The sequence below is a fragment of the Lemur catta genome, chromosome 15, assembly GCF_020740605.2.
Source record: "Lemur catta isolate mLemCat1 chromosome 15, mLemCat1.pri, whole genome shotgun sequence".
NCBI lineage: Eukaryota > Metazoa > Chordata > Mammalia > Primates > Lemuridae > Lemur > Lemur catta.
Window position 1 is genome coordinate 46,883,946 of NC_059142.1, and position 144,179 is coordinate 47,028,124.

General features: G+C 48.4%; 1 protein-coding gene and 2 long non-coding RNA genes across 4 annotated transcripts; 1 reads left to right on the forward strand and 2 right to left on the reverse strand.

Moving 5' to 3' along the window:
• The first annotated feature begins 32,463 nt into the window (after window positions 1-32,463).
• LOC123620219 lies at window positions 32,464-33,994 on the forward strand. Its single transcript, XR_006728786.1, has 2 exons — window positions 32,464-32,586; window positions 33,760-33,994. It is a non-coding gene; the product is annotated as an uncharacterized LOC123620219 (long non-coding RNA).
• Window positions 33,995-48,503: 14,509 nt separating this feature from the next.
• Window positions 48,504-110,712, reverse strand: RGS9 (regulator of G protein signaling 9). Its single transcript, XM_045569615.1, has 19 exons — window positions 110,539-110,712; window positions 98,567-98,663; window positions 94,585-94,635; window positions 93,285-93,391; window positions 92,879-92,930; window positions 92,554-92,612; window positions 91,671-91,747; window positions 87,967-88,048; window positions 80,751-80,813; window positions 72,792-72,821; window positions 71,874-71,935; window positions 68,859-68,972; window positions 67,503-67,618; window positions 63,769-63,856; window positions 61,706-61,844; window positions 59,961-60,046; window positions 57,584-57,701; window positions 50,255-50,739; window positions 48,504-48,911 (listed from the first exon to the last, which is right to left on the reverse strand). The coding sequence occupies exons 1-19, from the start codon at window positions 110,593-110,595 to the stop codon at window positions 48,764-48,766; spliced, it is 2,031 nt and encodes a 676-aa protein (XP_045425571.1). The 5' UTR covers window positions 110,596-110,712; the 3' UTR covers window positions 48,504-48,763.
• An 11,244-nt stretch (window positions 110,713-121,956) lies between these two features.
• On the reverse strand, window positions 121,957-128,098 carry LOC123650655. Of its 2 annotated transcripts, none has more exons than XR_006739452.1 (3): window positions 127,782-128,098; window positions 123,879-124,021; window positions 121,957-122,250 (listed from the first exon to the last, which is right to left on the reverse strand). It is a non-coding gene; the product is annotated as an uncharacterized LOC123650655 (long non-coding RNA). The 2 variants fall into 2 exon arrangements; XR_006739453.1 differs by lacking the exon at window positions 127,782-128,098 and adding an exon at window positions 124,555-124,641.
• Window positions 128,099-144,179: the final 16,081 nt, after the last annotated feature.

Below are 144,179 nucleotides of genomic sequence, written 5' to 3' on the forward strand. Positions count from 1 at the left end.
GCCACCATCTCCTTTTGTTATGAGGATACCAGTCATATTTGATTAGAACCCACCCTAATGACCACATTTTAACTTAGTTACCTTTTCAATGACTCTATCTCCAAATGTAGTCACAGTCTGGGGTTCTGGAGGTCAGGACTTCAGCATATGAATGGAGAGAGGATGGCACAATTCAGCTCATAGCACCCTATGTATTAATAACACAGGGGAAGTGGTCACATCACATCTTGTAAGGTGAATTGTTGAAACCGAACATGGTGACAGCTCAATGCCTTTGGTCATTTAAAAGATTTCATTGTTGACAATCATCCACAAGTTTCATGCTGTGCGATGTGAGAGGAGGGTGGTCTTTTAAAGGATCCCCGTGAAGAGCATCCACCGTTGGAGACACAGTCTGCAGCGACATTGGGCTGCCTAAGGGTGAATCCCGGGACCACCGGCTGGCTGGCAGAATGAACTCAGGCAAGTTTCACAGCTTCTCTGTTGGGCCCGAGTTTCTTCGTCCACAAGGCAAGGACAGTAGCCGCAGGACTGTAGTGATGATGAAACGAGATAACCACACAAAGTCCTTAACAGAAAGCGGGATCGTAAGCCAGGATCGCGGTGAGCTATCGGTGATCACTCCCAGCTGAGCCTACGCACGAAGGCGGCGGATGGGAAGGAAAGCCAGGCTAACGTGAGCTTTGTGTGGGTTTGGGTTATTCAGACTCTCCCCGGCTTTTTCCAGGAGAAATACTTCCAATTCCTTTAACCTTTCTTCACAGGGCCTCGTTTCCATCTCTTTGATCATTTCTGTGGCTCTTGCCCGGACACCCTCCAGCCTCTGCCGCCCGTTCAGGAGCGGGTGACACGGACCCGACTCAGCAATCTAACAAGGAGCTGACTAACTCGGGACCGCGAGGGGGGATGACTTCGGGCCGCGGCACGTCCTGGGTCTTTTATCTGTGTGGAATCCAGGCAGCTTTGAAGGCGGCGAGGCACTCTGTTGACTACGACCAGATGCCCAGATTTCCAGCACGAGCTTTTCAGAGAGGGTTTGAATTTCAAATATTCCATTTGATTGTCCCCATAAACCAGTAAAATGTCCCAGAACTTCTAACTTTCCTGCTTCCACGCTGCAGCCCCCAGAGTGCCTCTTGCACTTGAACGTAACACCAAAATGTTCCCCTAGCCTGGCAGGGGAGAGATGACATCCTGATGTGGCGAGGTCACACGACAGCAGCCCTAAAACGGAAAAGTTGTTCCGATTTCGGAGGTCCTTCCCTTTTTGCAAACTGGAAGTCATACCTCATGTCAAACCACTCCATTAGGATTCCATATTCTGAGAACAGGATCCTGAAGACGACCTCACTCCTTTATCCTCAGCTGGGGACTTTGACCCTCACCAGGTCTTTTCCTCCTAAACCCATGCCTGGCCCCGACCCTTAGCTCAGGGTTGTGCACCTAGTAGGGGCTCACGTGGGTCGTTGCTGCCTGATTGGAAGCTGCTCCCGTCTTCATCCTAAACACATGGTGGCTGCTTCTCACCCTAAATATATCACCTTATAATCGCACTATTGGATTTCATCTGGTTTTTGTAGGGCCGTGTTTCCAATTTGTCGTGGTTGTTTTGAATTTTATTCTCAGCTCTCTGAGCGTGAGCCGCCCCACCAAATTTAGTATCATGTGAAGACTGATGAACACAAGCCCCATCCTTTTGTTTTTAAGTCATTAGTAAAGATGTGCCTGGCAACAGATCCCCAGAGGACTGGCGTTCTTTCAAGTAAACACCTCATCACAGATCGTGGAATAAAGAGTTATTTTTATTGGGGGCCCTAACGTATATGTTCATTGTAGAACATTCACAAAGTACAGATACGCATAAGAAGGAAATAAAAACAATTCGTAATCCTACCATACAGACCTAAGTGCTATCATTTGGTGTGGATCCTTCTTGTTAAATATACCTACATTAATCAACATGGATTAAGTGGCAGGCTTTGTACTATCGCCTGCTTATTTGTGGACTTGATGATATAGCATGACCCCAGAGCTAGTTTCAAACAATATTCCATGAACATTAGCCCCACGAGATGTTCCAAGAAAGCAAGGGTAGCATTATTAATTGTGTTGAGACATATTTTTCACTATACGGGCACCTAGGAAAGTCACAGTGTGCACAGACATAGGAAAGGTTCTGAGAAGACCTGCAGTAAAAAATCCTATGTAATTTTTTTCTAACTCGATATTTCCCAAATTCAATAATCCGTAAGATCCCATTAATAGAAGCACTTATGATATTCCTTTGAAAAACATGTGGATAAATTGCTGGTATAGATTGTATCTAGACATCAGGAGAAAGAGTGTTAACAACTTTTAAAAGCACTTGACTTAAAGTGAGGAGACCAGGTCCCCTCCTTGGCTCGTAATGAGCTTCTTACCTTGGATGAGTCTCTCTGGTCCGGGTCTTGGTTTAGCAAAATGGTTGGATTTCCCTGCTAGCCCCAACCGGCCATGTCTTCCCTTGAAAGTGAAGGTGAATTAAGATGAAACGAGTCTGGGATGACGTTTTTTTATGACGTCGTTGGGTGCGTTCCTCCTGCCTTGCAGTCACAGGTGTTGTGCATTCAGCCCTTCGCACGTGCTAACTCCCTGGGTCCTCATGGCATCCTCCCGGTGGGTGATAGGCACTGGCGGGGTTAAAGCCGCTTGCCCTACAGCGCATTACCAGATAGGTTAGGATTTGAACCCCAGGGCTCCTGCTCTCCCTCCCTAAGCTGCACAACCCCTCCGTTCCCCCAGGTGGTTGGTGACCAGTTCTAGCGTTTTCCCAGGAAACGCCAAGCCTGCTGGTCCTTGGCTAACAGGCTGGTTTGCTCGCTCTTTTCATCCCTGGGGCCCCCCTTGTCCTCCGTGGTGCCACTAAAATAACAGTTCCACCCCAATGTGCGCCAGCAGGTCCTGCTGGTGTGAATAGACCTGGCTTCCAAGGTCTCCAGCTGCTGCTTTGATGGGGGCAGGAGCCTGCGAGACCTGCAGGGGGCCAAGTTCGCGCCAGCCTCTCCTGACTGCTCAGTGGAATTAATAAGAAATAGCTGAAACTCATTGAGTGCCTGCAAGGTGCAGGCACTTTTTACGTGGACTCTCATTTAAATGGCCCCACAACCCTACGTAGTATTCTATCCTCAATTACAGATGAGTGAATGGAAACAGAGAGGTTGAATCATTTGCCTAAAACCCCACAGCTAGTAAGAGTCAGGGCTAGGATGCAAACCCAGACCCAGCCCTTCCTCCAGGGGCTGTGCACCTAACCCCTCTGTAAGTAATGACCACCCTCTCTCCGTCCTCCCCGTGCTGAGCCTGCTCTAGGGGGAAGTTCCTCCTCCACCTCCAGCTTCCCCGCCACGGTGCAGACCACCCCCTCCACCCCCTCATGCCTTCCTAGTCTTCGCCCCTCTCCCAATCCCTGACGTGCCCCCTCCTGCTTCCTCCAGGGAGGGTGGTGCCTGAGGAGCCCCCAGAGCCTCCATGGGCGACCTGGGTCTAGGGGAGGGAGGACTCTGCATCTGCTGTCTGCTGCATGTCCGGAACAGTGTGTAACGGAGACACCTACTGGCTGCTCTGAGAACAGGGGCCGGGGAAAGCCTGGAACCTGGCTCCAGCCTTCATCCTTCGGAGAGCCTGGAGGATGGAGCCATTTGGTAGAGTTTTCTGTGGGCTCTTCTCCCCTCTTGGGCCAGGCTGGACTGGTCCCTAAGAAGGCCTGGGAGGACCTTTGTCTTCTTCCTCCTGTCCCACCCTGAGGACAAAAGCAACAAGGAAGGGGCAACTTTGATTGCAAAACATCAGCCCCTGCATGAGGCTACTCACAGCTTGGAGGAGAGGCCAGGAAGGTTGGAGGCAGAGCCCTTATTATAGGCAAATACACAAAGGGTGGCTTTTCTGTAATGCAAACGGGGAGCAGGTGACAGCCTGGGGCAGGTTGAGTAGAAGTGGAGTGTGTTATTCAGGAAGGACCACCCACCTGGGCATGATGTCCCCTCTCCCTCCCTTTGAATAAGGGTTTACAGCCCCTCATCCGGGTCCCAGAACCACATGATGCAGAGAAACGCGGCCCACGGTTCTGGTTAATTGCCATAATTTGCAAGTTCAAATATTGAGCTGTAAGGTGGATGGAGAAGACAAGATAACCACTTCCTAGGAAATCACTAACCTAAATAAAAGACAGCGAAGGAGATTGTTCCTCAAATGTTCTGCCAAAGACTGGGGGCCACCATGGCCAGCAACGCCCCCGTCACCCCTTTCCCCCTCAGAGAAGGATATCGGGGCTGGGGCGGACCAGGCATTGCTGGTAGACAGCTGCTCCCGAGGTGTCCTCAGCCTGTTCCCCGCTCTGCCCGAACGACTCCCGTTTGATTTGTTCTGAATGGGGGCCTCATTCTCCATGAAACCAATCAACAAACATTTACGGAGACACAGCTGTGCCGTGTGTCAGGTGCAGGTTTTAGAACTAGTACAAGCTTAAGTATGATCACCATCTTTCTCCAATGAGGGAGGGAGACCCCTAACCTTAAAATGCCCGGTCTAGTTATTCTAGTGAGTATTTTCATACAAGGCAAGTCCTTCCCAAACGGGATGAGCGGTATTTACAGACCCCACGCACACAGAAGTCCTTCCACACTCGAAGAGTAGAGAGCCAAAGACACGAAAGCTAAGGCGTGACACAGTCTGTTAGAAACAGTTTGATATCAGTGCCCTCAAGACAATTGGACGATTATTCCCACTTAATTGGTGCAGACAGGTTCTGACAATGAGAAAGGTCACCATGCAAACCCTGAAGGCTTCTGGGAGGAGGAGGGATTTAAAAGGGTCTTCAGGGGTGAATAAGTTTTGACAGGCGGAAATCAGGAGGGGAGATTGCCAAGTGAGGAGAGCCGTGCAAGGAGTCATAGCCATTTGCTTGGAACAGGACGTAAAACTCGAGGGGACGGGCCTCTAACAGGCGGACTGTGGCCAGTTGGCAATAGGCTTTGATGCTCCGACTCAAGAGTCTGGGCTTCCTCAGGTGCTTTGAGGCAGGAAGATTAGTAGGATCAGAGCAATGCGTCTGGGAGGTCACAGAAGGAAGAGACGGGAGTCAGAAAAAGGGGTGAAGAAACCAGTGAAGTGGTTCTATGGTGGCACAAACAGCAGGACAGCATGACCAGTTGATGCCCAGGGGGTGGGGCCCTGCCTAACCAGTCGTTATGGAGGCTTGTGGCATCTTTCCTCCCTGCTGCTCTTCATGGGGCACAGGTTCAAGCGTGGGACATATTTAAAGGGGGCACCGTCAGACCTGAGCGTGGTCTTAGGGGGTCAGGTGCAGCAGAAGTGTCCCCAGGGACGGGGGAGGGGCAGGGTCGGATAAGATGGCGGCAGACCCAGCGGACTGATTTCACCGTGTTGCCTAAAGGACTGAATGCAAATGGGGACAAACTCACTCAGTGCTGTCCAGGGGAAATATAATTCAAGACCTATGTGTAATTTTAAGCCTTCTAGGGGCCACATTGTAAAAAGTAAGAAGAGGCCAGGCACAGTGGCTCACACCTACAATCCTAGCACTTTGGGAGGTGGAGGTGGGAGGATTGCTTGAGGCCAGGGGTCCAAGACCAGCTTGAGCAATATAGCAAGACCTTATCTCTGCAAAAAATAAAAAAATTAGCCGGGCATTGTGGCATGCACCTATTATAGTCCTGGCTACTCAGGAGGCTGAGGCAGGAGGATCACCTGAGCCCAGGAATTTGAGGTCGCTATGAGTGAGACCCCATCTCTAAAAAAAAAGGAAAAGTACAAAGAAAGAAGTGAAATTAATGTTACAATATATTTTAATTAGTGCAACATGTCCAAAATACTATCGTTTTAACATGTAATCAATGCTTAAAAATTGTTATTGAAGGTTTTTTTGGACTAATTCTTTGAAATCTAGTGTATACTTTATACCTAGAGAACATCTCAATTTGGACTAGACGCACTTTGAGTGCTCAAGCGTCACATGCGGCCAGTGGCTACTGAGTTAGACAACACTGAGCTAACCACTAGAATATTGCTTCTCAACCCCAGGGACATTTGGCAATGTCTAGGGACAGTTTTAGTTGTCACAATTTGGGGTGAGGGGTGCTACTGGCAACTTGTGGGTAGACACCCAGGACGCTGCTAAACATCCTGTTAATACAGTGCACAGGACAGCCCCCCCACAGCAAGGAATGATCCAACCCCAAATATCGATAGAGGCAAGTCAGAGCTCTACATAACGCTGGAGGAAGTGGGTGCTCAATGCCATGTGGTCAGGGAGATGTCACTCAGGAACCCAGACCTCGCCTCAGACAGGGCAGGTTTCCAGGCGCCAGTGTCAAGACTTCCTGGTGCTTTGTGATATGGCCTGGACTACACCCTGAGCCATTCAGATAAGCCCAATTGTGTTTGTAATGATTTTAGTCCTGCAATTACCTTCACTCCACCCCACCCAAACCTCAGCATTGTGATTGCCATACAGTGTAATTCCATGCAGGGCAACTGTTCAATGGAGAACGATGTGAACAGCACCCCCTGCAGTTGTGCAGTGCACGATCTATGCAACTGTCCATGGCAGCTCCATTCCCAGAAGCCAGGGGACCATGCCTCATCATCATAGCAGCCTTTTCTAGTTTTATTCTTGCCAATACCCACACTTAGCAGCCATAATGAAGTAGAGCAATTGATACTCATGCATGTACTAGAAAAAGGCTCTTACTTTCAACTTGCGGGCCATAACTGACAATTGGAAATGTCACCGAATTTCTGTCCAGGTTCCTTCTCTTAAGACAGGGCCCCTAGTCTTTTTATAAGAACAACGTTTCCTTCCTTTTCTCTTCCCTGCCCTTCCTACAAGTGTTTATTGTGCAAAATTGTGAGCTATAAGGGGGTTGGGTTAGGTCTCTGAGCAGATAAGGGCAGAAAGATCATGGCTGGTTGCACAGACATCTTTGCAGGAAACCAAGATAAACCTTTTCAACAGAACCAGCTCAGTTGATGTTAACAGGTGATACAATTAAAAACAATCTGTCATCAAAAAATAAAGGCAACTCTGAGATAAGACAAAGAGTGTATATAGCATGGTGGTCACAGCACTCACTCTGGAGCCAGGCTTCTTGGATTAGAAACCGGGCTTCTCTACTTGTTAACTGTATTACAAGTTACCTAAGTGCTCTATGCCTCGGTTTCCCTGTTTGTGAAATAGGATAATAATTCCTACCGCAGAAGGTTATAGTGGGAATTTAAAAAAATTAATATGTGTAAAGTGCTTAGAATCATGTTTGCCGTACAGTAAGTGCTTACTAAATGTTAGCTTGTAAGTTAAACAGGTGTTTGGGTTTTTCCCCAACTGCAGAACTTCTCAGAGCCTTTGACAAGTTTACACGCACTGTGACCCTCCTTCTAAGTGGGGAGGGTAAAATATGTATTATTTCCTAATCTTATCTTACCACTGTTTGGGAGTGGGCCCTCTAGAAAACAAAGCCTGAAGAAAACATGAAGGTGCTGACACTTTATTTGTAAAGCCCAGGGCAGTGCAGGTGAAGAAAGGGACAGGGAAGTGAGGAGACACGGGGAGCAGCACCACAGTGATGCCTTTGCTCAGCAGGGGTGCTTGCTGGCCCCACGGGATTTCTCCAGAACAGCCACAAGGAAGAAACGCATGCCAGAGGAGCCCCCCAAAGAGAGGAAGAGGGAGAACGTACGTGCCCGCCTCCCTGCCATGTCCCATTGCTCAAATTTCCCTCCACAAGGAGCTGGCCTCACCTGGTCGTGTCATCTGGTCCCTTTGCAGCCACTGCAGGTTCCACACCCCGAGGGGTGAGCTTCCACTGAAGTCTGAAAAAGGAGGAGTGGCCCGGGAGGTTGGCACTCTGACCCAGAGGGAGGAAGGGCAATCTGAGAGGGCGCACGGGTTCACGTCTAATTCAACCACAGAGCCATCGCGGGGGAAACAGTCCCTTAGTCGATGCCCTGCCAAATACCCTGAGTGAGATCTACCTGGAGAGGCTCCGAGAGCCACAGTCCTGAACCCTCACCTTTGAGGAACTTGCAGCTGGGGGTGGAGGTGAGGGGAACGGAGGACCAGCAAGCAGGAAGTTGCTGCAGTATGAAAAAATGTCAGGTGTTTTGGGAGAAGCCGAGCTTTGGGGAGGTCAGGAAGCCATGTCTGATGTGGTGAGGCGGGAGGATCTGCGGGGGGTCGGCCGCCAAGGGAAGCCGGAGTGAACGCGGGACCGGGCAGCGGAGAGGTGCAGTCCGTGGCAGGGCCTTACTTGGCTGGTTTAGCATGAGTTTCCTAGGGCCGCCATGACACAGCACCTGCACAAACTGATTGGCTTAAAACAAGACACATGTTTTCTTTCTCAGGTCTGGAGGTTAGAAGTCCAACGTCAAGGTATCTGCAGGGCCACGCAGATATCTCTGAAGGCTCCAGGGGAGGAGACCTCCTGGCCTCATCCTCAGTTCTCGTGGTTGTGGCCAATCCTTGGCTTTCCTTGGCTGTGGCTGCATCATTCCAATCTCTGCCTCCGTCTTACATGGCCTCTTCTCCTCCCAACCCCCCGTGTCTCTGTGTCTCTTCTTATAAGGACACTCGTCATATTGGGTCAAGGGCCAACCTTACTCCAACACGACCTCATCTTAACTACTTGTATCTGCAATGACTATTTTCAAATAAAGTTCTTAATACCTTCTGAGTTTCTGGGAAGGACATGAATTTTGGAGGGCACTATTCAACACAGTACATAGCAAGGGCAGAAAACAGAACCAAAAAAGAGGGTCAGAGTGGCTGGAGTGTCTCTTGAGGGCAGAAGTAGCAAAATAGGGACAGGAGAGGAAGCGAGGATGGTCCCCAAGAGCTCTGAGAGCCGCTGGATTCTCCAGAGCAGGGAAGCACTCTTGCCAGATTGTCCTTTAGAGAAACCTTGGGCACCACGTGGAGTACAGTTTGGAGGAGGCTGAGTTGGACAAACGCACCTAGGACGGCTGCAGGATAGATTTAAGATCCGGATTGGCAGGGAAAGTGGCACGGACGTTCCAAGTGGGCGTGAGGGTCTGGAGCCAGGAGCAGGTTGTACGTTGGCTCCACAAATACTTTCAACGCGGTTCTCATGGAAGCGCCGCGATGGAGCAGGGACAATGTGAGATGGACTCAGAGATCCAGGCTGGGGCGTCCTGGTCGGAGTACAGACCCACCCACGATGGCAAGACAGCTCCGCTGGCCTGTGGGGTGGGCCAGTTGCCTCTGAAGTCGGACCTGTCTTGTACTGAGCCACCGTCTTGCAGCTCCTGACTCTAGACATCCCTTGAAGGGCCCTAACATCTCATGGCAGCTTCTGGAACCTTTCCTAGAGATGGGATTTTTTTTTAAAAAAAAGCCCCAGAGGAACTGCTGCTCCCTGTCCCTGGTGAGTGGCTGAGCCTTCCAGTCCCTCTTGCCCCGCCCCTCCTTCTCTGGGGCTCCCTTCACACAGAGGTAGGGACGCAGAAGGAAGCTCTTGGCTGGAGAATGCTGGGGTCAGGAACTCCGGGAAAGAATGTCAAATATGAGAGGGTTCTGCTGACACGATTTAAGATGTGGGTGGCTGGAAGCTGCAGGGGATTTTAGATTAAAAGAGTTTCCAAAGACACTTCTTCAAGGTCAGTGACAGAAGGGTCCAGGCACATCTTGTGCCTCCTGCCAAGAATTCCAGAGGCCAGGACCCTCTTCTGAGAGCCGAGGTTGGAGAATTTCCCATGGAGCCCCCTGATGAGGGCAAATTCCAACTTTACCCGTATTTTCCTCCTCTAGAATTCAAAGCGAGGGAGACTCGCGCTTGGGGTGGTGGAAAGCAGGCAGACACGGGGTTGAATTCCAGCTCCCCCCTTCTGCGTGATCTTGGGCAATGGACCCGACCTCTCTGAGCCTGTTTCTTCGCTTACGAAAGCAGATGTGAAGATGAACGGAGGCCTGAGCACAGTGTGTGGCACGTAGGACAAATGCTCACTGTCCTTTCCTCTGTGGCCTCAGGGGCCAGGGCGTCCAGCAGAGCTGCCCTCTGCTGTGGTTCTGTCTCACTGACCACCTGTCGAGCCACTTCTGCCAAACATGGCTAATGGGGCAGGATTATAGATTATGGACCTCACTACCAACGGGGACAGACCCATCGGATTTCATTCCATCATTCATTCATTCATGTAACAAATAGTTATTGGAAACTACTATCTGCCAGGCACCATCTGGGGCACTAGGGATTCACCAATGAGCCAAACAGAGTCCCACGGGGCATGCACTCTGGTGGAGGGAGACAAATAATCAGATAAATAAGTATATCATATATCAAGTAAGTGCTATATACACATATATATACATATAAAATAAAACAGTGCATGGTACCAGAAGCTGGGAAGAGACGCCTGGGAAGAGAAGGGTGGCATGTTAAATAGGGATGCTGGAATGTTCTCCAGTCAGATATCTTTAAAGAAAGTCCAGAACAAAGTAAGTAGCAAGCCAGACAGAAAGGCGGGGAAGAGCAGGCCATGCAGAAAAACTACAAACACAAAGGCCTTGGGCAGAAGCAGGGAAGAGCCACAAGGTCAGGGCAGCTGAGAGGCAGAGAACAGACAGGGGAGGGCAGGAGGAGAGATTACAAAGATGTGGGCCCATGGGTGGAAAGTCTTGTTGACCACAGCAAGGACTTTGGATTGTACTCGCAGTGAGAGGGAAGCCATCCTACCAATCCTATTTTTTTTCATATCTGATACTACTTGGTCTCTTCCCAGGTGCCAGGCACGGGGCTAAGCCCTTGACATACATTTAGCACTTACAGGAAGCCCAAAAGGTGTGCACCATTGCTGTCCCATTTTACAGATGAGAAGCACAAGTGCAGAGAATCAGAGCTGACAGCCCAGGACTCAGCTCAGAAGCCCCTGACTCTAAAGCTTCCTTCCAACTTAGGTTACATTCCTGCAGTGCTCTAGCTGTCCCACTCGCTTCATTGCTATCAGAAGAAGGCAGCCATGTAGAGACCATGGAAGACAGAGGCAGAGATTGGACTGATGAAGCATCTACGTCAGCCAACAAACACAAAGGATTTCCAGCAGCCACCAGAAGCTTGGAGACGGGCATGGAACGAACTCTCCCTCGGAGCCTCCAGGAGGAACCTACCCTGCCAACACCTTGATGTTGGACGCCTGGCCTCCAGGCTGTGAGAGAATAAATTCCTGTTGTTTTAAGCCACCGACTTTGTGGTAATTTGTTATGGCTACCCTAGGAAACTGGTAGAGATTTGTGTAGAGTAATGGAATCAGCCCTGTATTTAGAGTCAGACAACCCAGACTTGAGCCCTGGCCCTACACCTCCACACCCCTGGCTAGCCACATATCCTTGCACAACTCCTTTACCTTCCCCCAGGCCTCAGTATCTTCCTCTGTAGGATGGGTGCACGATCACCTGAGTCCCAGGGTGATAGTGAAAGGGAAATGAAGTCTGGGATGTTGCAGGTGAAGCATATGGCAGAGTTGGTAGAGCTCCTACTAGGTAGAGGCTGGTGCAGGTTTGGGGGGACAAGACAAGGAGATGGAATCCCTAGTGCTGGGGACAGCACTCAGGACAGAGGTTGGAAGTAGCAATTCCTGGGCATTTGCTTCCAAAGACTCCAGTGTGTTTTTGGCAAAGTGGCATCTCCCTGACATCATCTCCTGCAGAGGGAGCGCCCCGCTCCTGGGCCAGGCAGAAGTAACCGTTTGGAGAGTGAGTCAAGGAGCCCTGGCACTTGGATATTCAGTCATTCTTTCCTGCCAGGAGTCTGGGTGTGTGTGTGGGAGGGAGCCCTATGCCAAGAGAGTCTTTAGGCTTCAAAGCCAAAGAAAAGGCAATTAAGTTTATGGTGGAATTAGTCAGGAAACTGTAAACCCAGGACATTGCCCCTGTACAGTAGATTCTTTTAGCACCATCTCAGAACACATTAAACAGTCTGGGCCTTGGTTCCAAAATTGTCTCTTAAAAATCTATTTAGAGTCTAGACAAGGTCACCATGACTTCCCTGCCACCCGTAGGACTTCATATATCACCAGGCTGGGCTATGTGCCCAGTGGTAAACCAAGATGTTTCAAGTTGTAGACCCCTAACCCCAATCCTACCCCACTGTGGATCTAGCTTCCATTAAACCCCTCCCAGTGGGGAGACGAAGGAAGGAAACTAGACCAGGTGTGTTGCACAGCCCATCAGAGTGGGCCAGGCATGGGTGTGGCTTGGCCTCCCACAGTGCACTGAACTTACCTGGGGCCCCACAGTCTTAATAGGTGAAACTAAAGCAACCAGAATGTTGCCTTGCAGGCCATGGACGAGGCATAAACAAGATCATTTCGTAATGATAATGGGATCAACTAATCAAGAGGACATAACAATCCTAAACATTTATGCCCTAATAACAGAGCTTCCAAATATATGTAACAAGATCTCACAGAACTGCAAGAAGAAATAAACAAATTACAACTGTAGTCAGACTCCAATATTCCTTTCTCAATAATTGATAAATCAGACAGGAAATCAGAAAAGATAGACTTGAACAACACTATCAACCCATATTGACCTAGTTAACCGGAAATAACCCAAATTGCCATCAACAGGAGAATGAATAAACAAATGTGGTATATGCAAACAGCAGGATACTATTCAGCAATACAAAAGAATAAACTATTGATCACTCGATGATGTGGATAAACCTCAAAATGCTTCAGTGAGAGTAGTGAACCAAAAAAGAGTATATACTATATGAATCTACATATATAAAACTTTAGAAATTCCAAACTAATCTATCACAACGGAAAGCAGATCAGTGGTTACCTGGGGAGGAGGGTTAGGGAGGGATTACCAAGGAACATGAGGAAACTTTGGAAGAGATGGATATGTACATAATTTTGCTTGTAGTGATGGTTTTATGGAGATATATATATGTTGAAATTTGTCAAATTACACACTTTATGTGCAGCTTATTATATGTCAATTATACCTCAATGAAGCTGTTTTGTAAAATGTCTTATGCCTGTCCAGAAGGTAGGGGAAAACATCTCCACTTGGAAACCTTGTTTTGGAGGTTGTACAATCTGCCTGGTGCCCAAGGTCATGTATTTTGCTGCTGAGATACTGGTAGAAAGTAGCAGACACCCAGCTCAGCATTCTCAGTTTGGAGTCAGCATTTCTGCGAGCCCAGTGTAAAGTGCCAAGTGTCCCAGGTAAAAATCTCTTCCTTCCAAGAAGGGACTATGAAAATAAACACTTTGCAAATAACTGCAAAGATTTTATGGGGGGCCAGGCACAGTGGCCCATGTCTGTAATCCTTGCACTTTGGAAGGTCAAGGCAGGAGGATCGCTTGAGGTCAGGGCTTTGAGACTGGCCTGGACAACATAGCAAGATCCCATCTCTACAAAAATTAATTTAAAAAATTAGCCAGATGTGGCGGCACACACTTGTAGTCCCGACTACTCAAGGGTCTGAGGCAGGAAGATTGCTTGAGCCCAGGAGTTAAAGGCTGCAATGAGCTATGATTGTGCCACTGCACTCCAGCTTAGGGCAACAGAGTAAGACCCTTTCTCAAAAAAAAAAAAAAAGATTTTACTGGGCAACAGTGACATACAGTTTTTTGGGGGGCCAGGATTGGGCTTCAGGTACTCTTAACACCTGGAGTTGCAATACTCAATTGCCCACATGTCTCCATCCATCTGGGTCTTCGTAGGGACTGAGGACCTTCTGAGGAGAAAGCTTCTTGTATACAACCATCATTCAGCCATTCGCAGGCATATCTGGCAAATGTTGGGTGGTTGTGCCGGGAAGAAGCCAGAAGGAATCGGTCACATTGGCCAGTGGGGGTCAGACTGAGCCACAAGACCTGAAGATCAGGGAGGAGGGTAGTTTGGAGCAGAGTATGCTGGTCAGGTACCCTGATGCATAATTTTGAACCCTGGGAAAGAAAAACGTTTTTTGTGTGAACCGGAAAAAAATCATTCCTCTGACACCAAAGCCTATGCTCTGAATGATATAACATATTGACTTCCCAGACTAGGGAGCTGCAAACCACTGACCACAGGCCAAATCTGGCTCGCTGCCTATTTTTATAAATAAAGTTTTATTAGAACATAGTTCCACCCATTCATTTATAGGTGGTCTATGGTGGCTTTAGTGCTACAACAGTGGAGTTTCATAGTTCCGTGATTGCAAGAGAGACCATATTGGCCTGTAAAGCCTAAAATATGTGCTATGTGGCCCTATAAGGAAATGTTTGCTGACTCCTGGTCCTACATGTCAGGCCTTATTATAGTGTGAATAATCCTTTTAACTAGTAAGTAACTTAAGACATTTTATTTAAAAGAAACAGATACAGACCAACAGATAAACGGAATGTGGTAGAGAGTACAATGGAATACTGCTCAGCCTGAGGCAGGAAGGAAATTCTGACACCTGCTACCACATGGATGCACCTTGAGAATGTTATGCTGCATGAAATAAGCTACTCCCCAAAGGACAAATACTGTCTCCACTCATGGGAGGTACTTAGAGCAGTCACATTCATAGAGACAGAGAGTAGAGTTGTGTCACCAGGCGCTGGGACGTGGGGCATGGGAAGTTGATGTCTAATAGGTACAGAGTTCCAGTCTGCAATATGACAAGAGTTCTGTGGATGGATGGTGGTGAGGGTGGCACAACAATGTGAACGTACTTAATACCGTTGAACCGTACGCTTAAAAATGGTTAAGATGGCAACTTTTATGGCATGTATATTCTATTACAATTTTTAAAAGGAAAGAAAAAATGAAACACATATGTGAGGAGGTAGAAAGTAATTTTCTGTGGAGTTTTTTTTAGATAAAATTTAACATTTCAAAATTAGCCGGGTGCGGTGGTGCACTCCTGCAGTGCCAGCTACTCAGGAGGCTGAGGAAGGAGGATGGCTTGAAGCCAGGAATTCAAGACCAGAGTGAGCAACATAGTGAGACCCTGTCTCTAAAAAAAAAAAATATTTTTTTTGATTAGCCAAGCATAGTGGCACCTGCCTGTAGTCCCAGCTACTTGGAGGCTGAGGCAGGAGGATTGCTTGCGCCCAGGAGTAAGAGGCTGCAGTAGGCTATGATTGTGCCACTGTACTCCAGCCTGGGCATAAGAGTGAGACCCTCATTTCTAAAAAAAAAAAAAAAACATATATACAAACATACACACACATAAATATAAATTTTATACATACACACTTCAAAGAATTTTTAGACGTCTTCCCTACCTCCGCTGTTAAGGACAAGCAGGTGGAAGCTGTCAAGAAGCCCTGTGACTCCAGCCTTTCCAGGTGCTCTGAGGAAGTCATTCAATTGCATTCCTCTTTGGTACAGGTGAGTCCCATTGGTTCATGGTGCAAATAAAGGCCATTACGTGCAGGAGAGTTGGGTGGGGGGATGGTGGCTGCCTGCAAACTCCGGGGAGGGACTGCCCGACACGGTTGGTGGGGTTCCTTGGGGGCGACATCAGCTCCAGGCCTGGCATCTCCCCCAACCACACCAGCGGGGGTCTGTTGGGAGAAGCAAAAAAGATAACAGAAGCAGATATGAAAGGCTTTTAAAGGTTTAAAGCACCCGATGACGGCCAGCTATTTCTTCAGCCACCAAGGGGCCCGTGTGTTTTTGCAGGTGGTGCGGTGGTACGAGCATGGGCAAAGCACTCGGGGGGCCTCCGATCAGGCCCCGGCTGGCTCTGCGACCTACTGGCTTTGTGACCTTTGGCAAAGCACGTCATTGATCTGAGCCTGTTTCCTCGTGTGTGCCTGGGCACACTCACACCTCTCAGGGTGGCCACGACAAAGCCAGTGCAGTGTTCTGCGAAAGCGCCCACGCGCTCTGCCAAGGCAGCGCCCTAAGTCACGGTGCTCCAGCGTCGGCCCAGGTCCCCAAGAACCAGCCAGGCCGTGGGCGACAGGCAGCTGGCAGATGCCCCTGAAAGCCACTCCAGAGACTGGCCTCTCCTGTGCCTCCGGCCCGAGGGGGGGCTCTTTACTGCAAGGGTGGTCTGAGGGAGGTGACCAGACACCTGCTCCGGGTGCCAGAGAGGCGAGCATCTGTGTAAACTGCCCCCACCCTGTGCCCACAGGCCCGCCGGCGTGTTGAATGAAGCCGTCGCGAGAGATCCCACTGTTCAGCCGACTTCTAAGTGAAGCGGAGCTGGGGGGCGTGGCCTGGGGCGGCATTGATTATTGTGACAAGCCGATCTGCATTTGTCAGGATAGAGCCTTCTGCGCTAGGGGGCCCTCGGCCAGCAAGCAAGACTTCCGCGGCACAAGACACCCTCCTCCCGGCCTCTCCAGGGACTGCACCCATCGCGGCCGCTCGGGGCTCCCTGTCCGGCGGTGGCCTGGAGCCCGCGACTCTCTGCAAGGGCTTTGGAAGGAGGCTGCTCACCACGGCTTGGGGCACAAAGCAGAGTCAGCTGCAGTGTCCTAGAGCTGACGGGCCACTGCCCTCGAAGTCTAGACCTGCGAGATCTCGGAGAGCAGAGCCCCTTCCTGTTGGAGCTGGGGTGACAGAACGGAGGGGGTGGATGCTAGGTTGGACGGGGCAGATGGAGACAGGCAGGAAAACCGACTAGGCTTCATGGAAATGCAGACTCCTTGATCTTCTTTAAGAAGCCTCATGTTGACCCTTACAATCAAAACCGAAGTTAAAACCTAGAAATGAAAACAACAGTGTTTCTGTGGAGATTTTTTAAAAAATTAAATAAAGGGTGAAAGCAAAAGATAAAATAAAGCCGACGGCTCTGGGCTAAGTCTTCTCATCTGACTCTCAACCCAGTCGGCACGTTTCTGAGAGGACATTCACTCTTCTCCTCTCTCTGAATGCGGTTGAATTGTCAAATGACACTTTGTTGAAAATATTAAAACCTAGAGGTCACGCCGAACCCAGCTTGAAAGCAAGGAGACATTCTTTCGTCTTAGCACGAGTGCATATTTGGAATTGTAAATGCAAATTCTTTGGAGACAGACTTGCCTTCCTGGCCGGCAAGTACAGACAGAACATTTGAAAGCAGGTCTCGCTTTAATTTTTGACAAGTGTTAGGAAGAGGTACTCTTCGCAGCATGAGAGCGAGGGGGAACAAAAGCCGGCTCCGGGTCAGAGTGTGTGGAGGGAGGGCGGAGGGAGGGGGACTGGCTTCTGGAAGAAGTATCTGACTCAGTTTCCACCCCTGCTGAGGGCTCCCTCTGATGATACGAAGGGGGTGGCAGGGAGGTCACGAGGGGAAGTCAGGTGTCACCTTGCAATGGTACGGGTACCTAGGAGTCTGGCAAGCGATCCAAATTATTCTAGGGGAAGTGAGGAAGCAGCAGAGGCTTGGGTACCTGGAAACACATCGTAGTTCCCCAGCTTGGGACATTCATCCAGCTCCGAATCTTAGGGTTCAACTGCATTCTTATAGGGCTCATGGGAAATTGCCCTTAGGAAAAATCTGGAGCTGCAAGATGTGGCTGTGATCAGATTCCCTTCCTGTTAGGAGCTTCGGTAAGGGAAGGTGGGAGATGCAATCTGCCCTTCAACCAGCCTTCCCCTGCTCGTGCTCTCTCATGTGTAAACACTGGGCTGTCATCACCCTGGGAAGACAAGGAGAAGGGAAGAGCAGGACACTAACATCGTGCACCATGTGCCTGGGTCTTGGCACTGAGTCCTCCCACCAAGCTAGGTTATGGATGAGGAAATCGAGGTTCGGGAGGGACAGGTTACTTGCCCAGGGTTTCCCAATGAGCAAAGGGCAGGACCAGAATTCAGTACAACACTGCCTACCTCTGAGGTTCCTGTTCTTTCTTCTGCACCGAGCCACTTACATGTATAAGAGAATATAAGGAGAGGTCCATTGACCAGATTAAAGTTACCCAGCAAGAGCCAGGCATGGTGGCTCACACCTATAATCCCAGCACTTTGGGAGGTCAAGACAGGAGGATTGCTTGGGGCCAGGAGGTCGAGACCAGCCTGAGCAACATAGCAAGACCCCATCTCTACAAAAAATAAAAAATTAGCCGGTTGTGGTTGTGTGCATCTATAGTCCTAGCTACTTTGGAGGCTGAGGCAGGAGGATCATTTGAGCCCAGGAGTTTGAGGTTGCAGTGAGCTGTGACTGTGGCATTGCACTCTAGCCCAGGCAACAGAGCTAGGCCCTGTTTAAAAAATAAAAATAAATAAAAAATAAAAAACCACACAAAAACATAATAAAGTTACCCAGGAAGGAAAGAAATGAGACCAGTTTGGTCCAATGACACTATGGACAAGTGACCTCTTGGATGTACCACTTACATTTGATGATTAAGGAAAACCCTAGGGTGAGCAGGAGAAATGAGTTCCCATGCCTCCTAAGCTCTCATTTACCCCCGTTAGCACTCTTACTCTATCCCCAAATTCATCTCCATGGTCTTCTCTAAAAATTGAGGTATAATTCATATACCATCAAATGCACTCATTAAAAGTATACAAGTCTGTGGTTTTTCATATATTCACAAAGTTGTGCAACCAGCACCACCATATAATTTCAGAATATTTTTATCACCCCTGAAAGAACCCATTAGCAGTCATTCCCTACCCTATCCCCAAACTCCAGTCCCTGGAAATCATTAATATACTTTCTGTTCCTATGGATTCACCTATTCTGGACATTTCTTATAAATGGAATCATATAATAAGCAGCCTGGTGTGTTTGGCTTCCCCAACTTCACATAACGTTTCCAAGGTTCATCCATGTTGTAGCACATATCAGTACTTTGTTCCTTTGTTATGACTGGAAAACATCCCATAGTAGGATATACCACATTTTGTTTATTCATTGGTTGATGGATATTTGGGTTGTTTCCATCTTTTGGCCATTAGTACAAGTTTTTGTGTGAACATTTGTTTTCCATTCTCTTGGGTATATACCTAAGAGTAAAATTGCTTCATCTTATAGTAACTCTGTTTGAATTTTTGAGGAATTGACAAACTGTTTTCCAAAGTGCACCATTTTATATTCCCATCAGCAGTGTATGAGAGTTTCAATTTCTCCACATCTTTGCCAATACATGTTTTTATTCATCTTTTGATTATAATCACCCTAGTGGGTATAAAGAAGTATCTCATTGTGGTTTTTATTTAAGTTTCTCTAATGACTGATATTGAGCCTCTTTTCATGTGCTTATTGGCATCTTCTTTGCATATCTTCTTTGGAGAAATATCTATTCAAATACTCGGCCCAGTTAAATTGGATTTTTGTCTTTTTGTTTTTGAGTTGTGAGAGTTCTAGATACTAGATTCCTATTAGATATAGATATTTGCTTCCATGCTGTGGGCTGTCTTTTACTTTCTTGATAACGTCCTTGGGAGCATTAATTTTGGTGAAGTCCAATTTATCTTTTTTTGATCACTTGGACCTTTGGTGTCAAATCTAAGAAACCATCACCTTATACAAGTTCATGAAGATTTACATTTATTTTTTTCTAAAAGTTTTAGCTCTTGCATTTAGGTCTTTGATTCATTCTGAGTTAATTTTTGTATACAGTGTAAGGTAAGAGTCCATCTTTGCTCTTTTGCATATGCATGGCCAGTTGACTCAGCAGCAGTTGTTGAAGAGACTGTTCTTTCCCCCATTGAATGGTCTGGGCATCTTTGTCTAAAATCAATTGACCATAAGTATCTGGGTTTATTTCTGGATTCTCAATTCTATTCCATTGACCCATAGGTCTATCCTTCTGCCAGTACCACACAGTCTTGATTACTATAGCTTTGTAGTACTTTCTGAAATTGAGAAAGTGTGAGCCCTCCAACTTTTTTTTTTTCAAGATTGTTTTAGCTGTTCTGGGTCCCTTGCATTTCTAAATGAATTCTAGGACCAGGAGGTCAATTCCTGCAAAAAGAAAGCTGGTATTTTGACCCCATGACATTTTATCTTTGAAAAGGAAAGAGAAGAAAGGCTGTGGGCAGTTAAGGGAAAAGATAGCAAATATGTGGAATATATACCTCCACTTTACCAGCACATTGATAATTGGAACAAGATAACATCCTCCAGGCCAATTGTCTTATACAGGCTGATAAAAGCTGATGTGGCTGTGACTTACTGTGACAACTGAATAACACGGGTTTTCTATACCAGTCAGGACAATAGGGGAGCATTTTATATTTGTCTCCCCATTATTCTATGGTCACTTGCAAAAGAATAAACTGATTTCCATCAAATTTCATCTATAACTAAGAGTGTCAAGGTGCACAATCAAAGTGATTTGGGGTTAAGCACACCATGTTGAAATTAAATGGCATATCTTTGGTGATTTTAACCAAAGTCACTGAAAATTGACCAAAGTTATGACAGTGTGATTGTGCTAGATTAGATCATCAATTAATGCAACAGTTAAATTATGTAAGAATACTCTTAGATGTGGGCCTCAGTTTCCCTATCTGTAAACGGAGATGATTCTTTGGTTTCTTTCAGCTCTGAAGGGCTGTGGTTTCAGTAATTGGCAGAGTTATAGTGAATGAACAGCTCCTTTCCACCTCCAGTATTTTCTCAGCACGTGAGACACCACCTCCCCTTGGGGCTCCTCATAAACGGGACTCCTCCAAGCTACTTCTTGGCTGAACACAATGATGAGAGAGGACTTGCCTTGCTTGCCCACCTCCTGCTGCTCTGTGAGGTTCTCTAAGACAAAAGAGTAAACGCCTCTAAGGAAGGAGATCTCCCCATTAGAGACTCTTGAGCTACTCTCCTCACACATCTTTAGGTTATTTCAATTCAGGAGAGGCTTTTATTGTAGGATCACCAATACTCAGCTTTCTCAGGGTTTTGTAAGTCCTAAGTCACTTACCAGCCTGATTAATCCAGGCCAATGTGAATCCTTCCCAAGGTCTAGAAGTCTTTCATTGTTATCTTTAGGTTCAGAACAATGCCAAGCAAGCATCCTCTGACCCTCCCCTCTAGAAACATGCAGTCTATACCAGAGGAAAGAACTGAGTTTTCTCCTGTGCTAACTCCCATAGATTGGTAGTGGCTTCTCAGGGTACTGTGTTGAGAAGGATTCTGAGCTGGAGTTTCAGGCTCAGCAGGAAAAAAGATGTCATGATGGAATAGGCAAAGGTTAAGGGCCCGGACGCATACAGTACACATATTTGTTATCCTTTCTTTAAATCCAATAGCAAATTCCCAATTTTTGTGAATTCTGAAGTAACTGTAGAAACTATCAATTTGTCTTTCTACTGAGCATTATTTATAGAATGAATTAGTAATGTCTTGTACATATATGCGCAATGATTTTCAAATATAAATGGATACAGTAATAAAATGCAACCTTACTTCAAAAAATTATTTAAAAATTCAGAATGGATTTCTTTCATTATATATTTTCTTTGTCCACAGATAAGGTAAGTCCAGCTACCAATCTATGGGGATCCATTCAATATCTAAAAAGTATGCTCATCCTGAGAAAGGTGGGGAACCACTGCTTCATAGCCTTCCCATGAGCAAAGGCTGCAAGACGAACAAAGGCATCAGACATAAACATATCATGATGGTTTGGCATGAATCGAAATGCTGAATGCGTTGTTTATATTGTGTCCCGACATCAACATGGTTTTCCCAACAGCCAGGGAAGTCTATCTTACCTGTCTTGGGAGGGAGATCCTGATGCAGGAAGTTAACTCTACCCCATGATGACGGGTCCCCAGGGGTGAGGAAATGACCATTAATCCGAACTCTTCCCAATTTTGATCTCATAAAATACCAGAACCATGGAAGCTTTGAAGTGTCTACTTCAGTGGTTCTCAAATAATGCTGTCTGTAGCAGATTTCTTTTTGTCACAAAATTTCATCCAGAACTACAAAATACAAAGCAGATAAAAGAGTCATCATTATGGTTGAGTGGAGGAGGAGGAATTAGACAACTCCTTGTTGAGCACCTGGCAATGCCTGCACTTACCCAGGACTGGGTACTAACAGTATCTCAAACTCCTGACCTCATGGCCACCTCTAGCACATGGGGTAAGGAAACCGAGACCCACATCCTCAGCCCCCAACCTCAAACCGAATCGTATACGACTGCCCTGAGAAAGCCCACACAAGCCAAACATTGTTCTCCATTGTTCTCCCTTTTCCAAACTGGTAAGCTAGAAACAGCTGTGCACGGTGCATTCATGTTGGAATCATCATGACACCAAAGAGGGTGATGGCCAAAATCTTGAAGCCTGAGCCCCACAGTGATCCTGAATCTTTCCAGCTTTGAATTTGTCTCTGCCTTTAAAAAAAAATAATAAAATAACATAAAAACCAGATGCCAAAATTCAGGCATCTCGTGTCACATTTATATCTTGTTATCTTTAGTGTGAAAACTGCGCAGAGACTCCGCCTCCACCTCCGCCCCCTTCCCCTCCTTCCTCTCTCTCCCCTCTGTTCCCACCACTTTGTTTTTCCCTGGAGCTGGGTTTGAGTGGGCCTCGCCTGCAGCAGAGCAGTGAGGGCCCCCGACTCCATTCCGTGCCACCCCCTGGGCAGTTCCTTGGCAGAGATTTGAAACGTTTCTATTTAAATGACATTTGAACAAACGCGGAGGGGTTCAGTTGCACTTCAATCAGATTCCGTGGGATCCAGTTGGGAGCCGGGTCCCCGTGGACAGTGCGCGCGGAGTTCCCTCTGTTTTCTGATTTGAATTGCTTTGTTCACGTTCCAGGAAGGGGGAAGGAGGGGGATGCATTTGGCCTAAAATGAAACATTTCCCTTTTAAGTCAAAAACTTGAACATGGCTTGGAGGAGAGAATTTAAGCTCCATAATCCCCGGTCCTGAGCAGAGCAGTAACATGCCTGCAATTTCCTCTCTGGAAGAGAAAACTCAAGGAAACAGCCACTGGGCAGAGCAGGCTGGGCGCCCTCCGTGAGCCTGCTCGGAGCAGGCGTGTCACATGCTCCTGGGGCCACTGCTCAGAAGTGGCGTCCTGCAAGGCAGCTCAGCCCATTTTCTTTCGAAGTCCGCATAGGTATGTGCTGTGTTTCAACTGTTGAGAAAAGAAAGAAAGAAAACCACGGAGCAGCGTTTCTGTGTCCCCCACAACACACACACACTTCTCCACTTTCGATGCCTGGGTGGGGCCCGCCCACTGAGCCAGGCACCAGCTACTTCTGCCTTAACTGGACTTGCTGCCCCTTAACCTGTGTGTTCTGCCCGCAGCCTCTTTTCTGGCCTCGCCCAACAGTCATCGCGGCGTCTTCAACTGATGGAGTCACCAGGGGAGTGAAGCAGACCTCAGGTCTTTGCACAAATCCCTCAAGCTCCCATTTAGATTTTCTCACCCCAGAAATGAGAAAACTGGAGCAGATAATACTCTAAGGTATCATCCAGTCATCAAATCATAGCACTGGAAGGGATTTGAGCAAGTATCTAAGTTAGATTTTCTTGTTTTGCAAATGAGAAAGAGGGTATCTAGCTGAGCCCTGGCTTCCAGGGAGGAAAGTATCTTGCTAGTTTGACCTTGACCTAGTGAGTCAAACCCTCTTTCTTAATAGACTTGTGTCTATCATTTGTTTAAACTCAACAGATATTTGTTTAATTAATGGGCAAATGTAGAGATGGACTGATGGAAGGAAGGATAGCAACTCTATCAGACTAACAAATGTTTTCTATCCTGCCCAGGGTTTCATGTTAGTTATTATCTAAATGTTATGTCCCCTCAAAATTCTTATGTCGAAATCTAATCAACCATGTGTATTAGTAAGTAGGGCCTTTGGGAGGTGATGAATGAGATTAGTGACCTTATGAAAGAGACTCTAGAGAGCTGCCCTCCCCTTTCCACCATGTAAGGCCACAGCTAGAAGATGCCATCTAGCAACCAGAAATTAGGCCCTCACTAGACATTGAATCTATCGGTGCCTTGATCTTGGACTTCCCAGCCTCTGGAACTGTGAGAAATAAATTAAATGGACTAAGATACTATCATAATAAAATAAAAACTACCAGAAACAAGTGTCAAAGCAGAACCAATTCGACGTGTCCCATCTTTCCTTAGCCATACAAGTCTCACTTGGCCATACATCCATTTTTTTTCAGGCCCAGCCTTGCTTCAGATTTGTTCATTCTGAAGGAGGAGGAGATATTTTACATGGTGATTTTATGTCCTTGGAACATGGAAATTTTTTCCCAAGGAGAACAATGCAAACCTCTGATTCAATTCCTCCATGCTAATATTTATGGAGGATGCTCACTACATCAATCAGAAGACTTTTGATTGCAAGTGTAAGAAACTAACTCAACCTGGCTTAAGCCCCATAGGGAATGTATTGGCATATATGCACCAAAAAATCCAGAGATAAATTTGCCTCTGTGTATAGCTGAAATCAGGTCCATAAACCATGTGGTGAGAAACCTTACTCTCTCTTCAGTACACAGTTTAGCTTTCCTCAGTTTTGACTTATCAGGTAGGTTCTTAAACATGGAGCCTTAAAAAGATGCTGCACACCAAGTATCTCCTTACAGCCAATTATCATAGCAAAAAGAAGAAAATCCCTTCCCAGTAGTTCTAGCTAAAATCCCAGGGCTAACTCTTATAGGCCTGGCTTGTGGCAAGTGACTATTCCTGAACTAATCACTGTGAATGGAAAATTAGAATAAATATTCTGATCAATCAGGCCAGGTTTGTGGTGGTGGCTAACTGAGAATGAGAAAGGACAAGTTCCAAAATTAAAAGGAAGTGTTCTATGTCCAGAAGGAGAGATAGAGACTACATAAAGATGCCAGCTGGCCACCACCCTGCCTTACCTGTTCTGCCACAGGCTACAGCAATGTTTTCTCCACTTGTTTTCTCCACTTCTCCCTTGGACATATTTACCTTCATAAAATACATTAGTATTCAGAAATAAATATAACCAAGGAGGTAAAAGATCTGTACACTTAAAAGTATAAAACATAGATGAAATAAGTGGAAAGAGACACAAATAAATGGAAAAATTGTCCATGAAATAGAAGACTTAATATTGTTAAAATGTCCATGATACCCAAAGTGATCTACAGATTCAATGCAATTACTATCAAAACTTCAATGACATTTTTCATAGAAATCGAAAAACAATCCTAAAATTTTTGTGGAACCACAAAAGACCCTGACGAGCCAAAGCAGCCTTAGGCAAAAAGAACAAAGCTGGAGGCATCACACTACTTGATTTCAAAATCTACTACAAAGCTATAATAACCAAAACAACATGATACTGGCATAAAAACAGACAAAAGAATAAAATAAGAATCCAAAATAAACCCGTGCAAAAATGGTCAATTGATTTTTGAAAAAGTTGCCAAGAACACACAATGGGAAAAGGATAGTCTCTTCAATAAATAGTGTTGGGAAGACTGGATATCCACATGCAGAAGAATGAAATTAGACCCTTATCTTACACCATATATAAAAATCAACTCAAAAAAGACTAAAAACTTTAAAAAAAAGACCTGAAAAATATAAAAATACTACAAGAAAACATAAGGGGAAAGGTTCATAACATTTGTCTAAGCAATGACTTTTGGATATGACCCCAAAAGCACAGGCAACAAAAGCAAGAATAGAAAAATGAGATTATATCAAATTATAAAGCTTCTGGACAGCAAAGGAAACAATCAACAGAGTGAAGAGACAGATCACAGAATGGCAGAAAATATTTGCAAACCATATATCTGGTTAATATCCAAAATATTTAAGGAACTCAACTCAATAACAAGAAAGCAAATAACCTGACAAAAAAAAATGGACACAGGACCTGAATAGATATTTCTCAAAAGAAGACATACAAATGGCCAACAGGTATATGAAAAAGTGCTCAACATCACTAGTCATCAAAAATACAAAAGATAACAAGTATTGGTGAAGATGTGGAGAAAAGGGAACCAATGTAAATTAGTCATCATTATGGAAAACAGCGTGAAAGTTTCTTAAGAAATTAAAAATAGAACTACTATACTACCATATGATCCAGCAACCCCCCTACTGGATATATATGCACAGGAAATAAAATCAGTATATTGAAGAGATGTCTGCATTTCCTTGTTCGTTGAAGCATTATTCACAACAGCCAAGATATGGAATCAACTAAAGTGTCCATGAACAGATGAATAGATAAAGAAAATGTGGTATATACACAATGGAATAGCATTTAGCCTTAAAGAAAAAGAAGGAAATTCTGCCATTTGCAATATGGATGAACCTGGAGGACATTATGCTTCCTGAAATAAGCCAGACATAGAAAGACAAACAGTGTATGATCTCATGTATATGTGGAATTTTAAAAAGCCAAACTCATAGAAGGAATGGGTAGAATGATGGTTATGGGGGGCTGAGGGTCGCAGGGAACTAGGGCGATATTGGTCAAAGGATACAAAATTTCAGTTAGGCATGAGGAATAAGTTGGAGAGATCTATTGTACAAAATGATGATTATAATTAATAACAACATATTGTATACTTGCAAATTGCTAAGAGAGTAGATTTTAAGTGTACTCACCCCCCATAAAGTATAATGAATATGTTAATTAGCTTGTTTTAGCCATTCCACAAGGTATACATATTTCTAAACATCCTTTGCACACCACAAAATATATATATAATTTTTTTTGTCAAAAAAAAGATAAAAAGTATTTATGGCATGAATGAATAAATAAATATGATAGGGATGAGTCCAAATCCCAGCTCTACCATTTATAGAATGTAAACTATAGGAGCCACTGAAATGTCCTGGCATTCAATCTCCTCCTCTCTAAAATGAAAATAACATACTCTGTTTCCCTCTTGAAATTGTTACTAGAAATGAGATAAATTTGTCAGCTGACCTGACTGATAGAAACAGGTGTTTGTGCCTAAGCATGACTTGGCCTGCTGGAGAGGTGACTCTGTGCCTCTGAGCTTGTCCCATGCCCACTATCCCTTTGAAACAAAGTGGCCGGAAATGGTCTCTGTGTCTTGTAGCACGTTGTCTTCGTCCATTTAGTATTGCTATAAAGGAATACCTGAGGTTGGGTAATTAGTAAAGAGAAAAGGTTTATTTGGCTCACAATTCTGGTGGCTAAAAAGTTCAAAATTGGACACCTGCATCTGGTGAGGGCCCCAGGCTGCTTCTGTTCATGGTGGAAGGGGTGGGGAGCCAGCATGTGCAGAGATCGCATGGCGAGGGCAGAAGCAAGTGATAGTGGGGAGGGGCCAGGCTCTTTTTAACAACCAGCTCTTGAGGAAACAGAGAACTCACTCACCACCCCCTCCAGGGAGGGCATTAATCTCTCCATGAGGGACTGCCCCCATGACTCCCATTTGGCCCCACCTCCAGCACTGGGGACCAAACAAGAGGTTTGGAGGGGACAAACATCGAACCCATAGCACCTGTGATGCTGACAGAGCTGACTGACATGAAGCAGCCATCGTGGCTGGCCTATGGCCCTTGAAGTGGTTTGGTACAGGAGCTGTGTTCGCAGAGTGCCCTACAATGACTGTGCATTTAGACCTCTCCCACTGGAAAGTAAGGCCTGCAGAGAAAGAGAGAGATGTGATTACCGGGGTGGGAAAAGCCATGGAAAGACACATGGAGAGAAGATATTACACAGAAGCCACAGAAACTCTGAGACTGCGGAAGCCTTACTGTGGCAGAATCCAGGAAGTGGGAAGAATCTACTACCACTTTGTCAATAGCAGCAGGAGTCTGCTAGCCAAGCATCTAACTGATGGCCTCTGCTGGGTAACTGAAGTATCTGCTAAAACACCAGGACTCCCTATGGTACGATATGTTCCAGTTCTTTGTGGGGGTTGGCTATGGGACTGCTGAGACATTTCCTGTCCCCCTTAGATTCCCTGTGTACCCATATGATAAGCCCCACTAACCACGGTAACCCGAACATGCCCCTGTTCCACACATCTTAAAAGAACCTATCATACACTACACTCTACCTCTAACCTGCATTTTTAGCTAGCTAACATCTTAATGCAATAGAAACTGTGACACAGACATTTATGCATCAGTGTAAAGTCTTGTGGGTACATGTACTTTTGAGCAAGGAAACATCCAAAACCACACCACACAGACCACAGTGTCTAATTAAACCAATAGTGGATATCAGAATTCTACCATCTACAAAGAAATATAGTAATTATTCTTAAAATAGTACTCTCTAGAAAACATTTGAACAGGACTTCACAAAAAAGAATATCCAAATGGCCAATAAACACATGAAAGGGTATTCAGGTGCTTGATTTCATTAAGACAATGACATACCCACCAAAATAGAAAATACCAAGTGTTGGCAAAGAAGCAAAGCAAGAAGAGACTCTTACACACTCCTAGTGGGTGATTGTTGATACAACCCACTTGATACCACCACTTTGGAGAGTTTTTTGATTGTATCTACCAAAGCAGAATATACACATAACCTATGACTGAGTAATTCTGCTCCTAGGTGTACACCCAAAAGAAATTCAAATATATGTTCACCAAACAACATGGAAAAATAAAATGAAACAATGGAATGCCCAACAGCAGGAGAATGGGTAAATTCTACTGTATATACTCACATATGATAAATATATTCACTCAATAGAATACTATACATCCATAAGCATGAACAAACTTTATATAAACATCATGCGTAAATCTCATTAACACACTATATGGTCCATTTATGTAATGTTCAAAAAGTTCCAACTATATAAAGTTTAAAAACAGGCAAACTAATTTAAGGTGTTAGAAGTCAGAATAGTTGTTACCTTTATTGAGGAGTAAGTATTAATAGCAGGTTGAGAGCATGAGGGAGCATCTGGTTTTCTTGGAGTGCCTATTTCTCGATCTAGGTTCTGGTTACATGGGTGCGTTCACTTTGTGAAAATTCACCAAGCTGTACCCTGGGACACTGTGTGAACCTCTCTGTTTATGTCAAACTTCCATGAAAAATGTACCTTAAAAAAAAACTGCCTAGTTCAGAAATTATACTGAGTAGATCAAGGTTGATGGGATCCATGTGCCTTTGTCTTTCAATAGTTCAGTTCTTTCAAGAACGATCCTTTCATTGCCGCATCACTATAATCCATCATGGCAAGTTTTTCTTCCTCCCTGTGCAGACAGTTGTGTCTGCCGGTCCCATGCTGGCCACCCCGCAGAGGCTGTTCTGCTCACTAGCAAGGCCGGCTCTTCTCAGCACCTGCGTGCATTTGCAGTCTCTAACCCCATCCCCAGATGCTTCGGCTAATTTTGCGTTTAGTGGGGAAAGTTCCCGTGATGGACAGCAGGGTGAGGTATAAAGAACATGGCATTTGGAGTTAAATAGACCTGGACTGGTACCACATCTCTGCTGCTTCAGGTGAATTGCTGAACTTCTCCTAGCCTGAGGAAGGAATGGGGTAACATAAAGTGTCCACCCCAATGCTTGACACATTAAGCTTCCTTAATAAATGCACGCTAGCATTGTTGTCATTGTTGGTGGAGGAAGAGGTAGTGGAGAAAGATTTTAAATAACACCTTTTTTCTAATTTCAAAATTAATGTTTTATTGCAAATAAATAAATAAATAAACACAGATTGCACAGGAAAGCACCAAGAAGGAAACAGAAATCACTCAGGGATAATCAGTGAATCCTAATTTTGTGATAGGTCCTTTTACTCTGTTCCTATGCACAAGGAGTGGGCATAAATCCCAGTCCACAGCTCCAGGTGGGCAAGAAACAGATCTTTATTTCCTCTAGCTCAACTCGATTTCTGTTCTGAGCCCGCGTTCCAACTATGGGCAGGACTCCAGTCTCCCCAGCCAAGTCTCCCGTCTTGGCAGAGGACGGGGCAGAGTTGGGGGTTCGGGGATCTGGCCCTGGATGGATGTCTAGATCCACAGCGCCTTGCCCCAGCACCTCCCCTCTTCTTTTTCCTCCTACATTTCCACTGCTTTCTATTTCATTTCCCTTCCCTGAGGCAAAAAGCACCAAAGAGCTGAACCTTAATACAGAGGATGGGGGTAGGGAGGAGAGTCAGCAACCGGTAAAAGGAAATGCAGACACAAAAATATTCCTTAATGCTTTAAAAATATTGTCGACACACATACTCCCACACACGCCAGGATAATGTAGCTTGTTGGCCTGATTTTTCCACTTAGCAGGGTATTGTGGACCCATCCCTGTATCACTACAGCATTTCTATTGTCCACACACTATGCCATTCTATAGAGCTACACTGTACCCAGTGTTGGAGAAATGGATTATTTCCATTCATTACCATAAGTAACATTGCAACAAACATCTCCTGGACATGCCTATCGCAAGCTATGGGTTCAAAGGCAAGGGTAATAACCTCTCCAAGCCTCAGTTTCTTGACTTACAAAATATGTGCAACAGAATGGTTGAAAGAATTAAATGAGACAATATATGTGAAGTGTTCAGTAAATACACATCCAACAAAGGATGACAGTGGTGATTTTGATGACAATGACGACAACACAACTGCTTACAAGTCCATGATATATTTCTCAGGATAAAAACCAAAAAACAAAACTGCTGGATTAAGCAACAAGCACATTCTCTAAAGTCTCCTGGTAAATAATTTGATTTACCCCCCATAGTAACCTGCCCAGAGCCCCTTGGCCAGGGTGACGCCCCTCTCTCTCAGCTGCTGTGTGTTGGCTGCAAACAGCTCAGAGCTGTCACCTGAAAACTAACTGCCCTTGGCCTGTTACAGGAGCCACCTAGGTGGGGAGGGTCTGGGGTATCAGCCCGATCCCCAGAGGCAGCCACAGCCCGTGGCTGACTGACTCGGGGTACAAAGGCAGCCCCTTGTGGTCTCAAGCCAGGGCTACCCTGCGGTGCCCTTCGTACAATGGAGCAGACCATGGGATCAGGCTAAGACCAGACCTCAGATGAGCCAGACCTTTGCTTGGCTTCCTCCTGTTGTCTACCCTGCTTCCTTCACTTCCTTATAGGTTGTTGTCCCAAGATTTTCCTTCAATAAATCACTTGCATGCGAATCCCTGTTTCTGGCAAATCTGTCCTAAGAACACTTCCAGTGCCAGCATGTGAGGGTGGCAAGGAGGGGGCCTTGTGTAGTGTTGCTCTTTAAAGCTGGTGGAATGGGGTTGCAGCCCCACAGCACCCCTGCTCAGAATGGTTGCCTCTCCCCCTCACCCAGCAAGCCAGGGACGCTCCTGTGCTGAGAGGGGGACGCGGAGCTGTCCTGCCCTTCACAAGGGGAGGCCGCAGAAGCCACGAAAACAGAACCGAGTGGGCCAGGGGTGGCAATCGGGGTGGGCCGACTGAAGGTGAGCATCAAAGTAGTCAAGATCAAGTTCAGAATGGGGCCAAGGTGAAAAGGGAACAGTCTGACCTGGTTCATGCACATCCATTTAACAAGGACACGCGTTGCTGAGCGAACCACCTGATGCTTGCACGGGAGAAAAAATAATAATAAAACACCTGGCACTGCCTTTGGGTTGATAAGCCGATATCTTTAATCTTTCTCTTTCTTTCTCTCTCTCTCTCTCTTTTTTTTCCCCTTGATGACTGAAGTACCCTCTCTGTGAGGCCTTCTGCTCAATCCACACTGGTAATAGTGACAAGACTTTGATGTCCTCCTCCTTCAACAGAATGTTGTTTAGTTCAAAGTGAAGAACAGAGGCAACTCTTTGCTTTTAAATTATTAGCTCCCTAAGTCTTCTGTAATGATATAGTTTGACTGAAGTGTGCAGTTTATTAACTACATAAAGACGACATTATCAGAGCAGAGAAAGGCCGCTGTGAGTTTTGCCTTTCAGCCTAGCAGCAGGGGTTCCTGATACTTTGATCTCAATCAATGCTAAATGTCTTTGTGAGATAGAGAGAGAACTGAAATTATCTTTGGCATGGCGGCAGCATCAATTATTCAAGCCCTTCTCCTTATGAATTAAAGTGTTCTTCAACTTCCACCCCACTTGTGGGTTTGGGGTTGGGTTTTTTTTTTCTTTCTTTCATTCTTCTATTGTTGTTTTTCCAGCCACGAAAGGCACTTGGAATAAGTCTCTAAGAGTTCGCTAATCAGACTCTGCCTGACCTTTGAAAACCCACATCCACTCATTCTCCTCCCCCTTCCTAATTGCTCTCTCCGCCCTCCATGCCCGGCCCTGGTCTTCTCCGAGGTGACCCGAAGGACTGTTCAGAGAAAAGGGAAACATTGTTTTCATTGGGCTTCATGCCAAAGTGGTCAGCAAAGACCGACAGAGTAGCCCCTTGACGAGACGCATCAGTTTGAGATTCAATGACATGAAGGCGTCCACAAAACCCTCCCAGCTGACCTCAGCTGCCCGTGGTGCCCGCCAAGGAGCAGTTCGACTATCAAATTATGCTCATGACCAAGACCCAGCTCTCCTCACTACGCCCACCCTCTGGATGATGATTTTCCAACTACAAGCTGAGACCCATGAGTGGGTGATCAAACCAGTTTAGTAGGTCGCGTCCGGCAGAAGAGAAGAGTGCATTTGATGTATCAGTGGAGGGTTCTGTTTCAGACATGAGTGGGCCAGATCACTAGACATTGTCACTGCCTCTCTTGGCCCCAAAGAGACCCTGAGACAAAGATTTCAGGGTAAGTAGTTGATCTGAGGGGGAGGTGATTCCAGAAAGTACTGTGTGTGCGGGAGTGGAGGAAAGTCAGTCATGTGTTGATGACTGGGCCACCACTTGGGGCCACTGGAGCTCAGGCCCACTGAGGCCCCTTGGAGAGACCCCGTGGAACATGCCTCAGAGCTGTCCTGCCTAAGGTGAGGAAGCTGAAGCGTCCGTCCACAAATGCCCACCCTGCATTGGTCAGAGCCTCGCCTGGGTGTGAAGTCCCTAGCACTTTTAGGATGTCCCTCATATAGACAAAATACTCGCTCATGGCCAGAGAACGCCCTCAGGCAGAGAGACAGGGCAGCAGTCAGGGTGCAGAGGAACTTTCTATGGTGCCCTGGGGTAGACGGAGGGGATACCCATGGAGCACCAACAGTGTCAGCTCTGATGCGTAAAATATATTTCTTACCTGGTTTGATCACCCACTCATGGGTCTCAGCTTGTAGTTGGAAAATCATCATCCCAGAGGGTGGGCATAGTAAGGGGAACTGGGTCTTGATCATGAGCATAATTTCATAGTCGAACTGCTCCTTGGCGGGCACCACGGGCAGCTGAAGTCAGTGTGGAACCACAGAAGGGTCCTAAGCAGGGTATTAGGATGCTCAGGTCTGTGTTCTTAAAAACTCATGCTGGAGGTAGGGTGGAGAGTGGGTTGGGAGGATTGAAGGCAGGGAGTCCAGAGAGTAGGAGATAGGCTCTTCCAGAGACCACCATGATTAAGACAAAAGTTGTAGCAGCTGGGTTAAACAGAAGGCACTTCTTAAACGGTAATACCCTGTGTTACAGAGGTGAAAGGGGAACACTCACATTCTGCTGATAGTATTCTCCTGGAAGGCAATGACCAACAGGTATCGAGAGCCTTATAAACTTTCTTCCCATCTGACCAAGCAATCCTATCCCTAGAAACCTTTTTAAGAAACACATATAAAAGTAAAAAATTAGAAATATCCCAAATAGCCAACAAAATGAGACCGGTTAAATAAATTCTGCTATATCTCTACAACTGAATATAATCCTATTATTAAAAATGACATTGAGATGCATATTCATTGGCATGGGAAAGTGTTCATGACAAGTGGGGAGAAAGAGCAGGTATTAAACTGGGTGAGAGGTTTCTAACCAGCAGTACCTGCGACTCTCTTTGAAGGTTTGCCCGCAGGTTCCGGGAGCTGCTTTGTCCAAACGTGCAGAAGTGACAGTGCTGGGCTCACAACTGTGAGGCGAACCTCACACTGCAGAGTTGCCCTGTGAGCGGAGACTGAAGGTACCGTGCGTGGTACCGAGAGCCCACCTTGCTTGGCTGCTCCCTTCCCTGTCCTACATCCTCCACCTCCCAACTTTTTTCTCCTGGAAGCACGTCTCTAATAAATCACTTACACGTGGGTCCTCATCTCAGGATCTATTTTTGGGAAACCTCCCAAGACCTGGCTGTTGATGATTTAATGCATCTCCTTCCATTTTTTTTTTTCTATACATGTTGTGTGGCTCCCACACATAGTACTTGATGGAAGATTTGCCTCTGATCTTCCCAGAAGCTGGAGCTAAGAGAGAGTCATGAGTGGCCACATGATTCATTGCCTCCATGGGATTAAAAAAAAAAATCACGGCTGAGGAGCAGCGGAGGTATTTTGGGGCACTGAGAAAAAAGAAAATTTGTCATGTACATCACAGAGAACCACATCCTCAACAACTTCCTGCAATAATCACAGAAACAAATTCCATAAGATGGTGGCAAGGAGCCAAAGCAGTGTGGTTGAGGGAAAGAGCTCTCTTATGCCCTAATATGATCCCAGGATTAAATTCAGTGTTTAATCAGGGTTCATACAAGCAAATGCCTACAGGGGACAAAACAGCCGCATGATGTAAATGAGGCACCATGTAAGGAAAAAATGAGGGTGCATTTCCTGTCGAAGGGAGCCACTGCTCAGCTTTGGTCAGCAGTTGCCATGTGGGAACATTGTTCCCAGATCTTCCAGTTGTCAAGAGGACCTGGGAATCAGAATTTATATGAAAAAATATCTCAATTTTAAAATATTGGAAATAAATTCTTATTATTTTTTAAACACCAAAGAAATATGACCATGAGCCAAATTAAAACCATGACTGACAATTTGCAACCAATGTTCTAAAGGGGAAAATAATGCATGCCATTCAGATAAGCCATCAAAAAAAGCTACCTCTCACAAATTAGCTTTTAATGGTATTTTTTCTATACTCTGCTATTTTCATTTATATCATTTATCTTTATATCAAGCATTTTCTTATATCACTAAACATCATTTATAAAAAAAATTCAATGGCTACATTACTCAAGTACCATGATTCACTTAACCATTCTCCATGTTTGATAACTTAAAAAGTGTTGGTGTTTTATGCTTCAGTAAATAACATTGCATTTCAGGTGAAAATGGCTGAAACCAGTCCAAACTGGCTGAAATCAAGCCAAACCAGCTGAAGCCAGTCCAAACTGGCTCAAACCAGACCAGACCAGCTGAAACTAGTTCAAATCAGCTAAAATCAGAACTAGCTAAAAGCAGCTGAAACTAGAACAAATCAGTCCAAACTGGTCGAAGCCAGCTGAAACTGACCAGACTTGTCCAATCTGGCTGAAACCAGCTGAAGCTGGACCAAATCAGCTAAGACCTATGGGGTAGAATCAGCTGAAACCAGTTGAAACTGGTCCAGCATGGCCGAAACTAGTCAAAACTAGCTGAAAATGTCTGGAACTGATTGAAACTAGCTGAGACCAGTATAAAATGGCTGAAACCTGTTGAAACCAATTGAAACAGGCTCTAACTGGTTGAACCCTGTCTAGACCTACTGAAATCAGCCTGAACTGATCAAAGCTGGTTGAAGCCTGTTGTAACTGGTTGAAACTGGCTCTGACTGGCTGAAGCTCATCAAAGCCAGCAGAAACCTGTTGACATCCATTCTATTCCATTTATAATAGCTACAAAAAATATACCTAGGAAGGAATAAATTTAACCAAGAAGTGAAAGATGCCTACAAGGAAACTTATAAAAATACTAATGAAAGTGGCCAGGTGTGGTGGCTCATGCCTGTAATCCCAGCATTTTGGGAGGCCAAGGTGGGCAGATCATTTGAGGCCAGGAGTTCAAGACCAGCCTGGGAAGGATAGCAAGACCCCATCTCTATAAAAAACTTTTCTAAAAGTGCCTGAAGTCCCAGTTACTTGGGAGGATGAAGCAGGAGGATCACTTGAACCCAGGAGCTCCAGGTTGCAGTGAGCTATGATGGTACCACTGCACTCCAGCCTGTGACAGAGCCAGACCCTGTCTCTCTAAAAAAAAAAAAAATTAAAACTACTGAAAGAAATTAAAGAGGCAACAAAAAAGTGATGTGATATCCCATACTCATGGATTGGAAGAATAAATATTGTTAAAATGTCTATATTACCCAGAGTGATCTACGGATTCAACACAATCACTATCAAAATACCAATGACATTCTTCACAAAAATAGAAAAAAAAATCCTAAAATTCACATGAAATCACAGAAGACCCCAAATAGCTAAAGTGATCCTGAATAAAAAAGAACAAAATTGAGGTGATCGATGTCACCATTACCCTGATTTGATCATTGCATATTGTATACATGTATCAAAATATCACGTGTATCCCCAAAATATATACAATTATGTTATATCAATAAAAAATATAAGAATTTTTTTAAAAAAATAAACATAATAGGAAAGATTGACATTGGATTATATGGATTTTATAAAAATTAAGAACTTTTGTTCATCAAAAGACATTATTAAGAGACAGGAAACAGAATAGGAGAAGATATTTGTGACATATATAACGGACAAACATCAAATCAACAAGAGAAAGACAAACAACCCACAAGACAAATGGGCAACAGACTTGAACAGGCACTTCGTAAAAGAGAATATCCTAATGGCCAGGCACAGAAGATGGCTCCATTCGTATCACATCAAGGCCGTGAACATGGGCTTCAGAGTTGGGCAGATCTGGGTTCTAGGCCCACCTCTGTGGTCTGTGACCATGGGCAAGTTTCTTAATTTCTCTAAGCCTCAGTTTCCTCATCTGAAATACGGGGATTGTTATACGCTGAATTGTGTCTCCCCATAAATTCATAAGTTGAAGCCCTGACCCCTAGTCCCTTAGAATGTGACTGTACTTGAAGAGAGGGCCTTTAAAGAGGCGATGAGCTTCATCCACTGGTGGACATTGAGGTTGTCTCCGCTTTTCAGCTGTTATCAATCACGCTGCTATGAGCATGCATGTGAAAGTCTTTTATAGACATGGTTTTGGTTCCTTTGTGGGTCACATAATAACTCTAGATGGCCTACACATTCTAAGAGAATAAAACCACAAAAAAATCTTCCCTTGACCCTGCTAGCATCTCCCATTAGCATCTTCAATCATTCTCTTTACTGCCAAATTTCTCAGGCCTACACCATTCATTCCTTAACTCTTGAATTTGGGTTCCAGAAATGAGTGGCTTTTTCTCAGTCTTCAATTCCCTGGAATTCTCTGCTGGAAGTGACCATGTACGTAGCAAGTGCTTAGCACAGGCCAGATGCTTCTGGAAGCTTCTCCGTGTGCTTCCACTACGTGGCTGTCCTTCCTCACCATGATCTTCCTCACTGATTTATCTTCCGAAGGCCAGCTTCTTTTCCTCCCGATTCTTTTATGCTTCTTCTCTTCCCTCCCTCTACTCTTTCCTTCAATACCTTCTTCTATTCCAGGACGTCAATATTTTTATTATGTCTATGAGGATGTCCCCAAAGGCTGTATCTCCAATCCTGTCTTCTTTCCCAGAGCCAGTTCAGTAATTTCAAATTCAACATGGTAAATTCATTTTCCTCCAAACCACTTCCTCCTCCCGATTTCCTAGTCCCATGCAGTGGCAGTGCCTTCTCTAACGTGCTGGGGGTCTCAGCCACCATTGACTTTGCCTCTCTTTTCCCCCAGGGTCACATTGTGCGTCCTGTTCCCCCGCTTCTGACTGTTCTTTCCTCTCTCAACCCAGGACTGTCATGTCACCTAACACAATCCCCTTACCTCTTCAATCCTATGGAGATTTCAAAGGCTTACAGTCACTATGCTTCTCAGTCCATCACACACCTGCCCCCAGATTATGCTCTAGAGCATACCCATAATCAGGCACTATCAGGCTCAAAAGCCTCCTGTGGCTCCCTATTGCCTATTGGATTAAATCTAAACTCCTCAACTCAGCTCTGGATCAACCTCACTTTACAGCATTATCTCCTACCATCCCTTTAATAAACTGGACTCCTGTGGTTCTCCCATGCCCCCCGCCCACTCGCCACACTGTTGTTCTCGCCACATCTTCAACTAGATGCTTCTCTTTCCTCTCCCTATCTTTTAAGGTTCAACACAAATTCATCTATGAATATTGCATCAGTGGGGCGATTCTCCCTCTCTGCAATGCTGCAATCTCTAGGCAATTGATCACATTCTGCTTTGTATTATTTCAGCGCATGCTTTAGTGCCCTGACAGCTTGGGAAGTCCCCAGAGCCAAAGCCACAGGAGCCACTTGCATCCCCAACATCAATGACATAGTAAGTCCTCAATAAATGGGTGTTGAATGAACGTGTACATTATTAACAGTGCTGAGACTTGCTGAGCTAGGCCACACCTATTTATAAGCCACCCTCTTCCTTAGCTCTGCTACTAAACACACACACAAGCCGTCTCATTTGCGCTTTTCTCTCAAGTCAAGCAGTGCATACGCATCCCCTCATTACAGAGCCGTCTGACTGCTCTGTCTTCAGACGAGATCTCTTGCCCTTAGGCTCGAGCCAACTCCCTCAGACGAGAAGAGAATCGCAGTCTCAGGGCTTAGCCCACTTCTGAGGGCCTCGTTCTCTGGCTTGCTGTCCCCAGCTTTCTGCTTCTGGGACAATCCCCAGGCCCAGGAGCAAAGCCAAAGCTTGGTCCCAAGGCAGTGTCCCCTTAAAAGCAGCTAAAGAGCAAAAGAAGCCCTGCCTTCCCTGAGATCAAAGCTTTGTGCAGCAGGATCACCGGTGGCCTAATGCCACGCTGCCATGGCAACGTGAATTTTAAGCAGTCATCGGCAGAACCTGCCTCCTCTATTTCAACAATCCCGGAGCCAGCCTCTCCAGGGTGAGACTTCCCACAGTGACGGGCTGGGGTGTGCCTGAGGCACCTGAGTCATTTTCTGGGGTCAGGCTGACCTGTCCGGGTAGCCAACATCCTGAAGCCTGATTCGAAAGGGGAGTGGGATGTCACGTTTGCATTTCCAGAGACAGAATGCAGCGTTACTGGAAAAGACATGGGGGCACCTGCAGTCTCAGGGCAGAACCCCAGCAAGGAGGCTGAAACAGCTCCCCACTTCTGCCCCTCCGGGAACAGGCTCTTCTGTATCCAGGGACACGAAGGGGACTGCAGAGTTCCCAGTCCCCTGACTTTACATGCTCTCAAGGAGATAAGTCACCTACTGAAATGATGCAAAGTGTGATGTGACTGATGTTATAGTAAAGACTCTCTGATTCCTGTTAAGCTTTGCACTAAGCACTGATGATGGTGGCACCAAATAAACACAAAAAGCCCCACTGAGGCTGGGTCATCTTTGAAGGCTGGGATGTCCCAGAGAACAGGCAGGGAGGCACATGCCCGGTGGTCTGTCTGGTCATCCTCGCTGTCCCTGTCCTCCCAGGGTTAGGAGTCTTCAGGGGGCCCAGACTCCTGACATTCTTGGCCTGGAAGAGTGTGCTTAGCCCCAGGTGGTCTCACCACTGCAGTAAACACTAGCCCTGACAATGCGAAAGTATTTACAGCAGTTCTAGCAAGGACGTAAGGAAATGATTACCCTCATCATGCGTTGTCGGTAGCAATCTAAATTAGCATAGACTTCTAAAAAGGCAATTGGTATGGTGGCTTGGTCTTAACATATGCACACTCTTTAACCCAGTGATTAGTCATTTTTGTTTTTGTCCTGGGATACTTATAGATGTGCACAGACTAATGTGCAAGGATGTTCTTTACAACATTGTTTTCATGAAAAATTGCAAACAACTTACCGTTCATCTATAAGAGAATAATCAAACTATGGTACAACACAAGCATACTGTATGAGTTTCCTAGCACAAAGCTAGGTGGCTTAAAACCTAGTAATAAGCAGAAATTTACCTTCTCACAGTTCTTGAGGCTAGAAATCTGAAATGAAGGTCTCAGCAAGGCCATGCTCCCTCTGCAGGCTCCAGGGGGCGGAGGGGGGGCGGGGGGAGGCCCCTTCCTTGCCTCTCCCAGCTTCTAGTAGCTCCTGACAATCCATCGTGTTCTTCAGCTTGTAGCTGCCTCATTTCAATCTCTGCCTCCATCTGCAGGTGCCTTCTTCCCTCTGTGTGTCTCTGTGCTCTCTCCTCTTCTTATAAGGACTCCAGTCATTGGACTTACAGCCCACCTTACCCCAGTGTGACTAGTGTTTCAGTAAAATCACCTGCAGGGATTGTCTTAGTCTATTTATTGTTGCTATAAAGGAATATCTCAGGCTGGGCAATCTATAAAGAAAAGAGGTTGACTTGGCCCATGGTTCTGCAGGCTGTTTGTGCAGCATGGCACCAGCATCTGCTTCTGGTGAGGGCCTCAGGCTGCTTCCACTCGTGGTGCAAGGGGAAGGGAGCCGACGTGTGCAGAGATCGTCGCACTCATTATGTATGTATATGCCCCTCCCCCTCCCCCTCCCATCTGCCCGACCCCCAGTGAATGTTATTCCTATATGTGCACTTAGGTGTTGATCAGTTAAAACCAATTTGATGGAACGTTCACGGTCACTCAGCTAGGACGGGGTAGAACCTGGATCTGACCTGAGGCGGTGTGACGCCAGAGTGTGCTTTCGGCTGTCATGCTGTGCACACTCTCCTAACATGGTGTATTATAATTCTTTGTTTAAAGTATGCTCCCATCTAAACTATCAGTTCTTGAGAGTGAGGCCCAATTTTATTCATGACAGCATATAAAATACCTAGTGGGCCCCCCATGAAACTTGGCTGGGTGCATGGATGTGTGGATATGTTCAAAGGAAGAAAAATGTTTCCCTCTACCAACTTTGGTTCAGTGCTTGGGGGCCTGCGGATTAACTGACAAAATACAGATTAACAGGAGGAAAGACCAAATTTATTTGCATACATGCAAGTGCACAAAGAACTGGCTCTCCGAACAGCTAGAGTTAAGGGTTTATAAATCATCTTAATAAGAAGGGGGATTAAGACTTTAAGGGAAAGCAAAAGGCGGGAAACCAATGAGAAACAAGTGGAAGGTATGGAAAGTTTTGAAAAAGTTTTGTTTATGTAATTAATCTTGGTGGGAGTGGTCCATCTCCTTCCTGGCTATGAGGCTCCTGGAGAGGGGTTTGTAGCGGCTACGTGTTTGGGAGACTTTGTCAAATCAGCAAGAAAAGTTTAGATAAGGGATTTCGTGGTGTGTGTGTGGCTGCTGTTTGTTCCGATGTTTTCAGCTTAAAATAAACTTCAAATGACATTTATGGGTCCAAGTGGACCATATCAGATGGATGGATGGATGGATGGATGGATGAATGGGATGATGAGGGTGGATGGTGTGGACGGGTTTGTGTGTTCAGGATAGAAAGTGAAGAGACATTTCACAGCAGGGCCAGAGCCAGAGTCAGTCTCATAAGGCGTCCACCAAGGAGTATAAATCTCCCTGCCCTCAAACCACCTCCACAGTTTGTTGTGGTGCCTACAATTCTAAGTTTGGAAATGCATGCTTTTGAGCCAGAGGTCCCTGTTAAAATGGAGCTATGTGGAACGGAAAACACTGTAAGTTGACAACTTAGAGCTGTCTGTGTGTGTGTGTGTGTGTGTGTGTGTGTGTGTGTGTGTGTGTGTGTGAAAAATATATATATGAAATATATATAGGAGTTCATGGAATATATATACATGTAAATATATGATGCACGTGCAGGCAGCTGTCTTGTGGTGGAAAAGAAAGCCCTGGGTGCGCTTCCAGCTCTAGCAACAGGACGACCGAGCTAACATGGACTCCCCTCTGTTACAAAATACTGATTGAAGAGAACAATTCGTTCATACATAGGCCCCAGGGGAGAGCAGCAGGAGATGGCCTGGGGCCCAAAGTCTTGGAGGACCAGACCTAAGACTCCTCCATCAGCTGGGATACCTGAAGGGCTGCCCAGGACAGGAAAAGGAGACGGAGAACAAAGGAGGAGCTTCTCTCTCAGGTATAACAAACATGTAATGGGAGCTGCCAAAAGAGAGAACAGACAGAACGAGGGGGAGGAAGAAAGCCTTATCCAAAGAGGAAATAGATGAGAATTTTGAGAACGGAAACAAGGCATGAGCCCTCAGGTTGAAGAAGCACCATCCAAAGCAGGATAAACACAAACACTTGTGCACCTACGCACACTGCAGGGAGGCTGCAGAACACTCAAGACAAAGACCAGTTCTTGGAGGCAAAAATAGAGAAGAAAATCTATAAAGCAATGGCAACTGGGCTTCTCATCAGCAGCAAGACAGGGCAGAAGATGATGAAATAGTATTTGAAGTGCCAAGGGGAAATTACTCTCAATCTATCATTCTTTATTTCTTTTTCTTTACTTTTTTTTTATTTTTTTTAAAAGACAGGGTCTCACTCTGTTGCCCAGGCTGGAGTACAATGGTACAATCATAGCTCACTGCAGCCTCGAACTCCTGGCCTCAAGGAATCTTCCTGCTTCAGCTTCCTGAGTAGCTGGGACTACAGGCACACACCACCATACCCAACTGATTTCTCCATATTTTTTGTAAAAATAGGGTCTCACTATGTTGCCCAGGCTGATCTCCAAACTCCTGGCCTCAAGTGATCATCCTGCCTCAGCCTCCCAAAGTGCTGGGATTACAAGTGTGAGCCACCACACCCAGCCTAACGTATCATTCTTTATTCAGCTCAATGATCCTTTAATAGTGATGATTAAACTCATAATAGGGTAAAATAGTAATGAGGGTAAAATAAAGACATTTTTAGACAAAAAACTGAGCTTCCTTTATGAGGCCACCAATGAAAGAATCACTAAAGGATGTGCTTGAGAACAAAGAAAATGGGACCTGGAAGAAAGAAGTGAGATCCAAGGAGCCATGGTGAGCAAAGAGTCGGGTAAACTGGTAATTAGAGCTTAAAAAGCATTGACAATAATACACAGCAATAACATTCATAATGATGTATTTTGTTTAAAAACATGATAAAATTAATAACATGGAACAAAGTTCAATAAACTTTGACCCTTGAGCTAAGTCCAGCCAGCAGCCTGTTTTTGTACAGCTCACTGATAAGAATGGTTTATGTTTTTTGTTGTGGTAAAATATACATAACAAAATTTATCATTTTAACTATTTTAAATTGTCCAGTTCAGTGGTATTAAATACATTCACACTGTTGTGCAACCATCACCACCATCTATCTCCAGAGCTTTTCATCTTCCCAAACTGAAACTCTGTATCCGTTAAACACTAACTCCCATTCCCTGCCACTCCCATCCAAGCCCCTGGTAACCACCTTTCCACTTTCTGTCTCCATGAATTTGACTACCCAGGGTACTTCATGTAAGTGGAATTACACAGTATTTGTCCCTTGGTGTCCAGTTTATTTCACCTAGTGTAATGTCCTCAAGGTTCATCCACATTGCAGCATATGTCGGAATTTCCTTCCTTTTTAAGGCGGAATACTATTCCATTGTACGTGTATATCACATTTTGTTTATACATTCCTCCATCAATGGACATTTGAGTTGTTTCCATCTTTTAGCTATTGTGAGTAATGCTGCTATGAGCACAGGTGTACAAATCCATGTTCAAGTCCTTGCTCTCAATTCCTTTGTGTATATACTCAGAATTGTTGGATCATAGGGTAATTCTGTTTTTAATTTTTTGAGGAACCACCATACTATTCTTCATAAAGGCTGCACCACTTTGCATTCCCACCAGCAATGCCCAAGGGTTCCGATTTCCTTATATCCTCATTAACGCGTTATTTTCTGTTTTGTTTTGTTTTTGTAAGAGCCAACCTAGGTGGTGTGAAGTGGTATCTCCCTGTGGTTTTGATTTGCATTTCCCTAGTGAATAGGGATGTTGAACATCTTTTCTTGTGCTTATTGGTGGAGAAGTGTCTATACAAGTGTTTTGCCCGTTTTTCAATCAGTTTGTTTGTTTTTGTTGGTTTTGGGTTGGAGGAATTGCTTATATATTCTGGATATTAATACCTTATCAGTTATATGATAGATTTCACATTTTTAATGGTGGGAAGAAGATGAAGGAGGAGGAGGAGGATCTGAAGGCTGTGGCGGTGAGGAGACAGAGACCAAATGTTGCCTGCAAGGTTTAAAATGTTTACTAACCGATCAGTTACTGAAAAAGTTTGCTGACATATAAGATGCGAGTGAAGGTGGATGAGGGGAGGAGAATAAATATATTATTTTCCACTTTTTTTAAGCATTAGAAGCAATTAGGGCAAATGTTGACATTAGCCGATTCTAAGTAATGTGCTTAGATGTTTGTCATAGTATTCAAAATGTACACATAGAGAATATATGTAATAGAATATATTACATATGTACATGCACAGAGAGAGAGGAAGAGAGAAAGAGGAGAAAGTGCGTTAGGCTTCAGTTGGGGTGTTTCTGCCACCAATAAGCAGGGAAATCACGTCTGCAAGATGAGGACAGTCCCTCTCCCCTCCTCTCCAACACGGGTCTCTGAATTCTTAAGGGAAAATCCCAGCCGCCTCTCTTTGGGGATCTGTGAGCCTCGGGCTCCCTCTTCTGGTGAAGTGTGGGGCTGCGGTGTCCGGGTCCCTCTTCCCCACCCGACCCCAACTCATCTTCGGGGCACCCAGGCACCTCTCGGGTACTTGGCCTGTACACTACAACGATCCTCTTCGTTTCCTTCCGCGCACACAAGCAGCACTGCCTGCTCTCAGGCTCAGTGAAGCCACAGCCCTAATGGGCCACCAAGGGTCCCCTCCCCAGAGGACCACGGGCTGCTCGTGGGCTGCGAGAGACCCTCGTGCAGCGGCTGGAGGAGAGCTGTGGCCCGGCTGACCAAGGAGGCTGAGGCCGGGCCCCACGAATCTCGGAAAAGCCCACCTAAGTACGAGCCCACAGGGGGTCCCAGGAGCACCATGATGAACGAGTCTGCACTGGTCAACTGAGCATGTTCGAGCTCTCCCGCCCCACCCCACCCCCCCTCTCCCGCAGCCCCCAAAAGCAGGTCCTGGCCTGGAACAGCCCGGGCTGGAGGAGGGAAGGATCCTAACTTCAGATGAAATTCTGGGTTTTGTTTATTTCACTCATTTTTGAACTGTGTACAGAGCTAAATTGAGACAATTCTTGTCACTGATAGTGCCTGGAGGATTTGTATTATGTGAAAGTGACCGGAAAAGTGATGGGACGCCTCAGAGCTTTCATCCAGGGGTGGGCAAAGAAGCAACTCACAGCGTAGGTTTAAAGGAAGCATTACAAGGAAAAAATAAAGTTGTTTTCTTCTTGCACCGTATGAACTTGTGAACAGGCAATAAAGTTATATATGTGTCATCTCAGTCTACATGCTTCCAAACAGCCCTGTGATGAGGGTCAAATTGTCACCCCCAGTTCACAGATGAGGAATCAGGAGCTGATCCAAGCTGAAAGGGGGCGGGGCAGGACTCTCACACCCCCCAGCCTGGCTGCACCCGCGGCTGGGAGATCCAACCTCCCCAGCTGGCTTCAGAGCAAGGACAGCAGCTCCATGGGGGAATCAGCTTCACCCCAGCACCGTGCTTGGTGTTGGCTGACACCCCGAGGGCATTCAGTCTGAGCGAGTGAAAAGCCACCAAACCACGGCATAAAGCATAGCTGCATTTATAGGCATTTACCAAACATTTGGCAGAAGAAAAACTAAGCAGCCACTCCTGTCTCCTCTCGCCCCACCTCCACCATGCTTTCCATTGCCTGCAAGACTCTAATAGCTCCACCAGGGGAGAGACCACCGGTATCCATCCCCTGCATCTTCCTCCCAAGTATTTGAACCTCCAGAAGTTTAGCTACTCACACATCAGTCTAATTAGAGACTCCATTTCTCGGCTCCTTTGCAGCTAGGCGTGGCCAAGTGACTAAGGGCAGACCAATGGGTGTGAGTGGAAATGGCACATGCTACTTCCTGATTGTGAACTTAAGAAGGACCCGCCTTCCTGCCACTTCCTCTTTTCCCATTAGCTCCCTAGGCATGGACGTGGGCGTGGGAGTAATGAACCAGCTGTAATCACTACCTCAGGGCAGTGGTTCCCAACCTCAGCTGAACATTGCAATCACCTGGGAAAGGCTCCTTAAAAAAGTCCTAAAGCTGAGACTCTACCCCCAGAGATTCTGATGTGATTAGATTCCATGTGGCTTGGACATGAGGATCTTTCAAGTTCCCCCAGTGGATTCTAATGTCCAGACAAGACATAGAATCATCAGACCTGTGACTAGGAATTGGATGGAGCAACAAGATAAAAAACTGTTGGTCCCTGGATTTTTTTCTCTTCCCTGGACTCCATGTGCCCTGTGCTGCCCTCCTGCCTTTGGGCAACTGTGTGACAGAGACAGATACTCCTTCACGTCTCAACCACTTCCTTCTCTCTGAGGTCTGTTTATTACGGAACTGTAGCCTGGACTTTACCTAACCCAACCTGTGGATCCTGGAGCCTTGTCATTAAGGCTGCGGAACCATGTGGGCTCAGGTTCTCTTTAGGAACTGGGGGGCTTAGGAGTGCAGCCCCTAGACACCAGTATCCACAACTAGGGTTGAGATTTTTCTTATTTATTGACACACTGGCTGGTCATAGACTTAGGGTATGGACTGCTTCACCTTTAGTCTCATTTTAGACCAGCTTTGCAAATAAAGGCATCAAATTAGTCAGCCCATTCACCTTCCAAGAAAGACCCAGACCACTTCACTTACTTTCTGGAAGAAGAGTTTCCTCAACCCTTGAGGACTATTTGGTGAGCCTGAGGAAGCTGACATCATAGATTGTGGAAAGAGCAACACTCTTTGAGTATTGAAGTGTCTGTGGTTTCCCTGCAGGGATCAGCAGCAAGTCCAGGCTTCAGACAGGAACCTACCCGACATTTATTTCTAGAAGTGCGCAGAGAGATGATTCAGCAGCCCCAGTATTTATGGGCTGAATAAGATAAATTGTCAGAGGTTAAAAGCAAGTCAGGGGCTCTAATCTACTAATTGAATTCTGATGAAGATGGGGTTAAAGGGGAGGAACCTAATGGGTGGTTTGGCAAACTGCTTAATTCTTTTCTCCTGTGAGGACCTTCCATGCAATTTTTTTTTTTTTTTTTTTTTTTTTTTTAGACAGAGTCTCTGTTGCCCGGGCTAGAGTGAATGCTGTGGCATCAGCCTGGCTCACAGCAACCTTAAACTCCTGGGCTCAAGCGATCCTACTGCCTCAGCCTCCCGAGTAGCTGGGACTACAGGCTTGCACCACCATGCCCGGCTAATTTTTTGTATATATATTTTTAGTTGGCCAGATAATTTCTTTCTATTTTTAATAGAGACGGGGTCTCGCTCTTGCTCAGGCTGGTCTCGAACTCCTGACCTCGAGCAATCCACCCGCCTTGGCCTCCCAGAGTGCTAGGATTATAGGCGTGAGCCACTGTGCCTGGCCATGCAACTTTTAAGAATTGTTTCATTCACCACGTAGCCCTTAACCTCAACCCACCGTCCAATCCAATTATCATCCCAGCAGGACCCGTTGGTGCTCCAGGGCTTGGGCAGAAACCAAGACAAGGGTGTAATCTGTAGCCTCTGGTTCAGGGTTTCGAGACAGTGGCCCCACTGATATTCTGGACCCACAATCTTGTTGGGGGGGGTCTATGCATTGCAGGATGTTTATCAGCATCCCTGGCCTTTACCTATAGATGCCATAGCAACCCCCACCAGCTGTCCCGGTCTTGACAACCAAAAATGTCTCCAGACCCTGCCCAGTATCTCAGGGGGTGGGGGTGGGAGGCAAAATTGACCTGCTGTAGAACCACTGCTCTACATGAATTCCATGAAGCAAGGAGTCCTACTCACAGCTACATCCCCAGAGCCTAGCACAGTGCCTGGCACATAATAGGGACTCAGTAAATACTTGTTGAAGAGTAACTGAGGGAAGAGGTTGGGGGTGGGGGGCAAACCTCTGGAAGTGCCTATTGGCCTGGTACGGTGGACGTGGAAATGAGTGCTCAGAGCTCCTCCTACAGGGAGCACGTGGGCTGATGGCCTGGCTGCTGCGGGTCAGGACCCACCAGTGTGTCCACAGCACAGCCAGGCTTCCCACGGGGCTCCCAGGCAGTGACGGTGCATAGTGTGGGTGCAATGCAGGACCATTCCCAGGAGATGCAGGACCCCTCCAACCATGATTTTGGCTTAAGGACACCCCAGCGACCTGGCCAAAACTTTCTTGGAACCACGCTGCCACTGGAGACTCTCCCTGCCCACTCCTCCTTCCCCAGAGGTCACTCCTGCACCTGCACAGTCCGGAGCCCCCAACCCCCATCTTCTCGAGCTCGGGCCCTTTATCTTCCCCAAGTGTTTTCCCCAACAAATCTCTGGTGCATCAAATCCCAGCTCGGTGTCTGCTTCTTGGGGAATCTGAATGAACACGCCTGGCCTTCCAGGAGTGTGCCTTTGCCAGCCCTCCCCCGACACCCCGGGGCAGCCCTGGGATGCGTAGCTGACGAAGCCTCACACACAAACCCATTTAGACAGCGAGGGAGCTCTTGGAAGTGACTCGACCACATCCTTTTTCCAGAAAACTGGAGGAGACGTGAGTTTAACTCATAAATAATTGCCCGTAGGTAACTAATAAAACCAGACACACACACTAACATTCCAATCCAAGAAAACTCTTCCAAGTTAACCTTTTATCGGTTTTAAGGCAGCAAGGAAAGTCTTCCGGTCCACATGCCTTTTTTCTGCCCAAGGGAGGGGAAGTCAGGAGGAGGAGGAGGAGGAGGAGGCCACTGGCAGCCAGCCGGAGCATCACAGTCCGGTCCTCGGACATCCTCCTAACGCGCTTTGGTTCCCGAGCAAACGCGACCTGTGGCCCCACCATGCAGCGCCTGCGGGGAGCGTCCTCCTGGGCCAGCCCCTGGCTCAGCCTGCCTTCCCCGCGGCCTGGCTCTCCCAGGGGCAGATGACCTCCTCTATGGCCCGGCCACCCGCCTCTCCTGTCGCAGTGTCCTCCGGGTCCATTAGGCAGAGCCCGCTCTCCGTGGGCACGTCCATTTTGATCTGGAAAAAGCTTCAGGGGCAAGAGGAAAGCAAGTCACGTCGGGGCAGGAGGGACACCAGATCCCCGGATTATCCTGACATCCCTGAAGATTAGTGCCCAGGTGTGTTTACCAAAAGCCGTGTGCGCAGCCATTGGCTTCCTGGATCCCTTTTATTGACGGTTCATATTTGTTGAATTAAAGATAATTCTGAAGATGCTTTATTTTCGTCTCCAAGGGGCTTGAATGTTTATGGTTTTGATGAATTCAGGATGTCCCTGGAGGACATGCCAGTCCTTTAAACTGCCCGCTGAGGAAGTGGGGGCCCCTGAGAAGAGAGCCTTTTAAAAGCCCAGGTGTGAGGCATAGCAGTGGCCACAGAGCTAGAACATTCCTTCTGCAGGGCCAGTTGGGAAAAACCAATAGACGCACTCACACTGGATCCTGACCCTCTCCTAAGGCACCCAGAGTCACCCGCCCTCCCTCTCCCCCAGCAACACAGGCAGTTGCAAGTGACAACCTCCATGTGACCGTGCACACTGCAGGCAGAAGCCACGCTCCTGGGGTATCCACGGCAACCTAAGACTGCATGGCACCCCCTTCTCCAAGCCCAGGCAGGGCCAAACACAGGAGCGTGGTGATTGGTGCCGGGGTGGCCCTGACCACCTCCCCCAAAACCCAGTAAGGTGGGGGCTGGTTCTCTGACTTGCATTGTTTGCAACTTTTCTTCCTGGCACTGATCCAGGCATCGTCAAGCACTCCTCAGAGCCTCAGCTCTGCACCCCGTGGGCTGCCTGGGGGCACCTGGGGCCCTCGGAGGTCAGCCTTGCGGGGCTACCCCAAATGCAGTTTACAGGGGCCACTGCTCAGGCAGAAGTTGGGCACTTTCATTTCCACAGACACAACTGCTGGAACAAGGATCCCCACAGCCCCTCTGAGAGATGGTGGGGGTGGATGCAGGAGGGGTGGGGGGAGCGGAGGCAAGGCACTTAGGTGGGGCGGGGCGGGGGCTGAGCCCCTGGACCGTGCCCTGGGCATCCTGCCACCTGCGGCTTTCACTGCTGCCTGCTGTTTACAAATGCAGTGGATTTACTAGACTAATAGTCTTGGGATGGGGCAGGGTGAGCAAAAGAGCTTAGAAGGGGGAAAAGATGGAAAAGAAAGATGCTTGCTCCTTCTCCTCCTTCTAGGGAAGACAGGGGAGGACAAACTGAGTTTCTGGAGACCTTCGGGGGGCCCAGGGATCTGGGTGTCTGCTCTCCATGCCCTCCCACCCCGGCCCCCACCCCGGCCCCCACCCCAGCCACCAGCTCCAGAGCACCCAGGGCACCGTGGGGCCCGGGGCACACACGGCACACACCCCCCTCGTTCTTACTTTGCTACTCTCTTGGATTTCAGCCGTGGCAGCTGCTGGCCCACGTCCCCCAGGGGCTGCACCTTCCCGTGGGACACCGCGGGGCACTTGGGTGAGAGCCTGGCGAAGACGGGCGAGGCCAAACAGCCTCGTCGCAGAAACCTGCTGAAGGACAGAGCCATGCGGGCCTTGGGGGGGGCCCTGGGCCGGCTGCGGGGCCAGGCGCCGTCGATGGAGCCCTCGCTGCCCTCGGGGTCGGAGGGCCCGTGGGGGGCCCTGGCCCCACTGGGCTCCCCCTTCTGCTCCGCGCCCGAGGAGCTCTCCAAGGCCACTCTGATGGGCGAGGGGCAGATGGTGCTGCTGGGCCGCCGGATGAAGCGGCCCGGCGACGGGAAGGGCCTCCTGGGGGACCGGCAGGAAGAGGCGAAGGGGCTGGTAGGAGAGGGGGGCACGCAGGTCCCGGTGTACACAGCCAGGTGCGGGCTGGGGGCCAAGTGCTGGCCCGGCTGTAGGGAAGGAAAGGAGACCCTCAGTGGTGGCTTGTGTGGCCTGCTCAGCAGGGACCCCGGGCTGCCCTGCGCTAACCCAGCCCCCCTCCGATGGGGAGAGCGCAGGCCTGGCCTGGCTGCGCCTGGGGAGGTGGGAAGGGCACCCAAAGCCACCTGTGACAACAGCACAGCCACACGGAGACCTCCTGCCCAGGGACCTGCCTGTCCCCCAGCCCTGGCCACCGTCCCTGGGGCCAGCCAGTTGTATCCCAGGGCACAAACTGACCTTCCCCCATGTCTGGAGTGCTGGAGCGTGGCCAGGCTGAATTCCCGATCACCCCTCCACTCCTGTCCCCACGTGAGCAATGCTTAGAACCCACCACACCCCACCTCATGCCTTCCCATCCTTGGTCCCCAACCTCAGGTCTGGAGGCATTTAAAACACTGTTAGCAGAGCAGTGGAGCTGCCAGAAGTCCCAGCTCATGCCTCACTGACTCCTCCAGGCCTGAGGCCCCCCGTGCCTTGGGCCCAGACTGGGGTCCACACTGACAACCCCTTTGGGGGCAGCTGAGGTTTCCCCAGCCGCCCCTCGGGCTGGGCAGGGGTACCCGGGAAGGAAGGCTGAGCATGAAAGCAGGCCGTGCAGGTGAGATGGAAGCAGGGAACACAGGGTGAGGAGGTATCACCGGAGAAGGGGGAAGTACTTCAACCTCCCTGGACCACCGAGACCCAACCCCCAGAGCACGTGTGCAGGAGGGGTGGATATGGCATTTTCAACCCAAGGAACCTGTAAGAGCTTTGTCTGAGCTGACAAAAGGAAACTAAAATTGAAATTTCCAGCAGGGACTTTCTGCTATCCTCTCTCTTCCCTTGGCAGAACGCATGGGCCACATGGGCCATGTCCCCTCCCAAAGGCCTGCTGTGGCCCTGTGCCACGTCAAAGCCCAGCGTGAACAGAGCTGGGAGAAGGGGCTGGGGGCTCCACGACAGTCGGCCCAGCACCGCCTCCAAGAGGGAACTGCAGTGACTGCAGTAAAGAACAAACCCTCTTTTAATCTGCCACACGGGCATCCTGCTCAGACGCATCCTCCTGACCCTTGGGCCCAGGCACTCCCCAGGGCCTAGCAAGAGGCTGCTGGCTCCCGCAGAGGGCGGCCTGTTTCCAGATCACCTGCGGAGGGAAGGGCAGGTGCACCCACAAACAGCTTTCTGAGGAAGAGAAAGGGCAGAGGGCTGCAGAGGCCAGGCTGGGCTGGGATGGGGGGGGGTCTCCATTCTCTAACACTCACGTCCTAAAGTCCAAACAAGATTCTGTTCTGAAACTGCAGCTCAGAGCCCCTGGTCCACAGCCCAGACTCCCACAGGCCACCTGGGGCCACTGGGTTATGACCCTAACAATGACGTTAATTCACAGCCAGGACTCAGCAGGGGTGAGGCCCTGGGCCGGGCACTTTACTCCGCAATCATGGATTATTGCACTTACTCCACAGAGCCCCTCAGTGAAGCAACTAACTGGCATTATCCCCAGTTTACAGATGGGGAAACTGATGCTGGGAGACGCCAACCCCCTCCCCCAGGGACGCCCCACTGGGAACGGCAGGGCAGGCTTTGAAACCTGGCTCGCTGACTGCAGAGCCTGCACAGTGACCGCCAGCTGGATGCCTTGGTGGCCGGCAGATCAGCCGCACCAGCCACCCAGTATGGTATTTTGTTATAGCAGCCTGGACAGACCGAGACATCAGCCAAGCCTCACTTGCACGACTGTGAGCTAATAAATGGCCGTTGCTTGTGGTCTTTTCTTGCACAGCAAGAGAACACTGAAGCGATGACTAAATGGAAATCTCAGGCCAGGTCTGTGTGACCCAAAAGCCCCTGTTTTTTCTACAGACCCATATCGCCATCCTACTGCCTACGGGATTCAGATAGGACTTGGGGTCCTGGAGAATGGGCCCAAAGTACAAAAACTAAAAAACAGACTTTGTCAAAATAGAGAGGTATCAAAGAGGGGCCCTCTGGGTTCATTACACTGAATCCCACTTCCTTAGAATTTGTAATAAACTCCTGTGATGATCCCACTTTACAGGTAAGAAAACCGAGGTCCATGGAGGTGATGCAACTTGACCAATATCACACAGCTTATGACGGGACTAGCCTCTCCGTGTAGCCCCAGTTCTGTGCCCTCCTCCCTCCTCTCTCTGCCCCTCTTCTCCCTGCCCCACCCTCCCCTGGCATCTTCTCTTCTCCAGGATGAATGACAGACAGATGAGGAGGGTGGCCACTTACCTTGTCTGAGATGGGCCTCTCTTCTGGGCAAATGGCCATTGGCCTCACCGGGCCTGGACACTCTAGGCAGGAAGCCTCTCCCACCCTCTCCCACCGGGAACCACGCACCCGCCCCTCCAGCCCGTGCCCCACCTACCAGTGGTGCGAGGCAGCAAAGCAGCAGCATGCAGGACACACGGCAAAGAATGTGACACGACACAGACAGTGAAGGAGAGCTTGGTGCGGTTTGTTGTGTGTGGCTTTTTTATTGTGCCAGGGAACCCGGGGGTGGGGCAGAGCTGGCAACGGAACCGGTACGTTAACACGAGAACACAACCACAGGCTTGTCAATGCACGGCCAAGCAGATGGTGCACAGAGATGTAATTCGTGTTCCGTCCTCGGAAACTGGGTGAGAATTTGACAGAGACACTGTGGCCACCTGAACTCCCACTTCCAGGGAGCACGAAGGTGAGCAGAGGGCCACATCCGGGCGCAGCATGCAGCATGCAGTCTCCCCTCCCTGTCTCCTCTGCCCCCAAAAGCAAACTAGCCAAGTTGGCCCCATGGGGAAAAATCCTCACAAACACGCCATCCCTCCTACCACTCACCCACTCGACAGCATCCAGCACAAGACCTTCCCCATTAGAACTGACCCTGACTGTAGTCATGGAACTCGGGGCCGCAGGACTGACCAGTCCCTATGCTGTTGCCGGTCAGTCCTCTCCTAGCAGCTGCAGAGGACATGACACCGACCCCTCCCCCTCCTCCCCTCAGACACATCCTAACGTTCCCCGGAGAGCTGGGAGGGCCACACTGCGAGACTCTGGGAGAGCAGAGAAGGAAGATGGTCTGCAACAACAGTCCTTTAAATACCCCTCGGGAAATGCCTTAAATAATAAAGAATAATGAGCCACCGTATCGGACAACACTGCCAGAGGGAAGAAGGCACACGCCTGTTCTGAGACCATGAGGGTGAGGATGGTGGTGTGTTGACAGTGACAGTGAGGGTGAGGATGCTGGTGATGATGACAATGAGGGTGATGGTGACAGTGATTATGATGATGGTAGTGATGATGAGGAGGAGGAGGAGGAGGAGGATGGTCGTGGTGACGCTGACGATGGTAAGGAGGATGATGATGATGGTCATGATGATGAAGGTGGGGACGATGATGAAGGTGGGGACGGGGACAGCAGCTAGCATTTACTGAGCACTTACAACATGCCAGGCATGGTCCTAGGTACTTGACTCACATTTCCCCCCGGCCCTTGCATTTTCACTTAGTACAACGAGAGCTGTCTTTTCTCTAAAGGTCAAGCTGGAAAATGGAGTTCTATAAAGGAAATCCTGGTGCCTTGTAGAATAACTTATATCCTAGTGTAAGTTAAATTGTTTAAAGTATGGCATTAAGGAATTCAGATGGTGTCTAAATACATGGCATAATAGAGACTATCATGATGATTTAAATATATCATTAATATTTTCCAAATCAATACTATTTCTGATGCTACTGAAGATTCACATGGGCCCTCACTAGCGTGTGCGGCCTGCGTGTCTGACACCGAGCAGGTTCCCAGCAACACCCGGGGAGTTCCGTGTGCCTGACACAGAGCACACGGCGGCGGGCGGTGGGATGACAGACGCGGCGAGCGCAAGCCTGTGACACGTGGGGTGGCAGGTAGTTGAGCTAAAGATGAACAAGACGTGGTCTGTGCCCTGAAGAATTCATGACGTATTCGACACCCTCACCACCATTCTGCCAGGCGTGGAATATCAGCTCGTATGGAGGATCTAGGAGGGACAGCAGCTATCCTCTGCGTTCATGCTTCTCAGACGTTCCCACCAGAGCAGGCCCAGCGGCCTGAGAGCCGGGGACACAGGCTCCCCCGGGGTCTGCAGGCAAAGCCTGAACCTGCCACAGCCAGGCACACAACATCTTTGAAGTGTCAAATTGTATCTTAAAAAATTCATGGGCATTTTGCTTTCTACTTCATAATATATTCATAATTATTTTAATGTGAAATTTTAAAAATTACCTAATTTTCCTCCCATTCCAAATCTTCAAGTAAAATGGATGCCCCAGACTGGTGCCCTCTTGGGATTCACAAAGTGTGTTTTGAGAAGTGTGGGTCTGGCCCCATTTCACACACGAGGAAGCAGAGAGGTTAAGGGACTTGCTCAAGACCACGTGACTGGTGCTAGAACCAGGACCTGGGCCCAGGGCCCAGGACGCTTTCTCCAAATCCAGGGCTCTTTCCCTTCATTCATTCATTCATTTGTCATTCCTTTGTTCTGCTATTCATGCCACACGTTTGTGCAGAATCTGCAAGGTCCCGAGCATTAGGCTCCAAGTAGTGAAAGAGATAACTGTGGTCCCTCCTCTCATGTTACTTAGTTTACAAAGGTTCATTATCTGAAATGTCTGCCTGGGGGACCCTCTGGAGTTGGGGGAGTCCAGTATTCTTCCAAAGAGAGGTGCATAAAGCGTATCTCTCGGTGCTCTTTCAGAGCGTGAACTAGCCTATGACTGGTGAAAATGGGAAGCGTAAGCTCCCGCCTCCTCGGTTGGAATCATTTTGCTAACAAGAAACCAGTGACCACAAACTCCTTACGACAGCCGGGAGGTCTCCAGTGACCCGGCCCCTGCCCACTCTCCAACTCGCCTCGTACCATTTCCCTCTCATCCGCCAGGCCCCCTTCCCCTGGCCTCTCAGTTCACTCCGAGCCACCTCCCATCCCAGGGCCACTGCCCACGAGTTCCCCTCTCCCTACAACGCTCTCCCTGCCTGGCCCCAATGTCAGCCACCTCTTTCTCACCTTCTGCTTCTCTGTCACTGCCTCAGAGAGGTGCACCCTACACACATCCCACTTCCCCTTTGCAGAACCACGTCCATTTCCTTCATCATCCGCTCAACAGGTTTTATCTTGTATTTGTGTTGTGAATTGCAGTGATGGCCTGGATGCTTTAGCTGTCCCTGTGTCCATGTCTTTTGCCTTGAGACTTTGAAACTTCTTTCACTAGAGATAGAGTCCATTTACCCACCCCTGGAATCTGGGCTGTCCGGATGACTTGCTTTGGCCAATAAGATGAAGTGGAAGAGACTGTGTGAAGCCTTGTGTGTTCCCACTGGCTCCCCTGCCATTCAGACCCCACCACGGCATCATGCCCAGGCTGGGCTGTTGCAGACGGGAGAGACGTGAAGGAGAAAAGACTCTTCCCACATAGCCCAGCCTGGGCTGCCACAGATCGACTCCCCGACACATGAGTGAGCCCAGCCACGATCCACGGAGCCACACGGATGACCCCCATGTGCGTCAATAATAGATGCTTCTTTATGCCACTCTAGTTTTATGGCTGGTTGTTACCCAGCAACAGCTACCTGAGAATTTGCTTAATTGCTTCATATCAATCCTAGACTATAAGCTCCATGATCAAGGAAATGTGTCTGACTTATTCACCCATGCCGTGCACACAGCAAGTGCCCCATAAATGTGCTGAGCGAGTGAGTATTTGTGCCTGACAAGGCTGGTCTCTTGCTCACCTGTGGTCTTATCTCCCTTGCATTGTTACACAGGTGTAGGGGGCAAGCCTAACTTCAAGAATGACCTTCTAGACCTCCCAAGGTCAGAGTTCGAACTGTCCTCTTTCTCTACCCCTGCCCACAGGGCTGGCCTAGTCTACACCTACCGAGGAGAGAAGCACCAACATCTCAAAAATCCCCCAGGGAGTATTATCTTTGATCCTGACTCACTTTAATGCCACAGACATCTACCATCCTGCTTCCCACGAATGGAGACACATCAGCACCTTTGCTGCTTAGCCAAAAAGATGCTCCTCAGCGGCTACCTTACCTGACTGCCCTAGAGGCCTAAGTCTTCCATTCCTACAGCTACTTATTTCCCCAGCACGTACAAGGGGCTGGGAAGACGGGACGAAGAGAGCCCACCAGCCCTCAGGTCACCGTGACGAAGAACAGACTCACCAGGAGAGATGTTGTAGCAGGGCCTTTCTAGGCTGGTGCGACAGAGGGGCTCAGGGCAAGTGCTTCTCTAGGGGAGCCCTGCAACCCGTCCCCTGGGGGGATCTCAGACTGCTCTAGAAGCAAGAGTCTAAACTGAAGAGACAGGATGAGGAGCTTCATAAAGCTATTTTAAACAAATGCTCCTGGAAAAACTATGCCTTGTGGGTGGGGAGAGGCCTTCTCTTTAGTTTTCCAAAGCAAAGAGTGGTACACGAAGCAGCCTGTTTTCCCTGTGGTTCTCGCCGCAAGCACTCGCTAAGGCAAGACAGGCAGGCACGCAGCCACTGAGTCGGGCTCCCCCCACCCGCCACCATGGCCGCCCCCATCCCCTGCTGAGCCGGGAACAAGCTCTAGCTGCTGTGGCATCGGCAAGTCCGCCACGAAGGAAGTTAGAGGACTATGGGATGGACCTGATGACCCTACTGCGCCATGCGTGGGGAATGGAATCTTCTAGACTCTGGCCCTGCCTTTCTTTGTCTGCCCCTCCCAAGTGCATGCCCCCGGCCCCAGGAACCACAGATTTATTTAGGAGGCGGCTCCTTCCTGAGTTGGCTCCTACGGTCCAGCTTGCTCATGACCTGGGTGATGTCCACCGTGTTGGCCGCTTCTCGAGCCTTGGCCTCTTCCTCCAGCTGCCTCAGGATGACGGGGCTCGGGCTGGAGCGCAGGTGACGCCGCATAAACGGGAGGCTGGCGCTGGAAGGAAAGACAGATGGGTAGTTGGTGGAAAATGACACTGCTTGCCCAACGATGACACTGTCACACCTGGTGGGAGTGGGGGCTGGGAGGCCAGAATCTGGATTTGTTCCCTCCTTTTCCCAGTGAAACTCAGGTGGGGTCCTCAGGGCCATGACCAGCCTTGGCTCCATCCTCCCCCTGGGAGGACAAGACCTCAGTGAGCACCAACTGCCACCAGGTTTTAGGCTGGGCTCAAGGAAGGCTCTTTGGATGGTGAAGATTACAGACAAAGCTTCTATGATATTTAGAAACGAACTTGTTATCTTAACTTCCTGTAAGATCTTCATGAAAGAAGGGGGCTGGGAGGGCTTGGGTGCTGGACGCCCAAGGCTCCAGCCTCAGGAGAGAGCCGGAGTATTTGTTTTTAAAAAGCCAAGACTCTGGGGGGGAAGGAAGGAGCTGGACTGTCCAAGAGGGCCAGGCCTCAGTGGACAGAGAAAAAGGGAAGGGCCCGAAGGGAGTGGTGGGCTGGTACCCTGCTCATGCCCAGTATCTTCAGCACATGTCAGAACCTTCTTCAGAAGCCAGACATGGAATCCTGGGACCAACTCTCTCTAGCGTGGCCTTAGGAGCCAGGACAAAGCTCTAGGTGTCTGAGGGCTGCAGCGGGTGGTGAGCAGATGAGACATTTGCCTTTGAGGCCCCACCCAGGCTTGGAAAATATGCATTTCGGTATCAGTTAGACCAAAGATCTAGGACCGACTCCACATTTCTGAACTACATAAGTGCCTAGAACTCTTGTGTCTATCCCAGGGAGGAGGAGGGCTCCCCTACCAAGAAGTAAAGCCTCACATTGGATCTCTCACTAGCTCTGCCAACGGGAAGGCTTGGAGCTAGGTTTAACTTGTCCTGGGAAAATTACATTTTAATACGTTGTCTTATACCTGCAAGTCATGGAACAAACTCACATTTGTTCACACACCCATTGCAATCCCTGCGTGGATACAGGCCAAGCTTCACACTTCACAAAAGCATTGACACATGATTCTCACTCACAATAGTGAAGACAACGTTACCCAACTGCAATGCCCCACACCGAAGCCAAGCACCCCACCAGCGGTCTCTGCCACCCCAGGAACTCACAGCCCCAGCTGTGCCCCAGAAAAGATCCCAGCTGAATTCCCATGTCTGCCCCAAATTATAAACTATCTGGAGAGAGAAGTACAAAACTCCCCTTGCTTTCCCCGTTACTTTCTGGCAGAACTTCTGGAACTATTACGGCCCTTTCTTCTGGCTTAAAGGAGAAGCTTTTAAGTCCCCAGAGACACTGAACTCCCTTCCTCAGTCTGTAAACCTAGAAGAATAGCCCCACAAAGACCTCCTTTGTCTCCTTTTCATAACAGGGTCATTATCCTCAAGAGTGAAACCAAGTTGGGTGTTTTTTTAAGCCCTTTTGATAAAGGCTCTGGTCCAGCCACCCGCCTTTTGCATTGACTGAAGACGCTGGAGAAAAGCCCAGCAGGGGCTGAACGGGAACATTGACTGACCACGGAGGGGGGGCGGGGGGGCAGGACACTCGGCTGCCGGTGGGGAAACCTCTGCCAGAGGCCCACGACTTTGTTCAAGCTGTCATTTGGTTACTCTTTTGAATCTTCAATCCCTGTAGAGTATTTTTTTCCCCCAAAAAAAGTTCAATCTGCCACTCAGAACATTATTTCCTTCACTGTCCCAGTGGCTCTACAAGAAGAGATGGTCCACATCTCGAATGAGGAGAGTGAGAATGAACGAGTTAATGGACTTCAGTCCCCTGGGGGCAGAGTGAATACTCAGGATGTCACCGTTGGCTTCCTCGCAGTCTAGCATTTTCTCTTGGGGTGCCATATGCTATTCTCTCTAAAGTCTTAAATACGGGGGTGTAGCTAAATTCACTCCCATACATCAGTTTGAGGGTGGAAAAGTACAGCCATGTTAATAAAAAAAACCAGTGAGATGCTTCCATTTGTGATAAAGGGTAATTATTGATCTGATAATCAAAACTGTTTCAAACCAGCATTAAGGGAAGCAAACTCACTGGTGGGAATTGCTAAGGAAGTCTTGCTAGAGTGACTACACAGCATGCTGAAGCAGAGGAGCCACTTGTCCTCTAAACAGTACTCCCCAGTCCCCAATATTTTCATCAAGCAAATATCTCAATAAGAGCCGTTTGCCTGCAAGAGACCCTCACTCCTCTGTAAACGAAACAGCGGGCGGCCAGCAATTACAGACAACTCCACGTGCCTTCTCTTGGTGGTTTCCTGAGGTTCAATAGCTTTGGCCAGCATTTCCTTATAGATGGGAGATTTTAAATAGCGAGCGTAAGAATCCTAGAGCGGGGAAGAGAAAAACAGTAATTATGAGAGAGACACTGCCAAGTCAAACAAATACGCTTGCCCCATTTTCAAGCCCTCCCTCGGCAGCAAAATGAAAACTGTAAGAGAATTTGTCTCCTTATGCAAAAGGTGTTTGTTTGGGTCGGTTTGCAGGGCTTGCAAGTGTGGTTCCCAGGCCAGCAGTGCCGATTTCACCCGGGAACTTGTTAGAAACGCAACCCCTCCGCCCACTCCAAGCCAAGCCACCTGAAAAGTCCAGTCGTAACAAACATGGGACCAAACCCACTGCCACAACCCAAGGATGGAGAATATATTTTTTAATTTATTGAAATGGTACTATCCTAAAGACAAAGTGGTAACAATAAAAGTTATGAGAACGAGGACAGAGTCTGAGAATAGGAATCATGGAGCCACTGGGTCATGCTGCATTTATGGCCACAGGACGCGGCTATAGTGACGTCGAGTCCACTAAGCACATATGTCATTCTCAAGTTACCTACGACTCTGTCCCATCCTGGCCAGTGGCTGGCCTCCCTGGGCATCCCCTAAAGGGCTCTATGAAAACTACATTTTTAAGAATCAAAACGTTTAAAAACATATTAAGTAAGGATATTATTAAAGAAACCCTGCTGTGAATCTTACAGTAGCAAAAACACAGAAAAACCAACCCCACTGACAAAAAAAAAAGGAAATGGTAAAAAATGGCTAATCTGGCTTGGTGAAAATTCTAAATTATTATTTTTATAATGCACTAAAAGGCTAAATGGAACAAATATAAATCGGGGATGCTAACGCTGACCACGCCCACAAACCCACATCGCACGACATAGTTTATAGGGATGCTTTGCCGTTGGAGACGTAATTGCCGCAACGTGAAGTTGAAGTCCCCACAGACAGTCTTGTCAGCGGTGGCCCCAAAGAAGAACCAGACTGGACAACTTCCCTAAGGCTAACTCTGAGCCTCAGATACTAACTTCTTATGAACGTGACTGATTTTTCCCGCAGGTTCCCTCTATTTATTTTTTTTAATTTCCTGAAAATTCCCACCGTGTTCACATGTGACTACTAATCCAGAAGGCTATCTGAGTTCTCACAGGGTTTGATGACGATCACACCTAATTTGTCTCTTTTAGACACTACACCCCTGCGTGCACTATCTGGCCAAGGCCATGAGAACGGCCACCGCTGGACAACAGGGCTAAGCGCTCGGGCCTGGGACTCAGACGGGAATGGGAATCCCAGCCCACCTCTGGCGAGGCCTTGGGGGGCCACTGGATCCTGCAGTCGCGACGCCTACGGGTGGCTTCCAGCACACAGCTCCGTGCTCTGCCCAGCACCTGCACCTCCTAAGCCCTCGCCTGACGATGGCTATCGCAGTCATGCTGTCCCTGCTAACGTCCTCACTACCAGCTGTGCTGCTGCTGCCCGTGAGGCCCCACGAATGCACACGGCTCCTACGGGGGTCCTCCCCGGCCAGCGCGGGAAGGGGTTCAAGAGGGGTGGAAGGTGGAAGAGACTGCTGACAATTCCGCATCCCGCCACTGGCAAGGTGCCATCCACATGTCATCTCCCTTTGTCCCACATCTAAGGAACTTTCCAGGTGCGGAGGGGAGGGCCCCCTGGCCCCCGTATCCCAGACCCAGACCCCCCTACCTTCTTCATGAGCATGTAGATGTGGGTCTGCGCCGCGTCCAGCACATAGCGGTGGGGGTGCCGCAGCCCCTTCACCGTGATGTCCATGGTTTTGCCGTCTATGTTGATCCAGCGCCTCGCCCCTGGGGCCAGGAACAGCCTGGGGGCGGGGGGCGGGAATGTTAGCGAAAGGAGCTAAACCAAGTCCATCAGCGAAAGGCTCACGGGCGCTTGGGAGCGAGGCGACCCAAGGAGACACTAAAGAGGTTGAGCTTTTGAAGAGGTTGTTAAGCAACTTTTCCCAGAAGCAAGAAAGCAGCCGTGCAGTATTGGGAATGTGAATATTTCACTGTGATGTTCCCAAGCCCCAGGAGAGAGAGCAAAAAGGGGGAGTGGGGTGGTAAGTCCAGGTTGGGTTAGGCCGTGGCCATGAGGGTGAAGAATCCAACCTCCAACTTCACACCTTCTGCCTCCTGACTCACCGGGATCCCAGGGGCCAATCTGGAACCAGGTGAAGGCACCTCCAAACAGGTGTCCTGGGGCCCTCTGCTCTCCCTCGGCCCAATCTCAAATGCTGAGTTGGGAGGCAGCCCATAAAATCCTGGCATCCAGAGGTTGGACCCCCGGGCAGCCAGGCCAGCGGCCCCAGTGAAACCAAACTTGGCCACACTTAGTGAGTCCTGCGGCTCTGCCTTGGATTTGGGGCGTGCAGACCTCTCCTAATACTTCTGATTCCGAGTCATTGTGGGGTTAGAAATACTCACATGGATATTTTCCCACCCTTCTAAGATGTACGTTAAAATTTTGGAATTCAAACTAGGATTTACCTAACCGGGGAGGAAGGAAGCTGATACAGCGGTGGAGGCTGCAAGCTCCGTTGCAGTGGATTTCTGGAATTAGGAGTCATGCGTGTGTCATCGTGTGTGAGGCAGTCAGGAGCCTACTTTTCTGGGGAAGGACATCATGGGACCTTCCTGGCCCTACAGACCTCCCCACCCCCTCCTCACCTACCCCCATTTCTCTAGGTGTGTGAGCCCCTCCCTATGGGAGCAGGTGGGCGAATTTGCAGGAGAGTAAATGTGAGAAGTGAGACCTCAAGCTCTTCCCTTCTATGTTGTTGGTGCCTCTCTGGAAATTGGGGTGGCCCAACCTGAGTCCACTTGAAGGAAGGACATCAGCGGTCCCGAAGGCCAAGTCCTCAGAGGGGCGGAGCTGCCCGACCTGCTGTCCAAGGCTCCTTGCACAGCCTGGTGGCCGCAAAGGGCAGGTTTCAGCCCACAGTGGTGCTTGGGCTTAGAACCACAGCCAAGCATGAGTCTGAACTAAGAATGCTGGGTCCTCAGGGCCCAAGGCCACCATCCACCGTGGCCAGTGCCAACAGGAGGAACCGCAGGGATGGGAGCATGGCAGGACAGCAGCGCCCACTAGGCTGGTGGGGGCAGGAGCGTTGGGGGTGTGGGAGTGTGGCTCTCAGCAACTTCGGTGGCCCCGTCACATGCCTCCCTGTCCTTCCACCTGGCCATTAAAAGCAGGACTGATCTCTTTAAAAGGAACCCTTGGCTCCTGGGTAATTTGGAGGCAAGGCCTGGAGAGGGATATATTTGTGCTGCCCACATTTGTACCCCAAGCTGGGCTGACTGTCCCAGACACGTGGGGGGACCTCCCTTCCCTGCATGGTCCTCGCATCTCTTGGGCAGCTTGGGGAAGAGCGTTCCCATCTCACCTCTTCTCTCTCTCTCTCTCTCTCTCTCTCTCTCTCTCACACACACGCACACACACACACACACACACACACACACACACACACACACCCCTTCTCTTGGGAGACCTCAGGGGTTAGTCAAAGGAAAAGCATTTTGCACCGCTTTTTCAGCCCCTGGCCACGTTCGCATAGGAGCAGGGGAACCACATCAAACGAGAGGAGCCCAGACCTCCCAAAGCGGCGGGGAGGTGTTCACAGCTCGGCAGGTCAGTGGCCGCCATGCCAGCTGTGGCCGCTCCATCCTATCTCCGCCTCCAGCGCACCAGGGTGGTCAGCGGGAAGCCCAGGGGGAGCCTTGCCCAACCCTCTGGCCAGTCCTCACTTGTAAATCTCCTCGGCTTTCTCCTTGACCTTGGACTGATCTCCGTACTTCAGGTCCTCACAGGCTTCCCAGAACCCCAGGTTCTCCCCTGCACCGGGAGGCGGGGTCCACGCGGGCGAGAGCCGGACAGGAAACGGGTTGGGAGAAGACAAGAAGAAATAAGAGAAATGGGTCAACTGGGATAGATTCGGTTCCCCGGCTCAGTGAACGTCTTTCCTTCTGCAAAACAAGCCATGGCACACTGTGACGCCGGACAAAACACTCCTGCGGGGAAGGAGCCACATCTCACTTCTCTGGCCTGGGGGGTCTCGGGAACCTAGTACCTGCTCCACACGTGGTCTCTGAAATAAACTAGACGGGACCCCCGCGTCTGCAGCAAAGTTCCTCACTGCGGCTGCCGTCCCTCCCTCCAGCAATAACGTCAGAGCTCGCACTAACCCTCCTGAGGCTGTCACATGCTTTTTGTCCTAGAATTTGGCTGTAGCAAACACTGCCTGAACAGGTTCCCACTGGCTCACCCACAGTGTTGCCACGCTACGGGTTTTCTGTTTGCTTTGCTGCTGTTTGACGACTGTGGGGGGGTTCTGCCTGCTTTGCGTGGCTGTGTAGAGACCCCTTCTCTTACAGCCCCTCACAGGGCACGCTCCAGCCCAAAGGTCCGCACAGAATGGCCACTCGAGCAGCAATCCTGAAGGACGGGACCCTCAGGGAAGGCCTGGCCACGAGGGGGACTTCACTGAGCATCCCCTGAGCCGGACGGAGTCCAGTCCTCTGGCCCAGAAGGAAAGCCGGCTTCCTTCGTCTCCTTCCAACCTGAAGTTCTCTAACCCTTCTCCACAGCACCCACAAGCATTGTGAATACAGCGATCCCGGGGACAATTTGTGCCTAGGAAAATGAAGATGATCACACCAATGGGAGAGCAAGAGCCTGTGTGTGGGGTGTGTGTGTGTGTGTGTAAATCGTGGAGTGCCCCTGTGTGGGGAAATGGAGAAGAGAACCCTTCCTCTCCTGTCATAGTACAGTTGACCCTTGAACAATGTGTGGCTTAGGGGCACTGACTCTCATGCAGTCGAAAATTCACATATAACTTCGTGTTTTGGGGTTTTTTGTTTTGTTTTGTTTTGGTTTGGTTTTTTGAGACGGGGTCTAGCTCTGTTGCCCAGGCTGGAGTGCAGTGGCCCAATAATAGCTCACTGCAGCCTTGAATTCCTGGGCTCAAGTGATCCTCCTGCCTCAATCTCCCCAGTAGCAAGGATTATAGGTACTTGCCACCACACCTGGCTAATTTCTTAAATTTTTGTTAGAGATGGGGTCTTGCTATGTTGCCCAGGCTGGTCTCAAACTCCTGAGCTCCCACCTCACCCTCCCAAAGTGCTGAGATTACAGGCATGAGCCACGGCACCCAGGCACATATTACTAACTTTTAACTCCCCAAAAACTTAACTACCAATAGCCTACTGTTGACTGGAAGCCTTGCCAATGACATCAACAGGCAATTAACATATAAATAGACCAGTATCTATTAATACATTTATTTTATGTATTCATGACATACATGCAGTTTTTTCCTTATTTTTTAAATATTTCTAGGCTATGCAGTTTGTCCACAAGTTTTTCCAAATTATGGTAAATCCCCCCAAAATTTTCCAATATATTTATCGGAAAAAAATCTGCATATGAGTGGACCCATGCAGTACAAACCCCATGCTGTTCAAGGGTCAACTGTTGTCTGTTTGGTTGTTTTGAAAGCTGTTTCAGATTTGAAAAGGCTGTACAATTCTAAACTAGTTGACATTTGTCACATAACTCTACAGAGGTCCTTCCTCTTTAGCATGAACTTGAGGATGCTCCTTGGACGGGGGTCATAGGCCAACATTGTGCTGAACCGACAGGCAACTGAGCTGACATTGAATGCAATATAGACCACCTTGCCCATAGCAGAAGGCAGTTCATCACTTAAGGTATTAAATAAGCAATTATTCACAATAGCAAAAGTTGGGAACCACCCAAATGTTCACTGATAAGGAACAGATAAACATATGTGTATAACCATGCAATGAATTATTATATGGTCATAAAAAGGAATGAAGCGTTGTTACAGGCTACAACACAGAAACATTGTGCTAAGTGAAAGATGACAGAAGGCCATGTACTGTATGATTCCATTTATATGAAATGTCCAGAATAACCAAACCCACAGGCATGGAAAGCAGATCTGTGGTTGCTCAGGGCTGAGGGTGGGCAGGGGAGGGGGGGGGAGGGGAGCAGCGGGGAGCAGGTGGGGGAGAGTGAGGCAAAGGGGATGACTTCTAACAGGCAATGGGTTTCTTTTTGGGGTGGTGAAAATGTTCTGGATTAGATAGTGGTTATGATTGCGCAATTTAGTGTATATACTAAAAACCACTGAATTGTACACTTTAAAAGGGTGAATTTCATGGCAGGTGAATCACATTTCAATGTAAGCTTTTTTAAACAAAATTAAATGATTAAACTTATGAGTCTTCTGCCCTGTTCATACCCAGAGCCTCAGGAATCTCATGAGGAGATTGGCAACTCTACGGTTTAAATAATGCAAGGGAATACTCTCACCTGTTTCTGGCTTTTAAGGAAAGCATGCGAGATAAACTTAGAGTGTAGTTTGTCATTTCGCCACTAGATGGCACCATAACCACGTATTCGCCAGCATGCCCCGTCTCCATCCATGTTTTCTGGGTTTTACTACATCATGGCAATTAGGCTTGATTAGAGAGAAGGATTTTCAACAATCCATATTATAGGGTAATGTTCTGCATCTGGCAGTCAACCAGGCTAAAGCCATGCCCAGGAGGATTAGCGTCAGCAGCAACCCCACAGATAAGTACGTTTTAGGTAGCAGGCGGCTGAATGTCGAGGCTCAAAAGTGAAGCTCCCCAGGGCTGGGACTCGGGAAGGAAGTAAATACATCTTATAAAAATAAATATTTCAATGGAGGTGGTGAAGCCAATTGAACGCACAGCCTAGTGAAATTGGTTCTAATCCGGCCTCTTGGTTTTCCCAGGTGTGTAATATGTTTAAGAACTCACAGGTGCTACCACGAGAAGACATCCAGAGATGGGATGTAAGATGTGGCCCTTTCCATTCCATTAAAATCCGCACCCTCCCAAGGCCCTGAAGAAATCAGGCCAGGAGCTAAGGCGGTGCTTCTCAGTCACCTGCACATTAGAATCCTGTGGGGAGTTTTCAAAACTTCAGAGACTCCCACCCCAACCAATAAAAAGCACTCTCTTGGGATGGAAGCCAGGCAAACACAGGCTTTAAAATACCCCCAGGTGAATCAAATGTGCAGCATCACTGAGCTAAAGAAAACCAGGCTGCCAGGCAAAAAGAGGAAGACCGCCTGTTTCCATTCCCTTCTTCAAGGTTTCCCCAAAACGCTGTGCTTAGAGGCAGGAGAAGGAAGAACCCCTTGGGTGACAGTAAGGACAGCCAAGATGGAGCCTTCAGAAATGCGGGGGCCACTAATGTGGATTTTGTGAGCAGATGCGATTTTGCCCCAGACTATGGGGCTTCTTAGAGCCTATGGAAAGAATGGGTCCTGCACTCCAGTACCGTTCTTAAAGCTGTCAAAGGAAGCACCTATTTAAGGGGATAAGCAAAGCTATGAAAACGCCTGCCCAGAAATTCCCCAAACCCTAGGCCAGACATTAAAGGAGTGTTTCTAAAAGGAAAAAAAAAAAAAAATTTAAAGACCCACCACTGAATTCTTTCTTGAGAAAGTACTGGAAGCTTTGTCGACCCTTGGGGTCTCGGATCAATTCGCTGAAGTTGAAGGCCCATCGTTCCACCCGCATCTTGGTTGGGATTTCCACCCTGCGAGGACAAGGATGTGTGAAGGCACCGACATTCCACGCGAGGCAGGGGCTGTGCCAGGCGGTCGTCCGGGTGGGGGTCAAGGGCATTAGCTCCTCAACCCCCATGAGTCCCACGGCCCAGGACTCAGCCCAGTCCTCCTCCTCCCCCCATCACTGCATGAACACGCAAGCCAAGTAATCACTCGCTACGAAGATGCAGCCTCAGACAAGTCCCCTGGGGCTCACGTCAAGGAGATGGCATCCCAGAGGGAAGGAGGGTGCCCACATGGGGACCCTCACACTCGCCCTGCTCCCTTAGCCTTCAGGGCAAAAGAACTCAAATGCCTCCTGTTGCCCTGCCTCCCTCACACACTCAGGCCATCCCGTCTCCTGCCCCCACCTTCCCGAGTTGACCCACAGACCCTTTTCTTCCTCCTCCCTCTGTTAGCCCGGACTCTCCTCCTGCAGTTCTGCCCTCACCCCGTCTCCCAAGCAACATGTTTGTGCCGCTACAGTTGCAACGAGTGTTCGAGATTCACAAACAGAGCAAAGGGAAAGGAGTCCCTCCCAGGGCAAGTCTAGGGCCCTGCCTTCCTGGAACTTGCGTTTACTCTAATTAGATATCAGACATGCAAAGCCATAAAGATAATTTTTTTCATTTTTAAAAATAACATATTGTTAAACACAGTCATCATTTGACCCTGCAATTCCACTCCTAGATATACACCCAAGAGAAATGAAAACAAAAACCTGTAAGTGAATGCTCATTGCAGCATCCTTCATGGTAGCTAAAATGCAGGGACCACCAAATGTCCATCAACAGAGGATAAACAAAATGTGGTTTATCCACGCGATGAATATTATCCAGCCATACACAGGGATGAAGTGCAGATACATCCCACTACCTGATAAGCCTTGAAATCAGTATGCTAAGTGAAAAAAAACTTAAGTAAATGGAATCATACATTGAGTCACAAAAGACCACTCAATGTATGATTCCATTTACACAAAATGCCCAGGACAGGCAAACCCACAGAGACAGAACAGAGATCCATGGTTGCCTAAGGCTGGAGGAGTATGGAGTTTCTTTTTTGAGTGATTAAAATGTTTTAAAATTGATCGTAGGGATGAGGGAACTGCTCTATGAATATAATAAATAGCACTGAATTGTACAGTGTAAATAGGTGAATTTGCACAGCATGTGAATTATAACTCAAAAAGCTATTTAAAAAAAATATATATATATATACAATACATACAATTTGGCATTTAAATCCCAGAACTGCGTGTCATCCGTTATCCACGGGTTGCTGGGGAGGCAGCCCGACATGATGGCATCGTTGGACGAGAACTGCTCGCTGTATTTGACAATCCTGAAAAGCAAATGGAAAACAATTTCATAGAAGCTCAACACCCAAGAGACAAAATCAATACTCCAGTTGGTTGACCAGCCTGTCCACCTTTTCCTGTATTGATTCAGTTACACACGTGTTCCTGTCTTCTCAGAAAAATGCTTTTCTAGCCATTGGGATTGGCAGGTATTTGACAAGATCTGTCCTTATTCTACTTGGGAAACAAAACGTCGTCTCCCAATCCAGTTACTTTGCCATTTCTCTGTGCCTCTTCCATTAAAATGTGGCCTCCTTACATTTTATCAGTTTTTTTAGACTCAAAGCCAACTCAGTTTGCCCTGTTCAAACAGGTGTCTCTGCACCCACCTTGGAAGCAGGAGGTGGCCACGATCTGGCGAGATGGTTGCCACGTCGGGTTCCACCCTTTGTCGGGATAATGCCTGGATTTGGGAACTTAGACCCATTATTCAAACCTGGGGTCTAACTGAAGCATGAACCCCAAATGAACTGTTTGGGGAAAGAGCTAATTCCCTCTCTTCTATTTGCAAATATATTTTATTGTTAACTACAGTTATCCTACAGTGGTATAGAACACTAGAACTTGTTCCTCCTATCTAGCTGTCATTGTGTATCCTTTAACAAATCTCTCCCTCTCTCTCTTCCCCTTTACCCTTCCTAACCTCTAGTATCCTTGGTTTTACTTTCTATGTATTTTCAAATAGCCAGAAGAGAGAATATTGAATGTTCCCAACACAAGGAAATGTTAAATGTTTGAGATGATGGATATGCTAATTACCCTAATCTGATCACTATACATTGTAAATATCAAAACATCACTGTGAGCCGGGCACAGTGGCTCACACCTGTAATCCCAGGGACTCAGGAGGCTGAGGCAGGAGGATCAATTGGTTGAGAGCAGGAATTCGAGACCAGCCTGGGCAACATAGTGTGACAGCCCTACACACACCCTGTCTCTAAAAAAAAAAAAAAATGAAAAAAATTAGCCAGGCATGGTGGTGTGTGCCTGTAGTCCCAGCTACTTGGGAGACTGAGGCAGGAGGATCAATTGCCCCCAGGAGTACAAGGCTGCAGTGAGCTATATGATTGTACTATCGCACTCCAGCCTCGGCAACAGAATGAGATCCTATCTCTTAAAAGAAAATCACAATGTACCCCATAAATATGTACAATTATTATGTGTCAATTAAAAAAAAAGAGTTAATTCCCTTGAGATGAGTCAGATCTTCTGAGTCAAAACATTCCTGGTGTCGGGGAAGTGTGGAAAAACCTGCTATGCCTTCTTCCCACCAGTGGGGAATTGTGCCCACAGTAGATACATAAGGTACCTACTGTCTACCCATGGGATTTTTTTATGGTGATTCCATTAATTTATTTTTTTAATTTTTAAAATTTTTAAATTGACAAATAATAATTATACATATTCATGGGACACATTGTGATTTTTCAATACATATAACGAATGTATGCTGATCAAATCAGAGTAATTAGCATATCCATCATCAACATTGATCATTTCTCGGTGTTGGGAACATTCAGTATCTTCCTTCTACCTATTTAAAACTATGTAATATGTTACTGGGATTTTGATAGAACAAGATCCATGCCCTTGAGATAAACTACAGCACTATTGCATTTGCAATTTATGCAGAACTCAAGCCCTTGGCTTCATTTTTCCCAAGACTCTCTTATTCTTTAATCAGACATTTACCAGTCAAGCAGCTAGAGGGGAAAAAAAAAAACTGCTCCATAAGTTGAAACACTAATGGTGCCAAAATTATGGTAATGAGGACCTGAGACAAATAAAAATTGGAAAGTGGGTCTAAGAAGTATCCTTGACCTTTCTTCAATTTTCTTTCTGTTTTGTTTCCTGAAACTGGGTTTCTGGAACATCTTCATCACAGAACAGTGATTATCATTATAAACAAAAGTGAGCACCCCCTGAGTACACAGGGGCCCTCCTCCTTTGGGATGAGGTCTCAGCAGCAGAGAGAGTCGCTGAAAGATATAGGTGGGGTCAGGGCGCCTTTTTCTGGGCAGATGACAGTTTTGAAAACTGGAGATTTGGGGAAATATAAAAGATTTTTACAAGACTCACTAGCAAGCAGACTTGGGGAAAAAAAAAAGATATTTACAAGAGTCCAACCTCTAGCTGTGTTTGAAGGAAGACACAACACAAAACCGAATCTTCAGTCTCAATCAGTACGATGACTTGAGTCTTACAAGGGCTGAATAAATGATTAGTCACATTGTGCCTCCCCAGCAATAAGCCAAGTTCATTTTCATGTGTGCAGGAAAACCTCAGAGTTAGCAATGTGGTCCTGAAATGAATTCCACATTGCACATTTCAAAAGGATAACTGCTTGCACTGGGGAGGCACTAAGCCCTTTTTTGACTCCCAGATAATGTCCCATGGGGGACTGGATCAAGGTGGCCTGAAAATTCAATAAATCAAACATAAATTTCCAATTTCTCCTGACTGGATTTTAAATCAAGGTTTAACAGTGGACATTTAACAGCACACTGAACCAGTAAACCTAACCCACATCCCTAATAAATTCGAGTGGGTAATGACAGGAACACAGGCGGTTCCCACAGGGTGACAGACTTCCAAGCCTTCCCACCCTCCCTACCCACACATTAGTGGATTCCAAAAAATATGACATAGTTTTACGGAACCTCACCAACCCTTGATTTTGTCTAACCCGTGATAAGACCTGAAGACTGAGATTCCGAGTGAAGAGCTAGGAACTAAACCCCCAGGAGACTGGTTTTGTCTCTCTCAGTTCGTTGGGATCTTAAATCAGTCAGCCCATGACCTGCCAAGCTTGCCTTAATGCAGAAGTTCTCCTCTAGCCTGTCTATTGCTCACACGTCAGCAAGACCAACAAATCAGGGACATACCCTCCAAGGGACACTGACGACTTCACTGTAGACCTCATTAAGGCCTGTTGGTAATACATGATCTGGAAGAGACACAGTAGTTACAAAATGTCCCACTTCCCCACGCTTGAGTGTCACTAACACCAACACATATGGCCTCCAAAACCAGAAGCCATGTATCCATAACACCACCCCACCCCGTTCCCTCAAGCCAGCTACCTCGGGACCAATGGGACTCAGGCCCACAGTAGACAGCCCACCCAAAACTCCAAACTAGTGGCCTCCTTAACCCATCATGTGTTGGTCTACAAAAAGTCACCAGCAGAAAAAATAAAATGTTCTAAAGAACATTAAGCTGAGACAAAAGGACAGATGCTTGGCTTTTCCCTCATGTTCCTCTGGCTAACAGAAGCAGAGGGTGGTCCCCAGCACAGCTGACAACCTTAATCCCCCTATCCTGCTTCAGCAGAAGCAAGCCAACCCCTCCTCAGACACCTGCTTCCCTATTCAAATATTGATGGACACATCCTGCCTCAATGGCCAGTGCCTCCCAGGGCTCTGTCTTGGGTCCTGGATACAAGATTTGCCACAATAGGCAGTTTGCCACTCTGGGTAGATTCTGAAAGCCCTGTATTTACAGCAGCAGGGGCCGGGTTGAGGATGTAGACGCTGCAGCATTCCTTCCCACTGTCCTCTCTGGCCATGGCCTCATCTCTGTGCCTTTGAGGGATATTTCACATCCTGAGTCTCCACCAGCCCCACTCAGATCTTACAGAGGATGCTTTGTCATTCTGTGGTGTCCATTAACTTGGAAACAATGGTCTGAACATTACACATGGTTTTCATTTCATTACTGAGTGCAGAGCATACAGCCAAAGTACACATAATTTATTAGAAGATTTCAAAATCAAACTTCATTGGAACTGGAAGACTAATTACCTCTTTTTTGACAGCAGTGATTGTTTGTTTCTGTAAAACAAAGAAGCAAAACCATTAAACAGATGTCACTAAATCGTTACAATTCAAATACCCAGTTGAAAAATAAAAATCGTTCCCCAGGAGAAAACTGCCCATCTTTTCTTACTTAAAATGTAGGATTTCCTATTACCACTGCCTCCACCCTATTGTATGTAACCACTGGAGAATAATATCAATTAAGAGATTTGGTAAGGGAAGTAGTATAATTTATAACTGTAACTTTACACTGTTCTCCTAAAAGCCAAGATGAATTAAAGACTAAGTTTGGGCTTGGTTGCAGTCTAGCATGGTGCCTACAGAATGGTCTGCAGAGCCAGAAATAAAGATTCCCATCTGTGATAAGGAATAAGAGAAAAAGATGAAGAAACTAGCATGGAGCTGGGGTGTTTGTTTCTTGTCTCATGGGGAAGAGCTCTGAGAGAATGATGAGATGCACTCTTCAGGTATTCATAACAACTTGACCAATAACACAAGTTGAAAAAAAAAAAAGCCATGTTGCCAAAGATAAAGCACACAATTAAAAGGCTTGAGACCAGCATCCTCTGCAAGCTGAGTCCCAGAGTTGAGCTGTAGTATGGAAGATCACATTGTGCCTATCCCCTCACTGAAGCTGCTGGATCAAGTTCACACTAGGGATGAGCTTCAAGGTGTGTTCTCTCTGGCCTTTTTGAGTTACAGCAGAGAAAAGATGGCTCCAAAAGGGGCTCCTTGTTTAGGCTCCTAGAAGCTCCTGAGAACCATTCAGATCTGTCTCCAGCTACAATACATAGATCTTCTACAATCTGAGAGGGGCGTGCTTCCTTGGCACCACATTTCTGCACCATGTAACTCTTCAAGGTTGGCCACAGTGATAATTCCAGTCTCAGTTTTCGTAGGTTTGGTTGTGTCCAGGGGCTGGCTGGTGCCAACTCTTATACTTCAAGCTGAGCCTCCTGATTCCTGGCTGCCAATATCCATGCTGCTTAACCCAGCCAAGTCTTCACTTGGAAATGAGTCATGAGTCCAAGGAGGTCACTTACTTAGCAAAATCAACACTGGCCCATGAGCCCTCTGACAAGGAATGCAGCAGAGTCCAACCTGGAATGTCATATGCACTCCTCTCCTTTCTAATCCATGCTGGGTTTCAGTTTTGCTTCCCTGGATTACTTTCATATAATTTATTTCCCTGCATGGAGGAGTAGGGAGAGTTATCTCAGCAAGGTAAAGCCCAGGTAGGTCTCTCTGTTTTAGACCCTCACACAACCTGACTTTCTCCTTTGTAGCACTTATCACAATTTTAATTATATATTTATTAGCGTGACTCCTTGTTTAATGTATGAATCAACAGTAAGGCACCATTAACAGCAGGGAGAACATGTCTGTCTTCCCTAACATAATGTCTGATGCAGAGTGGATGCTCAATAAATATCAAGTAAATGATGACTTCAGGTGCTTGGAGGCCTAGAAAAATGGGGACTTTTTCTAAACTTAATAGAATTTTTTTCTACTTAAGCAATTGAAAACACTACCCAAATGATCCAAATATTTTGGCAACCACACTTAGTATCTGTTCCCATTCTCTCCCAACATAAGCCACTGTTTTAGAAGATACACATTTTAGGTAGAAAAAGACCCTGGGGCCACAGTGGACTTGCATTCAAATCTAATACTGTATAATCACATCCCTCTGTTAGAATCTTGCTGGAGTGGATTATTCAGAATAGTATCTATGGGTCTATGCCCTGTGCTCAAAGAGGAAGCTGGACTTTTGCATAATAATAACTGCCTAGCACCTACCACAAAGCAATATACACCTCTTTGAGCCTTTACAAAGCTTAACGGAGGGAGATTTTATTATACTGATTTTCAGCTGAGCAAACCAAGGCTCTGAGAGGCTGAGGGTAACTTTCTCAGTATCTGGTCAGTAATTGGTGGAACCAAAATTCAATCCCAGCTCTGCCCTTTGCAAAGCTGAGGAGTGAGCCAAGAGAAACAGAAACTCATTGAACCTATTCACTTTCTCCAACCTCGCCTGCCCTCTGCCCATTCCTCCCTTGCCCTGAAGCGGAGAATGCTGCAGGGTGGAAGGGCTCTGTCCAGTCACTTAATTCAAAATTAAAACAAAAAGAGAGCTCGAGCCCCAATCAGGACATGAAACCCAAACACAGGAAACACTTGCTCATGAAGACCCATGATGGCGAAGATGGAAATTGTGCTAGGCCCCTGCTCAGCAGCCAGTGTCAAATACACCTTCAAAGTGTGCAAGCCCCACGACCAAACGTCCTGTCGGCCGCTGTTCTGTGGCCAGCACCTGGGGCCCAAGGCTCCCGAGTGAACAGACACAGATGCGAGAAGCGAGCTCCTGGCTGCCCTGTGTTCTCTGGGCCCCGCGGGGAGCTACCCTCGCCAGCCACAGCCGCGCACGCTCACTCCCACCTCTCTCCGTCTTCCTTCAGCCTAGCGTGTTTGCTTCTGGGACCATTATCTCAGTCTTCGGGGTTTTACCGTGTTTATATTTTTATTCACTTCATTTGATTTTATTACCTTTTTAGGGCCCTGCCTGTGTGGTGTAGTTTGCTGTTTGTTTTCGGATTCCCAGAATTACCAGTTATCTTCTGGGAATCAGACTGCAGCGTGCGCTCTAATAATAGGATTCGGTTGAATCTGAGGCTTCCCCACCTCTAGCCGGGTGCGTCTGCAAGAATTTTAGCTTTTACTTCTAGCTTTAGAAATAGCTGTCTTGGCTGGGAGCAGCGGCCCACGCCTGTAATCCTAGCACTCTGGGAGGCTGAGATGGGAGGATTGCTTGAGACCAGCCTGGGCAACAGAGCAAGACCCCTATCTCTACAAAAAATAGAAAAATTAACTGGGCGTGGTGGCATGTGCCTGTAGTCCCAGCTACTTGGGAGGCTGAGGCAGGAGGATAGCTTAAGCCCAGGAGTTTGAGGCTGCTGTGAGCTATGATGATGTCACTGCACTCTAGCCCAGGTGACCGCGTGAGACCCTGTCTCAAAAAAAAACAAAAGAAAAGAAAAAAAAGCTGTCCATGGGATTGGCTTCCTCTAGACTGACATACAGGTATCTCTGCCCTTCTAGAGGTGTGTGTATTGGTGCAGTGAGGGGAAAGGAGTCTGGACTTTTCTAAAAGGAAGAGGCAATTTGCTCTCTATCAGGGGGAATGGTTAAAATCCTGGTTCTACCACTTACTGGCTATGTGACCTTGGATGAGTCCCTTAGTATCTCAGAGCCTCCGATTTCTCATTTGTAAAAGGAGAGTAGAAGAAAGGGGGATTAAACAAGTTGACAGAGGCGACAGGAACACGCAGAAACTCCAGCAACAGTGGCTACTAAGTAGGATTAATACACCACCGCACAGTGTGTGCACGGTGCGATTCGAGCCCTCATTACGAGATAAAATACAGGACGCCCAGGCGATATTTGGGACATACTTAGAGGGAGAAGAAATTATTCATTGCTTATCTGAAATTCAAATATAACTGAGAATTCTGTATTTTTTATTTGCTAAATCTTGCAAACCTACTATCAATATGATGATTCCTTAGCCAAAGGCCATAAGAAACATTACAGTTAAGTGAAGCTATTAAAAGATATATCTAATTCTAAGCAATTCAAAGAAAACCATCTCATGCTAAAATGAGAAGAAATAAACTTTTTTTTTCCACCCTGGAACTCGCACACAAATTGCTTCCCTTCTCAGCAGTGGGCCCTCCTGGAGCAAAGCCACTTCTTTTTATTCTTCATCCTGGTGACACACTTCGCTACAGGAGGAATATTCTGCCTAAGGAATCTTTGAATGCTCTGCATTCTTGGAATTCTAACAACTTCTTATTTTTCCCTTGCAGAGTTGTCCAAATAGGGACACAATCTAGACTTGTTTACACAGCTCTATGGTCAGCTGGTCGACCGGAACCTCGATGGAAGATGTGGACAACTGTCACAGGGCCACTGCCAGGCAGGGGCATGGGAGCCCAGGGGAGGGACAAGCGGGGACCTTAGGAGAGGGCAGCCTGGCAGGAGTCTGCAAAGAAACGCAGGTGGAGGGTTGGGCGAGCCGCCGAGGGAAAGCGAGAATCTGGCAGCACAGCCATGGAGAGCGGAGAGGGGATCCGAGGTCAGAAACCGGGAGATCGGAAACTGAGGCGGTTAATGCAAAGCAGACACGGAAGGAGAGGGAGGCAGCTGTCCAGGAGGACGAGCATTCGAGGTTGCCATCCTCTGCAGAAGTATCTGTCCCGCCAGGTACCTGCCCCTCAGGGAGAGGAGGGAGAATTGCTTACAATTTGCAGGGCTCAGTGAAAAATGAAAATGCAGGGACCTAGTCCAGAAAAAAGTACAAAGAATTTCAAGATGGCAACAGAACATTAAGCCACGCAAGGGCCTGTCTGAGCATGAGGTCTTGGGCAACTTACAAGCCACCTGTCCGAGAAGCTGGCCCTGGGCGCAGGACTGAGGCTGTGGTAGGGGCTGGGGTACGTGGGCAAAAGGGAAGAACATGAGCCACAGAACTGCAGGAACTCTGAATCCCGGCCCAGCCACCTCCAACAAATGGTGATCTCTCTGTGTTTTGGTTTTTTCACATGAAAAATGAAACTGATATTACCTCTCTTAACAGATTTAAGAAAATCCAGCAAAGCTTCTTAGAGTCACACAATGGATATCAGAAAACGTCAGGCAGGATACAGAGTGGGCCCTGCTGGCCATCGGCTGACGTTCAAATCCCAGCTTCAGCATTTCCAGCTGTGCGTCCTTGGAGTTACCTTCCGTCCCCCACCCCTTCTCTCTCAGCTACAAAACAGGGGTGCCAACGCCACTATTTACTTCCTAAGGCTGCTGTGAGTGTTAACTGAGCCATTACTAGGTGTGAAGCACTTAGCCCCCATGCTTGGGTGCAGCAAGCTGTCAGTCCTTCCCCAGCCAGCCACGCCCACACAAGGGGCCACAAGAAGAAAGCAGTTTGTCCCCTACTGGTGGAAGCATGGGCGGGGGGAGCTTTTGCACACTGAGGGCTCCAGGCTAGTGCTCTGCAGAGCACAGTATTTAATACTGAGGGGCCATATTTCTGCCTTTTGCCCAGAGACCTGTGTGCACACCAGTGCAGACTGTGCCGTCTCAGCAGCTGCTGATTGGACTAGGCAGAGAGGCTGAAATTGGTGTGTATCTTCCTCCCTCCAACTCCAGCCAGGACACAAGTGTGAGATGGGGTCAAAACAGAAGAGGAAACTGGCTAAGGCACAGCCCCTGAAAATGGGATCTGAGGTCTACTGGCCCCATAAATTCTCTCTTGCAATGTGGCGACAAGTTATAATGACGGCAGCTGCTGTCCATGGAGCGTCTGCGTGCTGATTAGTGTTCTAGACAAGTCACATAAATGATCCCGTGTAATCTTCTGAAGAAGGAACTATTCTGATTCCCATTTTATAGATGAGGAAACTGAGACTTCGAATGGCTCAAGAGTGTGCCCAAGATCACACGGCCAGGGAGTGGTACAGTGGGGCTGACCGCCCTCGTCCCTAAATGACAGTGGTGACCCCGTCAGAGCAGCCCCCTGCCCCATCTCTCCCTGGGGCGGAAGGGCTGGGGGTTTCGGAACTGAGAGAGGACACATGCCCAGGGCCGGTTCCTCCCAGGGCTGGGCAGCCTAGCTGACGCTGCCATCAGCCTGAGGAAGTGGGTCACCAGGGCCTTAGGTACCGGCCAACCTAACCGCCTCCTCTCTCATGCTTGATGGGCTATTTGCCTCTACGGAAAACAGACATCTTTTCAGGAATTCACTCATTCTCAGAAATGACCTCTCTCTTCAAACCAGCTCAGGCCCCCTGAGTTCTCTGGACTGAGACAAAAATCCAAAACCTCTGCACTCGCAAGGCCTCGTGGAGACGCTTCACATTCTCGCCGGCCCTCTCCTCCCCAGCCAGGTCCACATGGGACAGCGGGGACACTCAGACCGTAGGCAATGCCGCAAGCAGGTGAGACACGGCCCACCGGGGCTGGCCGAGGGGAGGGCCGGGGGGACACCGCATGCAGGAGCAGTGTGGTTCTTTGCTCTTCTCAACACGGCACAGCGGCCGCAGTGCACAGACAGGAGAGAGACAGCTGCGGAGACAGAGAGAGGTGACGGGTTAGCACAGTGCGGGCCCAGCCCTGGCCCAGCCCCACACACTCAGGACACACTCGGTCTCACACCCAGTGCCCTCTCTCGGGCTCTGGGCTGAGGGGACCACCAGTGTCGCAGGAAAGGGGACCTGAGGCAGGGGGATGAGGGCCTTCTCAGTGACGGGGCCCGTCTGGCCACCCTCCTTGGAAGTCAGGGGCTCCTCAGCTCCCCTCCCAAACTGCTCAAGTTGAGGTCCCATCCCCCCAACATACACACAGCTTGGGTCGAAGACGGGGGGGCCCCTGCATCCCCATGCCCCCCACGTCAGGGGGGGTGACCTGCTTTCTGCCCCTGCCCTCCCTCCCCCACAGGAAAGAGGTTTCCAGAGCTGCCAGTCAGCCATAACAAAAGCAAATCTTCCACCCGGGTTCAGTATTTTACTGGAGGATTCTGTTCCCATGGCAACCAAGCCTCCAGGGCCCCAGCAGTGATCTGTTATCTGACAAGGGGAACACGGGAAAGGCTGCCCGGGAGCAGCTGAGCAGAGGCTGACAGCGCCTGTGTGTATCAAAGGAAGGGTCTCTTTGGCTTGTGGACAGGGGACCTAACGGTCCCCCCACCAGGGATGCTCTCTGGGGACTCGATGTCTCTCTTCACATTTCCTAGTCGGCAAAAGCAGACACTGTCCCAGAGCTGCCAGTTTCCTGCTCTGTTCTCTGTCCCCTCCCACTTCCCTGCACGTCGCTCCAGGGCCCCACTCACGCTGGAAGGTGCTGCCAAGCCCTGTGGACAGCACACTAAGCTAAAGAGGTGACTGAGCCCTGGCTGTCCAAAGGTAGCGTTGGACAGAGAGCAATGAAAACATCCAAGACCAGTTCGCACGGGTTTCAGGCTGGCTGACTGGGGTCAGTGGCTCTCAACCAGAGCAATTTCCACTCTCCCAGGGTGTGTTGGGCAATGTCTGGAGACATTTTTGATTGTCAGGACTGGGGCGGGCAGTGGGCAGGGCGAGGGCTGCAGGTCCTGGCATCTAGTGGGTAAAGGCCAGCGATGCTCTTAAACATCCTGCAGGCACAGGACAACCCACCACACCACCACCAAAGAATTATCCGGCCCAAAATGTCAATAGTGCTACAGTCTCAACAGTTTATGAACTGCATCTCTTTAAATTAAAAAAAAATAAAAGTCATAGGAAAGTGGCCATCCATCATGAAAGGCGGCCTATTTGTAGAAAGAGTCTTTTCGAAATAAAAAGTGTTGGAGAATCTTTGCAAAGATCCTACCCTGCTGGGATGTGAAAGAAAGTGTGACACTACTCCCTCAGCTATGAAATAGGGATGCTAACGCCACTATTTACCTCCTGCGGCTGCTGTGAGTGTCTCAATAGCAGTGGATTAAGTTTTCAATCTGAAGTTGATTCAAGGGTTTTGAGCCCGGGCCCTGTCATCTTCTCAGGGTCAAGGAAGAGGCTGAATGTGTGCAAAATGTCTGTCTGTGCCTCTTTGAGTGGAATGGGTGCACAACTTTCATCAGATTTTCAAAAGGGGTAGTGACTCAGAAAAGTTTGAAAACCAACGATCTTGATCCTATCTGCTCTGTACCCTGTGTTCTCTCGTCCCTCTCCACTTGTAATCTCTCTTTCCCAGGACGCTTGCCATGGCCTCACCTCTCCCCCGACCCTGATTCCACAGAGCCTATAGTCCTCTCTTTGGCATCTCAAAGGGGAGATATCATTGCCCTAACAGACATGAACAGACGTGTGGACACATTCCCAGCCTCAGAACCTGACCTAGGCAAAGTGTCCAGCAGAGACGTACCTGGTTTACCTTAACTTCATTCGGATCCGTCACTCGGTCCAGGCCATAGTCCAGCACATTGTGCATTCCTGGCTGAATGGAATAATAAGAAAAAAAAAAAAAACATAAGGATCACTATAGGGTGAGTCTCTGGTTTCTGATTAACTTTGGGTCTTGGCCAAGCTACCAATTCTGAGATTGAGCCAAGAAGGTCTTGTGGCCTATCCCACAGGGAGCCATGAGAGTGTGTAAATCCTCCAGGTGAGCTGGTGAGCTTCATGGGAGCTGTTCTGCACCCATAGCATCCCCAGTACCTAATACAGTAAGATGGATAAATGGATGGATGGTTAGATGTATGGGTGAATAGATGGATTGATGGGTGGTAGGGTGGATGGATAAACAGAAGGATGGCATCTCCAGCATCATAGTGGGATGGATGGATGGGTAGATGAATGGATGAATGGATGGATGGGTAGATGAATGGGTGAATAGATGGACGGATGGGTGGTAGGGTAGATGGAGTAGATGGACGGACAGATGGATGGCATCCCCAGCACCATAGTGGGATGACTGGATGGATGGGTAGATGAATGGATGAGTGGATGGATGGGTAGATGGATGGGTGAATAGATGGACGGACAGGTGGTAGGGTGGATAGAGAGACAGAAGGATGGCATCCCCAGCATCATAGTTGGATGAATGGATGGAGGAATGTGTAGTGGGGTAGTGAGTGGGTGGATGGATAGATATGTAACATTCAAGCCCAAAAAGAGTTGACTGGGACTAATACATGGGACTCCTGACTGCTCTCACAGTGCTCCTTTCCCACACTCTGTGGTTTCTGTCTTGGGATGGATGGGGAAAGAGATGTAGCAGAGCAGTGCTTGGGAGAGGCAGGCACCTCTAGGTTCCAATCCTGGTTCTTCAGCTTCCCAGCTATGCAGATCTTAGAAACCACTTCTTTCTGCCCTCACTGACCCATCTGCAAAACAGATGATGCCTCCTACCTGGCAGGTCCTTATGAAGATTTAACAAGATAGGGTGTAAAGCTCCCAACAGAGGATAGCCATTACTGAGCAAGGGATTGCATTCATTTTAAGATCATGTACATAAAGGTGTGGCCCAAAGCTGGGTCTGCAATTGTGGTCAGCTCCCTTTTCCCTCGGGTCAGCCAACCCTCCCAAAAATCTTTCTTGGTCTCTTTCAACTCCTTGAGTTCATGAGGCCAGAGATTTGAGCCTTTCACTTCCCTCTGTGCAGCTTTGGTGCCAGCATCCACCTAGTGCTCAGCACCTGTGGCTAACCAGGTTGACTACACTGAAGCACAGAGTTGGGAAGTGACAGGGCTCTGTCCCCATCAGGAGCAGACATATTTTTAGCTCAGAGGTAGGGTCGCCAGATAAAATATAGGATGTCCAGTTAATTTCAGATAAACAGCAAATAATTTTTGTCTCAATATTCTTCTGCTTATTCTATATTCATACTAAAATATATAAAATATATTTGAATACAGTGTATATCTTTTATAAGAGCTATTTGTTGTTTAGCTGAAATTCAAATTGAACCTGGCACCCTGTATTTTATTTGCTAAATCTAGCAACCTAGCTCAGTGGGCTACCATGGAGGTGAACATTGGGCATACGGCCTGGGCAGGGAGGAGAAAGTGGAAGGCAACAGAAAGTGGGTGGAGAGGAGGATAGGGAAAGGGAGAGGCCATCATTACCCTAATCACACATGGCCATCAACCAACAAGTACTTATGAGTCACTTCCTGTGTGCCGGACATTGTGCTCAGCCCTGGGGAGCCATGGCAAACATGCCCTGAGACCACTGCTATTGAGGCACCCCCAGCAGGCACATGGAGGCACTGCCAGTCTTGTGGGGGAGGCAGCCACTCAGCAATCAGCCACACAACGGCTAAATTACAGGTGCCCACAACACGGAGGTCCAAGCCAGCCCTCAGTGGATCTAACCTAGCACCGGGCGGGGTCAGTGCCTTTGTCTACAGCAGGCTCCCCTCAGCAAAGCTGAAGACAGAATTCACACACACACCATGACAGTTTCACACACTCTCACACACACATACACACACTCACACATGCTCACATACATGCACCCCCAACCCACTGACACACACACAGAGCCCACGCCCCAGCGCCCCCAAGACTGCTGTCTGCTGCCCTTCCACAGGCACTCAGCATGGCACACACAGCCTCAGTGTGGCCGTCTGCTCCAGCCTTGAATCAGTTATCCAGCTCTTTCCTCTGAACTCGCCCCGTGCTGGGACATGAATTCGGCTGCCCTGGTGCTCAACAGTGCACGTGCATCACTGAGATCGACACCAGGGTGCCCTCGGCTGCCCAGACTCTCAGACCTGTAGCTACCCACTGGGCTTTATTACTCTGCGTGCCTGTCTGGTTCCAGGCCCCTGTGACCTCCCCTTTCCCCACCAGCCCTAGGGAACAGCCAGGCACATTCCCCCGCTGCCCACTGCCCAGGCTGCTGCCTCATCTCGGCACCCCTGTGGGCAGAGGCTCCAGGAGTCTCAGTGGTTCCTGATCACGCTGGGGTCCCATCCCAGCTGCCTTCCTTCAAAACTGCCCCCGGCGGCTGCCTTCTGCCTCTGCTGGTTTGGGAGACTTCCAAGCTCCATTCATTCATTCATTCATTCATGCACCAGGTAGTGTAAAGTCTTTGATCCACTGTGACAGTCACCAGAGCCGCTACTGATGCAGTTTCTGTGCTCGAATGAGGGCAGCCCAGAGCTGACTGTCAGCTCACGGGAAACGAGAGCAGCCTCACGTCCTGCGGCGTGCTGCCGGCAGATAGAGGCACGCAAGCACTTTCTGCCCCTGGTGCCGCATGCAGGAAGCCCTCCAGGGACATGCAAGCTTCCCCTCTTCAACCAGAGGAACTGCAAACACCAGAGCACGACGCCCCAACAACATCCCTTGGGCATAAGTGAAAGAGGCAATCTGTGAAATGCTGCATCATTCAGGTTAGGAAGGGACCTTCTGTACTCGTGACAACTGCCCGCTGAGGTGACATTGCAGGAATCAGCATCCCAAGCAGGGCCAGCGTGGAGCCCACAGACATTTCTTGGTGACACTCTACCATGTCCCTCCTGTCCCTTCTCTAGTTCTGATACACTCCTCTCACCTTCACTCTTGCCCCTATAGGATCAGACCCTTTTGATACATGAGACAGAAAGCAATAAGAAAAACACTAACCTGTTTGATAAAACAAAACAGGTGAAATAGAGAGAAATGAGCCTGAAAAGGGGAAACGATTTTAGGTGAAAGGGTTCGAGAAGTCTGCTCCAAGCAGATCCTGGCTTCAATGTCACCCTCTACAGAGACGTGTTCCCCGACCCTCCACCCGACACAGGGCCCTGCCACCTACAAGCTGCCGTGGCATTCTGTGCTGACTCATTCATGGTGTGATAGTTTCAGTCTTTGTCTCTCTACCAGACTGTAGAAAGCTCCTTGAGGTAATATACATATCCCCGTTGCTTGGCATAGATTGGCCATTCACAAAATATATGTTAAATTTTTAAAAATTTGGACCAGGGTATGTGGAGCATTCCATCCTGTCTTCCAACGTCACATGTCAGACCATTTTCCTAGGTCATGAATGGCTCTGAAAATATTTTAATAGTGTTACGATGTTCCACCGCATTAGATATACCTCAATTTATTTTGCCATTTTCCATTCTTGGACATCTAGCCCAGTCTCAACAGGAAATGGAGGGCAGACATCTCCTTCCCTGGCAAGTGTCTGCTGAAACAAGAGCCATTTAGCTTGATATTCAGACCAACGACCACTTGAGTTAGAGCACACACCGCCAGAAGGCAGCCTTTGTCCACAAAACCAGGCCTAAGCAATGGACAATATCTTTGGGAATCATGAAGTCACAGAGGGCAGAGCAAAGGTGCAGGGAAGGCCCCCAAAATGATGTCTAAAGGAACTGCTTCTCTTTTTGTTCGTTTACAAAACTAACTGTTGTCTGCATCGTGCTCAGATCTGTACTTCGTTCCACTTGGGTAATCACTTTCCTCCATCACAGGATGCTGAGTCACAGGCGGCATCTGAGCTCTGGATGGGAATTCGGGTCAGATCCCTCCACGACCACCACCCACGTCTGATCTTGGCCTCTGCCCATGACGACGTCCCTGACACAGTGTCTGTCAGACACTCCTTCCCTGTCCCCTAAATCAGGGCCCCCTCACTGAGCCCCTCCCACACTTGGGTCTCGTCCCTGGAAGAGCTGCTCACCTGCGTCATGGCAAGTTGCGTCCCGAGCTCCTAGAGCTGAGAGAGGGACCACATGTGGGTGCTCCTTGCACAGCAGCAGCAAATCGGGCTTTGCCATCAGACAGATATGGCTTCCTCTCCCAGCACTGAGCAGGCTACAGAACTTCTCTGAGCCTTAGTTTCCCCATGTGAATAACAGGCACGGTAATAATCCTACTGCATAGCATTGCTGGCAGGTGCGCTGAGAGCTTAATACAGGCACACAGCCGTGCGCAATGACTCCCAGCTGTCATTTCATGCCCAGCTCTTAACCCCTCATCTGGCACGGAGTCAGGGGCCAGTGAAGGCTTCATGGATCAGTGAACAGACAAATGAACAAGTGAACGAGTCGGTGCAGTGACAACAGGCTGTGTCGCACCCTACAACAGTTGGTTACAGTCAGTCCACAGGGCGGCCATTCGACACTCCCTGGAGCCAAATGCTTTGTTTGCCTTGGCTGGCTCTCTTCCCACTAGACTGGCAGACTGTTCGAGTCTCCTGGAGACCGTCTGACAGGCTGTGTGCTCTCGAGCATCCTGGGCCGTCAGTCAGTTGCTCAATTCCTAGGCTGAGACGCTCTCCAGACAGAGCGCCACCTACCCCGCCCGGGACAATGGGAGATGACGAGTGTTCTCCTGCCGGATCTTTGACTATGGGCCTGGTTTTGACTCAGGGAGCAGGCGTGAGGGAGAGATTAGATTTGAAGAACAGTTTTGTGTTCTAGGTGTTTTAGGACTACTCCAAGTCCATCAAAGCCTCGTCCTGAACTTGGGTCCCCTGGGCTGCAAAAGAGGGACCAGGCACATTTGGACCCAGGCATTATATTTCTTCGAGCAGCAGTGACCCAGCCAATGTTCTAATGGCCAAGGAGGTTACAAAGGGAGCAAACTGCGCTAAGACATCATGTGACATCTCATGAGAGGAGAAGGGCACAGCAGCTGAGAGGGAGGGTTCACGGTCAGCAGCATGTGGGCTCAGACCCTCTGGCACCTACTAGCTGTGTAACTGGGGCACATTAGCAACATCCCTGAGCCTTCACTTGCGCATCAGTAAAATGGGAATAATAACACTGCCTTCCACACACGGCTGAAAAGATTACATAAGACAGCGAGTGCAGAATGCTTAGCACGGTGCCCAGCAAGCTGTGAGTTCTTAATCCAGGTCTGCTGTGATGATGATGGAGATCATAACAACAACGACAATGACAGCAGAAGTAGTGGAGGTGGCGGAGAAAGTTCAGGAAGTGAGAGAGGTGGTCGAGGTAGGGGAGGGGTAAGGGAGGTGACGGAGGGGGAGGTGAGATGGTGGTCACGGTGATGGAGATGGGGGGGAGGATGGTAGGCAAGGTGGGGGGTGCCATAGAGACACGTTGTCATCGTTGTCATCTTTGTGTACTTCCATATCATGTGGTGAAGAGCCACTCAGCCAGTTGCCTGGCGGGGGCTGAGAGATTGCCCCAGGAGAACTGGGGAGAACCCGAATGATCTGTTTTTCATCTTCTTCCCTTTAGACCTCTTGGTTGCCGGGACAGAGGGGAGGACAGAGACCCTGGGTGGACCGTGTGCATAGCCAGCCTATGTTGCTTTGCAGGGAACGCAGTCACAGCGACATTCCCACACCGTGCAATCTCTACCCGGGAGAATAGGGAAGCCATTCTCCACCTTGTCAGGAGCAGGCTCCCCTCAGTCATGCTGCCACTGGGCATGGGGGCATCTTGCCAGATGTGGCATATCCGCCATATTCCCTTATCTTCACCCAGGTGCTTCTTCCAGAATGCATGAGCCATGTGCAGTTCCCTTGTCATACAAAGATCTCACTCCTAAGCTACCAGAAGAGATGTGTACTTGTCTCCAGGACCCTGTGCTCTGTCACCCAGTCCCCATGACCCTGTGTCAGGAATCTGCAAACTGGTTTCCCCAGAGGAGGAAACCTGAAGCAAAGAAAAACAAAATGAGCTGCTTGAGGATCAACTCCAGGATCTTCACCTCAGCAACACAGCATCCAAACCCATGCCCCTACAGAGGAAACCCCTTACAAGGATTTGCTTTGAATGCAGAAAGAAAATAAGCAAACAGCCAAAATCCGATAGGCTTGAAGTTCATAAATCTGTAAACTTTGCAACCATGCCCCACCCAGCTCATGTCCTGGTTCTCAGAATTTCTGGAACATGGCAGGCAAGGAAACTGAAGGAAGAGGAGGAAGAATATTTATTTTGAACTCTTCAGTTTCTAAACTCTCTCACATCTCCAACCTCACATGAGCCAAAGGCATCATAGGTCTGACACAGGAGGAAACTGAGGCAGCAGAGTTAACCCCAGTGGGCGGCAGTGAGAGCCTGCTCCTCTGTGTTGGGGGATGAGGCTACCATCCCCCAGCGATAAGCGAGGACCAGTCACATCAGCTGTGACTGTGCAAGTCCCAAAGCCAGAGACACAGTGTGCTGCAAGCAAGGAGAAGCTGAGCGCACACTTATTCCTTCTCTCCTCCCGTCTCAGCTGCTGTGACTGAGTCTAGGAGGGAAGAGGAGAGGGAACAGGACACACGCAGGACAGCTTTGCAGATGGCTGTGCAGTTTCTGTTCTCGCAGCATCCTATTTTTCTGCTTTGGAGCCTACATTCTAGCTTTTCTGCTTATATTCCTTTCCCAAAGGATAGTATCCTGGCCAAAAAAAAATTAAAAAAAAAAAAGAGTCCCAGCCCTCATAAAAGACAAATCCATTCAGGTCCCTCCCTTCCTAACACCAACAGGAGGAGCCGGGAGCAGACCCCATCGGGACAGTGCAAGTCCTCTTCCTGCCAAGAGGCACCTGGACGCTAACCCCACACCCAGAGCCTCCTCCTGCCGAACCAATTCCAGGCCCAGAGGGAGACGCATTGGCGGCAGGGATGGCGAGCACGGGAAGGGGCGGGAGGCGCAGGAAGAGACGGAGGAACCCAGGGAGGAGCATACTCACAGGGCATCGGTGCACCAGCCAATACGCCTTCTCCTGGCAGTCCAGGGCGTACCTGTCGGCCTTGTTCCGCTCCTTTCCAGCCCTAAAAAGCCAAAGGCCACGTGTAAGGCCAGGAAGACTTGGCGTCTTTGATCAGGGCTGGCCCCATTCCTGATGACCTGGGCCACTCTCCCCATCTGCCCAAATAATTCACGTGCGCTGTGGTGACAGCCAACAGCGAACGCCAGCATCGCACACAGTGCCAGGTACCGTTCTGACTACTGGTACACACACCAACTCCTCTAACCCGATTTAATCCTCCCAGAGACATTTTCTCACTTCGCAGCTCAGGGACAAAGAGGGGCCGCCCGTCCTGCCAGGGCCACTCGGTCGCGAGTGGCAGAAGCGTGCCCTGCGCTGCCAGGAGATCCGCGGGGGCGAGCGGGTGACCGTCTGGGCCGACACGTGACCACCCGGCTCTGCTCGCTCACCTTTCCTGCCTTGGCCAACATCGCCGTGAAGTCTGGACCAGCAGGCCGCCCTCGCGGTGACTGCGACAGGGAAGTGCTGGCCTTGGGCGCCCTCCTTCCTCCCCGCCTGTCATTCTATTCTGTTGCGCCAAGCAGTTGGTGCCATGTCTGAGCCCAACTTATCACTGGGAAACTGTAAAAGGTTATTTATTTTCCCTCTTATCTCCCAGCCCTCTCGCTCTTTATGGGTGGGAAATGCTGCCGGGCGCTCCTCCTCTGGAGCGAGGTCACGCTAATGATCGCGCGGGCCACCGCGCCCATGGCCACAGCGACCCGCGCTCACACTTGTCAAGGCCTGTTTTCCCAGGTGGCGTGGGATGACGCGCACGCCCTCTGCGTGGCAGAGCTGGCGGATTTATCTGCCCGTTAATGTGCTGTGAATAACATAATAACACCCAGGGAGCCAGATGGGGGAGCAGCGCCATTCCAGTGGGGTGTTTTGCCAACCTCCTCTGGAAATTAAATATAAACGCTGTCGCTTGAACTTCCCCTTGCCAGCCTAACCGGATTTGCCACCGGCCCACATCCTCAGGAGGATGGGCCGCGATCCGCCTGGGGCAGACGGGAGTCACATTAGACAGCCTCGCGTGGGGTCCACCTCTAATTGCCCCTAAAGGTCCCCTCTGCCTTTGTTCCTCTGCTTTTCTGTCATAGACATTATCCGAGGACAGTGATGATCAATGGAATCCAAGAGAGCCAGTAACGAGGAATTAGTTTGTCATAGTATGATTTTTTTTTTAGCAACAGCATTTGCGTAATCGCTCATTCATCCATGCAGTTATTGATCTACTGCATTCCAAGCCCGGAGAGTCTACTGGTGAACCAGACATAGTCCCTGCCTGTCAGTAGATTTTAGTCTAAACGTTACGCAAATTGTCAAAAAAAAAAAATCAATATGGAATTGCAAGGTTGCATTATGTGCTATCAGGAAACATTCAGGGTACTATAATATAGAATCAGGGATGTCCTCTGGGGTGATTTTTAAGTATGTTTATAATTCTTGGACACTCCCTCCATGGACAGAAGGCTTATGTCCCCTCCCGCTGAACAGGTGGAGTTTTGTGATGGTTTCGACCAACATGGATATCAGACATGGCACTGTGTGATTTCTGAGGCTGGACCATAAAAGGTGGGGCAGCTGTCACCCTCCTCACTGGAATACGTGCTCCCGAAGCCTCCACCCACATAGGCAGTGTGACTGCCTGACGCCACCACGCTGTGAGGAAGCTCGGGTGACACCCCAGGGAGAGGCCCAGGGGCCACAAGAGGAGAAAGCAAGGACTGCCAGCAGCCCCCGGCTGCCCCAGGCCCCCAGCTCCAGCCCTCTGGAGAGAGATTCTGAGTCAGAGCTGCCCGGCCACGTCCTTCCTGAATTCCTGACCTCTGGAAATAGTGACAGATAATTAAATAATTGTTGCTGTTTTGAGCCACTGAGTTTAGGATGATCTGAATGCAGTAATAGCTCATCAGAAAAGCCTCTTTGAGGAAGTGACATTGGACGTGAGCATTCTCTCTGATAGCTTAGAGAAGGTCAAATAACATGAGCCTATTTGTGTCCAAACAGGGGGCAGAATGGGAGCAGAGAGGCCAGTTGGGAGGACACTGCCACAGTCCAGCTGACAGAGGGTTGGTGTGACCAGGGTAGGGGAATAATGGAGGCAGACAGGAGTCATATTGAGTGGAAGGGACTTTGCCAGAGGCAGCAACAGGACCGGATGACTGGACATTGGACACTGCTGGGGACGGAGGTGCATGGTGGTTCCTTGTGCTGGTGCGGGTAATCGTGGAGAAAGAGGCTGGAGAGTGAGGGAAACACGCGTTCACATACGGACAAGTGAAGTTGCAGGTGTGACATCAACACGAGACCCTGAGTAGGCTGCTGGGTGCTGAGTCCAGAACTCAGAAGAGGGGGCTCAGTGTAACAAAATGACCACCTCGTGGGCCGACCTATATGGCCAGCCTAAGTCTGAAATCAGAGGCAGACTTGGAGTTAAGCCTTGGAAAGCCACCATCTCAGAAGGAGAGAACCTCTTAGGAACGGCTCATCCCAAGGCACCTGGAAGGAAATGGAGGAGGGGACTGTCCCAGCCGGACACACGCGAGTCTAGACCTTCCAGGATCCAGACTCACCAGGGAGAGTGAGGCTGGGCCAGTGGGATCACTGGTGATCACTGGTGCTGGTCAGCAGATACTCCTGGCTCCCCCACTTCTTGGGCACCTGGTAGGACGTTAGGTCCCCGCCCACTGCCTCTGAAGTTGGGCATAACCATACGGCCTGCTTTATGAATTACGAGCACAAGTGACAGGTGTTGCTTTGACCCGCACAGCCTCTCCCTCCCCCTGCTATAGCAGTGGCCAAAGCCCCGATGGTGCTGCTTTTTCTGCGTGGGTCCTGGAGTGGGGAAAGGGTGTCAGGACACGGAACATGAGCAAGAAATGAACGTTGTGGTTTCCAGCCCCTGAGAGCTGGGGGCTGTTCGTTACGATGGCCTGACCTCATCCTGACGGAGACACTCTCCCCACCACTCGCCGTCCCCCACATTTACATCTGGCTCTCACTGGCAAGGCAGAGGCCTCCGGGGGACGTTCAGCTCCAGTTCTGATGTGGACGATGGGCAAACGCAAGCAGTGGGTGGTTCTAACGTGCAAATCTGATTACTGTGTATCCCTCCCCTGTTTAAAAATCCTTCTGTGGCTCCCTGAGGCCCTCAGCACAAGGCCCTCTCACGATCCGCTCTTGCTAACACCTCCGGTTAACACCTCTCTAACTTGTGCCAGTTCCATGCTTTGCACTCTCTGCTGCAGCCACAGGAACTGCTTGCAGCGGGCACTCTCCTGGCTCCAGGTTCTGGTTCTATCTGCTTAAAACACCCTGCCTCCCACCCACCCCTCCTATCCATCCATCCATCCCTATCCCCATCCCTCACCTGGACACACCCCATGTAGCCGCCAGGTTCAGTGCGACCCTACAGCTCCTTCTGCCACTCCCGCACTCGGCCCTCATCTCACGGCAGCGTCGTGGCCCATTCACACATCTGCCTGACCCATGAGACTGTGCCTTTTTATTTCCTATGCCCAGCCCAGTGTTTGGCACATACACACCCAATAAAGGTTTATTTTAATAAAAGGAAACAAAGACGGGAGGGAGGGAGGGAAGAGGACACCAGCGGACGACTGTGATAGCCATTTACTCACTTGTACTGCTCCTTGGCCTGCATAATGACGAAGTCCCACTTGTAGTTCATTTTTTGGTTCAAGAAATTGTAATTTTCCTACAGAAGGAAAATAACATAAGATCAGTGAGCCCCAAGGCATATGCCATGTGCCGCAGGGCACAAGCCGTGAGTCAAGGAGGGCGTGCCCGGGGGCGTGGCAACCGCAGACCCAGCCCAACGGCGGACCCCACTCAAGGAGTAGCACTGAATTCTCAAGAAGCTTTCACAATACGTCTTACTTTTCTTGATTTTGTTTGCTTTAAATAAATGTATCCCAAATCCGATCAGGAAGAGAGGGTTGGGGTTGAGGAAGAATGTGGAAATTCAATATTCAACAACAGCATCACAAATCCACAAAGATAAGCCCAACACTGATGCGATGCTGGCCCTTCTAAAAACATGTCTGTAAAGAATAAAAACACAGCAAGATTGCTGCCCTCTGCCCAGAAATGCTAGCCTTTTGAGGGTTGGGGTGTGTTCTTTGGGAAACCTGATTTACCCAGCCTAAAACAAAAGTCTGAATCGTACTATTGTTTTCCCATCATAAGCTCAAGTTCCAATAATCACATCCATTATTATACATATTAATTGAGTCATATCATTTTGGGACAGCAAAAGGAAGGGGGTAACCACTGTGCACCCCAGTAGCCACTGAGGCAAGGGCTTAAATCATAGCAGGAGAAACTGAAGTTAGACATGGGGAGGAGTTTACTGCAGTGAGCTGCTTCTAATAAACAAATGGATGAGCGGGTGGGTGGGCGGTAAAGATGCAGATGATATAGTTAGGTGCGGCAGGGGGGAAAATAGCTCAAGACTATGTTCCACTCAGTTTTAACAACCTCTACTTGAAAACACCCCTGTACCTTTTCATATTCTTCTAAAATCCCTTTCTTCTTGATATTTCGCTTGGCCAGGTAGATGGCTGGAAAAGAAAGCAGTGACATTTTCCATCATTGTCACATTCCAACACCCGCTCTGCGGCCTCCCTGTGTTTGGGGCCACTGTGCTCAGAGAGAACACCCAGCACCCCCAGTCCTTCCCCCCAGGAACACACCCAGCGCAGATGTGAGCTGACATAAAGATCACGATGACAGCAAGACAAATGTCACCGAAATGCAGCAAGTAAATAAGTGGCGTGTTAAGTACTACCCAAGGCATGGGGGGTGGGGTGGGGCGGCGGGTATTTACCATAATCTGTATCTTCAGCCGGCCATTGCTGGGTGGGCCAGAAATATGGAGTCTGCAAAAGAAACCAGAGAAACCACACTTTAATACTGTGTTGTGTCTCCATGGACCACCTCCCAACCCTGCCAGCCCTATGATTAAAGAAATAAAACTATTCTAGCTCCCTCCTCCATTTCTGAAATCCTGATCTATGAAGATATGAAGCCAACCAATTAACTTTTTTTTTTTTTGAGATGGGGTCTCACTCTGTCACCCAGGCTGGAGTGTAGTAGTGTCATAGCTCACTGCAGCCTCAAACTCCGGGGCTCAAGTGATCCTCCCACCTCCCTGGGATTACCAGTGTGAGCCACTGCCCCGGCCCCTTTTCAAGTGAGATCAACCCACAATAACACCCAAGGCCAAGACTCACCTGAAAGCGGTAGAGGCTATTGTCAGGCTTGAGAATGAGATTCTTGGGGTCTTGCAGGGGGTAAATGTAGCCGTACTTGACAATGAAGTTGCCCAAGTTCTGTGCCTCTGGGGAGAAGCGGTTCAGACATGGACGTCAAAGCAGAGGCAAGGGCAGAAGCTCAGTGCCTTGTGCCCACACAGCACCCCAAACCCAGGGAGAGCTGCCCCATCCTAACAGCACTGCATCTGAGGAGTGAGGACAGTGGCTCCTGAACTTGGCTGTGGACAAGTATCGGCCGGGGCGCGTGCCAGAAGGAGGACTTCCCTGGTCCTAGTCCCAGCAACGACGGCTCAGCAAGTCTGGACGGGAGCCAGCGAGGCTGAATGCTAACAGGTCCCACAGGTGGCCTGCCGCAGGTGGTTTGGGGGTGACAGTTGGGGAAGCCCTAGAGAAGCTTCTCTAAGTCCTGTGGGTCTGGGAAAGGTCACAGGAACAGGAAGAAAATGTTTCTGTTGGACCAACACTTTCTCACTGAAACAGTGAGGAGGGCCCATGCTTATTGTCAACTTCTATCCCAGGTTCAATTCTGCCTGCACCCCAGGCCCAGGTCCCTCCTCTCCTTCCCACTGTGCTTGAATTCCCACCCGCCTCAATGTATTTGGAAGCACAGCCTTGTTTCTGAATTTGCCTCAATTAAAGGAAAGCTTTCCTGGTTCTGTCTCAGAAGCAGCCACGAAAGCAGGTATATTTCTCCATCCTCTGGAGGGGATCCCGTCCCTCCAGTCTTGCAGGGATCCCCTTCCCAGGGACCCAACCCGCATCCCACCCAGAGCTCAACCTCCGTCCAAGGCGTGGGAAGACTTCCTCCCTGGCCCTCCCTCTTCGTGTGGGAAGTTGAAGCCATGACTCCCGATTTCCCCTCTGTGCCCTTCCATTTCCCGTCCATTCCATCCCGACACCATTGCTCATGCGAGTCTCCGGCCAGGGAGATCCTCAGAGCTCCCGTCACCAATTCACAAGCATGGATCACATCCTTCCAGAGCAGGTGTACACAGCACCCATCCAAGAAGTCTTTCTCAACTAGGTCCTCCCCAATTATCTCTGTTATTTACATGCCCTCTATAATTTGCATAAAATAACTCTTTTGTCCCCAGATTATCCTGCCCTTGCTTTTGATTCTGGTTGTTTTATGCATGAAATTGTGCCACTTCAATTAATGTAAATTTCTCAGAGACTCAGGCTAAGCATCCATTCAGTTTCTCCCGTGGCGCTGTACACACGGCCACCCTCGGTGACTGAGCGCGGGACGAGCTCTCACCCAGATTGGAGATCCAAAGCCGCTGGACGATCCACTGCAGAACATCACTTCCTGCAAAACAGAGAAGTCTTTGGTCATCGTCATGGCTCCTGACACTTCCCCAGGCCTCCCGCTGTTGCTTGCCTGGTGTCCTCCCTGCTCAGCTGTGATCTTGTCCCTCTTCTGCCCAAAACCTCCAGGGACCCCCGACTGACAGCCATTATGTTCAGTTCCAACTTTGCAGCCTGTGATTCGGGGCTGCCCAGGCTCCGCCTGTGGCAGGTCTGCAGTTGCACCGCCCCTGCACACTCAGTCTTGTCTTCCCTGGTTCTACTCATTATCTTTCACGTCACAGTAATTTGTGCATGGACTGTCATTCATTAACAAGACAGTAAACAGACTAAGTCTAAACACTGAAAACAAAACCAGACCCAAGGCCAGCTGTCTGTGGGGCTCTGGCTGGAGCCTGGACACATGGGAATAAAACAGAGCCAGGCCTGGGAGAAGCAGGAGAGGCTGCAGGCAGGGGCTGGCTCTCCCAACCCCCAGGCGCCAGGCAGAGCTCCGAGGAGTCGGAAAATCCCATTGTAAAGATACTTCTGTCTAAATAGGAGGATGGGACCTATTTTAGTCACCACTTTATAAGTTGATTTATAACTCTGGACAATGGAACCTGGGTACCATTTGTACTCTTGCCTGGGCCCTGCAAATCTCAGAGGCTGGCCTGAGAACAACACAGAGTGAAGCCTGGTGTGAAAAAAAGCAGGAAAGGCAGTCAGGGCCAAGGTCAGGAGAGAACATGCCCCCCTCCAACTCCCCCAAGGATACAGAGTATCTAAGGGCCAAGAAAAGCCACGTTCCACCAACACGCCCAGAGCTGCTGCAAGACCCCACGGCAGCTGTGAGCCCCCTCCTCAACCCGGACCCTCTGGCCTCATAAGCAGGAGATGTGCCTTGCAGGAGAAGGGCAGCACGTCTCAGAAGAAAGACAAGGTGCCCTCGAACCAAGCACCCCAACTCAGATGCCATCTTGCTAAACGCCAGTGACCACATTTTCTAGCAACCTCGGCCTGCTTTCCGAAGGCCAAGCTGGGCCCCTGCCTGCAGGAGAACCGGCCCACAGCGCACGCCAAGGAAGGCTTGAGACCCTGACCAAGCTCAGGGCTTGAGACCTGTCCTTATGGCCGGACAGTCAAAAATGATACTTCCTTCCTTGGAGGTAATGTAGGGACATTTCTTCTGGGGCCCCTCACACACTCTCGGCCTAATTACCTACCCCCCCACCCCCACTATGGCTGGGTGCGGACAGCCTGTAACTCCTCCCTTCGGGTCCACACCCAGGGGCACAAACGTCCAGCCCCTGTCTCTGTCCGCACCCGCATGCCCACAGCATTGCTGTCAGTGGGTTCTCCTTCTGTTGCTCTTAGCATAATTCACCCCTGGTTGGCTGTTCAGAGGCAGAATTCCTCCTCTAAAATCCTACTTAAAATCCTGGGACTGGGTACTGAGACTTTTCACACCAAGTCTCTCTTCAAATGATACACAGCGGTGTGCAGACAGAGAGACAGACCCGGCAGACGTCAGATGGACCAGCTCTCTCCACCAAGGAGCCCAGGGTTTTCTCGTCCACTCGACTGCTTCCCGAAATAGACTAAATGAGATTACAGAGCCACCAGCATCTGCCCCACGTGGTCTGTGCTGACGGCAAGGCGGGCGGCCCAGGTTGCCACATCAGCCACCTTTAACCCCAGGAAGTCCTGGGTCACCCGCCATCCGAGACGTTGGATGGCGATTTGCTTTTATCGGTGCTGATGTTGCAGAACCAGCGCTTCTCCTGTGTTCTGTTTCTACAGAAGCTGGAATTCACCCGTGCAGGAGAAATCCAGGAAATCCAGGAACCAAGCGCGCCCCGTGTGCAAGGAAGGAAAGCAGCTCACATACATTAACGGTGGGTAAGAGCATGGACTCTGGAGCCACATCTCTGGGCTCAAATCCAAGCTCACTCATGAAGGAGCTTAGTGACATAAGGACAAGTTGCTGCACCTTTTTGCCTCTGCATGGCCCATCTGCAAAAATGGGATGGTCACGTCGACCCTTAATTTTACTGTGGGTGTTGACAGGCCCGGCGTGAGCAGGTGCTAGCTACGGCCACCCGTCCTCCGTGGCTACATGCTGGGCACCGGCACAGCACGGTCTCGTTTAATTCCTTCAATCATTCTCTTAGACAAAGATCGCAATTCCTGCTTTAAAAATGAGACAACTGAGAATAGGGCTACACCGCTAGAAAAAGGCACCTGAGGCCCAGCACAGTGGCTCGCGCCTGTAATCCAGCACTTTGGGAGGTCAAGATGGGAAGATGGCTTGAAGCCAGGAGTTCAAGACTAGCCTGGGCAACAAAGCGAAAACCCATCTCTACAAAAAATGAGAAAAATTAGCCGGGCGTGGTGGTGTGTGCTGGTAATCCCAGCTACTTGGGAAGCTGAGGCAGGAGGATCGCTTGAGCCCAGGAGTTCAAGATTGCAGTGAACTGTGATTGAGCCACTGTACTCCAGTTTAGGCGACAGAGTAAGATCCTGTCAAGAAATGAAAAGAAAAGGAGAGGAAAGGAAAAAGAAAAGCAGAAAGAAACAGGCACCTAAAGAATTCAATCTAATGTTCTTTGCACTACGCTAGACTAGGACTGATGTGTGCATTTAATAAATTTTTATTACCCATCCCTCTGAACACAGGTATGTTAAGCATTGGGGTTACCCAGATAAGCAAGACAAGATACCTCCCCTTGAAGGGCCTCCCAGTCCAGTATAGAATTCAGGCCAGAATTAACAACAACTAGAGGTAAGGAGAGGGCAGGGGGCAGGGGACAGGGATGCCTTCAGGAAGAATCGCTACAGCTGCATCCTAAGTGATGGGAGGGGCAGAGGCACCCTGAAAAGTCTACCTACCAGTCCCGCTCTGGGGGTGCCCACAGCTACTCTAGTTCCCAGCTTTTTCCAGGTCTGGCTCATCACTGTTTCCTTTTCTTCCGTGAGCTGCCCTGTCGAATTCCAATTAATTCCCCTTCTGTTTCAACACACCAGAGTCAGTCTTCCGTTGCTTGCATGAAAGGAAACCTGCACGTTGCTGGTGGGGCTCCCTCTCTTGCAAGCAGTCAGAAAGGGGAAGAGGAAGGGGGGGCAGGTGGGCCAGCTTGTGTCTGCAAAGACTAGGGCACCCTGAGAGAAAAACGAACAGGGTGGGACGGGGTAGGGAGGGAGGCTCACAACAAGCACGGCGCAGCGGTGGGGCCCTGGCTTGTGCGTTGGAAGCTGTCAGCTTCTGCAGGCGATACGCCTTGGCACAAAGCATACTCTTTACTGCAAAACCAAGTCATAAAACAAGGATAACACATTAACCAAAATGCATTCCTCTTTGTCGTCCAGCCCCTCCTGCCAACATCCCCAAACCGTGCTCTGCGGACGCTCTGGCCCAGCACGGACAGGAGGCAGTGGCGCCATCCCCTCGGGTGGTTAAGGAGGCCCCGGGTATGAATTAGAAGGTAGGGAGAGGTGGAGCAAAGGCCAACTTTTTCTGCCAAACAATTTTTTTTTCTGCTACCTGATTTCATTAAAGCAAAGCAAACAAAACAAGCAAACAGAAAACAACAGTGAAGATTTCTAAAGTGACCTCCTAGGAAGAATAGCTCCAAGAAGTGACCCGTAGTCCTTTTCTCCTCCTTTTCTGATCCCTTCATCAGGAGAAGATTGTAGTCCAGGAATCAGCAAACTTACTCTGTAAAGGGCTAAACAGTGCGTATTTCAGCTTTGTGGGCCATACGACAGTCTCTGCACAGCTATACGGTGTAACTCTGCCGTTATGGTGTAAAAGCCATAGACGACACTTAAATGAGTGCATGTGGGTGTGTTCCGATAAAACTTCATCCGCAAACACAGGCTGTGGGCCGAAGTGTGCCAGCCCCCTTCGTGGTGTCTGCTCCAGGCCAAGGCTAAGCCACGAGATACGTCACCTGTCATGGCGTGAGGGACGCTGGTGACCAGGACCCTCTGGTTCTGCATTCGGACTCCCGTGTCCGGGTTCTGCATGTCCTTCACGAGCGCTTCAATCTGCAAGACAGAGCGGGAAAGCTGGCTGACCAGACGGACGAGGAGGCGGGCGCAGGGGCTCCTGGCCTGGGGGGAGCCCCAGGGGCATGGACTCACCACCAGGCAACCAGAACCGAACGTGCCCGTGGACACGGACACCCTCCTGTGTTGAGGGGGCCTCTGAGAGATTCCTTCCCATTGGGAGATTTTGGGGAGGCTTTTAAGGGAAAATGGAGCTTAATAAGAAAGGATTGTGCCAGACAGAAAGTGAGAGAACAACAGGAGCACAGGCATGGGAGGGACAGAAAACAGTGGGCGATGGAGCTGGAACAGCAGGTGGGCGCCAGACTACAATGGGCCGTGAAAGCCATTCCCGGAGGGTGGATTTTCCGGTGGCTATTCTGGGAGACGAGTTTGGAGGTAGGAAAAGCAGTGGGGTGATCCATTCACAGTTACTGCAACATCCCAGGAAGAAAGGAGAGGGCTTCTCCCTCCGTATCTTCTCAGGAGAGCACCCAGAGGAGGCTTTCCATTATTTTGTAATATTAACATACCACTCCTCTGCTTGGCCATTTCACTCAGAGTAACTGACAAAGTACCCTACTTTGGTTGGGGCCTCCCCCCGCTCTGATTTTTCTGCTACCACCCCCCACTGGCCCCCTCTGATCCAGCCACACTGGCCACCTTGCTGCCCCCAACTGTGGCAAGTGTGCTCCCAGCCTGCCCCAGGGCCTTTGCTCTGGCTGTTCCCTCTGCCTGGACCCATCCTCACAAGAGATCTCCATGGCTCACCTCCTCCTGACAGTCCCGGGAGCACCTCCCCCCCAACCATCCTGCTTAAAGCTGCAACCTGAAGTCCACGCGTCGCACTCCTGACCCCTGCTCACTTTCTCTATTGCACTCACCTTCTAGCATACAAAATAGTTTCCCTATTTATTAAATAGTTTATTGTGTATCTCCCCTTGCTCCTACAAAGTAAGCTTTTCAGGGGTGGGTCTTTTGTCTGGGGTTCGGTGTCGTATTCCCAGGGCCTAGGAAAGAGCCTGGCCCGTAGGTGGAAATCAATAAACAGCTGATGCATGAATTAATAAATAAACAAAGGCAGTGGCCAAGAAGATGGTAAGAAGGCGTGGCCTTCAGAGCCCTAGGAGAGCAAAATTTAACTGACCTTGCAAGTGACCGGGTAGTTCAGTGAGGGTGGCACAGAACAATGCCAAAGTTTGTAACTTCTATGAACAGAGTTGCCAGTTGCCAAAGCAGAAAATACAAAACAAGGAGCACCTGCACAAAGCCTTCTGCTTTGGAATGTTGACTGCAAAGGGCTGCTGAGATTTTCACAGTGCCGACAGGTGACTGGAAATGACTGCCCCACGTTCAGAAGAGATACGGGTCAGAAACATGAATTAGAGAGTCAGGATCAATGAACTGTCCGAGGAAGACTGAGCTGCAGGACAACAGCCACGGGACAGCCCTGATTTTATGTACAGTTGTTTTCATTTGTATTATTAAAAAAAAAAGAATTTTCCACCTGGAAAAATATTAAATGGAAATAAAAACAACTGAAGGATATTTTAAAGCAAACTGGACGTTTGACACTATTCAAAAGATAACCCAGATGTTCCTCTCGTCATTTGGTGTTTGCCATTAACATTGACAAAGCCTCACGTGCAGAGGTTTCAAACCTCACGTTCCCCATGAAAGGCGCTGCTAATGGGGAGACCATCCACACCTTCTGCCCCAGATGAGCTTGTCAACAACAGTCAGTCAGTCATTCAACAACCAGCTACAGCCATGGTCAACTCTGGGAAACCAAAGAGAAGACAACACTGTGGTCCCTGAGCCCAAGGAGCTCACTGCCTAGTGCAAGGATATTCTAGGACAATGTGCCATTTCACGGTGTCGGGTGAACACAATGTGCCTGTCAGGAGGGCAGGACTCCTGAAGTGAATGTTACGAACCTGAGTGGGAATTAGGCAGTGGAGAGAGCAGAGGAGGGTGGGTGAGGGTACTCCAGGCTGAAGAGTCGCAGGAGCAGAAGCCCAGAACATGAACCAGCAAGTAGAGCAAAGCCCTTTCCTGCCTTCACTGGCCCAGAGCTCTCTCCAGAAGCCCAGGCTGCCGTGTGCAGCTGGACACACAGCAGGGAGGGCTGCACCTCCAATCCAGCCTGTCCACGTTCCGGCCATTACCCAGGGTAAAACGGCTCACTGCTGTTCCTGCCTCTCCTCCGCGTAACTACCTTGGCTATGCCATCATTATTCTCCTGTCATTTAATAAAACAACACCCCCCAATACTGTATGGCCCGTTGCAATTTACAAAGTCCTTTTACAATTTGAAGGTGCTTGTGGTCCAAAGAAAAAGAACCCAGAGTATTCACAGCCTCCACGAGATTTCCATTCTCTACTAACTATAGGATCTTGAGCCACTCACTTAACCCCTTTGAGTCTCCTTCTGCCACCATAAAATGGGGACCCTGATAGTGTGTGCCCTACTAATTGATATGGTTTTGTAATCTCTTAGAATCTAATTAAGTGATTGTGTCAAAATGTTCTACAAGGAGAGATATAGGTTATATATGCACAAAGATTTATAAACATAAAGATATATGCTTTATAAGGAGAGACACATTAGTTGTTAGGGTTAGAATCATTATATTAATGATTAGCATTCATACATTAATGCATTTTTGTAATTTTGCATGCAGGGCTGTGTTTAGATGCCTAGGAATAGAAACCCAGCTCGATGAATCGAACAAATACAGATATTTATTGAGCACGCATCAAATGCCCAGCACTGCAAGGATTCAACAAGGTAAAAGACATCTTCCCAATCCTTGGAGAGTTGGAGAGACAATTATGTGCAAATAAAAAGTTCGTTAATATAAAAGCTAGGGATCTGGGTGCAGAGAAAGCCCAATTCAAATCCCTTCTCCAATTTAGAAGCTAAAGACCTTAGGTGTATTGCTAAATTTCACTAAGACTCATTCTCTGTAAAATAGAGATCAAAATAATATCTACATCATCGCAGGGATGTTGCGGAGACTAAACAAGATTAAGGAGATAAAGCACTTAGCACTGTGCTGTGCACAAAGTGTTTACGAACTAGCAGCTGCAGACTGGCTGAGATGATCCCAAGAGGGTGCACAAAGGGTGAGCAGGATTTCCCCAGGTGGTGGGGACCAGGCTGCACTCCAACTCCAAGGGAGGGGTGGTGTGAGAAGGACCCAAGCTTCTCGGTACAGGAAAGTAAAGAGATTGAAACTGGAACCCTTGTGCACTGTTGGCAGAAATGCAAGATGGTGCAGCACTACAGAAAACAGTGTGGATGTTCAACAAAAAAATTAAAAATAGAACTACCGTATGATCCAACAATCCCACCTCTGGGTATATATCCAGAAGAGTCAAAATCAGGATCTGGAAGAGATCCACGCACCCCCATGTTGATTGCAGCACTATTCACGTTAGCCAAGATGTGGAAACAACCTAGATGTCTGTCCATAAAAGCATAGATTAAGAAAATGTGGTGTATGCATAAAATGGAATATTCTTTGGCCCTTAAAAAGAGGAAATTCTGCCATATGCAACAACGTGGATGAACCTGGGGGATATGCTGAGTGAAATAAGCCACATTTCACACACATGAAATATCTAAAATAGGCAAATTCATAGAATCAAACAGCAGAATGGTGGTTGCCAGGGTTTGGCGGGGAAGGGGCAATGGGGAGTTGCTAATCCATGGGTATAAAGTTTCAGTTAAGCAGCATGAATGTGTTCTAGAGATCTGCTGTACAATATTGTGCCTAAAGTTAACGATACTGTATTGTGCACTTAAAGTTTTGTTCAAAGGGTAGATCTCATGTTGAATGTTCTTACCACAATAAAATATTTTTTTTAAAAAAAAGACAGAGACTGACTCAGTTTCATTGGAGGTTAAGGATCATTCAAGGGAGCCCTGAACTGGAAAAATTCAACCCACCACCTCCCACCCACGCAGCCTGCTCCAGAAGCTGGAAGGATCCCACCTTCCCAAGGAATGTGGAACAATGTCCTGATTCAACACTGAGGGGTGGGATTCCCTCTTTCAATCTTTGCTGCTAAACCAGCATTTATAGCTGGACCACATCTCGAGAAACAGGCTGAGATCAGGTGCACGGTCGAGGCTGCTCCGGGCACAGTGCCAGCGGCCCAGCCAGCCTGCGAGACCCAGGCGGCACCAGGTACTCACTGTGCAAGACTGACTGTGAGCTTCCTCAGCATGGATGCTTTCTCGGCTCACAGAATAGCTTTGGAACAGAAACCATTCATGGAGGCTCCATTCGGACCTGCAGTCCTTGGCCTTCTGCAGCAGCAGGACCTGGCAGCATCTCAGGTCACTGGGTCAGCCATGGGGCCAGCAGCAGAGAGGAGAGCAAAGAGACAACCCCAGGAAAGTGTTGAGGCAGGGGGCTGGGAGGTGGCCCCACTACTCTTGCGGATGGCCAGGGGACCTAGGAGCCATGGACAAGCTCTTTCCAGAGTTGTCAATGAATCATGAGCCTTTGACGTATATGGTACCCCAAGAAGTGCCTGATTTTCTGATGTTAGGGCCCAAGACTCCCCTTTCCCACATTAGCTGCCAGATGAAAGGCTGCATTCATTCCAAAAAAAAATTTTTTTTTGAGACAGGGTCTCACTGTGTTGCCCAGGCTGGAGTGCAGTGGCACCCTCATAGCTCACAGCAACCTCCAACTCCTGAGCTAGAGCAATTCTCCTGCCTCAGCCTCCCGAGTAGCTGGAACTACAAGCACATATCACCATGCCCGGCTAATGTTTGTATTTTTGTACAGACAGGGTCTCGCTATATTGCCCAGGCTGGTCTGGAACTCCTGGCCTCAAGCAATCCTCCCGCCTTGGTCTCCCAAAGTGCTAGGATTACAGGCATGAGCCACCACACCCAGCCTCCTTCAAAATTTTTTATTAGATGAAACAATAGCATTTCATGGAAACGGGGGGCCCACATATTGGAGAAGAAATATAATCCTAATTTAAAAGTTAGAAACCTGAGGTTCTTGGATAGAAAGTTGGCAGATTTGATTCCCTGTCTTTGTGTTAAAAAAAAATCTAGCTATAAAGGGTTTGAAAATAACCTTCAGAGGAGGATAATGAGAGTTATTTTAAAAACACAATGAGGGGAGTCAGATTTCTTTCTAGCAGGTGTGTCACCCTTCACAGAAAGGAAGGGCTGGGTGGGAGGACAGAATATCACGTCACATGGACCTCGGGAACTTTTCTTTTAGAGACAGGGTCTCGCTCTGTCACCCAGGCTGGAGTGCAGTGGCACAATCATAGCTCATTGTAGCCTCAAACTCCTGGACTCAAGCGATCCTCCTGCCTCAACCTCCTATGTCGCTGGGACTACAGGCATGTGCGACCGCCACCACGCCCTGCCCTGGGAACACTTTGAGGAAGTTCAGCCAATTGGGATTCTGATCAATTCTCCTCAGGCCTTTCCCCTTTAAAGTCCTCTGAGGCTTCTCCTCTGTCACCCAACAAGGCAACAACAGGACTCCAGCTCTACGGGCTGAACTGTGCCCACTCCCCACAAATCCATACATTGAAGTCCTAACTCCCACACCTCGGAATGTGACTGTTTTTAGAGACAAGGTCTTTAAAGGGGTAAGTGGGGTAAAATGAGGTCACATGGGTGGACTGTAGTCCCATATGACTGGTGTCTTTATGAGAAGCAATTAGGACATGGATGGGTACAGAGGGACGGTGACATGAGGACACAGAGAGAAGATGGTCACCTACAAGCCCAGGAGAGAGGCCTCAGAAGAAACCCCCCCCTGCCACACCTTGATCCCAGACTTCTAGCCCCCAGAATTGTGAGAAAAGAAATCTCTGTTGGTCAAGCCACTCGGCCTGTGCCGTTTCGCGCTGGCAGCCCCAGCAAACCAGCACAGACCCTGCGCTCTGTCCTCCATCAGACAGACCCTTCCCCAACCCAGAGGGGAGAGAATCTGGTTTCCCAAGTTCCCCAGAGAGCGAGAAGTCCTTGCCTTTCTGCTCCAAACTGCTGCAGGCTCTCGCACCCTCCTCGTGCCCCATGGGTGTCCCTCCTGGAGACGAGGGAGAGCCCCGGCCATCCCCACCCTGACACCAACGCCCCAGATTCCCAGCTCCTCCCAAGACGAAGCGTCAGCCCCACCTCGTTCCCAGGCAACACATCCATGCCACAGAGCCGGCCACCACTGGACCCTGTTCCTCCGTGTTGGGGACAATAGGGTCAGGGTGTCAGCCCCACCCTTCCTCCCTCAGATGCCATTGTGCCGAGGCGTGACTGTGGGTGTGCCAGGGGCCCCACATCCCAGGGATCAGAAACGATGGCTTTGATGGCTTTGACACCCCACACACCACGCCCACGCTGCTCGGAGCATTAAGGAGCTGTCACTCACTGCGGAAAATCTGCGGGCTGGAATTTTCCTTTAAGCTCTGGGGAAGGCTCCCAGGGGGACAGTAATAATCAGTACTTTTCTGTACAAAGACAGGGAAAGTGACCCAGAACCACAGGGCTGCTTTTCTGACAGAGGAGACTGTGCAACTGCTAATAAGCCTGGCCACACAGGGTCCAGTCAACCTCCCGCGGTCTCGCCCCGCCGTCCCCCAGGCGCTCAGACACTGAGAGCACTAGGCCTTAACCAGTGCTCGGTGTTCGTTCCCCAAAACCTGCTCTTCCCACCCTGGTCAAAAGCCCAGGAAGCATTCCAGATGACCCCAGCCAAGACGTGGCCAACTTCTGCTGATTCTGCTTTTGTTTGCAACACTTCTCATCTGCCCACTAAATCCTGCCTCAGTGGACGGTCTTCTAACCTCCCTCCTGGACTACCAGTTTCTGCCTTTTAACTGGCATCTGCCTCCAGCCTCCAGTGTGCCCTCCAGCCCAGGGGTCCCAACTGCTGCCCCGTCGACATTTGGAGTGGGATCGTTATTTGGGGGAGGCGGGGGGGCTCTCTTGTGCATTGCAAGACATTTAGCAGCATCCCTGGTGCCAGGAGCAACCCCAGTTGTGATGTCCCAAAATGTATCCAGACATTGCTAAATGTCCCCAGGGGCCTCCATCCTGGCTGCATATCCCAGACCAATGTTGGGCCCCACCCCCAGACCAAGTAAATCAGAGCCTCTAACTACCATGACTTGATATCAACATTTTTAAAAGCACAACCAGAGTGGAGAAGTACTCACACACTCTCCCACCGGAATCATCTTTCTAGCATGTAAACCAATGCATCTTATTCATCCCTGATTTTAAAACAGCTTCTCGTTACACACAGAAAGCACCAGACTCCTCAGCCTGCCACATGAAGCCCTCCAGTTCTGGGCTTACCTACCAGCCTGCCCGTCCGTCACCTCCAAACCCGCCTGCTGCCCACTCGGGGCCAGCCATCGCGGCCCCCGCGGAGTCTCCAAACCGCCATGCTATTTCACGCATCTCTGTTTTGTATTTGCCTAAAATATCATTTATCTTCCCATCCTCCTGGCCAAAAACTACTAACTTTTTATCACTCGACTCAGTTGCAAGCCCCTTTGTGAAATTTGTCCTGATTCCCAAGTCCCTGCACCCCAGGTAGGAATCGACCACCCCCCACTTAGTGTTGTACATATCCTCTAACCATGTCTGCCAAACCTACGTAACACCTTTTCTCGCCTTATTTATACATTTGCCTTTCTCCACTAGACTCTAAGCTCTTAGTGTCCCCAGCACCTGGCGCAGTGCCTAGCACATAAGTGCTCGCTTATATGTGTGTGCTGAATGAAGGAACGACACAAGCACGAGATACCACGCTCTGCCTGAGTGTCCTCAACATTTCTGCTTCTGCACTTCCTTTCCAAGCAAAAAGATGCCAGAAGCCACAGGGGAAAACAAAGCTGTCTAACAGAAGGCTTCTCCAGGTGGCACCAAGAAAGTCAATCCCATGTGAATGCCAAGGGCAGCGGTAACGGGTATGGCCGGGATGGGACCAGCATCAGAACAAGAGCCCATGGGTGCTGGAGCCACACGGGGCCACCCACCTGTGCTCACTTGTCCATTGCGTGTCATCAGCTAATGCCCTAGCAAAGCCGTGGACAGGCGGGCCCTCCACCTCCTCCCGCCACATCTGGAACAAGCCCAGAGGTGGGTGGCAGCTTGGCTGGTGGACACGCTCGCCCGGGCTGCAGCAAGCCTGAGACGGAGGCATGGGCACGAAAGCCACTCCAGGAGAAGGAAGAGCCCTTCTAACCAGCACCGCTCTCCCTGGCCCCGTGAGAAACTGCTGTTTCCCAAGTGGCTGGAGTAGCAGGGGGCACAGGACCCTGAGTGAACTGTCTTAGTTCAGGGAAATGAAAACATCCCATCCATTCCTCTTGCTCACACCAGTGGTCTTGTTAATTTGCAAATCTGCCCTATCACTGGCCTATTCCAATTTCTGTCCTGGCTCCCTACAAAAGCCACCTTCAAAAGGTTCCAAAGGTGCCTGACGATCTCCTCTATCTCGGCCTACCTTTCCAGCCTCCCTCTCCCTTGTACTTCAAACCCCATCCACTGCAGAACAACATGTCCTCAAACCCACCAGGTTTCCCACGCCTCTGTGCCTCAGCACATACTGTTCCTCTGCCTGGAACACCTTTCCCTTCCTCCCTGCCTGGACCCCCCTGTGTACCCTTCAGTCCTCAGCTCTGTGTCCCCAAGCCCATGTAGCCAGGCCTTCCACAGCCCCCATGCTCTGCCCCACGTCGTGGGGAAGTTCATAGCCTTGTATTGCATTTGGTAACAGAAGACGGCCACTCTTGTATTTTTTCCTGGTTTCACCACTTAGTGGCTGTGTGACCGGCAAGTCACTTAACCTCTCTGAGTCTCAGTTTCATTCTCTGTAAATGGTGATCATAACTGCTGGCTTCTGGAGCAGATGAGATAATGCACCGAAGCCCCCTGCGCACTGAGCCAGCACTGAATGACGGAGGCACCCGGGGCCACATTCCTTTGGTCTGGGGCCTTCTCCAGAGGGCTGGATACCTCATGCCCCTGGGTCCTCGTTAAGGATCCTTGGCATCAGCTCTTGAGACCTGCTCTGCTGACCTTTATTTTATCCCCAGCTCTAAGGAGCTCTGTGACATGACCAAGGACCTAGGGATGCATGGACAGGGCCCTTGCCAGCACGAGGCAAAGGCACAGAGTGATGCTAGAGGTCAGGACAGAGTCTGCTGGGCACAAGGAGGAAGTCGCTCAGCTCAGGGGGCAGGAGAACCGGGCTTCACCGAGGAGGAGCGGTTGAGCTGGGCGTGGGTGACTGGCAGGGGAGAAGGGGAAAAAGGACTTTCCCAAGAGGGAACCTGAGGCATGGAAGGGGGTGGGGTTCCGAGGAAGGCAAGGGAGTCCCTGAGTGCCTGTGGCTGCTTTGTTCTGTTTCCTGCAGGGCGGGTGTGGAAGGCGGGGTAGAAGGGAAAGCCAGAGAGATGGGCCGCAGCAGGACCCTGAGTGGCCAGGCTGAGGAGTGGACTTTATCCTGTGAATGTGGGAAGACAGTGGAGGGCTTCAGATCGAGGAGGTCACCGTTAGTTTGACAAAGAAAACCAGTGTATGAAAGATGTTATGGAACTCGGGGGTGGGGGGGCGGGGAGGGGAGGCTGGGGCAGAGGAGGGGCACTGGGGTAGAAGAGGGAAGGTTGGGGTGGAGGAGGGGGGCTGGGGTAGAAGAGGGAAGGTTGGGGTGGAGGAGGGGGCTGGGGTGGAGGAGGGAAGGTTGGGGTGGAGGAGGGGACTGGGGTGGAGGAGGGATGGTTGGGGTGGAGGACGGGGGCTGGGGTGGAGGAGGGAAAGTTGGGGTGGAGGAGGGGGGCTGGGGTGGAGGAGGGAAGGCTGGGGTGGAGGAGAGAAGGTTGGGGTGGAGGAGGGAAGGTTGGGGTGGAGGAGGGGGGCTGGGGTGGAGGAGGGAAGGTTGGGGTGGAGGAGGGGGGCTGGGGTGGAGGAGGGAAGGTTGGGGTGGAGGAGAGAAGGTTGGGGTGGAGGAGGGAAGGTTGGGGTGGAGGAGGGGGGCTGGGGTGGAGGAGGGAAGGCTGGGGTAGAGGAGGGGGGCTGGGGTGGAGGAGAGAAGGCTGGGGTGGAGGAGGGGAGCTGGGGTGGAGGAGGGAAGGCTGGGGTGGAGGAGAGAAGGTTGGGGTGGAGGAGGGAAGGTTGGGGTGGAGGAGGGGGGCTGGGGTGGAGGAGGGAAGGCTGGGGTGGAAGAGACAAGGTTGGGGTGGAGGAGAGAAGGTTGGGGTGGAGGAGAGAAGGTTGGGGTGGAGGAGGGGGGGCTGGGGTGGAGGAGGGAAGGTTGGGGTGGAGGAGGGGGGCTGGAGTGGAGGAGGAAAGGTTGGGGTGGAGGAGGGAAGGTTGGGGTGGAGGAGGGGGGCTGGGGTGGAGGAGGGAAGGCTGGGGTGGAGGAGACAAAGTTGGGGTGGAGGAGACAAGGTTGGGGTGGAGGAGAGAAGATTGGGGTGGAGGAGGGGGGCTGGGGTGGAGGAGACAAGGTTGGGGTGGAGGAGGGGGTCGGAGTAGAGGAGGTGGGAGGCTGGAGACCACAGCATCAGGCAGAAGGCCAAGGTAAAGAGAGGAGAATTTGCTAGATTACAGTCATGGTGGCAAAGAATGCAAGAGATTCAATCAATAAACTCCACATCTCCAGACAATCACACTCCCAGCCTCCGAGCCAGAGCCGTCCTGCCTGGGAGAAGAAAGCAATCCTGGGATCAATCCTGGAAGATGATTTAAGGCTTTCAAATACCAGACTTGAGTGGTTTCTTCCCCTTTTAGGAACTAGACTCTGCCATATAGGCTCTTAGCGCTTTTTCTGAGTTAGACAACATTCAGCCTCTCTATTTTACAAATGATCCTCACACTTCCACCACCTGGAATAAGCACTCAAGCTTCTCGGAGTAGCTGGACTGAGTGTGACCAACCGTGGTCCCAGTGTGCCCAGGACTGTCCAGGTTTTAGCTTGAAAGTCCTGGGCAGATCAGGACAGTTGGTCACCAATTTACTGAGCTCCATGGGCTCAGGGGAGGGCCCAGCTTGTCACAAACACTCAGCTAATTCTCCTCAATGAGATAAGCCTAAGAGGATGGACACTGCGCTGTGGAAAGTGGCCGTGGATGGGAGGAAGGGCAAACAAGCGACCTGGGACCTAATCCTCCATAAATCTCTTCTGACACTGGTTATCTCAGAAGCTCAGAACAAAATGAACCACTTTGTCCCCAGACACATAGCCAGACGAGTGCATTGCACCTCCCACATGCCCATCCAGGACGGACACCCTGTGCCTGGTCACTGGGTCTGAGAAAGCATTTGCAACAGACGGGAACAGGTTCCGACCCCTGCCGCCAGCACAGACAGAGGGAGACGCACAGATACACACGCTCAAAAGAGGGGTCTCAGGGCATCGTAAACCGGGTGGCCCTTTATCCTGCAAAAACACACCTTTTCATGGTACAGGTGTACACACGCACACACATTTTTAAATAGTGCAGTTTGGGGTCCGAATAAATGGCAAAAAATGTTAATGAAACATCTGGGTGTCTTCTAACAATATCAGCAGGCTGTCTCTAATCTGACACAGCCTCGGCTGAACTGCCTTCTGGCACCCTCCGCTCCGAGTAACAGGTTGTTTTCACCCTGCAGCAGACCATCAGCGCTGGCCTCCGAGTCCCCGCTATAAACAGGTGACATGGAAACCTAATTAGTAGTCTTCAAAAAGCGACACACACAGCAAATTAGTCAATTAATAAGATCAAGCAGCACAAACCGACCACAGCGACGCCCTCCACCCCTGCCCAGCGTTTCCTCCGCACTTCCCACACCGGGCTCCCCGTCCACCGCCAGGGCCCAGGTGGGGACCAGGGGTACCTTCTGCAGAAATGCCATCCTCGGCCTGTACTGCTGGCCTTGGTGTCGGATTGTCATCCTGGACCCCGGATGAATTCACAACCAGAGCACTGCTGCGAGGGGAGAGCAAGCGCCCCCGAGTGCAAGTGCCCGCGCTCCTGGGCGGGCCGGGCGTCGGCAGGGAGGCGGCGGGGCGGGCGGGGCAGGGCGCGGGCTGCCGCCGGCGGCCCCTCGACGCTCCCCGGGCGCCCGCGGACTCGGGCGGCAGCTGGAACCCGCGCCAGCCAATGGGAGCGCGGCGCCGCGGGCTTATTAGCATGCGCTGCGCGTGCGCCCACCCGCCACCAGGGGGCGGTGTCCCGCTCCGCCCGCGCCCCGCGGAGCCTCAGGTGAGAGTGCAGGTGGGGGCGCGAGGGGGCGGACCCGTTGCACGGAGCGAGCCTTTTAGCCCCGGGCGGAGTTCTGTGCAGAAGTGAGACGGAGTCCTCCCTAACAAAGCGCGGCGGAAAACGCGGGCTTTCCCATGCCAGCAGCCACTAGTTAAGCTGGCAATCTTGGGCAAGTTCCTTAAAATCTCTAAAAATCAATTTCCTCATCTGACAAGTAAAAATTTAAAAATGGGATCATAATAGCCCACAGAAGGGTTGCTTTATCATTGAATGGGGAAATGGGTAACACAGTGCTTGCCCCTCAATAAATGTTTAGGAAAAAAAATCAGAAGTGATGATTTATTGACCAAATGGAAGAATTGGTAAGGTGTAGGCTTAAAAAGAAAAGAAAGGAAGTGAAGAAGAAAGGCCTCGTCCCTGTCTCAAGGAGCTCACAGTTTAAAGGGGGAGAAGAATACCTAAACAAAGTGTGATAAAACAAAATCTACATGTAATGGAGATCCAGTCAATGCAATACAGAACTTTCTGGAAGAGAACTTTATCCAACCTGAGTGGAAGAGAAGACTGGGGAGACTTCCTGGAGGAGCAGTCTTAAAGGATGACAGGAAGTCAACCAGGCGAAGGGGCAAACGACTGTTTCTCACAAAGACCAGCACAAGGAAATGTGCAGAGGCAAGGATCGGCGTGATTCGAGGGTGGCAACAATGGGTTTTTTGGACACAAGGTCAAGAAGGTAGTGGGGTTTGGAAGTCTGGTTAAGGGACTGAATGAAAAGGGGCATAAGAACTTACTGGAGTGATAAAAATGTTCTGTATCTTGATGAGAGTAGTGGTTATACAAATGAATAAGTTCATCAAAACTCATCCAACTCTATTCTTATAATTACAGCATGTCGTTGTGTGTAAACTGTACCTCAGTAAAAAGATTGACCAAAAAAAGCAAATATTACATTGCAATATGGGAGAGGGACACAGTACTGCACTGAAATCCTCCTGTGACTCAGCCAGGTAAAGGGACATCCTTTCATCATCATCATCAACAACAAAAGGCTGTGATTCAGGCCCTAAGCTGGGGTCATGCTGTCCTGGATATTATACAATGTGATCTACATAGTCCTGGACTTTGTCCCCTGTAGGACAAAACCTCACCCAGGTACAATGATGTCATCTAAACAGCACATACAAATAGCAGTGCCCTTTAAAACCCAGGTCTAAGATCATCTCAATCAAGTGCCCCAACAACCCTGGTCAACTCAACAATTTAGTTCAGTCCACTGTGCTGAACGCTGAGGCTACAAAGCTTAAAAAGACACACTTCCTACATTTGTGCCCTCTCGCAGGCTGGGAGGGGAGACAGAACCCTAAATGGTTCATTTCAGTACGATGGCTATATCGGACCCCTTCCAGGCAGAGACTTCCATAAAGGGGCTTCTTAGAGGTGGAGCCTCTAAGGGATGTTGAAGCCCCCGGAGAATAGCCACTGTGGGAAGCCCTTGCCCATTGTCTAGGCACAAAGGGATGGAGAGCTGGAGCCGTCCCTCTAGGACAACAGCCACTGCCAGAGAGGAATAAATGGGGGAATAAATGCCCCGGCTCTCTCTCCTCCTGCCTCAGTCTCCTGTCGGTGACTCCCATCGTTCAGTCCTGACCCAAATCCAGAGGGCAACGGAGGCTGGATGACACCATCTTTTAGGGTCAGCCTCCTGGAGCGAACGTAGAGTCAGACAAAGAAGCACAAAAGATTTGGGGGGTGGGAGAGACACCAGGGAGGCCCACTGCCCAGAAGCAGCACAATGGGTTAAATGTCTGTGATAGTGTGAATGCCCAGAGAAGTCTCAGAGTTCATCCTCTGTCCCCAAGCAGTTTGGACAACTCTGTGACAGCCCTTTCCACCCCTGCATGAGCAGACATCTCCGTGACTTGGCCAGAACGATATCAGATTCATCTGACTCTCTGGGCCACTGCCCATCCTCTGCCCCTGTTACATTTCATGTCATTCTGTCTTGTTTGAAATTGTTACAAGTGTATGTCACATTTGCAATTTTTAAAAAATCATAAAGAAAAAAAATCCCTTAGATGCATGAGTGTTTCTTCCCAGCTCCTGTTTAGAGAGCCAATAGGTCACGAAAACATGCTGTGGAGGGGCACCCAGAGGGCACTATTCTCCACGCAGTGCGCGCACTGGGCCACTGGGCGGTTCAGCAACAAAGGCAAGTGAGGGCTGAACGCACCTGCCCTTCTCCCTGTCCTTTCCCCTTCTCCACAAAGAAGCTATTTTGGACCGCCAGAAGCTAGCCACGCCTGATGGCCCTGGGTGTTTGATCAGGGGGGAGAAAAGGAGAAAAAGAGGAGTTGGAACTTCCTGCAAGGTTTCCTGCCTCTTCCTCCCCCAGGGGTTGTTCAGAAACTACTTTGACCTGTGCGGACCACCAGCTACCACCACAACATACAGCCCCGTGACAGAAACCCCATTGCTCTTACCTTTTTTCTGCTAAATTAAATTCACTGGATGCATTTAGAGAAGATACTTTTTCACAAGCCTTGCTGGAGATGAACATAGGAAAAAAGAACAAAATCGTACCTTGCTCTGCTTCTACCCTCCTCCCAATTCCGTGGGGTACACTTCTGTCTGTGGACCAGGTCAGAAGGGAGCTGTCGGACAGCATTTGCTATGTTTTTGGTAAGCGTGTTATTATTTTTTATTATAAACACTTTGGAAATATGGAGTTTTTAAAAATGACACTATGGGAAAAGTCACTTCTACGACTTGAAATAAGCTTTGGTTTAAAGACAGTGCTGGGGTTGGGGAAGTGTGAAGCCTTCAAGGCACCAGATGTGTGTTCTGGTCCCTTCTCTGCCTCTGACCGGATGGGTGGCTTTGGCTAACAGCTTTATCGAGGTATAATTGGCATATGATAAACTGCACATATTTGAAGTGCACAATTTGATAAGTTTTGATCTATGTATGCACCCATGAAACCATCCACACACTCAAGATAGGGAACATATCCATCACCCCCAAAATTCTCCTTGTCCCCCTTTCTGGTCCCTCCCCTCTGCTGTCCCCACAAAGCCACTGATTTCTTTTCAGTCACTAGGATTGGTTAGATGAGTGACTTTGAGCAAGTTATCTAAACTCTCAATTCTCTAGTTTCTTACTAGTCATAAGAAAGAATCAAACTTGATGAATTCAAAAGTCCCATCCAATTTAAAAATCCTATGACATCAGTATTCTAAGTAGAATCAAAAGCTCAATCAGCCCCGAAGAGTGGCAGAGTGGGATTAGTGCTCCTTATAAAGCAAAGCCCCTGGGGACTTAGATCAGCCACCCCAAAATGGGATTCCATGTGGCAGACACTCAAAAGAGCTGAGTGCTACCATCAACATACCCCAACCATTCCTGCCACAAGTGATCAGAAAGGGATGGAGATGGGGCAGTGGGGCAAGAGGGACCCATTTTAGCAAAAGAGACCCCAGGAAAATGTACTGCTTGGTGGGCTTCATTTGTATTCATCTTACTGAAGCCCCTTTCTTTTGTCAAACACACCCCTCCTGCAAAGGAAGTTTAACACAATGCACAGCAGCCGAGGGGCCTCCACTGACACTGGTCCCCAAGATCTACCTGGAGGCTTGTGGCTTCCTGGGTGTTTCCGACAATAGCAGATGCACCCCATGCCCAGACAGTTATGGGATGGCTCAGGTACCACAGCGAGTGGCGGGGCGGGGGCGGGGGGGAGCTGAGGGATCCCAGCCACTCCTCCTGCTTCCAGCAGCCACTGCCGCCCTTTGCAAGGAGCTGAGAGGGCAGGGGGAGCAAGTGTCTTTCTTATGGCTTTTCAAAGCAAGGGATTTTCCAAAGTTCCTGGCCCTTCTGCTTTCTTACCCTTGGTTTCCCCAGGAATAGAAATGTCTAGAAGGGTACAGGAAGATGATTGATACAGGAGATGCAAAGAAAGTAAAAACATTAACCCCTGTAAGAATTTTTTTTTAAATCCACGACTTCCACTTTATTCAGATGTTGCATTTGAAGATCCACTTCCCCGTGCTCACTTCTCTTTGCTTCCAGGTGCAGATCTAATACTGCTTTATCTACCTACCTGTCTATCCATCCCCAGCTGAACCTCTCCTTATATCAGCTGAACCTTGGAAGAGCTAATTGTGCTCTTTCTCCTTTTTCCTTTATCTTTGATAGACAACCCTGCAGACACCAAATTTGGTGTTTCATAAAAAGTACAAATGCCTAGGGGAGGAGGGAATGGGAAGTGACTGCTAACAAGTATGGGTTTATTCTCGAAAATGCTCTGGAATTATTATAGATAGCACATAATGATTCAACCCTGTGAATGTTCCAAGACCATTGAATTGTGTACTTTAAAAGGATGAATTTTATGGTATATGAATTGTATCTCAGTAAAAAAGTACAAACACAGAGATTAATTCTTCCCAGGTATTGCTACTATAATGTCCCTCCCTTGCTTTTACTTGCTTCCCTAATAAAGTTCATTCTCTCACAGTTGGGTCCAATCTGATTTTCCAGCTGTAGTTTCACTGCTCCTTAACGTGAACTCTCTTTTCTAGCCAGACCTGAAACTTGCTTTTTTTCCTGGCATATGGTGGATTGTCCCACTTTTGGGTCTTCTCTTGCCAGTGTTCTGCTGAAAACCCCCCTCTTCCATATTTTTGACATATGAAATCCTATCTGTGCTGCCTCTGCCTCAAAACTCAAACCAAGTTGTACCATCTGAGGAGATGCCTCCCTTTTCACACCTTTGGCATTGGGTTTGTGCCACACATGTGGCATTTTCCACTCACAATGTTGAGTTGTAGATAATTAATACATATCTTACATCCCTCTTAATCAATGAGTTTCACTAAGGGTAAGGGCAGTTGGTGGCTTGTAAGCAGTTGTTTCCAGGTCTTGTTTTTCATTTTGTTTTTGGCAGCGGGTAGATCTGATTAGTGTCGTTGCCAATTTCTGTGGTGTAAATAGTCCTACCAATGTGACCTCGCTGACCACAGAATCACAGACTGGAGTCAGGAAGAAATGCACACCGTCAGCTGCCGTGCACATGTGCAAGCTGACTCCAGCACACCAGTGCTCCTAAACTCTCTCACAGCCTCTCATCTCTACCCTACTCCACCCACCTCCCCACCAGTCTATCCTCTGCTGCTGTCCTTGCCCCTTCCACTGTAACCTCAAGGGCATCTTCATAAATATAGTCCTCTTTGTCCCCGTAGAATATTCTACCAGATCTTCATTGTAAGTGTAACTGGGCTTGTCCCTCAGGATTGCAGGGGACGTTGCTTCACTCCCCTGTCATCACCCCTATTTCCAGGCTGGCATTGGGAGTTCCCGAAGCTTCTCATTGCCACTCCTAGGCCATAACTCTTCTACTTGTATGCTAAACCCTTCCTCCTCTGAGGCTCACATGCCCATCTCCGCCACCCTCAGTCTTCCTTTTGCTCTTGTCTTCCTCCAGATTTCCTTGGGAACTTGGGCACCTCACCCACATCCTCCTCTTATTCTCATTCTGCATGATTTTGGGGTCTCTGTGGATGACCTGCCAAACTCCGGAGTCTCACAGACCCTTGACCTCTTTCCTCCAGTGATCTTTGCATCTTCCCTTCAGCCATCCACTTCCACAGCCACCCACTTCCATGGCCATATCCCAGTTCTTACCCCAAACTGAGCCATCTGGAAAGCCTGAACTCCTATATCTCGCCCTCTAAGTCCAGCATCCAGTCCTGTTCAGAATCTACATACCTGTTCGTCATCGTCTTGGGAAACTCCAGGCCCCAGAACCCTCTATTTGCCCACATGTCCTAACCCTCACGGGGGATGTCCCTCACCTCCCTCCTTGCTCAGCTTGGATCTGCCTCATGCACTGACTTCTTGAGAGCCCTTCAGTCCCATCACACTCTCTCTCTGACAGTCTTGTCCTAACATTCCCCAGTCACAGATCAATCCTATACCCAGGTAGACTCAGCCAGAATTTATTTCACTGAATTTACGTCACTATTACCAAGCAGTTCAGGGAGGCAGAGCACTGTGATCATGGAAACAGCATAGGATTTGGAACAAAAAGACCCATGACTGGGTCTTGGTTTGGCTGTTTACTAGCAAATGTATCCCTGGGCAAAGCCTCCACTTCCTAATGATGCCTTTGCTCGCTATGGGGAATCGAATTATAATTATAAAATGATCATTAACGTGATATGTGAAAATGTTTGATAAATTGCACAATCTGGTGGTGGAAGAAGTTAGCTAAATCAAGAGGTCCTTTTGTACTGTTAGGGTCAGGCTAAAGCACCCAAGCCTGCTAAAGGTCACCAAAAGCCCCCTCTACACTTTGCATTGTATCTATGAGCTTTTGCACATGAATATTGGCCTTGCAGGGTGGTACCTGATATCCTGAGGGTAGATTTGATCTCTCTGAAGAGAATGGTCATTTCTCCTGCCAATCCCCAAGGAAGAAGTTGGGCTCCAAGGTAGAAAAAGGAAGCAGTAATTCAGAACAGACTGCTCAGGTAGCAGTCTGCTCCTGGAACCCCTCAAATGGGAGCAAGTCCAGGGCTAGGAAGAAATGGAGTCTGCAATTCCCAGGTATTAAGCCCCTTTTTGTAAGAAAATTGTTCTAGCTTCATGTGATTCTATTTCCCTTTTGTTTATCGTCTAGGATTTATTACATTTTTATTAATTGTTCCAACTTTCTCTGCCCTATGCTGGCTAATATTCAGTTTTCTTTAGGACGAAGGTGTCTTCTGGACAAACCTTTACTGAGCACCATTTCTGGGGTGAGAACTGCGTTAAGCACCCAAGGTACAAATAAGGGGAATAAGACACAGTCCTGCCTTCGGGTGTTTCCAGTAAGGAAGAAAGATATAAAACATGATTGCTGGGATAATTCAGTAGAGGATATCGGAATATGAGGAAAGCAAAAAGAAAGGAAAGCTGGAAAGAGTCTGCTAGGCACAGAAAATATTGATCAGAGGCATGGGGGTAGGAAATGACAATGGCAGTACAAACAGGTATTATTACACCTACTTCATTCATTCAGTCCTTACTCCAAACCCATGAGACAGGTGTCCATTACTGATGGGATCATCCAACAAACTAGTACACTGAGACCCAGAGAGGCTACATAACAAGCTGACGCCCATGCACCAATTATGCAGCAGAGCCAGGATGGGGACCCATTCAGCCTGGCCCAGACTTCATGCCTTACTGCCTTGGCATGGAGGGATGTTCTGGTTGGCCAGGCCTGGGTCATGTGCCCGCCTGGGAAGTGGATAGAGAGAGCAGGTTTCTCACAAAAACAAAAACAAACAAACAAAAAATTCATCGTTTTTAAAATCAGAAAAAGAGAAACTGAACAAAATCAACAGTTGTCTATTGTAGAATTACTTAAGAAATGCAGCTTTCCTTTTCAATTGCATTATTTGCTTCGGATAAATTTTCACAGATGGGATCCCCTGAGTCAGAATGTGTCGATATAAAATGCATTAGTAGTTTTTCAACAGTATCGCATACATTTGCCTTCTGTTTGCTCGGAAGGAACTAATTTCACCACACCCATTGTTGTGTTGGATGCTATACGTTTTTTAAACCTAGACAATTTTAATGTTACCAGATTCTGCATAGTTTTCCCTTTCTCTCCCAATCAACAGATGAGCCAGCTGGGCCCCCTCATGCCTGCGGGAGACGCGAGAGCAGCACGTCCAGCCCCAGCCTGAGGTTCAAGTTCAAAAGGCATTTCCAATGTAAACCCCGTTTTAAAAAAATTATTTATTTAGGGCCATCTCAGCTGTTTTATTGTATGAAAATTAGATATCATCTGGATTTTAAAATGCATGTGCACGTACACTACGGGAACAAAGCTCGAAAACGGTTGAGGAGTTCTGGGGTTACCTGTTGCGTCCCTGCATCGTCATTTTCTTAAATCGCGATGGGAACAGTCTCCGAGCCCAAGCCGGAGGCACTGCCAGGTGCGCACGCGTAAGACAGGGTGGGAAAGGGGTCCAGAAGAGAGTGACCACGGCTACTTCCTGCCTAGCCGGGGCGCCCCTTTTTCTTCCTGCTCTAGGACCCGGGGAGACCCCAGACCATAGAGGTGTGGAAACCTCCAGACGCCTAGAGGGGAAAGGCAGGCTCCGGGGGGCGGGCTTCCGCCGGCAGCCCACTTCCGGCCCCGGCCCGGCGGCGTTGGGTGTTGAGTTTGGGGCTGTCCGCGGGAGGCTTGGTTGTCGTCCTCCGGGACCCCTGCTCAGGTTCTCTGGAGGCCTTGCCGGGAGGGCACGGGGCCTCCTCCACCGGCCTTGTGCGCCGCGGAATTGGGGGCCAGGGCGGAAGGCTTCACGGGGGGCCACCCTGAAGCCCGTGGCTCCGGGGTCCCTTGCCCCGAAGTGCTACCTCCTCGCGATCGGCCTCTCGAACACTCCAAGCTGTGAGCTTCATTCCTTTTTATAACCCCTCGAGGCCAACTGGCTCGAAAAAAATAATGATGACAGTCCAATTTAAGTGTGTGGTTTAGGGCCCGTTCGTGCATCTGAGAGAACGACTGACCATTTAAAAAAACTCAAGTAACTAAAACAACAACAACAAAAATGTACTTTAAATTGTGGCCAAATATGAGAGAGAAGAGTTAGATCAGCGGTGAGGAATCGTGAGCCCGGAAGAAGAGTGGGGAGAAAAACTATGCAGACGTGCGGCTGGAAGGAGGACGGCAGGTGCAGGGGTGGAAGGGGGCGTAATGTCCTCCCTGTGGGAAAGGAGGGTGAACACTCAAAATCAGGAGCGCTTACCAAGGCCAAGGGGGACTCGTGATTTTAGAGTACTGCTTGCAGAATAATAGCCTGGGTTCTTTCTCTGCCAGGGCAGCCACTGACCGTAGGAGCTGGCTGCCTAAACTTTTTGAACTCTAATGTCCTCAATTTTAAAATGAGCATAATGTCTGCCATCCTGTCACTCTGTACGTATTTGTGCAGTGGTATATGTTCGTTTGTGAAACTGATATACCTTCTCTGGCACTATATGAGATTGTGTTGGGAGTATTTCATATAAAGAAGCTTTTACCATAATGTGTTTCTTTTTTTTTCCCACAACTTTTTGTGAATCTGGATACCACGTGTTCCTGAGAAGAAAATAAGAGAGGGACAAATAAATTTGGGATTTGAACTATAGTCTGTTAACACAGTTAATGATAGAATATTAAATTGTAGAAGGCATACAGTAACGGGACTCAGTTGTGTTTAGTCTGGTGTTTCTCAAGCATTTTGACCACAGAAACTTTTGAAAAACGCCCTATTAATATTTGTGGTTTTCCCCAGAACACATTTTGGGAAAGGCCAACATAAAGAAATCATTCACCTGATAAACGCAGATCTGCTTAAAAGGCATTTCAGATATACTTTTGAGAAATCATCTGACTGGATTCCAGTAAGGATAGTTTCAGTTTTATGTGCATTCCAGAAAATGGTCCTTAATCAATGAAGTACCACAAGACATACAACAGTTGGAAAAGGAAAGGAACAAAGTCTAGCCTCCTTGCCTTTTCTCCTACATACATCATGAACAGCAAGTAACATCTCAATATTATTGAGCAAACATTAATATATAATTACTTATAAAACAATGGAAATAATTATTTGGAAAAATGTGGATTGTGCCAGGTGGAAATTCTACAATTCAGTACATTCAGGGATTCTTGATGACAAATCTAGGAAATTTGTTCATGGACTCCTAGATGGACCTACTGTAGTAACACAAGATTAATATTTTCTCACTGTATAAATAAAATGCAGCTAAAAACCATTTAAATGTGTTGTATGTATGCATTAAGTGACATTTACTGGAATCTTGCTCTAACATTATAAAGTTTAGAACAATGCTTGTCTTGAACATTAGTCAAGACAGCTTAGTTACTGAAGTACCAATAGAAACCCTTAATAAGGTAGTTTCACATGTTTGGCACAAACCTCCTTCAAGCAGAGCTGTGAAATGACTTAATTAGTATGTTACAGAACTGTCGCAGTTTCAAATAAGACCTGCCTGAGAATGACTGGGTAACGACCCTAGCGGTGTCCTTGTTCCAGTGTCTGGTCCTCACTCTGTGGGGCCAAAAAGCTAGTTTCATTAGTTCACATAGAGGTTAACAGGCTCCAGACAACACATAATGCTAACCAAATTCAAAAGAGGTTGATGTATAAATCCAGAGTGTGAGTTAATTCCATTCTAGTGAAAAATATAATTATCAGGCCGGGCACGGTGGCTCACACCTGTAATCCTAGCCCTCTGGGAGGCCAAGGCAGGTGGATTGCTCGAAGTCAGGAGTTCGAGACCAGCCTGAGCGAGACCCCGTCTCTACTAAAAATAGAAATAAAAATTATCTGGACAACTAAAAATATGTATAGAAAAAATTAGCCAGGCATGTGGCGCATGCCTGTAGTCCCAGCTACTCGGGAGGCTGAGGCAGTAGGATCACTTGAGCCCAGGAGTTTGAGGTTGCTGTGAGCTGGGCTGACGCCACAGCACTCACTCTAGCCTGGGCAACAAAGTGAGACTCTGTCTCAAAAAATATATATATATAATTATCAGTTACACTGGATAATTGTATTTACCAACAGTGTATTCCTTTCCTGTGGGAAGATCTACATGGGAGACGAGATTTTTATACTGTATTATACTGAAACACATAGTATAGAATCAGAACAGGGAGCACTCTGGGAGGCCGAGGTGGGAGGATCGCTCGAGGTAAGGAGTTCGAGACCAGCCTGAGCAAGAGCGAGACCCCCGTCTCTACTAAAAATAGAAAGAAATGATTTGGACAGCTAAAAATATATATAGAGAGAAAAAATTAGCCGGGCATAGTGGCGCATGCCTGTAGTCCCAGCTACTTGGGAGGCTGAGGCAGTAAGATCGCTTGAGCCCAGGAGTTTGAGGTTGCTGTGAGCTAGGCTGACGTCACGGCACTCTAGCCAGGGCAAAAAGAGTGAGACTCTATCTCAAAATAAATAAATTAAATTAAATAAATAAAGTTGTCTATTGCTGAGTAACAAATTTCCACAAAACTTAGTGGCTTAATGCAACAAACACTTATCATCTCACTGTTTCTACAGGTCTTGAATTTGGTAGCATCTTAGCTGGGTGGTTCTGGCTCAGCGTCTCTCATGAGATTGCAGTTGAGATGTTGGTCAGGGCTTCTTCATCTGAAGGCTTGGATGGAGTTGGAGGATCCACTTCCAGTGTGGTGCATTCACGTGGCTGGTGGCAGGAGGCCTCAGTTCCTCACCACTGGCCTCAGCATAGGATTGCTTGAGCGTCCTCACAGCACGGCAGCTGACTTCCCCTGGAACAAACGATTCAAGAGAGTAAGGGAGAAGCCATAATATCTTTTATGACCTCACCTCAGAAGTTATACACCATCATTTCCCCAATGTGATTGCACAGGTTGTAACGTGAGACAGCATGAACACAGGTTGCAGGGATCACTGGGGGATGGTCTTGGAGGCTGGCTGCCATAACTCTCTTTCTCTGTTCCCTTGGTAACCTATTAAGGTGGTATGTCAATTTTGTTGCTAGACATACTATCATACTTAAGGTAAAAGTGACCCCTGATTGGTCCACTGCATCTGTTTGGGAGAACTATAATCCCCGACAGGAAGCCACAGCCTTGGGCTTTCCTGACAGTGGTGACTCACAACTGCAGGGGCTCCAGAAGCCAGGCCCATACAGTTGTCACAAGAAACAGTGGCTCCTGTGGGGAACAAGGCCTTTCAGCCAGGCTGGTTTTCACATCCACCTGATTTAGATCTCGTCTCCTGTATCTGAGCAGTCACCTGGAGAAAAGATAGTATCTTGGACTGCTGCAAGGACTCCCCTAGAAAAAGAACCCTTGAGTCTGGCGCGCTGCGCATCTGCACTTCCTGTCCTATATCTTTCTGAGGAATTGGGTGATAAGTGTGGCTTATGGGGGTCTTGTGAACCTAAATGTTTAGGTGACCCACCTGGGAAAACCCTGTGGTGGGCCATGGAACTGAATTTCATGCCAACTCAGGAATGACAAAGAAGATACAGACCCTGCCTTTGTGACAGCAGGAGTGACACATAAACCAGAGCACTGACACGTTCGAGGTGTTAATGCCAGAAATCTATATTCGGGCATATGGCAGGACATATGGCAGGTGTGTTGGGGATCCCCAAGACCACCCAAGACTCCCAGGTTCAGTGATTTGCTTGGAGGACTCACAGGACTCAGCATAGAGTCATCCTCATGGCTATGATTTATTACAGTGTAAAGACACAAAGCCAAATTACAAACAGGAAAAGTCACATGGGGCAAAGTCTGGAAGCCACGAGGTGCAAGCAAGCTTCCAAGTCTTCCCCCAGTGGGATCACACCAGACACATTTAATTCCTCGAGCAGTGCCTAATGACAAGTATGAAATGTTGTGAACCAGGGAAGCTTATTAGAGATGCAGTGCCCAAAGGTTTTGCTGGGGGCTGGTCATATAGGCAGTCTCTGCCTGGCATGTACCAAGATTCCAGACTCCAGAAGGAGTTCAACATAAACCACATTGTTTGCACAAAGAGTCTGGGCACAGTGAGCTACCCTTATCAGGAAATCATGGGGACCCTCCTGAAATCCAAGTTCCTAAATGCCAGCCGAGGGCCAACCTGGGAAGCAGGCCTTTCTAAGGATAACAGTCTCAGGCCTGCTGTGGTAACTCTCCTCTGCACAGCAGAAATGGTGAACTCTGGGCTGCAGAAGCTCAGAAAGGCTTTAGAGGAAAATGATATTTGGGGTGAACCCTGAACGCTGAAGAGATCATTAACAGCTTGAAAAGAGGAGAAAGGGGGCTTCCAGCAGAGGGAAACTTGTTAGCAAAGGCAGAGAGGTGGGGACACCCCGATACCATTGGAGAAGTGTGGGTGGTCTGGGATGACTGGCACGTGGGTGTGGATGACAACCACTGACCTGATCCAAGTCGCAGTCTCCCCATCGATTCAACATAAACCAGGGAGAGAGCTGGCCTGGGCGGCCTTTCCAGGGCTTCCAGGGAAAATGGTAACGGCTGAGTCACAGCATGTCAGCAGCTGAGACTCGAGAAGACGTTGGACCTACAGCAAAGAGCATGAGTTAGATGATCCAAACCCTCTGCACTCACTCGCTGTGTGACCTCAGCCAAGTTACTTCTCTGAGCTTCCATTTCCTTATTTTAAGTGGGATGGTAATAATCAGAGAATTCTTGTGAGGATTCACGAGACACTGTATAGAAGTTTCTGGCAGAGAACCTAACAACAGTAGGTGCTTAATGAATGGTGACTGCTCAAATGTTAATGTTCAGTCTTTCCTCCCAAACAGCTCAAGCTCCTGTTGCTGGACCAGTCATCACTGTCACAAGCCTTTTTAGTCCCCAGGAGGCTAAACCACAGCCAACAAATGGTGTAGTCAGATGGAGGCCGCACTGCCACGACCAAGCCACTTCTTGGAGCAGCCATGAATGACATCAAGGCTCCAGATGAGCTCGGGAACGACAGACAGAGCAAGGGCCAAGAAGCATGGCTCCCTCCCTCAGGGCGAAGGAAGCCAGAAGGCTGATGACCTTGGCTCATTTGCCTAACACAGAGACGAATTGAATCCAAGCGAGCACCTTGACAAGAAGAGAGCAATCAAGTCACAGATGGAGCAGTCGGGGAGGTCTGATGAAGACGGCCACATGGTGCAAAGTCACACACACTTGCTCGGGAAACCATCTGCTTGAATAGTAAGTAATGTGTTCATGAGATGCACAGTTCTGCTTCTTTAAAGAGAAATTAATGTTTTAAAAGATATGTACTACATTGTGTTTGTGAAAATGTATTGATCTGCATGTTTTCTGAGTGAAAACCACATTTCAATTAGAAAATATATACACACATAGGGCATAGTAATCATAATGCTATTTTACTTTGGTCTTCCTCACCTTCACACAGTATTCTCAATTAATGTTTTCTAGGCTCTTTGCCCTCCCCGCATAAGAGATATTCTAGTGTTCCCCAATTTTATGTTTGCGAATGATTTGAATAAGGAAGGAGGATAAGACAAAGACCAAATATAATATTTCTACTAATAGCATAAAACAACAAGCAAAAAATTTTAAAACAGGCCAGAGGAACTCATAGTAAGTCTGCAGAATGAAAATGAATAATCCTAGTCAGAAACACGGAAATGCAGGGAGGAATGAAGAATATCAAAAAGGATGAATATATGGGTAATTATTAATGAATATTAAGTGTCAACCCAACAGTTATAATGTCTTATGGAATTTATTATAAATATATGTGTAGATATAACAAGAATATATGACAACAATACAAAATGAGGAAGGGAATAAAAGGAAACTAAAGTTTCCTAATATTTTAGAAGTTTTGGGCAACTGGTAAAAGTATTATAATAATTTGTATTAGACAGAAATAAGTCAAGATTGCATGTTGCTTAATCTCTAGGATAACAGCTAAAGGAAAAGAATGTATGACTAACAAGTTTGAGGTAGAAAATAGAATAATAGAAAATATTTTATTCATCCAAACGAAGACAAGAAAGAAGAAAAACAGAATATAAACAGATGGGTCAAGTAGAAAACAAATAGTAAGAATAAACCCAACTTTATCAGTAATGATTTATATTTAAATGGACTAAATAATCCAAATGCAAGACTAAATTTGTCATACTGGGTAAAAAAACAAAATCTAATCATATGTAACCCTTCTAAGAGAGACATTTTATGTGGAAACAGATGATTAAAGTAAAGGATGGGGAAATATAGATGATAAAATTCTAACAGCCAATCATAGTGGCTCACACCTGTAATCCCAGCACTTTGGGAGGCCAAGATGGGAGGATCATTTGAGGCCAGGAGTTCAAGACCAGCCTGGGCAACATAGTGAGACCCCATCTCTAAAGAAAAAAATAAGAAAAATTAGCCACACATGGTAGTGGGCACCTGTAGCTGTAGTCCTAGCTACTCGAGAGGCTGAGACAGGATTACTTAAGCCCAGGAGTTTGAGGGTGCAGTGAGCTACAGTCATGCCACTGCACTCCAGCCTGGGCAACAGAGTGAGACATTATCTCAAAAAAAAAAAAACCTAACAAAAAGAAAGCAGCTATATCTGTATCAGTACCAAATAAGACTTTAAGGCAAAAAGCATTACTAGAAATAAAAAGGTACATATCATAGTGGGTCAGTCAAACAGACAGATATCAAATCACAAATCTGTATATACTCAATATATAACTTCATAATACACAAAGCAAAAACTAACTCAAGAAAGAGACAAATCCATAATCACAGTGGAAGACTTTTCAATAGCTTATAAACGAGAAGATAAAAGAGCAGTAAGGATATAGCTCTAAATAATACAATTAACAAACTTGACTTGGTTATATATGTTATATATCAAAATCTGTACCCTCAATGATAGAATTTACTTTTTAAGTGTACATGAAACGTAACAAAATTGATCATGTAGAGGGCAATAAAGAAAATTTGTTTTAAAAAAATTTCGAAACATTGAAATAATTCAGAGAATATTGTTTGACCAGAATGGAGTTAAGTCAGAAATCAATAATAAAAAGATAATTTCCACTTATTTAGAAATTACATTTCTAAATAATCCAAAGATTAAAGAAGAAATCCAAACAGATATTACAAAATATTTTGAACTGAATGTGACCAAAAAAAGACATAAGTTATTAAAACTTATCAGATGCAGCTAATATAGGGCATACAGAGAAATTTATAAACTTAAAAATGTATATATTTAACAAAATGGAAAGGCTGAAAATCAATGATTTATTCTTCTATCTTTTTTTTTTTTTGAGACAGTCTCACTCATCGCCCTGGGTAGAGTGCAGTAACGTCATTGTAGCTCACTACAACCTTAAACTCCTGGGCTCACATAATCCTCTTGCCTCAGCCTCCCAAGTAGCTGGGACTACAGGCGTGTGCCATAATGCCTGGCTAATTTGTCTATTTTTAGTAAAGACGGGGTCTTGCTCTTGCTCAGACTGGTCTCGAACTCCTGAGCTCAAGCGATCCTCAGGCCTTGGCCTCCCAGAGTGCTAGGATTGCAGGCATGGGGACAGAGACCAGTCTCTTTTTCTGTGGTATAATAAAAAAAATAAATATTTGGTCTTTGTCCCCAGTTCCTGATACTCCAGCCTGGGCAACAGAGGGAGACCCTGAGACCCCATCTCTTAAAACAAAACAAAACAAAACAGGAGCCCAGCAAACAGGTACTATTTAACAGTTAATTATGGTATCAGGTGCTCTGCTAGGTACTGGGGGACAAATATGACCAGGGGTCCTTGAAGGTAAAGTAACTCATTGCAAGTCCCACTGCTGACAAGTGGCAGAGCTGCTGTGCACCCAGTCTGGCTCCAGAATTCATACTCTTAACCATTCTGTGTCACTAACTCTATGTGTCCATAACCAACCATAATACTAAGTATTATGTGTCAAACAGACGTAAGTTACACAGGCCATGAAATCACAAAGGAAAGACATTAATTCTGACGGAAGGTGGGTTGGTTCTGGAAGCCTTTTAAAGAAAGAGAGAGCATTTAAGCTGAGACTTAAAAGATGAAGACTTTAACTGGCAGAAAATGAGAGTACATTAGTGAGGATAAATTAGGTTACGCTGCCGGTGACAAAGGTTTAGCACAACAAAGGTTAATTTCTCTTATGAAAATGCTAATTCAAGTTGGGCAGTGTCCAGGATGCCCCCTTGGTGTCTTGACTCAGCAGTCCAGGCTTCTGCCATCTGGGGTTCCTCCCTCCATCCCATGCGTTCACGATCCCCGTGCAGGGGAAGAGAGAAAAACAGGTAGAACTCATACCTGCCTTTCAAGGCTTCGGTCTGCAAGCCCACACGTCCCTGCTGCTCGCGGCCCATTAGTTCTGATTTAGAGCACAGGGAATATTTGGTGAGAATTTATTGCCTCTGCTTCAGAGAAAAGGAGCAGTGCAGACTGAGGAACGAGCCTGTGCAAAGGCATGCGTGGATAAAAATGCCTGGTATGCACGGGGAGGAACAAGAAGGCCAGGACACAGCAGGCCTTCAGTGTCATTCCCGAGGCAACTGGGAGCCCTCAGGGAGGAGCATCATCGTCTGCCTTGTTGTACAAGACCATAGATGGTAGCGCAAAGGAAGGCATGCTGAGATGAGAGACCAGTGAGCTGGTCATGGCAACAGCCCAGGCAGAAGCGGTGAGGAGGTAAGAGAGTACGGTCGCGAGAAGCACTATAGCTGTGGACTCCCTCGTACTGGGAGATTGCATACGATTCGGTGAGGACAAGGGAACATGATTCCAAGGTTTCCTGCCCCTCTGCCAAGCAAATAGTGGTATCAGTATCCAACATAGAAACGCAGAAGCAGCAGCCTGCTTTGGAAGAGGAAAACTTCAGTTTGTGCCACGCTGCTGGAACGTATGCAGAGAAATGTCTAGGAGACAAATGGAAATACAGCCTCAAGCTCCGGTGAGTGAGGAAGGGCATCCCTGGATGAGGGCACAGCATAAGCGAGGGGATGGAGGCCAGAAATATCAGGGTGTATGAAGAGAACTACAGGAAGAACAAAGGTCTTTCCTAGGCCATTAACTCTGTCCTTGCCACCCTCCTCAGAGCCACTTCCTGCTGCCTGCTATGCAACTGCACCCAGAGGGCCCTTCAAGTGCAACCAACTCTCTGGCTCCTATCAAACCAAACCATCCAGATGGGTTACTCCCTCCTGGTTTAACTGTTTCAATCTTGCAGCAGCTATTTTTCTGCAATTCATCATAATTCTTTGTAACATTGTATGAGCCTTCCATTCACAATGTCTGTTTAACACGCATGCATGTACCTGTGGTCTGAATTCAGCAAAGCTGAGAAATAGAAAGTGTCAGCTGTGTGACCCTGGACCAGTCATTTGACCTCTCTGAACCTCCATGTTTTCATCCACTAGGGAAAGAAATTTAATACGTGCTCCATCTATTTAAAAGGATGGATAGGAAGATCAAGTGGAAATAATGAATGTGAAACAGTTATATAATCTCGAAGGCAATGCAGGAATGATGACAGTTGGGGTGGGAGTGGTAGTGATACAGGTTACTATTATCACAATATGCCCTTTAGAGACCAGCCAGTAAAGCTATATAAGAAAAACTCAGCTGGACAACTTAATGCAATGAGAGATATTTAATTGAATGCTTCTTATGGATCCAATTCTATGATTGCTACAAATAAACAACATAATCTTTTTTTTTTTTTTTTTTTTTTTTGAGACAGAGTCTCACTCTGTTGCCCGGGCTAGAGTGCCGTGGCGTCAGCCTAGCTCACAGCAACCTCAAACTCCTGGGCTCAAGCGATCCTCCTGCCTCAGCCTTCCCAGTAGTTGGGACTACAGGTATGCGCCACCATGCCCGGCTAATTTTTTTTCTATATATATTTTTAGCTGTCCAAATCATTTCTTTCTATTTTTAGTGGAGACGGGGGTCTCGCTCTTGCTCAGGCTGGTCTTTAACTCCTGAGCTCAAATGATCCTCCCGCTTTGGCCTCCCAGAGTGCTAGGATTACAGGCGTGAGCCACCGCGCCCGGCCATAATCTTTGTCTTCTAGGAGCTGGGCTGGTAAAGTATACAGACAGAGAAGAGACGACTAACACACAGCACGGAGTAAAGTGCGCTCCCTGCGAGCCACGCACATCCTTCTCACTGGAGCTCAAAAGAGCCGACAATGCCAGGATAGTGCTGTGGTTTGAATGTGTCCCCAAAGGTCCATGCGTTGGGAATTTAATTGAACAGTATGAAGAGGTAGGGCCTTTTAAGAGGCAATTAGGTCATGAGGGTGGAGTCCTCATAAATGGATTAATGCCTTTCAGGAATAAGTTAGTTCTTCAGGGAGTGAGTTGGTGCCCTGAGGTCTCTTTTGCACATGTTCACGTGCCCTTCTGACTTTCTGCCATGTTACGACACAGTACAAAAGCAAGGGCCAGAAGCTGCCACCGTGCTCTTAGACTTTACCAGGCTCCAGAACTGTGAGCAAAATAAACAACTTTTCCTTGTAAATTACCTAGTCTCAGGGATTCCGTTATAGCAACAGAAAATGAACGAAGACAGATGGTCAAGGAATGCTTCCTGGAGGATGTGGACTTTGACAGGAACCCATGGCATTATGAGGCCAGGTGAAGAAGAAGGCGGTGTAGACTGACCTAGCTGCACTGAAGGGGAATAATCACGCAGAGAGAACTGAGTCAGAAAAACTCTACCCACCATCTCCCCCTCAGCCAGCCTGCTCCTGAGGCTGGAAGGCTCCCACCTTCCCAAGGAGGAGAAGAGCGTGGGACAATGCTTAAGCCAACACTGAGGGGTGAGATTTCCTATTTCAATCTTTGTTGACAAACCAGCATTTGCAGCGGAACCACAATCTCAAGAAAGGGGCCAAGATCAGGTGCACAGTGAAGGCTGTGAGGACAGCCTCACCACTCAGCACTCCAGGCACAGCGCCAGGCGCTCAGACAGCGTGCAAGACACGACTGGGGCTCCTCTTGCAAGACTGACTGCACGCTTTATCTGCATAGACATTCTTGGCTCACAGAATTGTTTTGGAAAAGAAACTATTCATTTCAGCTCTATTTGGAGCCACAGACCTTGGCCTTCTGCAGTGTCAGGGCCTGGCAACGCCTCAGGTCACTGGGTCAAGCCATGGGGCCAGCAGCAGAGAGGGGAGCAAAGAGACAACCAGAGGAGGGTGCTGGGTGGGACTGGGAGGCGGCCCCACTGCTCCTAGCGATGGCCAGGGGACCTAGGAGCCACAGGCTGTGGGAGTCACTCCTTCCAGCAGCAGCCAGCTGTCCCCTCCTTCCCAACACACACACACTGTTATGCTAGTTTCTGATGACAGGGCTTAAAGCCCCTTCGTCCTGGCAGGCACAACTTTTCAGGTTGTATGTACTGTACTTCATGGGGTGAAACCACCATATTCTTAGTTGGGAGGCAGAGGGAGCTGAGGATTGTGCCTGCTTTGCCAGTTAGGAATTTAAACTTCTCTGATAAAAATATCAGCTGCTTCACTCCTTTCCCTTTGTGTTTTAAAATATCAATCTATGAAGAATTTGAAACTAACCTTCAAAGGGATTAACAAGAGCTATTAGTAAAAGCACCATAAAGGGGGCCGGCTGCTTTCCGGATGGGAAGTCTCACTCTGCACAAAGGAGGGATTTGCTGGGAAGAGGGGAACCCGGGCCATGGACGTGTTTAGAGGTCTTCCCATTAGGGTACAAAATAGTTTTCCTCTGACCTTTCTCTGCGTAAATTCACTGAAGGGTTCCCTTTAAAAATTATAAGTCTAAAGTACATTAGTCCTAGCTACTCGGAAGGCTGAGGCAGGAGGATCACTCTGAGCCCAGAAGTTGGAGGCTGCAGTGAGCTACGATCACAACTGCAGCTCTCCAACCTGGACAACACAGCAAGACATTGTCTCTTAGGAATAAAAAAAAGTAAAAAAAAATTAAAGGAAAAAAGAGAAAGTACAAAAAATGTATGACTGACTCCTTGGGTCTGGAATGGTGTCAGAGAGGTGGTCTTGGCCATCTCCTTGTCGCAAGCAGAAACCTGCCCACCTATGACAGGAGAAAATCCACCTTGATTCTCAAGCTCCCCGGGAAAGGTGCTGCTGCGGCCCCTCTCCAGGCCCCCTTATCTCTGCATCCTGTGTGCCTCTCTCCCGAGGCATCTCCTTTCATCACAGGGAAGACCCCCAGCCCTTTCCCACACTGTCACCTCCCCACCCCACCCCACCCCTGCTGACCAGACCGCAGCTTCCCGGTTCTCCCAGAATCCTGGCTTCTCCATATTTCCTGAGGCCTCAAGCAAATGCTGCAAGCACAGGGTCATCCTTGGCCCCTAGGTGGCCCTGCCTCGGCCTAGCATTTCCCTGCTCAGATTTCAGCAGACTAAGGTATGACAGTGAACATTTCAGACAACCCAGACAGTCACTAAAAGTATCAGATAGTGATGGATTCAACATCCCATCACCCCGTGCTCACAGTTTCTTCTCATAGTAAGTGGCTGTCACTCTCCATAAGAGCTCAAGGACTGGAATTTTCCTATAAACCAGAGATGGCTCCCTGGGGGACTATCATAGTTGTGTACTTTGCTGTGCATAGTTGTAAATAGTGACCCAAGCCACTGCACTCTCTGAGTAGGCGACTGACATCCCAGCTACAGTGCTGCCATCCATAGTTCAAATGCCCAAGTCCAACGTGCCCCAGCTGTGCCCAGCCTCAAAAATGTCCCCCGTTTCTGTCATATTCTCAAAGACCAGTGCGCTGCGTCTCTCAAATCTTCCAGAAACTCCCTCCAAAAGCAGGACTGCCTGCTGGACATCACCATCTGGCTCTGACTACAACTGACAAGCACTAGATCCAGAGCTAAATTCACGTTCCCCCTCCTCTGTCCCAACCCTCTCCCCGGCATGGCATCTGCCTCAAGAGCACCCTCACATCCCCTAAGACCCAGCCAAACCACCACCAAATCTTCACAGATCCCTTCCTGACACTCCATCCAGGATAAAGTAAATGGCCACACTTAGGCACTTCCTTTACCCTCTGTGGCACGCCTTTGAGTTGGTGTGCATGTGACCGTCTCCCACTCCTAGACTATAACTCACCTGAGGACAGGGACTGCGTCTCAAAGTCTGTTATCCTGGCATCTAATAATATCTTACACATAGTAGGTGCTCAGTAAATGTCTGTTAAATGGTGAATATATAAATGACACAAGCAACTCTAAATTCCACCCAAGCCTCATGAAGGTCCTTCATCCTTGTAGTCCTCACCCAAGCCCAACTGTTTCCTTAAGTCAAATAGGACAGCATTTTAGAGGGCCAGAGGGATTTTTTTCCACCTCACCCCCAAATAGTCAGGGCTGCTGGAACACAGAGGGTGATAAGCTGGACAAGAGACCCGCAGGTGCCAGAGGCCACAACAGGCTGCCTGGCCCTGCTGTTCGGTTCACTGCGTGGCATCTCTACCTCCCCCAGGCACTGCCCCTGGACAGGGCACCTCTTTGGCTCCTTCTACCACATCTTAAGCCCAGGGATTAGAGGTGGGCAGCAGCTTAGCTGGAGGGCACCCCTGCCCAGGGCTGCATCGACCCCAAGATGGAGGCATAGGTGTGAAAGCCTCAGGAATCCCAGGAGAAGGATTCCTCCTCACCATCACCACTCGCCCTGGCCCCATGAGAAGCTGTCATTCATATCCTAGGAGACGGGAGTTGCAGGGGGCACAGGAGGACCCTGAGTGAACTCTCTTAGCTCAGGGAAAAGAAGACATCCCACCCATTCCTCACATCAGAGTCATATTTGGAACTCGGATCTGACCACATTGTTCACCTACTCTTTGGGAAAAATGGGACCACCTTTGTAAGGAGTCATAGGAAACCATATGACCCACCTCTGCCTGCCTGTCCGACCTCACGCTCCCCTTGTACAAGCTCAGCGACAGCAAGCAACTTGCCCTCAAACACGCCAGCCGTTCACGCACCTCTGTGCACACGCTGCTCCTGCCGCCTGGGTCTGCCTTCCTCTGCCCGGCTGAAGCCACAGGCGGCATCCTTCGAGCTCCGGGGCTGTCTCCTCCATGGTGCCTCCCCTGCGCCTCACACAGACTCGGAAGCTCCTTCTCACTGCAGGCTTAACTGCGTGTTTCTACCACTGCTGGGAGACCAGCGTTACTGTATCGCGCCAACCGTTCTGCCAGCGTTGGCCCTTACTAGCCTCGGTTTCTTTACCTGTAAAATAGGGATAATAATCAAACGTATCTGTTAGCTTGTTGGAAAGATTGATCCCGGGAAGTGGCAGCAGGTGTTTGGGGAAGTGGGAACAGGGAAAGTAAGGAGGGCAAGATAGGATACATTCATGAGTAGGTGACCCCTGTGGGCGACTGGAGTTCCATCCTGGGAGCCTCTGGGAGAAACAGTACAGAACATCCCCAGAAGGGCCCCATCCCAGAGGGGAGGAAGCTTGGTATTTAGTAATATTAAGCATCTCCCTTTGATCGTCAGCTGCAGGCTGACCCTAGGGACATCCGTTCCCTGGCACTCTGGCCACACATGTGCCAATCATGTTCCCATGGCCAGAGAAAAACCTCTGAACACACAGGCTCTGGCACTTGCAGTAGAAGTCCCTGCTCTGGGTAGGATGCTGACAGCATCTGACACCGTCTACCTCCTGCTCTGCCACTGGCAGGCTGAGTGAACTTGGCTCATCTAGAAAGTAGGTGTATTTGACTAGGTCCCCCCCTAAGGTCGCTTGGGGTGGGCCCAAACCTCAGTCAGCCCACATCCCCCATGCCTGGGCACCATTAAGCCGCCAGTGGGGTTTTTGAGGGTGGGGGCATGACTGATCTGCCCATCACTGTGTCCCTGATACTATTAATAGAACAGTGCTCAGCATATGCTGAGAGGAAATGGTGCAGAATGAGGTTGTGGCACAAGGAAACCCTGACATTTAGACTCAAGCCCAACCAAGGGGCCCCAAGCAATGGAAGACGGTGAGCACGACCTTCGGAGCTGCGTGTATGTTGTGGTCTATGTGTGCAAGACATTTTAACCTTCAAATATCACAGTTCAGATCCAGAAATGGCAACGTGTAGGAGCTATGACATTAGTACGTGGGCGTCTCCTTACCTTATGTGACTCAGAGCTGGGGCGGGCCCAGGTGAACTGCAGTCCGTGCCCTTCTGCTACTGGAGACAGGCTCTTCGCCCTGTCACCCTGTGCCCACGCAGCGCCAAGCCTTTAGGACCAAGAGGAGGCTTGGAAACCTGAGCAGACTGTCTTTATCACAACTCATGCCATTTAATAAGATCAAGCAGCACAAACCGACCACAGCGACGCCCTCCACCCCTGCCCAGCGTTTCCTCTGCACTTCCCACACCGGGCTCCCCGTCCACCGCCAGGGCCCAGGTGGGGACCAGGGGTACCTTCTGCAGAAATGCCATCCTCGGCCTGTACTGCTGGCCTTGGTGTCGGATTGTCATCCTGGACCCCGGATGAATTCACAACCAGAGCACTGCTGCGAGGGGAGAGCAAGCGCCCCCGAGTGCAAGTGCCCGCGCTCCTGGGCGGGCCGGGCGTCGGCAGGGAGGCGGCGGGGCGGGCGGGGCAGGGCGCGGGCTGCCGCCGGCGGCCCCTCGACGCTCCCCGGGCGCCCGCGGACTCGGGCGGCAGCTGGAACCCGCGCCAGCCAATGGGAGCGCGGCGCCGCGGGCTTATTAGCATGCGCTGCGCGTGCGCCCACCCGCCACCAGGGGGCGGTGTCCCGCTCCGCCCGCGCCCCGCGGAGCCTCAGGTGAGAGCGCAGGTGGGGGCGCGAGGGGGCGGACCTGTCGCAGAGGCCAAACCTTGGACCGCACCACTAAAGGCTGGGAAAAAGAAAACGGTATGAACGGGCATTGAGTCCCCGGCTAGCCCGCCCCCAAGCCACTGAATGGCCGTTAGCAAGTTACTTGAACTTCCTAAGCGTCAGTTTCCTCATCTAACCTGGGACAAGCAAGTGAATGGGTAGGAAACGACACCCTGCCAGGTGCTGTGACTACTGAGTGAATGACTGAGTTAAGACTGGCAGTGAGTGTGGTTGATGGTGAAAAATGCTGCTCACCGGCCACCTGGGGAACCTGAGTTTGCCACTTAGCTGTAGGATCTAAGCAAGTTACGGAATCTCTCTGGGTTTCATTTCTCTCATCCTGTCAATGAGAATAATCGCACCTCCTGGTGAAGGAGGTTTTGTTTGGTTCAGGTTTGGTTTGGTTGTGGTTTTTTTAATGCACAAATACAAAGTAAACTGACATCTTTACAAACTTGCATTTTCCTAATCAAAAACAAATACACCAGGGGTATATTTTCTGGGAATACAGAAGACTAAATGTTCAGAAAAACTTTTTTTTTAAATAGTTTTTATTTCAAAATATTAGGGGTTACAAGGGTTCTTGTTACATGGGTGAATTGTGTAATGCCGAAGTCATGGTTTCTAATGTGCACATCACCAGAATAGTGTACACTGTGCCCAATCGGTAGGTTTTTATCCCTCATCTTCTCCGCTAGTTTTGGTTTTAAGATAACTGAGCTGATGCATATGCAAGCACTTAGAACTGTGATCTAGACATAGTGAATGTTCAATAAGCAAAAGTTTCTCTATGTCTCTTGGAACTCTTTTTTAAAAATTACCATGCCTAGTGGTTCCATTATACACATAGTCTGATGTATATATACACATTGTCTGATATATATAATATATACACATAGTGTGATGTATATATATTATATACACATAGTCTGATATATATAATATATACATAGTCATATATATATATATACACATATATAGTCTTATCTATATATTATTTTCAGAATATCATGGGAACTGTTGCAGTAGTAACTGGAGGTAAGAGTATAGGCTCTAGATTCAGATTACTTGGGGTCAAATCTCAACTCTGCTACTTACCATCTGTGTGACTTTGGGCAAGTTACTTAACCCCTCTGTGCTTTAGTTTCTGTAAAATGGGGGTGGTGCAATGACAGTGACTACCTCACAGGGTTGTTAAGGGGCGATGAAGGAGTAAAGAATCAATAAATATAGGTTATTACTATTATTAATAATATTAAAATTATTAAGGATAGTGTAATATTAAAATCATTGCAGACAGTAGAAATTTGGAATCCCAGCTAAATTTTTAATAGGAAGAGATCTCCCAGGTCTAACACTAGGATGTTGAGGATCAGGGACATACTCATTTTTTATTTTTAGAACTAAGTGGCCTGAGCGTGGCAGATAAAGCTGATGTCCGAAGAGGCCATGTGGATGTTTGTCCTAAGAGGTGCGCTCAGCAGATACCTCTTCTGATCATCTGATTCCCATCCCTGTGGAAGAGCCAAGTTCCCACTAAACTGTCCAGACATCTTAGCTCTGAATTAAGGCGCTGGAATAACCGTTTCAGAAACCAGACTTTGAAGTCTGGTTGACTCATTGGGAAATGACTTGGCAGAAATCCACGAGATGTAGCTTCCAGCCCCAGCTTGGCACTGCCGTGGTATATGACAGCTGGGAAACCACTCATTTCATCCAGGTTTTCAAATTTATTTAGGTTATTGAATGGGTTAAGCAAAGTCATTTCAAAATCATTTTAAATGTGTATCTTTGATTACTTCCCCCATTCTCTTATTTTGCTAATTTGGGCTGGCTCTTTTGTTTTGTTTAGGTTAGATAGTGATTAATCTATTATAATGGGTTGTTGTATATATTTTTTTGCTTGAGAACCAGGTTTTATTTAAAAGTTAGAACTTTAAGATTACCCAGTCATTGGATATTTATGCTGTTTAAATTAGTTAACAAGTGTGAGAGGCCTCTGTGAACTAGAAAAAACTTTAGGTCTACAGAGTGACCATCTGTGTCAGGTTGCACCTGTTGTCCTGAAGTAGGTAATGGTACCCTCTTGTACTCTCAAAAGTGACTATGTTGGGATGATAAATCATATGGTCACCCTAAATGCGTGTTAATTTCCTTCTCTAACAGTGATCTAACCAAGTCTAGTTGTTTCCTAGATGAGGAAGACAGCATGGGGTGGTGGCAAGTGCATATGACTGTACTCATGACACTTAGATTCTAATCCCAAATCTGCTACTGACCAATGAGGGGACTTCAGACCAAGCTCATCACTTCTCAAAGCCTCACTGGTCAGAGTTGTTCAATGTTTCCCAAAGTTAGCTCCACAATCAACACTTCTCAAACTTTAATGCAAGTATTAGTCTCCTGGGGATCTTCTTAAAATGCAGATTCAAATTCAGTAGGTCTTGGGTGGGGCTCACCAGGTGATGCTCAGGGCTGACCTCGATCTGAATAACAAAGATCTACACAGCAGTGAGGTGGAGGGGAGGGTTATAGTCAAACATATTCAGAAGTCTTTGTGTTGACCACGTTTCAAAGAGATTATTTGCTGCAGTATTCCCCAACGCCTCTAACATACTTCCAAACAGAATGTCTTGAGCAACTCAGAAGAAAACTTTTCCAGAAAGGCAAAGGGCTGGGTGTGGTGCTGCAGCCTGTAGTCCCGGCTACCCAGGGGGCTGAGGCAGGAGGATGGCTTGAGCCCAGGAGTTCGAGGCTGCAGTGAGCTATGATCATGCCACTGCACACCAGCCTGGGTGACAGAGCGAGACTCTATCTCTAAAAAAGAAAGACAAAGGTCTTCGTTCCATCTTTATTTTAAAAACCAGTGCAACAGAGGCAAGAGGGCAGCTAGTTTCCCCACCCTTGTGCTGAGTCCCTCTCCCAGATGAATGGATGCTGTCTCACCATGTTTAACACATTGACTGCTACACAAAAAAAATCAGAAACTTTTCCTTGGGGGCCACAGTGTTTTATTATGAAAATAGTATAAAAACTTTGAGTGTAATTTAAAGATAAACATAAATAGAAAAACGAAATTTATTGACTTCTATTCATTTAGTCCACATTTTTAGAATTGTCAATATTTGTTGCAACAAGTGAGATTTTATATGGGCTTCACGCAGCGCCTGAGTCAAAACTAGAGTGAGTTAAATACAACTCTCATGGCAGTTAATGTGTTAAACCTCATTTCAAGGAAACTGGTTTCACCCACAGCTCCCTTTGCATCCCCACTGCCCAGTTAGCTCATAATTAGGACCATGTGCCCTGACCAGCAGACTGGCTGTCACCCTGCTCCATGGCCAGGTGTAAAGAGATGTACTGGACCAACCAGATTATCACTATTGGGAATAGTCACTTGAGCCAGTTAGCAGAGGTGGACAAATTTGAAAAGACTCCAAGGTGGAATCAGGGTTGTGATAAGGCAAAGCCACGTGCAAGCCAAAGTTATAAGGGAGACAAATTCTCAGCATGCAGCGGAAACCAGAGTGGAGCAGAAGACAGAGAGGTGCCGAGGTACCCTGAGGGCACTGAGAAATGGAAGTGAAGGTCACCGGGGACTGTTGTTAGGCCAAAAAGAGCAAATTATATCATCTTCGGTGTTTCACGGTGGTATTGGACTGTAGATTAGGGGGACACTAGAAGAATAGAATAGTGTTTCATCAGGACATTTGTGGATCAGAGGCAAAAAAGTGAACTTTGACCCCTCCCCTCCGGGAAGCCCAAAGCTGATGTGCAGCCAATTGGTAGCAACAGTAGCACCTGATCGCCTTCGTATCCCCATTCCCCCCAACTGCACCCTATATCTGCCCTGGTCTTGATTCCATATTGAATTTGTTTGCCTTGTTCTAATTTTTAATTTATGCCTCACCATTTTATTTTATGCATCTGCGGTATGCCTCATGACTCAATTGTGAAAAGAGACACAGTATGAATAAATAAATAGATCAGATGAGAACTGAGTTAAATGGATTCGTGTCCATTTAACTGATGATTTCCCCAATTCCTCCTTGTTAATCATCATTGCAGGCATTGAGATAGGTCTCCAGTGACATGTCACAAGATTCACTCAAAACTGCATCCTGTTAAAAATCATAATAATTTCTATGACAACATTGATGATACAGTGTTTCCATTTTCAAAGATGCAAAAGAATGACTAATACATAAGAAAATAGGATCTGCATCCAGAAGTGCTTGCCAATCTAAGCTTAATCCAGTGTGCTTTCAAGAACGGATCAGATGTCCACATGAATCAGCATCTCTGGGCTAAACTTCAGTGTTAGGGTTTCCCACTGTTATCAAAAGTCATTATAAGAACTCGTCATGTGAATTTCTCTTTGAAAAAATTTTGATTTGATCCAAAACTGTTGGCAAAGTATTATGGCCTCTATCTTTCTGGAATGTGGCATAGTAGACATTTCTTTCAAAGTTTAGTACCAAAGAAAACAGTTTTCCCTGGAAATTCTATTGATCAGAGAAAAGGAAGTGATCACATATCTCTGATCAAGAGATTATGTGTATCATGTTTCCTTTTTCATCTTGACCATCACAATGCTTCAAATCTGGCATTAGGCTCCCTTACAGCAACTGGAATGAACATTTGGGTTTTTTTCTAGTTTTGAGGGGTTTTTTGTTTTTGTTTTTTTGAGACAGGTTCTCGCTTTGTCACCTGAGCTAGAGTGCAGTGGTGTTGTCATAGCTCACAGCAACCTGAAACTCCTGGGCTCAAAAGATCCTTCTGCCTCAGCCTCCCGAGTAGCTGGGACTACAGGTCCCAGCCACCACACCTGGCTAATTTTGATTTTTTTTTTTTTTTTTTGTAGAGATGTAGAGAAGAGGTCTCGATAGGTTGCTCAGACTGGTCTTGAACTCCTGACTTCAAGTGATCCTCCCACCTCGGCCTCCCAAAATGCTGGGATTACAGGCGTGAGCCACAGCTCCTGGCCTAGAATGAACATTTGATTTCTAATTTTTTCTCCACTGTTTTCTTTTTTGATTCATATACCATTGGCTTCATTGTCTGGGCTTTTCTCTTTCCATAAGCTACAACAACTCCTTTTTTTGGAATGACTTGGGATATAAATATATAAATTTTATTTGAATGATGAGTGGCACATGGCTTGATGAATTAGACAACGTGGGGGAAGAAAGGAAAATAAATGAGCAATCTCAACAGTCCAAGATGAATAACTATGTTTATCAAACTGATTTTTTGAAACTACATTGTTTTATTTCGGTCCAAAATACCTGCTAGAGGGAGAACAGTCTGGTGAAATGCATTTGGGTTTGATAAACTGCCTCATCTTGCTATTCTTATGAGACAATTGCTTAGAGCACCTCTGTCCCTCTGAATCGGTTGGCTGTGCTTGACGGTAAAAGGATGTCTTGTTCCTGCAAGCCTGGACCTCTGCTCTCCTCCCTGCACCGCCATTGTTTTCCAGGCAGCGATGGCAATTCTGTCTCATCGTCTGTCCTTTCTCCCCTTCAGATACCCCATGTGCCTCCCTTAAACCTACGTCAGGTGGATTCTGCTTAATGATATTGATGTCTCTCACGTTTCTTTTTTCCATTATAAATATTATACATGTTCTCTACTGAAAATTTAGAAAATAGAGAACAATAATTTTTTTAAAAAATTTAATACTATCAAATCTGGGAAAAGACGTCTGAAAGACTTGAAGTTGAATGTATGATAGAAAGGGACGTACTGAGAGTTAGGAAACTTGGATTATGGTCCCATCTCTGCCACACCTACCTGGGATGACCTTGGGCAAGTCACTTACACTAGATGATTTTTTTTTCACTTGTAAAAGGCAAAGGTTGGGCTGGCACACCCGTTCTTCTGGCATTCCAGGAGCACAGAATGTTCAACAGGAGACTCTGCAGCCCGACTGCCTGGGTTTACATTCCAGCACTGACATTTATGAGCTGTTTGACCGTGGATATGTGTCACAGCCTCTCCATGTTTCAGTGGCCCCACCTATGAAGGAATAATGACCATATTTCTCATATAGTGATAATTTGGTGGATATTGGCTACCATCATTATCTTAAACACGGCCCAGCCTGCCTTTGCAGCCCTATCTCATGTCGCATAAGACCTCTCCTCTCCACGTGTCCAAGATTGTCACTCAACACCACCACGAGCTCACATGTCTTTTGGGACCTCAACTTTGTGATGTCCAAAGCTATGAGTGACTAATTCCGTGGTGGCTCACGCCTGTAATCCCAGCACTTTGGGAGACTGAGGCAGGAGGATCGCTTTAGGCCAGGAGTTTAAGACCAGCCTAGGCAACATAGACCTGTCTCTACAAAAAATAAAAATAAAATAAATAAAACACAAATAAATAATTTTCATGCACCTCCAACCCATGGAGGTGCTTCACTGTTTCCTGTTGCAGCAAACACCACCAACACCCACTCATTGCTCTGCCCACAAACGTGGGGGGCCGCCAGATACCTCTTTCTCCCTTACTCCTGACAGCCAATCAAGCATTCAATTATGTTGACTCTGTCTCCTTAGTATTTTTTTAATACATCTATTTCTGTTGTCTTCACTGTCACCAGCTAAACCCAGCCTACCAGCACCACTTGCCTGGGCCACTACGGTGGTACCCAGTTGGTCTTGCTGCGGTCACTGCTGCCCCAGCCCCTTCCAACTTCCAATTCATTCCTCCCACTGTGGCTGGATTTCTTTTAGAAAACTCTCTATATTTGAGCATTTCACTTTCCTGCTTAAAGGACTTCACTTGCCTACCCCCACTCTTAGGAAAGAGTCCATTTGTAATGGGTCCTACAAAGCGCTCAATCTGGGCCCACCCTCTGCCCCCCTCTCTGAAACTCTCTGCTCCATCACACTGGCTCCCTTTCCATTTCTGGAACAACCCAAGCCTCTTTCTGATTTGGGGCTGAAGTGTGGCCAAAACTATTCTTTATTTACTTTTCACCCTGCTAACTAACTTCTCATCCTTTGGATTCCAGCCAAAATATCAATTCCTCCAGGGAGAACCTTTCCTGGCTCCCTCCCCCTACTGGGTTAGGTCCTTCCATTACGCCTTTTGTGGGTCCACTTTCCTGAATTGTAATTTTTTTCGCATGTAAAAGGAAAAGTTTAAATTTGTACACCCAACTTCATAGCGGCGTCATTCACAACAGCCCAGAAGTGGAAGCAACCCAAGTGTCCCTCGATGGATGACTAGATAAACAAAACGTGTTATATATACATGCTTGAGGGCAGAGACTGACTTCTCTTACTCACACACTCATCTCAGCACTTGGCTGCATGCCTGGAGCAGAGCAGTCCCTCGTCAATACACGGGAGGAGGAGATTGAGAAAGAGTCAGACAGCAGAGACGGGGACCACAGGGCCGCAGGAGCCTCCGGTTCCGCCAGCTCTGCTCCAGCCCCAGAGAAGCTCAGCTGTCCCCGTCTCTGCTGCCTGTCCACAGAAGCACTGGACATGTAATTAACATTCCTCTACTTAAGGTGGCATGAGGGCCTTTCTCTTCCTGGAGTTCTGGAACTTGGGCTCCTCTCGCTTCAAAAACCCCCTTGAGGCTTTCAGCTAATAGCGAAAGTATCAACAAACACTGATACAGTCAACCTTTAAAACACTCACTCTCCACGACCAGCCCCCAACAGGAGTACAATGGCATCATCCCCACTGTTGAGGTGAGAATGCAGAGGCCAGGTGGGAACCTGGCACACAACTGGAAAATAGCAGAGGTCAGAACTGAACCTGGGCAGTTCAGCTTGAAAAATCCATGACTTAACCACCATGCTGCATTGCAACTCCCTGCTCTAGGTGTTGTGTAAGTGTTTGTGGAGTGAAAACATAAGAGCAGCTGAGTGCTAGGGGCAGGCTGGCTCTCCCCTCTGTTTCCTTCCTTGAGTCTGGCCCCCCCAGCGGTAAAACCCCCAGGCTCTGCCCCTTTGCTGGCTCGGCCCTACAGGAGGAGGAATGACGCATTGCATTAGCAAATTTGGAAAGAACTACCACCCCCTTTCCTCTTAGGCATCGAGCTTCCTGCAGGCAGCATCTGTTCTGCGTTATTCCACCCAGAGAAGCTCTGCCCTGGGCCAGTGTGGCTGTGACCAGGTGGGAGAGAGTCCTCAGGGGCCGCCTGCTGTGTGCTGTCTGCGTGGGCCAGTGCAGACAATACCGAAGGATGATGCTGAAGTATAATACCCTACCTGTACCGGTGTTACCTTTCCACTCATTTAATTCTCCCAGAAACATCCCTGGGAGGAAGCTACAATTATGATTCACATTTTCCAGATGGGGAAACTGAGCCACAGAGGCTTGAACTCCCTTGCCCAGGTCCTTGAATGGTTCGGGGCAGACTGGGGGTTGGGCCAGAGGCAGGCTGGTTCCGGAGTCCACACTCCTAGCCCCTGCCCCCCGCTGGGGCTTCTTTGGCCAATACCACACCAGCTGAAGGCCCTCAGGGACCCTGGCCACCAACACCTCCCCTGGGGTCTCGATGTCCCTGGCATTCCTGCCACAGGCTCAGGCTCAGCCCCCAGCGCCTCCTGCACCCAGCAGGTGCCACCGTCCTCCAGCAGCGGATGGGAGAGCAGCAGCCAGTGTGTCCACCCAAGACTTTCTGAAGCGAGGGACTTTCCAAAGTCCCACCCTTGCTGCTTTCTGCCCCTGATTTTCCTGGAAATGGCAGTGACATCTGGAGGGGTACAGGAAGATGACGGGTCCAGGATACACAAAGGAAACGAAAGCAGGAGCACCTGCAAGGATTTTGTTTAACATCCACAGTTCCACTTTCTTGATATAGACAGGGAGTTTCGAATTGCATCT

Bases quoted from the DNA above. Each gene is read 5' to 3' on its own strand.
- RGS9 (XM_045569615.1), bottom strand. From the start codon at position 110,595: ATGACAATCCGACACCAAGGCCAGCAGTACAGGCCGAGGATGGCATTT. The intron at 94,636-98,566 runs GTGACGTATCTC...TCTGTTTTGCAG, and splicing joins CGTCCCTCACGCCATGACAG to GAAGTGATGTTCTGCAGTGG. The intron at 61,845-63,768 runs GTGAGGACTGGC...CCCCGCCCCCAG, and splicing joins AAAGCCGAGGAGATTTACAA to GCTGTTCCTGGCCCCAGGGG.